We start from the raw sequence: 124,729 nt of genomic DNA, 5'->3' as shown, positions 1-124,729 counted from the left end.
GTCTGACTTTAAAGAAGAACTACTGATATATATACGTAGATATAATTTCAATTGAATTTATTTACTTCCTCAAAATATGACCTTGGTAAAACAAGAAATAGCTTACTGTAATAATATGATTAAAACAGGGCTTAATCTATAATAGAAAATTAATTTTTTAAAATATAAACGTTGCTGTGCTCCTGACCCCAGAAGTAAAACAGGCGAAAGGAAACATAACTTTATGGGGGGTGATCCCTCACAAAGCCGATGTCATTTTTAACAAATCCTGTATGATATTACGAAAAACAATTTGTAGAAAACCCTTTATCATTTTAAGTTTTCTTTTAAAAACTACTTAGAAACTTGCTTGAAACTGTTTAAATTTTTAAGACATTCAAATTAGACTTTTTTTCATTAGTTGCGAAATAAGATTCACTATCAAATTATAAAAAATAAATTCGCTCATGCGTAGTATAAAAGAACCGCTTTAAATACTCATTATGTCTTGAGAAATTTTTAACGAGTTAAGTTTCAAAATAATAGTTTTGTAATTTTTTTTTAATTGCTCAAAAAAAAAAAATTTAAATTTAAATTTTTATTGAATATTTTTAAAGTTATAGCAAAAAAGCGTACAAAAAAATATATATATTTATATAAACATGTCCATATATCCATAAATATTTAAGCTAGGTTTATGAACTTTTATACAGTTATTGTAAATAACAAAGTAAATCGCATGAACTTACTACATCTAAAGTAGCAAAACAGTTTTTTTAAATATTTCTTGAGAGAATCGAAAAACTGAAAGTGACTCTTGCATTATTGCAGGATTGTGTATATATGATCAAAAATTTTCTGAAAGAATATTTGAACCCTTCCCCCAAAATATACATATATTTTCACCCAACTAAGTACCTGCTAACATGTTTATCATCGAAGAAAATGGTTTTCCAATCTACCATAAATTTATTTTTCCAACTTCAGATTATTATACCGTTGAAAAGAGCGGATTTTATTTTTGGGATAAAACAAATTGAAATCTCCAACGAAACATAATAAGGCTTAATGCGCAGAGAGATACAGCATTCTAAAATGCATCGATTTTTTTGTTAAATAAATAAACTTATATTATTAACTAACTTTTAAAAGAACTACTCGGGAAAGAAAAAAAATTTAACTATTGTAACTTTTTTTCTTTAACTTGGTGAAACTCCTAATTAGGGTAAACCAACCAGTGAAGGAACATTTCATAGATATTGATTAAAAATAAGAATTTGAAAGTTTTTCTTTAGATTGATAGGTAACAATTGCTTACTGCCAAACAATAGGAAGTCGTCTAGTAATGTTTTGGATTACCTGGAAAAATTTTTGAATTTCTTATTATCTCTGCAACACCTTGTTTCTTTGAAAAAATTATAAGGTGAGTGTTTGTATTTATATGTTTGAAGTGGAATTAATTGCTTGTAATAGTTTTATTTTTCTCACTTTGAAAAAAAGAATTCAAAATATAGTTATTGAAGTTACGTTTTATTCTTTTTAAAGCATCATATTATAATAAAGTACTGAGATAAGGGAGCGTTTATTTACTGGATCACCAAACGATGAAAAACCAGTGAAGGAACAAGTGTTCCTTTACTGTTTTTTTTTCTAAGTTAATGAAAATAAAAGATAAACTTTAATTTTCTCGTACCTTTAGCGATGTTCCGCATCAAAAGTATGTTAAAAATACGAAAAACAACGACTAACCAGTGAGGGAACAGGCATGTTCCTTTACTGGGCATAGATTTCCCAGTGAATGAACAATATGTGTTAATATGTTGACACTTTACTTTTCAATTCATGATTACAAAAAAAAGTTAACATTTTCCAGGTATTTGTATGTTATAATTTCAAGAATAGGCTTGTTTTTAGATATTTGTATGGCATATAAATTCATAAAGAGCATTAAAAAATAACCGAAATTAAGTGTTCCTTCACTGGTAATAGCTGTTCCTTCACTTGGTCTTCTTACTACTTGTTATTTAAACCTCCAAAACTTTAAAACAATATTATGTAAGTTCTCTACAATTTTTTTATACATAATTTGCAATTAGTAACAAATATGTTGACACTGTCGTTTAACTAAAAATACGAATTTTGAAGTTAATATGATTTTTTAAAAGGCAAGCGAAGCTTTAGTGTTCCTTCACTGGTTAGTTTACCCTACTTTAGTAATATGAATAATCTACAGAGCTGAAACTACAATGGTCCATTAATTATTTATGACACGTTTATCAAAGAAAATGTACTTCCAACCTAACTTAAGCACATTTTCCCAACTTGAACAGTTTATTGATTTTTCCTTTGAAATATATATATTTATATTATTAACTAGCTTTTAAGAGAACTACTAATAAGAATTTTTTGTAGAATTTGTTTACTTTCTCAAAATATAACTTTGGTAAAACTCCAAATCGCTGTTTCAATTCTCAGCTGCGAGACTTTAGAACATGCGAAGTTAATTCTATGAAATATAACGTGCCAGAAAATTTTTTTTATTCATTTTACAATTATTTTTTCTTTTTTTAACTAAATTAACCCTCTCCTAATATTCTGTTTACGAAAGAATGAAGCAATAGTTGTTGCTTTTCACCCACGTATTATCGGAATATCTATGATGCGGTATATTCCATGAAATTGGCAGGCATGATTACGTTTTAACTTAATTTTCTTTTCGCACTCTATTTTTAACTGTGCCGTTTGCGTAATTGTGTTTGCTGGAAACTCGACAACTGTTTCTATCATTATCAAAAAACACGAAAATATATGTCAGAGCAAAGCTAAGGGCATAGGTAGAAACTGAGGTTCCTCAACCTTGCACTAGACAAAATAACACTTTTGCGTCAACTCTGCGCTTCTCAAATTGGCTACAAAAAAAAAGGCAAAATATTATTGGAAAACATGTGCCTGATTTCTATTTGTTGTGAACAAAACATGGAGCACAGTAGTTTTAAGAGGCTTCTCCACTCACCATCTTGGATTTTAGGTTTCATCTTTGATTTTTCTTTTTGTTGATATGTTTGGTGCTTAAGAAACGGCATCATTTGCGGAGGCTGGGCGGAATATGGGTCATTGGCCATTATGTTCTCCTCAATAATTAGAACTCTCTTAAAGTGCCCCCTCAGTGTTTCAGACAAGTAAAGAAAATTCCCATGAATCATCATCGCTTTAAATTTATGAAATTTTAAAACTAGAAAGAGATTTTTAAGAAAAGTAATTAGGTAATCTTTTTGCTGAATTAGAAAAAAAAATTCCTATGTGTCTTCTATTGTGGCTGCGAATTTTAGTTTTAGTTTATTTGGTGGTTAATTAACTGGACATCGTTTGCTAGGGGGGGGGGGGTCGTATGTTCCCCTCAATAATAAGAAGTCTTTTAAAGTCCTCCTCAGTGTTTCAGACAAATAAAGAAAATTAGCATGAATCGCCATCGATTTAAATTCATGAAATTTTAAAACTAGAAAGAGACTTTTAAAAAAAGTAATTAGGTAATATTTTTGCTGAATTAGAAAGAAAAAAAAAATTCCTATGTGTCTTCTATTGTGGCTGCGAATTTTAGTTTTAGGTTATTTGGTGATTAATTAACTGGACTTCGTTTTCTGGAGGGGGGTGTATGTTCCCCTCAATCATTGATATCTTTTAAAATCCTCCTCACTGTTTCAGACAAATAAAGAAAATTAACATGAATCACCATCGATTTAAATTTATGAAATTTTAGATCTAGAAAAAGATTTTCAAAAAAAAGTAATTACTTAATCTTTTCGCAGAATTACAAAAAAAAAAAAAAATCCTATGTGTCTATTTTAGAGAACTATTGTGGCTGCGAATTTTAGTTTTAGTTTATTTGGTGGTTAATTAACTGGGCATTGTTTGCGGGAGGGGGGGGCCGGTGTGTGCATGTTCCCCTCAATAATTAGAAATCTTTTAAAGTCCTCTTCAGTGTTACAGACCAATGAGGAAAATTAGCATGAATCACCATCAATTTAAATTCATGAATTTAAAAATAAAGACGCAGATAAAAAAAAAATTATTCGGTGATCTTTTTTCAAAATTAAGAAAATTTTTTCCCTATGTATCAAATTTAGAGAAATGTTGTGATTGCGAGTTTTAGTTTATTTTGTGCTTAATTAACTGGGCTTCGTTTGCGGGGGAAGTGGTGTTCTCCTCAATAAGTAGAAATATTTCAAAGTCCTCTTCAGTGTTTCAGACAAATAAAGAAAATTAGCATGAATCACCATCGATTTAAATTCATGAATTTAAAAATAAGAAAGAGATTTTAAAAAATAATATTCGATGATCTTTTTGCAAAATTAGAAACATTTTTTCCCTATGTATCAAATTTAGAGAAATGTTGTGATTGCGAGTTTTAGTTTATTTTGTGCTTTATTAACTGGGCTTCGTTTGCGGGGGAAGTGGTGTTCTCCTCAATATGTAGAAATATTTCAAAGTCCTCTTCAGTGTTTCAGACAAATAAAGAAAATTAGCATGAATCACCATCGATTTAAATTCATGAATTTAAAAATAAGAAAGAGATTTTAAAATATAATATTCGGTGATCTTTTTGCAAAATTTGAAATTTTTTTTCCCTATGTATCAAATTTAGAGAAATATTGTGATTGCGAATTTTAATTTCGTCCCCCTTAAAAAGTGGACACCTGCAACACCCACATTTTTGATGATCATTATTTGCAGCCCAATAACTTTTATAAGAGGCGGAAAATAAAAGGACCGTTTTATTAGGTAGAGAGATATATCTCTTGATAATTTTTAGAATTCCAATGGGATTTTCTTTTAAATAAAGCAATAAAAAATTTGCGACTTGTGGTTTTGAGTAAGTTATTTAAAACTACACATTTTTCAGTTTTTAAAATTTAATTTTATTACAGTTTAAACTGATGAAAACCGATTTGGATGTCGATTATGAGATCTTATAACATAAATGGCACAAAAACAAAGATATTTTTCAAAAATCTAAATACAGACAAATCTATACTATGTATTTCAAGACCTTTAAAAAATTACTGCGTGCAAATTCGTATTGTTAAAATTTTCTTAGAAAAAAATTAAAAGAATCTAAAGTGCCGCAAAGCTTAAATCTTTAATTCTGGTTAGGTGACAGCCTTGTATTTTACAGGCATCGAAAGATGTTGTCGGCATGGGCGTAGCGTCAAGGAAAATGGCATGCGCCAGGCGTATGCCCTAATATTTTGTGAATATCAATACTGTGTCAATAACATATGAGAGATATCTCAAAAAACCATTTGATGACATTTTGAAAACCAATGATTTTTTTTTCTTTTCGAATTTATTACAATTTGAACTTGATGAAACAAAATACTATTTTTATTTTTTTAGACTATACTTGTTGCTGGTAGTTATTTAATTTAGTTTATGCACAGTAATTTTTTTAATTATAATGAGTGTTTATCAACGCTTTACCTTGCTGAAGTTTTTCAATATCATTTTAATTTACTAAGAGGCCCAGTCCCCTACTTGCTCCACTCACCAGCTCCTATAATTGCCTGGCACTTATTCATCTAAAACAGAGGTTTCCAACTGGAGGCCCGGGGGCCACATTTGGCCCACCAAGCCTTTTTTTGTGGCCCGCGAACTAAAATATATTAGTTGTAATTTTTTTGCGGACAATTTTCATAAAAAATCTATATGGGTTTAAAATACTTTTCTCGTTAATAAAAACCTAATTTCTTCATTTCTGTGAAATTTAACATACCAACGGTGCAAAAAAATATTTTTCTCAGGTTTTGCATCCAAGAAAATATTTATTCAAATACAAAAATAATTGTGCATTTTGCTAATTTTTATTACATTTTTTTGTATTTTGTGAATATAATTTAGCATGTGCATATCAGAAATTCTCTCGAAGAAATTCTCCGATTTAACTTTTTGAAACCACTCATTTTGGACGAAAATATTTACACACACACTTGTAAATTTTAAATTTATTCTCTAGTGGTTGTAGCAGACAAACTTCAATTATCTCATTAAACATTTTGTGTGCTAGTCTATGTAAGTTTTAATACCAACCTTTTCAAGTTTTATGCCTTAACAATTAGATATCTGTTGCACATTAATTGTTTAATACATAGGTGCACATTAAATTTTTACTATTTAATATTTTTTTAAATATTATTAATAACAATTAAATATTTTTAAAAATCTACTCATTTTAATTTGTAATTCAATACTTTTGTTTTGTACGGCTTGGTAAAAATCTGACAGTAATATGTTTCTTCAATCATAAAAGAGTCCTACATAAAATTTTGATAAAGTTGCGGTCCGCCATTTGATTTGTGTTTTTAATTGTGGCCCCCGGCCTCATTTAAGTTGGAAACCCCTGATCTAAAATATATAAATATATTTCGGATTTGTTATCGAACAATAACCTTGAGCAGCCATCTACTTCCGTCTTGAACGGCGTCGGAGTGTCTTGAAGGGAAAAATTCCGGAATAACATTTTATTTTATTTTTAACACATAACAACATATTTTATTCTTTAAAAACTTTTTCCTGCGTGAGGGCAGTCATGTGCTATTGATGTTGCTGTTATACTTTCTTTTCTTTCTCCCTTTCCCCAAAAATCATTATATATATATATTATATACATAGAATAATAAATAAATCCAAAAAAAAAACACGTAGAAGATTAAGAAAAACAATAAGTTTTATTTATTGCGCATAAACTGCAAATAAATAGAACTCATAAAATAAGTTCAAAATTTGGAGAAAACAAGGGAAAAATTACAGAACAATGAAAAAAAGAAAAATAATAATAATAAAAATAACAAAAAACCGGAAAAAAATTCCGAAACAAAGGACAAAAAATTTTTAAAAAAAATCCGGAAAATAAAAGATATAATTTTTTCATCAGCTCACACGATTATATCTGCAAAAAGAAGTGCTTTCTAATATTGTATCAAAAAAGCCAAAACATAATACATCAATACAATTGACAATTGGGTGGGAAGAACTCAAAAAAATTTTTACAAAAAAATTACAACAAATAAAATAGAACACAATACTTATTGTGTTCTATTTTATTTGTTGTAATTTTTCTCATAAAAAAGTAAAATCTTAGAAGTGCGAGATACAAATAAATATACGGATTGTCTATCTTAGCATATATTTTAGTGTAAATCCCACTGATAGAAAATTTTTTCTCAATGAAATTTTTTATTTTAATAGCCTTTGAATGACTAAAAACTTGCGTCTACAAATTTGTTTTCCTCCAGAAGTACATATTTTTTTGTTAAAACAAAACACTTATTTCATTGTAAGATGAGCAAAAAATATTTTTTTTAAAAGTTAATTTGGCTTTGATAAGGATTCATTCTTAACAATTAAAGATTAGAGAGAGAAAAACTACATTAATATTGTATGTAAATAAATTACATACGCAATAACTTATAATTTTTTTTTTTAAATTTCTATTAACATAAAAATAATATTAAAACTAATCTTTTTTTTATGTTTTAAAAAAAAGCAGCAGTACTTATACAAGTTTTGAGATTTAACGTATAAATAAATGTGAGAGATCGTAGAAAATTTTTTTATGTTTAATTTTCGATGATTAATTGTATGGCTTTAAGCCAAACTAAAAATACTCAAGAAGCTTGTTGAAAAAGGAAGGTCTGGCCTTGTTTTTTTTTTTTTTTTTTTTCCTTTTTGCTAAATTGATTTCTTTTATTTTAATCACAGACATTTCATACCAAAATATAATTTTTATTTAATTATAATTACTCTTTGGGTATTGAAATATTTTTTAGTTTAATCGTGGAAATATGAAAACGATTAAAAGAATTTCATTACGAAAAAGAACTAGTAAATTTTATTTGTAAAATAACGTAGTAAATTAAAATTAAGAAATGTGCAGGATGAGTAAAACATACAAAAAATAGAATAATTATATAAATATAGAATAATAATTAAAACTTAATGTTAGAATTCCAAATGAATATTAAAACCATCTAAATATCTGAATATCTTAAATCTCACACCAATTATGTTATTCAAATTATATTACAAACGCTATTCAACATTATAACTTTTTTTTCTAGCACTACAGCATATTAATAAGGAGTAGGATTCTAAAAAAGTTGAAATTAATTTCTAACGTTTTGAAAAATAGTTCTAATTTTAGCATACTTCTAGAATAAATTATCTAATATTAACCTTGCCCTCTTAGTAATCTGGCATTTTAAAGTGATTTACCTTTCTTTTGGCAGGTTGAAAGACCTTTGAATTCACATTCAACTTAAAATAGCAGTTTTTTATGAAAAACTCCCAACAGCTACACTAAGCCTCGTTCATGCTAAACGATTCTAAAATGCAAAGCTTAATTTATAAAAAGAAGCTATTTATTATACTGTTAATCTTACCTTGCAGTTCAAATATTATACTGTTAATCTTACCTTGCAGTTCAAAAAACTATCTTTCTAATTTTAAATATGTGCATACATAATTTTTTTTTCTAATCGACGTACCATAACAAATAGACTTTGTTAATCCGAATTTCCAAGCTGATCGCATGGAGTAAAAAACAGAACTTATCAGGCAGAGAAAAATGAAGGCGGTAGTAAAACTACATGTCACACTAAACTTCTTAATTTTAAGTAATCGAATTTAATAAATTCTTTTACGGACAGTGAGATAAGAACTGCCCCCATTTATTTTTGACAAAAATTTAATATTTTCTTTCTTATTTTCAGTTCTTTAAGGTTAGTGCTTTTGCTTTAAACTCCGGACTTAAATTTTTCCACATCCTTGCTGCTAACCGTGAATTTAACCATTCCAGTTATTAATTAGCCTCTTTAAAGATCCTATTTGTTTTGATAATCGCTGGGGCATTTAGTTTGTCTAAAGTAAGAACTCCCCATGTCATTCGTTTGAACGATTTCAAGTAGGGGTGTGGGCGAGAGAAAGGGAGTTTTTTTTCTTCTTCCTTCTACTGTGTTAGACTTATAGTGAAGAAAAGCTACCCTCCCTGAAATGCGCGATTGTTTCCATAGCAGCAGGCGGCCACTCAGACTTTGAGCTGGGGGAGTTTTTACTTTAGACAAACTATACATTCCCTGCCAGCGCGATCTTGGCTGCATCGAAATAACTAGACGCGGATTAAAATTTAGATTTAAGGAACAAGATAGATTTCTCCGTTATCAAGAAATTCAACAATTGCAATCTTGGGCTAAAACTAATATCGACCATACCATAATTATTTACGACCCAGTCACATCAGCTCATCTCGATGCCCTGGAATCTTGTTTTATTCTTATGAATGCAGATTCCCTTGTCAAAGACGTAAGTTCCTCACCACTTCTCCTAAGTGCATTTTATTCAGATTTGCCCTTCTCGACAAATGTTTTTTCTTGTTGTGGTTTTTCTAGTTCTGTTTTTTCATTGGCAACTTCACGTTCTAAATTTCAAATCACTTATATTTCTTCTTATTCAAGTCAAACAAGTCTTGAAAATGGGCATCTGCTTTAGAGCACTTAAAACATGTTGACTATTATCTCCAATTTGTATATTTTTGAAGCGAATGAAGTTTTTAATAAAATAGTGTTTGATAAGCGTATACTCCAGGGAAAGGAGTTAGTACTAAAAAAAAAAAAAAAAAAAAAAAGAATACGATGATTAATAACTTTTTTCACAGGATAATTAATTTTGTAATTTTATTTACATTATAGAAAGATTTAATTTTATAATGTAATACAGTCAGACCTCGATATAAGGTCACTTTTCCAAAGTCCCGGCTCACTGAATAGGAATTCTTTGTTACAGATTATAGGATATATGGTCAAGTTTTAAAAATCGTTCCGCTTATAAGGTCATTTTTATCTGAGGCGAGGGAAGCTCTTTTTTAACAAAATCCTATTTAGCTTCCTTACAAGGCAATTACCCCTCTCAAGTTCTAGGAAAATGTTGCAGCCAACAAACAAACAACAATTTCTGAAATTGTTTCAAAAGTTGTTGACAGTGATCCTGAGACCGTAACCCAAGTGGAAGCCTTCAATGCAATAAATGTCAAACGAAATTTTTTTACAAACCATGAGGGAGCTGAGGAACATTTTGAGAAGTTACAAAATCTAGAAAACATTGTTCGAAAAATGAAACCAAAAACGAGATAGACCTGCATAAATGATTATTTTAAATAAGGTAAGATGTAAAAAAAAAAAAAAGAAAAAGAATACGATGATTAATAACACACTTTGAGGAAATTTGTAAACAGTGTTATTTTAAATAAAAAAAAATCTAACTTTCTCTAATTCTGTTAAAATCATATTTAATTTATGGCCGTCTATATTGAACTAGATAAGATATTTTAATTTTTAAAAAGTTATAATGTGTACTATTTACGTGCTTAGTTACGAACTGCTAATGACTCTGTTAAAGGTCACTTTTGCAAAGTCCCTTAGGGTGACCTTATATCGAGGTCTGACCTATGGTCTGACTGTATAGATAATAGACAACTTTTTCACGAAAATGTAGGTTTTTTTACAGTAATTTCAAAAAGTAGGTTTAACATCAAAATTATAGAATGTAATTGAGTTATCACTTGTAATTTAATATGTACTTTTATAACTTATTATTTTCTATACCAAAAGATGGAGTTTTTGACTATTGTCTAAACAGGATTTGAATTGAGAATTAAAACTATCAATTTGAAGGTTCCTCCAGTTCAGTATAAGCACATGTGGAACAGCAAGCATTTCATTAAACATGTAAAATAATTGTCACTTTCATACACTACAGCATGTAGGAATGTATTGCGGTTGAATGAATTGTGAAAACATTGAATAGAACACAATGTAAAAACCATACTTTTTGTCTTTTTAGGTAGGAAAAAAAAAATTAAAAAAGCATCTTTAAGTACTTTAACACAACACTCTCAGCAGATAAAAGGTTTAACCTGAGAATAGTCGCGGAGCTTAGTGAATTCTCAGATGTTCCTAATAACGAATCTCAAAAACTTTTGAGAAGGCAGATAAAAGGTTTATCACCAAATAGGCAATAATGGCCATTGTCATTGCGATAACATTTTCTTTGTTAGGATTTGAGAAAATTATGCAGGGATGAGAGTAGTCAGAAAGTAAAAAAGAGGAAATCCAAAAAACAATAAAGAAAAAAAAAATATATATATATAAACAAAAATTTGACAAAAAAAGTGCGATTTTTAAACTTGTAAACCATGTGAATATAAATCCCGATATGAAACTCTACATCGAATTTAAAAAATGCGAAAATACAAATCATGATTTTTTAATTTTTTGATCACGATGCATAATTTTTAACTCGCGCGATATCACAATCACAAAAACGAATCACGATATTGGATTTTAAGCTCGGGTGAACACGAATTGCTACATAGGGCTTCAAAAGCTCGTAAATACAAATCGCGATATTGATTTTTTAAATCTCGTAAGTAAGAATCGCACTGTACAATATTTAAATCGCCTGAATAAGAATCGCAATGTTCAACTTTTAAATCAGGTAAATACGAAAATCGAGATTTTAAAAATGCATAAATACAAATAACGATATTGGATTTTTAAATGTCGTAAATAAGAATCATAATATACGAAATTTAAATAGCGTAAATAAGAATCGCTATGTGCAACTTTTAAATCAGGTAAATACGAAAATCGATGATTGATATTAAAATCGCGTGAATAAAAATCGAGATCTGAATTACGAAAATACGAGCTATACAGTCGACGGATAAAAAATACGGAAAATCTTATTTTCTGTGCGTGCAATCGGAGAAAATAGCTAAAATAAGTAAAAATGCGGAAGGGTTAGCAGCTAGGGCGTAGATTGAATTTTCTGTTTATCTTTGAAAATCGTAAATAAATATAATTATTTTACTTCAATGACTGAATTTAAAAAAAAACCGGATATTTATTTAAAAAAACGAAACTTTTAGAGAATCGGAGTTTTTGATAAAAAGGCTGAAATTCGAGAGAAAAAAAAATCTCATCCCTGTATAAAGGTCAACCAGTTTTATCCCAAGGAAATGATTTTTAGAGAAACTTCAGAGGGAGGAAAAGGGACTTCAACTATTTCCCTCCGCGGAAAATTAAATTCCTCATAAAACATTTTAACTTGGGCAAAAAAAAATTTCAGCGGAAATTAGCGGGAAAAATCTGAAAAAAAAAAAAAAAAAAAAAGCGGAAATCCGCGAAAGAATCTCATCCCTGATGATGTGATAAGATTTTTCTTCAGCAAAAAATACATAAAGAGATGATTGCACAAAGCAATTTTTAAAAACAATAGTCATAATAAAAGTTAGCAATAAAAATGAGTATTCAGTCTTGTAATAATCCATTACTCAAAATTTATAACAAGACTGCTTAGCAGTTAAGCAGGGGTGATTGTGAGCCCAAGTCAAAATTCCGGAAAATTTCTCCAGTAAAAAAAAGTTCTTTCCTTTCCCTCATTATTTCTTAGTTTACTTAAAATATATTTAAAATTTTACATACCTATGATGACCTGGAGAAGTAATTGAAATTTACCAATATGTATTTCTTTTTTGAGTTTATGATTATAATAACTATTTACTGATAGAAAATGAATATTTATCTTGAATATAAGCTTATAAAGTATCTTTCCGGCTCTCCCTTACAAACAAATAAAATCAACTATGTTTTTAAGTTCCACCTTTGAAAATTTGACTTCGATCTCCAGAAACTTCCGGATCAGGGTTAGCGAAAAATCCGGAATTTTTCCGGAGCACAATCAGCTCTGTGTAGGGAACTAATCCCATTTAACAAAAAAAAAGTTTAAAAATTTTTTTTTCTCTCTTTTTGAGCGAGACAATTTTTTAAGTGTAAAATGCAATAAAATAGAAAGAAACAAACAGACCATGATTTTAATTCAAACTATTTAATGAATTCATACAGATTCCTGTAGAAAATATAAAATTTTTAAAATTAGAATAAATATGTTAATGATTGTAGCATTTTATTATTATTTTAGGCACAAAACATAAGTGAAATGTGTTTTTCATTTCTTAATGAAAAGAATATTACACAATGAGCAATAACTGACGAAATACTATATACATACATCTATTTACACATTTTTACATTTAAACATATATACAACCTCCAGTTAAGGTAACAAATTTTTTAGACGGAATGTCAAAGATAACTAGCAAAAGGCAAATTAGTCAACATAATCAAGACAGACAACAAGGTAAAAAAAAAAAGAGAGACTTATTTTCATTAAGGTTTTTTTGGTCGATAACCATTCAATATTTTGAAAATATTAGTTTGATTTTATAATATATAATCTAGAATAAATAAACTATTATTCTGTTGGCTATGTGCTTTCTTTTTAAAATGATTATAAAATTATCCAGAATACATAGATAAAACTGAGATAATCAAAATCTTAGTTGCCGAGAGCTGCAACAATCTAAAAATACTGTATAAGTCAAATAATGTGTATTTCAGTATTTGGCATAATTTTAATTTATTCACTCTCCCTATTTATTCATCAGCTAGTCACCTGCTGAGACTGTGAGATCTTTCTTGATTTTCCGAACTCTTTTCAAGCTTGTGCAATTTCTGTTCAGGCTCAAGTTTATCATAAAAGGGATGAGCTAACGCTTCTTCGAGAGTGATTCGCTGGGAAGGCTCATATTCTAACATTCTAGAAACTAACTCATAAAGTAGTCTATGCTCTTCATCATCAACGTGTATATATCTCTGAAAAATAAAATGTCAATTTACTGTCAAGAATTTTTTTTATTACAAGACAAAAGAAGCAAATAAGAATAAACAGAACTAGATATTCCCCAGAAATGGCTTGAAGCTTGTCCCGTTTCAAGTGGACAGGTAGCAGCCTGTCTGAAATAAGAGAAGTCTGTAAGCAATGCTGGCCACATTGCTACAAGCATTGTTAAAAATTGAAATTGTGTAGCCTTAACTTTCACGAGCCCCCGGTCCCCAACAGCCTGTAGTAGGAATGCTTTACTCTTTTTAGAACTAGAGATGTAAGACCATTGGACCGAATATCCAGCCAAATGTTTTCCGATATTTAACGAAAACATGAAGTAATATATTGTATTCTAAATAAGTTCCCTTAGTTTATAAAAATTTTATTAATGTCATGCCTAAACCACATTAGATTTTAATAATTAACAAGATTATATTAAATAAATTTTTGAATTCAGTAAAAAAAAAAAAAAAAGAGAGACAGAGAGAGAGAGACAGAGGTTTATGTTAAGAACAGTATTTTGATATGAACAAAAATGAAAGTCGTTCAGCATTTTAAAATAATAAAATTTTGAAACAATGTTAGTAAAAATCCAATATTTTTTCTCTCGTTTATCAATCAATATTCTAATGAAATGTATAAATACATTAAGGATTAATATGCATTAATTACTATACAAAACTGAACCCCCCCCCCCCCCCCCCGATGCAAACCATGCTTATGAGAAAAAAAGGGGTGATTTTTTTTCTTTTCTTTTGCAGCATTAATACCCATTTTTATTCTGAATTTATTTATCAACTTACATCAAACTTTTTTTTAATTAAAAGTAAGGTTTTGAAAAGATAAAGTAACTAGCATCTATTATCAATTAACTCAGATTTTCCAGGTAAAGCATAAGTATCAATAGAAAAAAAATAACTGTATTCCCATGTCATAAATTTCAGATAAACCAAAAGGCATTAACAACTACCCATATTTTTCACAATGTCCAACATCCTCACAAGAGAAGATAATTTCCAAGAAGGGGCACAAACTATAGCATATTATTTATAATTCAGAGTCAAAATTAACAGGCTTATGCTAGAGCAATAAAATTGTTTTTTAGAAATTACTTAAAAGCTCTTGGTTAACTTCCAAGAGCTTATGAATTTTTCTACTCCCTAAACAATTCTAAAAACAAATCCTTCCACCTCACAAGCTATTTTGAAATTTAATTTCCCCCTACAAAGAAAAAACTCAAATCTTAAATGCTGTGAGCAAAACTTTTAAGTGATTCAAAGGCAGGATGATAAAAAAAAAACAATTAGGGTTATTTCTAATTTACTTAGAACATTGATTCCAATTCATCAAGTTATAATGAAGTATAAAGCTTCAGTGCTGCATATTTTTCAAAAAAAATTTTTTTTTTTAAAGTTTATTTATTAGCAAATTCATGCATTATTTTATTAATATTATACTCCTATAAGAATTTATTATATACATCTTAAAATTGTGCTAATTTTAATTCATTAAATGTTAGCTGAATATATTTCTGTGTTCTTCTAATTACTGATGGCTAGTTTGGAAAGTTGGCACCTATGAACAAGTAAGAATGAAACGAGAGAGATTTTCTTATATTCTTTTAAACTTAAACCTTAATTCAGAAAGATTTAACAAACACCAAAATAGAAAATTAACTTCTTTACAAAACTCTTACATGCTTTTTTTAAGCGACAGGGAAGATTCAATAACAAATCTATTGACAAGATAAAAAGAAAAAAAATTAATATCTTAAGTTATTTTACAAAACATAAAATACGAACCTTCAAAGATTTGCAGTTTTCTCTAACATAACGACCTGCGGAGCTCTTATGATCCCAATCTAATCTGCCATGATAGAAATACTTAGTTCTGAAATATAAAAAATATTACTTTTAACACTATGTGAAATATAAGGGTTTCGACAGTGCATAATGAACGCAATAAAATTAAACAGATCTATAAACTACACAAAAAGTAAATAGAAATGAATAAACTCTAAGCACAGATAAATTATAATTAATATATCTGTGCTTATAATTTACAGTCATTTGGTCAAATTTTTCTTATTTAAATTCACTGAGTGACAAAATATGAAGTTGAAGCTTTAGACATCTCTCTTTTACAAAAAATTTTTCTCCTGTGATACAAATAGCTTAGTGATGGGTTAATTAATTTTACTATTTTTATTTGTTAAGAATTAAATACTTTAGTGATAAATTAAGAATAATATTTAAACGAAAAATATTAACGGACATAGCATAACTCAGTTCATTGAGCAAGAAATAAGCCAGATGATATTAAATTGAAGACTAAATCGAAAGAGTAAAATTAATTGGGGAAAAAAAAAATATTACAGGGTGCGTAGCCAAATCTTTGAATCGAAAATAAGCACTTTTTAAAAACTTTTCAAGCACTTCACAAAAATTTTCAAGCACTCAAAAAATTCATATTCAATCAATGATATTATTGAAAAACAAAAACTTTTTATAAACAGTTTTAGCGTTAAAAGAAAAAAACCAAAAAGAAACGGGCGTAAATCGAAACAATCAGTACTTTCCCACATCACTGAGTGAATTCAACTTGACCCTGAACTCAGAACAAAAGTACCCTTACCCCCTACGTCAAAAAAAGTATTAGAAGTAAAATAAACAAGAACAAAACTAAAATAAATTAAAAAGAAAAAATTTCATAAGGATCTGATATTCTCTATCCGAATTGGAGCACTCGGGTTTCGGTTTCAAGTGTGCGCGCATGCGCAAGTCATAACGTGGGTACGAAATGAAGTTCGCGTGAATGATTACGTAGCAAACTCCCCATTTTTCGTGAAATGCATGGGATCCACCAGATATCACTGAAGGGAAAAAAATTATTCAAAAAAAAAGCACTTTTTAGAAACGCCAGCTGAAAAAAGCACCTTTAAAAGCTTTTAAAAACGAAATCCCCAAAAAAGCACCTTTAAGCACTTTTTACAAACGCTACGCACCCTGTATTACTCAAGTCCTTAAAGTTACGAAAAAATTTGATGATTCCACTGCATACAATGAAAAATTTTATGCTGGTATGCAAACTAATTAATGCAATAAGGATAAATGAGGAAAAAAAACTTACTTAGTTTTGCGACACATTCTATATGGTAGAGGACCCAAAATTCTCTCCATCATTGCAAGATGTTCCCGATTATCATGAGTCTACATAAAAAAGATAGTGTAAATAATTTTTTTTTTTTACTGATCATGACTAAAAACACTATGAAAAGAATTAAGAATTTCATACCTGGAAAAGTGTTATTCCCATTAGTAATTCGAACAGAATACAACCAATACTCCAGACATCACAAGGTTGAGACCAACCCAATTCTACCAATAAAAAGTTTCAAATTAAGATTAAGAAGAAAGAAATTAGAATATTGCAACGTGCATTTACAAGGTATGAACAATACAGGCATATTAACATCTTAAAATAATCAGCACTCATTACAAAAATTCATTTTCCATTTAATATCAACGATCAATAAATAAAGTAAGTTTGACACATATCTTTGCTAAAGATAAGTGTCAAACTTATTTGAAAATGTCTAATAAGCACCCTTAAAAACATTTAAGATCAAAAAAAATAAATAAAAAGAAAATACTTTATTGATTTGTTTAAAAAGAATAAAATTAACTTAAGAAACACTATGTAAAATAAGGAAATAAAACACTTAAGAGATTAAATTAAGCAGAAAATTAAAATACCAGTATCTCTAATTTTTAAATTTTCTTGGGAACAGAGAAAAATCAAGATTCTTTTAAGTCACAACAAATATTACATTTCTGTGAACATAAAACTAGCAACTGCATATCAGTATAATAACAAAAACATTATTTATGAAAAGTTTTTCAAGTTTCTTGATAATTGTAGATGACTAAAACATAGATTTCAACTACTACAGATTCTCCTCTATTTCAGAAAATAGTTTCTCTAGTGGTAACCCCTCAGGGGGAATGTATTTACATATTAATAAATTTAAATTAAATTTATCACTTAACACAAATAATTTAAACAGAAATAGTTATACAGACAGACATGTGACTCAATTCAAATGAAAATGCTGAGATGGGAAAAAGATGTCCATTTGTCACCATATTTTTAGAAATTAATGCAGAATTACACAAAAATACACTGGAAAGCACCTACACTGCATACATTATAAATACAAACATATTGCATGTCAGTATATTTCAGTGTTTCCCAAACTTATGATTTGTGTACCCTTTCTAAATTTTTCGTAACGCTGAGGAGTACCACTAAAAAAAATGAATGAATTTTTTACAATAAAAAAATTGCACAAAAGTTAAAAATCACAACCGGCTGTTGACTAATTATTAACTGTTAACTCTGCAAAAAATAGCCAATAGAAAAATACGTAATTGTAAATTTTCACGACCAGCTTTGTTTTTAAGTAAAATTTTTTTGAAACTTTTATTTGTTGCAAGATATTTTGCATAAGAATGCGTAATATCCTGTTCGTGTAACTATGCGTGTAAACTGTTCCTGTACCCCTGGGGGTACGCATACCATACTTTGGGAAACACTGGCATAGATAAATGTTTAAGTTCTCAAGTTCTAATAGATTTTTTTTGTGGCGGTATCAAAATTTTTTGTTTCAGTTCATCATCAATGAAAAAAATAATTTGCAACTTCAAATCATTAAGTCTCTGGTTTTAACCAAACACACTCTGAGCTATTATTGAATCAAATTAACTAAACATAGATTAAAATTAAAGTAGACGGTAGAATGGAAAGATATATTACCTAATATAACTTCAGGAGCTCGGTAGTGACGAGTGGACACAATAGTACTATGATGTTCATGATCAAAGGTGGCAGATCCAAAATCAATGAGACGAATATTAGTATCCAATACTTTTCTGACACTTCTCTTCTAAAAGCAAGGGGGGGGGGATTTGTTATTTTAAGATTTACTGATATATTTTTGTTATTCTTAAAATATACATTTGTTTTGGACAAAATTAGGTTTGATAGAATTAAACTAATAAAAATGAATTTGTCTTACCTTTTTTGGGTTCATGACCAATTCAAATTCAGAGTTTTCAAATAAGATGTTTTCAGGCTTTAAATCAGTATGAGTTAATTTGTGATCATGCAAAACTACATAAGACAAAAAAAAAATTATTTATTAATTTTGTGACCAACACAAAGAGTACAAGATAAATGATAATATTTATAAAAAAAATTATTTAAAGAAAAAGCACTAATATGAACGCAAGACAAATACAACTGAGCTTCCAGCCATCATTTCGGACCCTACTGTTTTCTCGTTTTGTATCGTATTGTTTTAACAGTCTCGTCACAAATGCAATTCTTATAATACTAATAATACCTGTTTAGATTGTTTTAGATCTTACAGACATGTGATTGCTGAAAGAAGAAATTAACTGAAACATTTTTTTTTAGTACTCTTGCTTTCGGTATATAGAGAATAAATGGTAAACTACAGAAGAGTGGAACTCAGAGAGAATTGTCAGAATATAAATTACTGATTTGCAGCATTTCGTGAATTAGAAAAATATTTATATGCCTGTGCTAAGGAAGAAAATGTAAATAAGCTACAATTTGGGAAAAATGCCTTAATCACGTTTGATGTTAATTCATCAGTCGATAAAAATAGTAATACTGGTGGTGCTGTCAGTTCAAGCTTTCTGTAACGAATGTTGAATCCAAAATTTCCAATAATTTTAAACTAGTAACTGTGTTCTATTCAAATTTGCCTTGAATAGTAAAATTTTCTGCATTAAATACATAATTTTTAAATTAGAATTCTTTAAACTGATTATTAATTTATTTTCAAATCCAGTAGTTCCTTATTACTTTTCATTCATAATCAAGTTATTATTTGATATTTTAAATTGACCGGCATTCATTGCTTTTCTGCATATTTTTCAAAATGGATCTTTCGAATGGTGAAACATTCGATCCAGATGCATATAGTAGTTATAGAACATTAATTGAGCTCACTTAATCTTATCCTTTTTAGTTACATATTTATGCCAGATATATGCTGGCAGTATCATCAAAATGAATTTTTATATGCAGCATGCATTAAATAATTTTACTAACTATTATTTATTTATATATATATATATATATATATATATATATATATATATATATATATATATATATATATATATATATATATATATATATATATATATATATAAAAGTTTTTATAAACAAAGTAAATGATTAAAAAGTTTAAAGGGCAGAGAATAAGTTCCAAAAATTTTAATCCAACTAATTTCGCCAAAACAATTCTAAATAAAACTAACTACAGTTAAAATAGCAGTCTAAACAGTATTTTTTCTTATTATGATTATTTTAAACAAAAAATGCTCTTTCTAACACTTAAATGAATCAATCACAAAATCGTCTCACAGAGAAAAACATTTCGCAATATTATGCAGAAAATAAAAATTTAATAATCGATTCAATGATTATCAGGACACAAACCGTTAGATACAGACTATAATTATATTTTAAATTTTTTCACAAAATGGTATCTATGAATCCATGGACAAATGACCATAGGGATACCTTGAATACATAAATAGAAAAATAGAAAATAAATACACAAGTGGGCGACCTTTGTGCTAAAATACAAACTAAGGTAGACAACGTTAAAGAGCACAAAAATATTATTAAAAGCAGACAACTGTTTCGGATGCTCAAAGGGCAACCTTCATCAGTGCAACTGTTGCACTGATGAAGGTTGCCCTTTGAGCATCCGAAACAGTTGTCTGCTTTTAATAATATTTTTGTGCTCTTTAACGTTGTCTACCTTAGAAAAATATATTCAACTTACATTTTACAGAATAGCAGAGCTGGTAACTCATGTGTCTCACTTGTTCTAATGGGTATGGAGCATAATTGTTGTGTTTCTGCAAAAACAACTGCATGTAAATATATATTTAACTGAAAACTTTTGGAAATATTATTTAAAAATTTACTCACCAGAAAGTCAAAGACACTCTTCCCTAGCAATTCAAATACAATACAAACGTGACCATGATAATCAAACCAGTCCAACATCTTCACACATAAACTAAAAGAAAGTGAAAAAAATAATTAAACACAACCTAAATTTAACTCATTTAACAAAGAAAAAATCATTTAATATGTTGATCAGCAAGACACGTTTAATTTATTTTGCACATTTGGGCTATCAAAAGAGTTTAATATTTTTGTTTAATTGTGATATTTAAAAACCTGGACACAAAATATATGGAAGTGTGTAAATATAACTAATTTTTAATATATTTATTTTTGAGATTTTAAATACACTGTAAGTAAGCTTTTTAACACTACCAAAATAATACAATGAAAGTACTACCATAGCCTCTTTTTTTTTTTACAACTGAATTTGAAAGTGAAAGTAATAAGTATAATACAAAATTAACTCTTCTTGCACAATTTCTTTACTTACATCAAAAATTACATTCTTTTCTATTTAATCTATATCTATTTAATAAAGTTAATTAAATTATCATATATATTAACAGTTAATCAAGCAACTTACTGTTTGCACTCTGGGTCAATATCAGCTAACTTAACCAAAACATTTATTTCCAGTTTAGCAGCCTCCCTATATTTTTCAACATTTTTTATAATTTTAACAGCAGCTTTTTTATCACCATCTTCACTGAAAAATATAAGGCATTTAATTAGACCTCACAAAATATGCTAAGAAACACACATACACTACTATTGCAAACACTACAATAAAGATACAAAAGCCACAATACTTAAATATTTTATTTAAAAAAAATTATATCATTGTCTTAGCAAAAAAGTTATCCAACATGAAGAACATTTTTTAAAAAGAATTAGAAAAATAATAGATAAATAATCTAATAAAAGAATATTAGAAAATTAGGCACATAGAAATATGAGTCACAGTACTGTGTCCCGAGTGCCATACAATTGGATGAGAGCACCATATAACAAAATTGTTTTTGATGAAAAGCTACAAGTGTACTTTAAGATCTTATTGATTTAGCATCAGTCTCAACTTATTTTTTTTTAGTAATTGCTATTACATAAAACAGATAAAATTGCAAACAAGATAAAGAAATTAAAATGACTGCATCGAGCTTTAATCTGTAACTGGAATCTATATGCTGCAAGCTGTTGAATCTGTTTTTATTTATCCACAATTATCAGTAAAGAGACAGAGGAAATTTTAAATAAGAATTATATTAACTAAAAATTATATCCACTCATTGCCATTCATTTCTTTTTGAAAGATCTTATAAACATTCATTAAGCATAATTATATAAATTACAACCACAATAACGAGTTACATATAGATATAGAGTAGAGGTAATGCAATACGGCCTGTAGAAATAAACTTGTGCTCTTGGTAAATTGTAATTTCTCACAGATAATTTTAAATGCACATCTGTTTAACATTTCAATTAACTTGATGTATTTATAAATATATTTTTAACTTTGTTTATACTCTGCAATATGTATTTCATACGCATATGTGCATTTTAAGATAGGGATCTCAAAAGATTTCACTTTTTTTCTTCTTCTTTCTTTTGATACATCATTAAAGAAAGAAAAATTTCCAGCAAGAAAAGAAATATTACCTGTTCAGATCAACAACTTTAACAACTTTCCCAAATGTTCCTTCTCCAAGTGTTGCAATAATTTTATCTGAAATGTTAAAACAGCCATATAAGACATGGATCATAAAGGTATTTATTTCATAAACACTGAAAGAAGAAGAAAGGTTATTAATTGGAAAAGAATGAAAAAAATTTAGAATTTTATAGACAAAAAGAAACATAAGTTTTGACTTTTTCTATGTGATGCTAGGGGTCTTTAAATATTAAAATAGAACATTTTAAAATGAAATAAGAAACATACCCTTCCTTCATAAACAGAAAGTATAAGTAAACACAAGATTTAATTTTTGATTGTGCTATAATTATAAACTATGACTTTCACTTAAAAATACAAGTTTCAAATTGAGAATGAGCCCAAAAGAAATTTAAAAAAAAAAAAAAAAAAAAAAAAAAAAAAAAAATTATAAATTAAACATTAAAGACTATAAACACATCAAATAAAATATATATAAATATTTGGAGGGTTAAAAAATATTTTTTTAACTATAGTTCATAAGCAAGAGTAAATTAATAGATCTTGAAAAAGAGCAGATAAAACAACAATGATATTTTTTTTTTTTTTTAAATAAGTCCTACTAAGAACCAAAACAATTTTTAAACAGACCCCTGAGCACAGTTTGAATTTCAATAGTTTAAATTAAGTAACAAAATATTAACATAAATGCAAAAAAAAGTTATGTTTATAAAGAAATGTTTTCTAAAAGTATATTGAATGAAAATAAAATAGAAAGATTAAAAGTCTAATGCTACAGATAAAAAAATTTTGTAAATTCAATCATTAGTATTAATTTGAAATTCTAAGGTTAATTTTTATTTTAATAAAGAAAATTACTTGTATAAAAGTAATAGTTAAAAATAATTTTTGTATTTTGAAGCTCACTGTAAAATTAAATAAAAATCAATCCGAAATAATTTAACCTAAGCATTCTAAAAGAGAAAGTCTACACAAATCGAAGAGCTTATGAATACAGCACTGGAAACTAAAAAAAAAATATTTTACGATAGTTCAGTACATCGTTCCTGAAGTATGTCCCCGGTCCTATATACTAGATGTCCATCCTCATCATCTTCCACACTTGGTTGACGTGAGCCTGACTCGTCAGCTTGTGCTGGGGACTGTCAATTCACAAGTCGCCAAAACAGATCGCCAACAAGCATTTTGATCCACAAAGAAGATCCGACAGGGGCAATAATAAGACAACCGGTCAGGTGCAGAGTAGTAGCAAAGCAGTTTTCAGAAAAAGACCAACCGTCAGGAATTCAAGGCAGCAGCATACAGCCAATACAGAGACGACGGCCAAGTCCATAGCAAATAACACAAATAGGAGGCAGGGTGTGTGAACAATCAGTTCAATAGTGAACATATACAAAATTTTGAAATATGTAAATAATAGTCATCTATATACATACATTTGCATCAAAGCAGACTTTGTTTTTGGATAATTTTAAAAGATAAATACAGTTTTTAATAAAGAATTAAATAAAGTCTGCATTAATGAGCAAATATATACATTTTATATGAAAATGCAAACAAATAATTACAAAAAAGCTGTACATTTATACTTTAAGTATTAATTTAAAAGAGTTCATTTAATGCAATTGTAATCAAAGTTAAATAACTTAAATCTAGGTTAATAAATGTACAGCATAATAAATCAATAAAAAAATTAATTAAATATAAGATTAAAAAATTGTCTCAAACAAAATAGTAATGGTTAAAAAAGGTCAAAATGTAACTCAAACTTTTAGATTAATTTAATATTAAAACTTGAAATTAAATTTAAAATTGTTAATTGAATCAAATAAAAGTGAAATCATTTACAAGTTTGTCTGAAGATGGTCTATCACATGAATTCTCATCACCCATTTGGTTAACTGAAGCATTCAAATAGCTTGTATCACTATCTTCAACTCTGAGTCTAGATGAAAATCCACGGAGGAAACTTGTGCAGGAATGCATACTGCATTTGTCAGACAAACTTTCTAGTAAAGTAGGTTTCTTTGTCCCCATTGTATTATATCACCGTAAAAACACATAGTTTCAAACTTTTCATTCGAACTACAGAAATAATTTAGCCAGAAAAATAACTTAAAAGCTTATCAGACATTAATTTTCATTAAATAAAGAACCAATCAAGGACATTTTAAGAATTTCCAATAAAGCAATTTAGAATAAGATAACTAGAATTTTAGATGAAACATTGTGTAAATTTAGATCCTCAGAAAGAATTGCGAACATCCAGAGGTATAGGAGTCAACCTCCACTGAACTGAGTATTTTTGCTTAGCTTGGCAACTTGCCTCAACAGTGGCTTGAGCCAGCCAAACTCCATTGCTGAAAGCTATATTAGAAGTGGGTAGATTCTAGCACCCAAAATAAACTTGCCATCTTTGACGCAAGTATATCTTCAGCATCACGCAGGCGATCTAATTCTTGTCCGCCATCAAGAAAAGCGGGGAGAGAGAGGAGAAAAAAAAAAGTTTAGAGGACGAGGAGGAAAATGGGGAGGAGTTAAATCCTATCAGTCGAAATATTTATTTTTAAGTAATAATAAATAAATTTCTATGTTGCGTCGTAAACAAAACAAACGTTCTTTATTGGCCGATATTATGAAATAGAATCCATAATAATTAAAATTTGAAATACTCTTTATGACACTTTTAATCTAAATACCACATCTATAAAAAGAAACCGATAGCAGTATTACAAAAATAAGGTTTAACTATTTGTTAGCACTCCGTGTACTTTAATGTGCTGTTTGAATACTAAATCATTTAAACTAAGTTGTACAATATTCTTATGTAGCTAGTTTTAAAAATTTACAAACTAATGTGGTCACTAATTCATTAAGAATTTTTTAGCGAGGTGATTTTAATGTTACTGATGTCACCGGAGTGCATAAGATTAATGATATCTTTTTTTTTAAAGTCCTTTTATTTTTGGCCCAAGCGATAAAGTTGCCATTATAAGTTCACTGGATACAATAAATTTAATTTTTTTAAAAACCATTTTAAGCTCACGTTTTTTTTTAAATAAAATTTTTAAAGGCGTTTCTTAATGAATCCTACTGACATCGTCGCTCTACATCTTTTACTTTAATAAATAAATCTATAAAAAGAAATGTAAATATTCAATTATTAATTATCTTAACTGAAAACTAATAAATACGATTAAAGCGATCTCAAATGTTGCGACTAAAATGAAAACAAAACAGTATTACCAATAGGTTAAAGTGAGGTTTAATTGATATAGCAAACTGAAATTTTTAAGTTTTTAAAAAATAACTAATACCTTTTCATTCGGAAATTTAAATACTTTGTTAAAATGAAAGCGTTTCCAAACCAGTCCCACGGTCATGACGGGAAGAGACTAGAATTGTATCGAATCTTTTCAAAGCAAAACGTCATTGTCACTCAACGACCACCATTTCAAAAAGCAGAAAGACCATCTTATTACACTGTGCACTGATGCGCTAAAAGACGAACTCTTTATACGCAAACGCAGCTGAAATTACCAGTTTCCCACTTCTACTCTCACACCCCGCTTCGGTCAAGCGAAACGTTCAACCACTACACTACATGAGAGTGGCATATATCATAAATAACTTACATAAATTACAGATAGACACAGAAATAAACAATCTATAAAGACCAGCCATAGCAAACTAAATGGATTATTGAAACATTAATCCGCACAACAAGCAAAAGAAAAAAAAAGCACTGCTAAAGGACATAGATAAAAAAAAAAAAATTTCAAGAGAAGCAGCACCAGACGATTGATTTATTACCCAACATCAAGGCGCTTGAAGATATCAGAATGCGGTGAAAAACAAACAATTATAAGAGCCACTTATGAAACGACAGACATAACAAAATATGAACTGAAAAATCAAGAGGAACTTGTCTAAACTTTCAAATTAAGCTAGTTAGAAAAAGAAATCCAAATTTAAAAATATTAATGAATGACAGTTAACAGAACTGAGAAAATTGCTACGTTTATTTTCAAAAGAGTGCTCTCAAAAAAATTAAGTCACGTTTCGATTGCTCCGTAGTGTATATAATAAAAGGAATATATTAAATTTATAAATACTTTAAATAATTTAGCTGAAATCGATAATACTTTGTATGAAATCGATAATACTTAGTATCTTATTTCATTTCATATGTGGTTCAGAAAGAAAAATTCGTAATCAGGGGTCTGTTTAGAAGAAATTTGGGTCCGTTAACGGACCCTTCACAAAATATCTTTTCATAAAAACGGACCCTTCACAAAATATTTTAACTTAAAAACGGACCCTTCACAAAATATTTTAACTTAAATCCTTCCACCTTACCTAACCACCTTCACAAATTTGTTTATCTTCATTATTATTTTGTTAATCGAATAAACCCTTTCCAGGGCAGAAAACAAGAAAGATGGATGTAAACGAATTAAGTTTTGTCTTCTGCGGACAATTCTTCCATTATTAGTCCGAAATTAATATCCTGCGTTCAGCAGTATAGACTAAATACCAAATATTTGTATGCTGCATCTCTAATTTAGAAGGAGTAATTGTTGTTTTTTTTTTAAAATTTAATTTTTTTAATTATAAATTTACAGTGTTGAGCATAATCTTGTATGTCTTTACAATTTAAAAACTCCTTGAAAAAGTTTTTTTTCGCAATAACGGACCCTATTTGCACAAATTCATAAAAGCGGACCCTGATTGAAAGAATGTGAGTAATTTTTCACAATTTCACGAAAAACGGACCTTTCACAAAATGTCTGGACAGACCCCTGGTAATTACATATTAAAATCCTCCACAATCGAAACATACATGGACAGAAAATTTTACCTCAAAATAAGTATACGCCATAGCAAGAACAAATATTTTCGACTAACAAATCGAATAAACTTCATACATTTTTAAAATTATAAAATAAATAAAAAAAATTGCAGCCCTAGCGTCTAGTCAAAATTTTGAGTGGTTAAAAATTATTTTTTTCAGTAAAGCAAGATTCTCCTGTATGGAATACTACCGAAATAGAATGAATAAAAATTTAAAAATGGTCGTTAGTAAAAATAGGGAGAGACAATAAAGCAAATGCAAAAGAGGATTTTTTGAAAGACTATCATTAATTTTGACAAAAATAGCTTAAAAGCAAATCACTTGGAGAAATAAACTTTTAAAAAATAATAAAAATATATAAATAAATTAACAATGCGAAATTAACATTAAAAACTAACCCCAACACATTCATTGTGACTAGAACGAGCTTTTTACTTATATAATTTATATTAAAGTAAAAGAAACGCTTACTCCGAAACTTGTTTATTTACGTCAAATGCGCATTCAGATTGTTATTGCTGATATATAATCCTTAGATAAAGTTAGGGCTAAAAATAAAAAGTTCGTAACTGCTTACTATGTCAAAAGAATGGAAAAGAGTTAACACCATCACACTTACTGGCAAAAAATTTTTCCCCCAACTATTCTAAGTTAATACATAACATAAAAATGTCAATTTTTTTAAAACACTAACCATACTGCCACTGAACAGAACAAAAATAAACTTTATTTTACAACTATTTTTGGGACTTACAGAGCAAAACAGGGTTTCCGCTACGGTAGCTTTTTTCGCAAAATGCGAAAAGACCCCTCAAAAATGCTAAAATTCAACAAAGCATTTTCGCATTTTTGCAAAAGGATTTTACTAAATTCCATTAAAAAAAAAGCTTCCGCGAAAAACCATGACGCTAACATCCATGAAAAAAACTTGATCAAACAAGGAGAAAAAATCTAAATATCTTTCGCAAGAAGAACCATGACGCTAGCGTTCACGAAAAAACCATGTAAACAATTTGTTAATGATTAATATTGAGGGCCCTGAAAGTGCATTTAACTTTCAAGAAGCATTTGTAAAATGGGCAAACATGAAGGAAAGGAAGATTGTTAATTATAAACCAAAATGTTTTGATAAATAATAAATGTGTGTTTTTTTTTGTTATAGGTATTCTTTTTGATATTCTTGTACATTAAGCTATTCTTTGTCAGATAACTTACAGTACTTGTTTGATATAAAGTAATTTTATAAGCGTAATGGCATTTTAGCATTTTGCTAAAACTTTTTTTCAGATTTTAGCTTTTTTGCTAATGAATTTTTAGACTCAGCTTAAACCCTGGAGCAAAATGTAAAATAAATAAAGACCTAGGATGTAAAAGATAAACGGGGGGGGGGGGAACAGGACTTGGGATGTAAAAAAAAATGCATGATCTGAGATAAAAAAGAACTTAACTTTTGTCAGAAATGCTCTTTAGAACTATTTTTCTACCCTTGAGTATTTTCAAATGTTTCTTCGTCTTATGGAATTTTTGTCCTTAATTCAACTTATTAATAACATTCATTTATTTTTTTATAACCATAAGAACTGGTTTAATAAAGTCAATTAACGTAAATATTTTTTTAAGAAAAAGTAAAATGAAATTACATATCTATTTTTCCCTGATTATTTTTATCCGGTTGGTTTCGAGTAGCTGACAAAATTTGATTAAATTTTCCAGTCGGGTATTATAATATTAATGCAAAACAACAATGTTATTTTCTATAGAACAAGATAACTGCTCGTATGTAGTAAAATGGGTAAGTTAAAATTTAGCTATAAAATGGTGATATCCGCTATTAGTGGACTTCATAGTTCATTTTTATTTGATTTACTGAAACTTTCAATTAAATTTATTTATGTAGCTCTAACAAAATGACTAGTACAAAACTATAATAAAAAGATGATATATTAAATAAAATTGTTTTAACTACGTAAGTTTAATTTTTAATCACCCAAAACTAGATCGCGTGAATGGAAGTCGCAATGCGTATCTTTTAAAACAAAATATCGCATAAATCAAAAAATCGATGCTTGATATTAAAAACATGCGTATACAAATTGTGACACAGACATTGGAATTTAAACTTATGTGGTAAATAAAAACCACGATATTGGATTTCTCAATCGCGTGAATCTGAATCGCGATGTACGCTTTTTGAATCAAGTATCAATTTAAAAATTAATCTAACTTTTGGCCAAAATAAAACCTTTGTAGATTAAGACATTGTCAGTGGTCTGGTTTTAAATTTGATAACATTTTTATCTTTATTTCTAATAATTGATATTAATTTTTGTTCTTCTGATTTTTCATATCTTTATAAATAAGAAATTATTTGCTTATACTTTTAATTCATTTGAACAAATGATTATTTTAATCTCACATAAAGTGAAGTAGGTAATTTTTTTAATCCTAATCTAATTTTAAATGACAAAAGATCAGTAAGATAAATCCCTAGTGTAAATTTTTAAAAAATAAAATTATATTGAATTTCAATATTCCTAAGCTCTGTTTATTTGAGCTTTCTGCTTATTCAGTGATTATCTGTATACAAATGCATTGGTAATAAAGTTATGGTTTAAAATAATGTAATTTGTTAATATGATTTTAATATTTGTAATTAATGGTTATCAGCTCATATTGAAAATCTAATACATTTACCAGTTTTCTAAGTCTTTAATAGTGAGAAGATTAGCCTCAACTGTTTGTGCACAAAATTAGTTTTATAATTACAACTTTGGAGAAAGCTTACATCATATCACTTGTGTTATAGTTTGTTATTTGCTCATATACATATTATATGCAAAATATATATTATCTAATAATTTTTATTATTACCTAGCTTAAATATGTAAATAATATATATTCCTAACACTTATAAATAAAAAACCTTTTATATCAGTAAATAAATATAGAATAGTATTTTCCTGGTTTATCTCATGGATTTCACTGGTAAAAACTCAGCCCTAAATTTAAACAGTGCTATTTATTTTCCAATTTGATTTTGGTGAAAAATCACAGAACATTAGGAGTACACTGGCACTTTTTTGCAGCATCCCAGGGGAAAGGTGTTAATAGGATCCATAGCTGCCAACCTCTAGTTTTAAAAATGCAGAAGATTCGTAACTGCATACTAATTACTAATATTCTTGATTAAAGGGAAATATATAATATTTTAAGACTTATATTAACATTAGTTTAATTACACTATAATAGTACGCACTATAGATAAACTCAATAGAAATTACGGAAAAAGAATTACATCAACAAAAAAAATTTCTGCAAAGATGCTTTAGCACCTTTTACTAAAAACTCTTTCGTAAAGTCTCTTTCAAAACAAAGTATTTCATCTTTAGACTTAATTATTAAAAGTTTTTTGAGAGTCTCATCAGAGATCGATGAGCGGAATTGAGTCCTATTTTTTTTTTTTTACTACAGAAAACACCTTTTTGCATTCAGCATTGCTGTGGGGTATAGTCAATATTGTCCGACTTGAAAGAAAATACTAGCTATCAGACGGACGGGTAAAATGCAGAAGATCTTGTCTTCTGAGCGGGAAAAATAGCTAAAATAAGTAAAAATGCGGAAGGGTTGGCAGCCCCATGAAAAGAACCGTTTGGCTCCATGTTAGATCAAGTAAAATATTAGTAATTACACCGAAGCAGTATTGCTGCCTTAGTACCTATGTTAGTTCTATTTCAATGTAATTTCAAGTTACAACACTTAAAAAATATAAAAAAATCTTTATCTTTTAAAATTTTAGACAATTTGCTTAACCATTATTATTATTATTGTAAATTAGTAACCAACAAAATCTTAGTATAGTTTTCGAAATATTGTCAGAAATGACTATTTTGTTTACCTTATAACCACCACCATATAATTGTTTGAGACAATTACTTGAATTAGCTCTAACTAACGTCACATAAATTTTTCCAGCCAATTTACTGTAAATGAGAACAAAAACTAACCCGTGTGCCATGGAACTTAGATCGATGAGGTCTCTTGCTACGATATTTCCTCTTAGAAGTATCCTCCCTCCAAGTTGGTCTATGAACGCTTCCAGAATTGATACTGTTAGAAGATCCATCTGAACCATTGTCATCAGATAAACGCTTCTTGTGCCTATGCCTATCTTCTCTGGAACTTAAGTCTCGATGATGATGGCTCCTTTCCTCATATTTATCTTTGCTATATAAAAAAATTTAAAAAACACATGTTAAAGTATATAGAATTAAACACAAATTACTTATAATGAATCAATTTAAAACTCAAATTTCACCCTGTGAAAAAATTTCTTTATTCATTCAGTTTTGTAATCCTTCAAAATTTTAGCTAACTTATTTTATGGATTATATTTACAAAATAATTGCAAAATTATGTAAGCATTAATTATTGCTGACTTTTCAGCATGTTATATCTTCAGATCAATAATTTTTAAAAATTCGTAATTTTCAAAATGATGCACGCTTGACCTTCACAGGAAAAGAATATCCTTAAACAAATTGTTTCTGTTCTATATTGCAACGATAATAGTAAAACAAATAACCAGTGTTCATTCTAGACCTTAAAAAGGGCAGGATTTTAATCACCTGTATTTTAAAATTGTTGTCAAAATGAGTGAAATAACAATAAGTAATCGTAATAATTGCTAAAAAAAAGCGAGTGAAAATTAACGAGGACTTACACTGAAATAGTCTCGAATCAAACGTGTGAAAAGGTGATCACTAAAATATGAAATTCGTTAGCCATGACATGGTATAAATTACATCGGAATCGATAGAACCAAGAGGGAATAGTCAAGAAAAGACCAACAGTTGTCGAAAAATGATCCATAAACACTGTGGATTTATGGTAGAATCGATCTAAATTGAGAATGCCAAAAAGTTACTCCGTAAATCGAAAAACTTGCAACATTGCAAGTAATGTGAGCTGATAACCAATGCGTAATAACATTGCATAAAGATTATCAGAATAAAAAAAATAAATAAATTTAAAAAAAAAAAAAAAAGTAGGAATTGCATCGTCGTAAAACGCACGTCTTAAAAAGTGATAACCCAAATTCGAGAGTTTAAACACTGTATTAAAGCTTACAAAATATCAGAGAAAAATTAACCATATGCAAAAGGTCGATAAAATTATAACTAACTGCCAAAACTATTAGGTTTTCCAGTGTTCATGCTGATATATTATCCGCAGGGATGAGATTAGCCAAAAGGCAAAAAAGCTGAATTTCCACGATATTAAATTTTACGCAAGCGCAACCCTTTAATAATAAATTCCAGACAGTTTAAGGTAATAAATAATGTGCTGACATGCGATTGTGTACTAATCTATTATTAAATAAATGATTACATTGCTACTTAACATTTAGTGGAAAATAAAAATTACCAATTGAAAAAATAAAGCTGGAAATTATATTTTTCCTCAGTTTATATAAGAGACAATTATTACTTGAAAAACTACCTGGTTTAGCAAATTAAAACTACTGAGAATATACATTAATATTTCATTTCTTTTAATAAATACTGTTATGTGATTCATAGCAAATATATCAATAATATTACTTTTTAAATTATATTGAGAAAAAAAAATTTAACAATGGACCGAATCATTATGTTCATATTATAGTCTAATCTAACTAGAGCCCTTTGAAACATATCAATAACAGTGAAGTAGAAATATATAGTAACTCCTTAACATGCAAAAATTGCTACTTTAGTTTGAAAAATTACATGACAATCCGCAACTGTTTAGATAATTGTTTTTATTTGATAAGAATTTTGCCTTTAATAGCATAAATAACAGCAATTATAAATAAATTTTTTATGATGAGTATTAATTCTCTTTCCAAAAAAAAAAAATTATTAAATCCCTTTTTAAGTGATTGCTTTTGTTTGCTATATCTTTTATGTTTGCTATATTTAGTCGTTAGTCAATCTTCAAACATCTTGTGACAAATCCTATTTTTCTTCTTTGCAAGCACAGAATGTAAGTTTTGAATATATTCCCTTCGAGTTTCTCTGATGTTGTAAGACTTACATATACTAATAATCGTCGTTAGAAAAACAGTCACCTTTATAGTAACTAATTTTTAAAAAAAATTTACTTCTTACAAGAATCGCGATGTTGATCTTAAAATTGCGGGAATATGAATAACAATTATGGATTTTTAAAATGAGGAAATACAAACTAGGATATCGAACTTTTAAAACGCGTAAATACAAATCACGATTCATAATTTTTAGATAGCGTAAATACGAATCATGATGCGTAATTTTTAGAATGCGTGAATGCGAATCCCAATGCCTTATTTTAAAATCATGTATAAATATGAAAATCAATGTTTGATATTATAAACCTCATGAGGAAATCAAAACATTAATTTTAAACTTGCGTGAATACGAATCGCTACATAGGTTTTCATTAAGGCGTAAATACGAATCACAATATTGGATTTTTAAATCTCGTAAATAAGAATCGCAACACACAAATATGAAAAGCTATCAGGGTTGCCACTCAAATCTGGAAAAAAAATTCCCTGTATTTTCCCTGTACATGTTATATGCAATATATTAAGAGGAAACAACAATTACTGTTCTCTTGTGTGAGCTTCAATGGGCTAACTATATTTATTAATTTCAATTGCAAGAAAAACAGCTGAACATACTTAAATACTGCTATGGTAAATAAAATAGTTTAGTATAGCTCAAATATCATGGTTAAATATCCCATAGATTACGCTTTGAGTGGTCACCACTTTGTAAAAGACCAAAATAAAGAAACAAAATTCCCTGTATTTTTCCAGTTTGTAAAGAAAAAATCAAAATTCCCTGCATTTTTCCTGTTATAGGTGATTTTTAAATTCCCTGTATTTTCCAGGTTTTCCCTGTGGAGTGGCAACCCTGGCTATGTTTGATATTAAAATCGTGTGAATAAGAATCGTGATATTAGCAGATTCCAGGCTTGTCAGAAGCAGCGTCGTTTGAACTACAAAAATCAGATCTATCTGGAGGGTGGGTAAAAAATTCAGAAAATCTTATCTGCTGCGAGTAAAAGGGGATAAAATAGCTATATAAGAAAAAATGAGAAAGGATTGGTAGCTATGTAGTTTGAATTTTCTGAAAAAGCGGAATACTTATTTAAAAAAAAGTGAAATTTTTAGAAAAATTTGAATTTTTGATTTAAAAAAAAACTGAAATTCAAGAGATAAAAGCGGAAATCCCCTAAAAAGCGGAAAAATCTCATCCCTGTATTACAGAGTCGACATGAACTTTCCGAACGACCCAATATAATCCGATGACAGGAAATTATAGTAGAATTGCCAGAAATCAAATGTCATAATAGCATTGTATTAAAAATATTGGAATTTGAAAAATCATATGATAAATAACTGCCCAAAGACCTATCAAAAAATAGAATGCATTGCTGCCAACATGGATTAGAAAAAATCCAGTAGATTTGATGAAATAATATAAAGTTCATGATAATTGTTGCATAATATACTAAATATGTTACATGCAAAGTTATGATTGACATTATATCAAATATTATGTCGCATGTTTACTAATTTCCAATATTAATAGGTATTTAATTCATAAAAAATAGTTAAATTATTTTTTAATTAATTTAATCTGCATAAAAGTAAACTGAACATTTTAGAACAAAAAAAGCTTTGAAATGATATTTATAAATGAAGTTTGCTTATTTATATAATTATATTATGCATTAGTAATACTTTTTTCTAAAATGTACAAAACAAAAACCAGGAGAATTTTAATTAAACCAGGAAATCTACTGGAAAATCCAGTAGAGTTGGCAGCTATGAGAGTGAAATTGTGATAGAATCGTGACAAAACAATCGCATCAAACACTGATAACTCAAATTCGAAAAACTATGTCAAAGATCCGAAAAAAATATCAGTAACACCATGAAATTGCGATAGAATCATCACGATAACACAAATTCGAAATTTGCAAGTCGTAAAAACACTTTTTGAAAATATCGAATTTAAAAATCCATGCAGTGTTTTCATTACAGAAAAAAATTGGGTGAGAATTTCTCACCCTTTCTCAAAAACTGGGTGAGATTTCAAAAAGTTAGGTGAGATTTCTAAAAATGAAAAAAAACACGAATAGACTTGGAAAAGAAATATTTCATTTTTAACATCTTCTAATTTTTAAAGCATTGAATATTCTTGCTGCATTATCACATGGAAAATGTTCTATATCTACTTTTTCATCAGCTATTCTCATTAGGTTGCTCAAATGCTTATCAGTCAATCTGTTAGTATATTTTGTCTTAATTCGGTTTTGGATGCAACAGATGCTGAACTATTCGGAACCACTAAGCAAATTTGTAGCATTGTGCACACACTTTCCTATCCTCTTCACCTGCCAGCATAGGCTTTTCAATTATTTCTGCTATAGAATAGCGAAGTTATTTTCATGTTCTTACTTCTTGCTAGTATTTGATCCGTATCCATTGAATATCCGTACTTGTTTTGTTTTGACCGTTCCTACCGACATTTGTTTCCTTTTCATTTGTGCGTTATGGATTAGAAAATGTTGCCTTAACAAGGTATTTGTCCATCTTACATTCAAGCTCAAAAAATTTAAACGTCTTACATGAACAAACCTTACCTACGGTTAACATGTGGTTGAAGAGAAATGTGTTCTGAAAGGGTTTCGGAGGTGGGGGGCATTGTGTTCTGCTGTTCGCACTGGTTCTGAACAATACTGGTAAATAGGAAAGCTTGATAACAATGACCGATGTTGAAAATAAGGAAAGATCAAGGGGTTAAGGATTGAGAAACGTATTTCATTTAAAATAGTGGAAGACGAAATTTTTTCCAAAATTCGCGAGATTCGCTCATTTTGAAATTCATTAATAGAGTGCGAGAACTTCTCGCGTTAATCATTTTTTAATGCGAGAAAAGAAAAAAATATGCGAGATTCTCGCGTTCTCGCTTTGTAGTGAAAACACTGCCATGTGAAAAAAATACAGTTTATGAAAGATTATCAACAAACGATGTGTATAAGTAAAATGAAATACTCACGAATTGAGCAAATAATGATAACTCAAATTAAAAAAAAACACGAAGAGGGTTGATAAAATTATATATAACTGACGAAAAACCTACCATAAAACGAAGAGAAATTGTGATAGATTCATCATGAATCAAATAGTGATAACTCACATTCGAATGCCATAACATCATATTAATCATATCGGAATTAAAAAACCAGGTACAAGGGGCCAAAAAATTGCAAATAACTTACGGAAAAAAAAATCATGAAGCACAGTGAAATTATGGTAGAATTGAAAGATCGTATTAAGAATATAGAATTAAAAAAAAAAAAAAAAAAGGTGAAAAATGATAAATAGTTTCAGAAAAATTACAATCAAACGACATGTAATTACATCGGAATCGTCACGAATCAAATGTTTCAAGTCGATAAAATCGTCAATATCTCAAGTTCAAAATGTGCAAGTCATAATAATGTTTAAATATATCGGAATTTGAAAAAAACCACAGGGAAACAAGCAAAAAAATGATTCATTACAGCCGAAACAGGATTTATTCCTGCCGAATATGAAAACCATGTGTATTTACCAAAAAAATCAACGCTAATAAGCCATTCCACATACCCTTTTAATATGTCAGGGCACGCAGAGTGGAATTTTTTTATAAAAAAGGGCAAATTGGACACTCTACCCTGCCTTGCAAAACCAGTCAAGAATGAACTCTTGACACAACTTGTTACTATTGACTATAAATCAATCTTAATGCTTTTCTTCTAATTGTTAAGCTTTTAATCAGACAAAAAAATGTTTTCTCCATATTTATAAACATAAAAGATTTTAAGGAAGATAAATTACCTTCTGGATCTTCGTCTTTTGGAATGCTGTTGTTGCTGACGATTATAATCATCTGAGGCATGCTTCCTACCTCCATAATTGTCATTATATTCTTCATCTGACAAAGAATATCTACGTTTCCTTTGATGATGCATCTTTAAGTTTTCTGAAATTTTAAACAGAAATATTCAGAATTGTATAAACAATTTGACTCCATTCAATACAATTTACAAAATAACAAGGGAAATTTCATAATCTCTAGTGATCCTACTAAAATAAATAATTTCCTTCAAACAATCTAAATGAGTACACCAGTGTTCTTCCTAAGCATTTTTAGAGGGGCGATCTGCAATACTTGCCCTTTAATCCTTATCACTAAGCCTTTTTTTTAAAAAAAAAACTAATAAGCTGTACATCCCATAAAAACACTTGCTTTTTTAATTCATAATACACTCTTTAAAAAAATTACACACTGAGAAAATTATCTGTGTTGATATGATTACTATTGGAAATATTCACTTTGTTAGGATTATTCTCAACTCCTTAAATTTTTATAGCTCTTTTTTTTCAAGGGAAGATATTAATACCTGAACTAATAAATTTTTTAAGTAGGTTTAATTAGTAAAATTATTTTTTAAATATATATACATATATAAATACTTTGTTTATTTTCTCAAAATTTTCAGTTCAAATTATGCTTAAATTATCTATTATCGTGTATTTTTATAAACAACAAATTTTTCTTTTATTCTGATAATGAGAGAATCATATTGAGAAATGTACACAGAAAAAAGTATAAGAGGGGTAATTTAAAAATCGTTGAAGATCAATTTCAGTGATTACGAAATATAAATACTACACATTTTGATAAATTTTTATGGCATTGAAGTGCCCCTTCAAAACTTGTAGTTCCCTTTTTTATTCCCAGGATGAACACTAAGTGCATATACAGGGGTGATTGTGAGTCCAACTCAAAAATCAGGAAAATTTCTTGAGTAAAATCTTATCTCTAATCACATTTATTATTCTACCAGAAAAAATATTAACAAATGAAAGATACCAAGTATAAATTCTTGTTCTTCTACTTGGGCACTACAGCCTATGACAGGTCAAGGCCGTCCCAAAAAGTTTTTGCCACCTTGATCTATTCTGTGCCATGACCTAGTTCTAATATTTTTAAATAAAGTATACAAGAATTTTTATACATAAATGTGATCAATGATTTTTTGAAACTTCGGGACCTAAGATTTCCGGAATCTTCCGGAGTGCAATTTCGGAAAAATCCGGAAATTCGGATTTTTTCCGGAGCACAATCACCCCTGCATATAAGTTGATCACCTCTATTGAGAGCATAAATATTTACCAAAAATGAAATAAATATTTACCAGTATTAATATACAGAAAGAATGCTAATCTATTTACTTAAAAAATTAGTATGCAATGTATTAATTATAATGAGAGAAATTTTAGTGCACTCTAAACCAATTTCAAAGTGCTAATATAGGGGTGCACAACCTTTTTCAGTGAAGGGCCACATGCACAGCAGATTGACCAATGAAGGGCCGCATGCCAAAGTATTTAGACCGACATATTGAAAGCAATTGTTGGTGGTGATTGTTATATAAACATCATTGTTTATATAACACTAAATTCTTTTTGTCGGTTAACCTTTGCAGAAAATACAATACTTTAAAACGTTTAAAATTAGAAAATGCAAAACTGATTACGTAAGAAGGAAAACAGAATTCGAAAATCAGAATCAATTTATCAGAAAAAATTAAGATATCAGAAAAAATTTAGATATAATTAAAAAATGATGGAAAAATTGAAATTTTTTTTATCACATTACAAAATACAAAAGTCCATTTAAACATAAATTTTAATGTTAATTTTTTTCTTCATAGAATTAAATTTCAAATAAATAAATATTCTGGTTATTAATATAAATTCAAGTTAAATACTTTGATTTAAAGAAAGTTTATAGGGTTAAAAATGATTAAAACTAAAACAAAACCCCTTAAGTGGAAAATAAGATTTAACATTTATTAGGGATTTGTACTTAAACTTTCAGACATTTTTTTTTAAAATTAATAATAAGAGGGTGAGAGAGGGAAGAAAAAGAAAGAAAGAAAACACATAAAATTTTAAGGAACTATATTCCTTAATAATAAAAACTATTAAGATACTTGTTTACAACTTTTTATGACGAATATCTTTCTAACACGACACTTACTATTTACAATTAATACACAATCAATAAAATTTTCATAACTTTACGAAACTCATCTTGATTAAATTTTTTATACAGTTAAAATTTAATGATGTACAAATCATTTCCCAGCATATAATCACAAATGATATAAAATGCTCCAAGAAGGTAGAAAATGGTTTAAAAAATTTCTTAATGGTTATGCTGTAATTTGCAAAATTTTTGAATATTCTGATAATTTTATCTACTTAATCATGTGATATTTTTTGAGCCATTAAATGAAAATGTAATGATTTTGCTTAAAGACTGCTCTGTAATTTTGAACAGGCCAAATTCATTCTGGAAAACAGTCTTCCGACAGAAGCTGTTGTTGTGGGTAGTATTAAACTTAGAGCAAATAACATAATCAGTTTTGGAATTTGTCCTAGATGGTGTTCTTCCTTTCTGGGTTTTTAAATCGCGGAAATACAAATAGCGATGTGTTATTTTTTAATTGCTTAAATACGAATTGCTATGTGTTATTTTTTAATTGCTTGAATACGAATTGCCATGTGTGATTTTTAAATTTCGTAAATAAAAAACTCGATGCTTGTTTTTCAAATCGCGTGAATACGAATCGTGTGGCTTTTAAATTGCGAAAAGACTACTCACAACACTTGATTTTTAAAATGCATGAATATGAATCGCGATATATGGTTTTTAAAACGCGTGCATATGAATTGCGAGAAAAGTAGCAACGGATGATATTTTAAACGCCAGAACACGAATCGCGATATGTGATTTTAAATCCCGTAAATACGAAAAGGGATGGATTATTTTTTAATCTCGTTAATGTTAATACGAAATGCGATGCGCAATTTTCAGATAGCGTAAATACAAATTACGATGTATGTGTATGACTTTTAAATTACATGTGACAACAAAAAGAATAGGTTCGATGTGTGTTGTTAAACTTGCACGTGTTCATGGGACTAACGAATTATGCCGTGTTTTGAATTTTTTTTTTGCAAAACGGACCGCGTTTAATATAAATGTACACATCTCGTTTTTTTTCCTGGGAAGGTGCTGATTTGGCTAAGATACGTAATTACTTTTTAAGTTACGAAAAAAAAAAATTAAAACTGAATCGAATTTCACGAGTTGTAATATTGTGTGAAAATATCAGGTATATTCTAAATCACAAATAAAAATGCAGCTATAACGGGAAAGAAGAAAAAGCATGATCGAAAAACCTCTTAAAAAATGCTTGTTAAAATCGGTACAACGCAAATGATAAAATCGGCACAAACAGAGCACGTAAAAATTTAAAGTGCGATTCAAAACTCGCTTGCTCCTCTTAAAAAATGCGTGTTAAAATCGGTGCAACGCAAATGTTAAAAAAGGCACAAACAGAGCACGTAAAAAATAATTATTTTAATGCGCAATTCAAAACTCGCTTGCTCCTCTTAAAGAATGCGTGTTAAAATCGGTACGGTACAACGCAAATGATAAAATCGGCACAAACAGAGCACGTAAAAAATAATTATTTTAATGCACGATTCAAAACTCGCTTGCTGTCAAACCATAGTATTAAAAATATCAGAATTTTTTTAAATCACGGCGAAAACGTAATAACTACTAAAACATTAAGCCAAATACTTTTATATTTCAGATGAAATTGGAGTAAATAAAGTAAGTCAAAATGTTATGTAATTTAAATGCGGGATTTGAAATTAAAATGTCGCAATAGCGTACAAAAAATATCGGTACTTTTAAAACCTTGTAGAAATGTGTAGCAATGATTTCTAAAATAACGATTGAAAAATAATTTGATTTGCGATAAAATCGTTGCAAATAAGCCATGTCAAAAAATGGCTATCTAAATGAGCGATTCTTTACTCGCGATTCATAATAATATCGTGCTAAAATATCGAAGTTTTAAAAACCGGGCGGAAATGTGCAGCAATAACTGTTGAAGAAAGGATCTAAAGTCATTTAGATTTTCCATGAAGTTTGCACAAATAAAGCGCTTCATAACTTTCAAAAATTGCTATTTCAGGATCTACTTGAAAATGGGTAGCAATAACTACCGATAAGTCATTGGATTTACGATGAAATCGGCGCATAGGAAAGGCGTCAAAAGTGGTAATTTAAATTCGTAAATCGTAATAATGATGTATTAAAAATATTGGGATTTTTAAAACTATGCTAAATCCGTAGCGTTAACCATCGAAAAACTACATTGATTGAGATTGGGTGCGTCAAAAACTTAAAAGTGTAAATTTAAATTACCGTAATTTATAATTGTAAATTTATATTATTAGTGTAAATTTTTATTATTTTTCAAAAGTAAATATTAAAATTTTTTTTCTTCATTTTGTTCAGATTGCGGCCGCGGGCCGCCCATCGAGGGTTGGTGGGCCGTATTTGGCCCGCGGGCCGCAGGTTGAGCACCCCTATGCTAATATCTTGTATATTGGAAGAAGTTTTTAATCCTACTAATTTTTATTGATCTTTCAATCTTTTCAACTTTTATTCCTATAATCTTGTTTTCTTCATTATTATTCATTTCTTCGGAATTATCGACATTTTGAACAATAAACCTCCAAACGAGATATTTCTTTCAGCATATACAAGATGGAGCTTTTATTTTATGCATGAATGTAAGATAGAGAAAATATCTCCCATTTTAAAACAGACAATTAAAAACGAAACATATACAAACATAATTCAACAAAGTGAAGAAATAAAAACAGATAGTATAGAAATGTGGGAAAATGTAGAATACATTGATTTACACACTCTGAAAACTGCAATAAGAACCCTTTTGAAAATGGTAAATAATCCCAAGTTATAGGTGGAACCGAAACATCAATAATGGCAGATCAAATACCAGGTGGAATCAGACCTGGTAAATCTATTTACTATAGTTTAAAAATAATTATTTTAATATAAATTATGCACATAAATAAAACATGTAACGATACGTAGAATTTTGAACATATCTACAATTTGTATTAAATTAAGATTATTTTTAGAAATAAATGAGTTTAATACCAAGTTATTAATTTCTTTTTCTCATTCATTTCTGCATAAAATGAACTTAAATATGACAAATGATTATAAAAATTTGGGTAAATTACTCATTACTACAATCAAAATTATTAAAAGACATTCATTTAGGACAAGAAACCCCCTTTAATCTGGAGAAAGAAAAATATTATGTCTATAAAATATAGAACACAAACCTTGCTGAGAACACAAACTGTTGAAGCAAAAAGGGGTTCAGGTAAATCATTCTTTCCAATTGCTACTTAATTACAGGCAGTTTAAAGTCAATGGTTTGTAAACAAATCATTCATTTATATATATATTTTAGTGATTTTTAAACAATTCACTCTTTAATATCATAGTTTAGAACTTTTTAATTTAATAAGCAAATTTGGAAGTATTTTGCCCTAAATTATTAAAAGAGAATTAAGTTTGTTTTTCCCTTCACTTTTTGTGCTGAAGAATTTGATTAAGAAAAATTGTTTAATTTTAACTGAATTGTTTCGAACTGCAATTTTTTGTACTTCTGATATCTGGGAACGGGTGAGAAATTTTTTCGGTGATAAAAACTTTGGTATGCAAGCATTGACAAAATTAAAAAATGGCTAACTAATGTACATAAAAAAAACAAGCATTACTCTAACAGCTAGAATAGGAACAAATCTAACATTTTTTATTTTGTCAACAAACATATTCATTATTCAAATAGATTTATATGTAGACAATCTTTCAATTAAAATAATAATTCAAAACTTTAGACTTATTCGGAAGCATATTTATGAGATGTACACAATATTAGAATATCCTTGATGATTTTGAAATACATTAATTTGTTCGATATGATTGAATAATGAGTTGTATCTTGTAAAACAAACACTATTTAGAATAAAAAATATTACATATCATTTACATAAATATAACAAGATTAAAATTAGAAACAATAACATCTTTAAATACATGGAAGTTTCATGAAAATAAGATCTTGTGCTGTAACATAATTGGGCAAGGTAAATACTTAAATATTGATGACTGTTACTTATTGTATTTATAAACTTTGTCACTTGTTAAATTGAATTTGATAATAACACTAAAAGATTAGATTACAAAATAATTTTCCTTTTAGCACACGTATTTGTAAAGTGAAGCATTTTTAGTTATGGAATCAACAAAATGGCTACTTAAATACCGATTAGGGTAAAGAATTTTACTCACCAGATCAATCACTGAAAAATCCAATACGATTTCGTAATTGAACAGTAAAACCAATTCTTGTGATAAAAATATCAATACTCGAGAATAAACATAGAACAAATTTATATATTTATTAAATATGGTATTTTAACACGTACTTCGATTATAACGACGCCAGAAGATGTAAGCGTAAAATTATAGTTAAAGTAGAAGTAGCTGTTTTTAGGGATAGGAGGAGAGCCTGAACGAGCATGTGACATAATTCCGAGAATTTTGGGTGGGCCTTTTGAATGATTTCCGAGCAAAGTAATCATATGGTGAATACATTGTACAGTAGCTAGACAAACTCACTTCTTTGCGGCTCCCCATTGCCCAGCTATTTTTAGCTACAGCTGCAATGTTCTGAATCTATTGCCGTTCTATGTTAAGTGTAAATAGGAAAGTAATCTACTGACTTTCTATGGAAGTGCAATTTAGTTTTGCAGAGACAAAAATTATGTAAGGACTTGCCGCTTTGTGGTCCCTAAGCTAATTTATTCACAAAGTGTTTATATGAAGGTTAAAATGTTATACATAGAGCAATACTTTTCAACTCTCTCTTGACCTCTGCCTCCACAAACTCGTTGTTTTATACACTACTGGCCATAAAAATTGCTACACCAGGTGACACTACACAAACGCGAAATTTGCAGGACGGATAAAGCATGTTATGGTATGCAAGCGATTAGCTTATCAGAGCATTCATGCAAAGCAAGTGGCGGTAGTGACACATACAATGTGTATAAATGAAGAGATTGACAGTAAGTTCCTCATCCATCACAAGGTAACGGGCCACTCCGGCCTCAGGTACCACCAGGCACCCCGATCAACCGACAGGACTAGGAAGTGCTGCCATACAGAAATTGAATTTGAGTGCTGTTCTTGGGTAAAAAAGATTTTGTTATGCCTCGTGTAAGAAGGAGAAATGCCTTCCAGCATGTGTCTGAGTTTGATCGAGGTCAAACTTTAAACTGTGGCCTACTGGGATTGCCGTTTATCATACCGAAGTATTGCGGCTCGCGTTGGTCGAGATCCCATGACTGTTAGCAGAATATCGAATCGATGGGTTCATGACGGTCATATGGAGTGCCGTGAAGGATCTCAGCGGCCTCCCATCACTAACAGCCGAGAAAATAGACATGTTATCCACATGGCATTAAGGGATGGTACAGCTACTTCATGAACAGTTCGACGACATTTGTAGCAGCATGGACATCATGGGTTCGGTCACCCTTGACGCTGCATCACAGACAGGAGCGCCTCCAATGGTTGTGATAAACGACGAGCCTGGACGCAGGAATGGCATGATGTCGTTTTTTCAGACGAATCCAGGCTCTGTATACAGTGTCATGATGGCTGCATCCATGTTCGGCGACATCCTGGAGAACGCCCATTTGCAGCTTGTATTCGACATCGTCATACTGGCTCATCATCTGGAGTAATGGCATGGGGTACCATTGGTAACACGCCTCCATCACCTCTTGTTCACATTGTTGTCACTTTGAACAGCAGCCGCTACATTTCTGATGTGTTAGGGCCAGTTGCTCTGCCTTATCTTCGAGGCCTTCATAGCGCGACGTTTCAGCAGGATAATGCAAGACCGCATGTTGCCCGCACTGTCCTGACCTAACTTGACACAGAACATGTTCGCCTATTGCCTTGGCCGGTACATTCTCCTGATCTCTCACCAATTGAAATTGTCTGGACAATGGTTGCCGAATGATTGACACGCCACCACTCGTCAGTCACTACGGTCAATGCCAGTGGCCCCCTTTCCCCCAAGCTGTTGGGCGCATTCATCCCCCCCAAAAGAAAATATGCTAACTTCCCCCTTCTATGTTAGCTTGTTCGAAATAGTGCTACTTTGCCTGCGTTCTACTCATATGACAAATGCAGACCTTGATCCTGATTGTGAATGCTGAAAATATGTTTAAAGCAAAAATGAATAAATTAAAATGGTCTGATTAAAACTATTACAATAAATGATAAGTTACTGATGGCACCTGTAGATTAATGAGCTCAGAAGTTTTAAACTAATAATTAAAAAAATAAGTTTATTGAAGTTACCAAACAATGCAGCAAATGGCAAACAGCAATCATCACAAGAGTTGGGAATTTCAGTACAATTAACCCTTTTCTGGCAAATGTCCATTATAATGGACATGATTTCGAGATTTTTTTTAGTCCTGTCGATCGCCGTTTTTCAGCAAAAAAATTATGCAAATGGTTCTTTATATCGTTAAGAATGTAAACATATTTTTTAAAACAAATTTCCATGACCCATTTTTAAAAAAAATAATTTTTTAACAATAAAAAAATTCAAGATTTATTGATTCACTGCAAACGACATTTTTAATAAACAAAAAAGTTGATATTTATTGTTTCTTTTCAAACTGTAAAAAAATTTTAGGCATATATAAGTCTCATTCATAAACAATGTACAAAAGTAACCAAAGCAAATAGTGCATTTGTTGCAAATATTTGTTAATTAATAAAAAACATGCACATTATATTTTACAAAATTGTTTCATTATATAGATAAGTATATGTTGTGATAATCAATTTAGGCAGACATAATAACTTAATAAAGCTTTAATTAGCAAAATTAGGCTAGCCGCTGAGGACTACGTACTTATAAACATAAATAGTAAAACAATTGAAAATCAAGCACAGTTACAGTTAAAACAAGATGTTAATAAATATCACCACATTCACCCCGAGCTATTTTAAGAGTTCAGGGAGTGACTTGAATCAGTCAGTAACAAAGTCTGAAAGATAAGCAGGTGGTCTTCGTATTCTGGATGTAGTAGGAGGCAAAGTCTCTTCCTGTTTTGGTCTCAAAAATGAGTCAGTGTTTTCCGAAGAACAGGTCTCATCAAGTGAGGATTCCAAAAGTTGATCATCAGTAGCCTCGTGGGAGCTGTCAGCAAGTGGGGTTTTTAGTAGAGGGGTTGCTAGCATATCTGCATCAAGGGCCTTTTCAGGAAGTAACCCTCTAGGAGCCAGGTGACGGACATTAACAGTAGTTTCCCTGCCGTCAGGTAACCTGACATGAGCATATCCCGGATTAGCCTCCAACAGCTCCACTTCTTGAACCATGGGCTGATACTTATTACTACGATTGTGGTTTTTCATTAGAATTGGGCCAGGAATGGTGAGCCATGTAGGTAGAGAGCAGCCAGTGTGGGAGCGTCTCGGATGTGCAAACATTCTTTCATGAGGGGTCTCATTAGTGGCAGTACATAGTAATGATCTAATCGAGTGGAGAGCAGGTTGTAGCATGGCTTGCCATTGATTTGTTGGAAGCCCTTCAGATTTAAGAGCCAGCTCAATAGTTTTCCAAATTATGCCATTATATCTCTCGACCTGGCCATTACCCGCTGGATTATAGGCTGTTGTTCGGCTGGTAGCAATTCCTTGAGCTGTCAGGTATGATTTTAGTTCGTGAGACATGAAAGAAGTGCCCCTGTCTGAGTGGATATATGCAGGCATTCCAAAAAGATAGAAGAGAGTCTGCAAACAGGAGATGACAGTTGAAGTTGAGATATCGGAGCACGGAAAAGCAAATGGGAATCTGGAGTATTCATCAACAACTGTCAAAAGAAATCGATGTTTAGAAGAGGATGGTAAGGGGCCTTTAAAATCTAAGTTGAGTCTTTCAAACGCTGAGGTTGCTTTGATGAGGACTCCAGAGTTTTTGATAAATTTTGGTTTCAGTTCTCTGCAGATGTGGCAATTGTTGACAGTAGCTCTCACATCAGTGATTGAGTAAGGTAAATTTTTAGAACGGATCCAGTGGAACATTCTGGTAACACCTGGGTGACAAAGAGAAAAGTGGAGGTCTTTAAGGTCAGAAACCTGAGGGACAATAGATGCGGACACTCTGGACAAAGCATCAGCAGTCGAATTCTTGCTTCCTGGGCGGTAGACAATATCAAATTTGAAGCAGGCAAGCTCAAGACGCCATCGCAGTATCTTCTCATTTTTTATTTTGCTATTGTGTTGTTGATTAAACATAAAAGAGACTGAGCGTTGGTCTGTAAACACCTCAAAGTGTCTCCCTATAAGGTAATGCCGCCAATACTTCAGAGATTCCACTATGGCATATGCTTCTTTTTCAATAGATGAATGTCTTTGCTCTGATTGATTTAGGGTACGTGAAAAAAAGGCTATAGGGCGACCAGCTTGGTTCAATGTTGCCCCAATGGCAAAGTCAGAAGCATCAGTTTCTACACGAAATGGAATGTCATTTTCTATTGCAGCAAGAGATGCATTGGCTACATCATCTTTTACTGACTGGAAGGCTGTGGTAGCTTCCTGAGATAAAGGGAAAGAGTTGCAAGCCAAGAGGGGACGAATTTTTTTTGAGAAAGAAGGGATCCACCTTCCATGATGGGCGAACATTCCCAGAGCACGTTGCAATGAAGCAGTATCTTTAGGGACAGGTAGACTTAAGAGTGGCTTCAGACGTTCTGGATCAGGTTTAATATTTTTATTCTCAATTATGTAACCAAGTAGGGATATAGATTGAGAAGAGTAGTTACATTTTTCTTCATTTAGTGTAAGATTAAACTTGATTGCAGCAGATTTGAACCTTGCAAGATTTTCATCATGTTCCTGTTGGTTTGTACCACAAACAGTCACATCATCTAAGTAAGGGTAGGTATCTGTAAGACCTTCTTCTTGTACAATTTTATCAATTGTTCTTTGAAAGCATGCCACACCATTGGTAACTCCAAAAGGGACACGTTTAAACTGAAAAAGCTTTCCGTCTGCCTCAAAAGCAGTCATGTGTTTTTCAGAATCCAAAATCGGGAGCTGATGATATGCATTTCTTAAGTCTATTTTACTAAACACTTGGTAGGTAGCAACCTTAGATATGAGTTCCTCAATTTTAGGTAGAGGATAAGCATCTAACATTGTAAATCTGTTGATTGTTTGAGAGTAATCGATGACCATCCTAGATTTTTTGTTTTCACCTTTCACCACAAAAGCTTGTGCTCTCCAAGGAGAGTTGCTGGGCTCGATGACCTCTTCTTCAATGAGTTTTTGTATCTCTGAGGTAATAAACACTTGATCTTCTAGAGGGAGACGTCTTGACTTAGTTTGCACTGGTTTGCAATCAGGCGTCAGGTTAGAAAACAATGATACAGGTTGAATTTTAGCAACAGCTAATGAGCAAATTTGGAGGGGCGACTTGCTGCCGTCAAAATTGATGACTAAGGAGGAATGGAGTTTAAGAATGTCATGACCAATCAGAAAGTCAGCACATAAATTCTTCATAACCAGTACTTCAATCTGTTCATACTTGTGATCTAGAAGGTCAAGAGTTACAGTTGCACGCCCAACCACACTTGAGGTAACAGCAGAGTTGGCCATAGTGATAGTACCAGAGTATGACTTCAGTTGAAGATTGCATTTCTCAACATGTTTATAGTTTAAGAAACTGAGTGAACTCCCAGTGTCTATTAGAGCAACCAATTTTACACTATTTACTGTAACAAATGTGAGGGATTTTTGGAGACAACCAGGGGCTGGCGACACAGAAGCAATTAGATGAGCAGAGGCAGTAGTATTTATTTTATGCCGAGTTTTCGCTCTACACACACGTTGATAGTGACCTTTTTTTCCACACGAAGGACAAACACTGTTTCTAGCCGGACAGTTACTTCGTATATGATTATCACTATTACCACAGAAAAAACATGATCCACGAGGAATTGCTGCAAGGGTTCCTTTTTCAAAAGCATCATCAGTACAGTCTAGTGCAGCAGAAGGCATAGGTTGTGAGTTAGTGAGATATGAAGCAGAATGAGCTTCAGCCAGTTCAAGAGCACGGACTTGGTTGACTGCATTGTCTAAAGTGATTGTTGTATTTTCGAGCAGACGCTCTCTAATGCGGGTATTCCGCAACCCTCTAATGAAAGCATCACGTATATACTCATTTTTATAAGTTTCAGCCGAGACTTGTGTGAAGTTACAGTTTTTACTTAGTTGCTTTAAAACTTGAAGAAATTCGTTAACAGTTTCATTAGATAGTTGGTTTCTTGAGGCCAAGCAATGACGAGCGAAAATTTCATTCCTCTTTACTACGTAGAGTGCATCCAAAGCAGAGATAGCGGCCGAGTAGCTGGTGGCTTCACTTATTGATTGGAAAACATTTGCTGATACATAATTAATTAGGAGTGGGAGTTTATTATCTTCAGCAAGATTAGGCACCTTTGACAAAAAGTTTTCGAAAGTTTTCTTCCAATGTAGCCACTTATTTTCAGCGTTAGCACACGTGGGGTCGAAGTCGAAACGTTCCGGTTTCAGAAAATTTTCCATGACGATGAATACCAGTACTCACATTTATCAGAATATAATTTTGCTAATTAAATTGTTGTGATAATCAATTTAGGCAGACATAATAACTTAATAAAGCTTTAATTAGCAAAATTAGGCTAGCCGCTGAGGACTACGTACTTATAAACATAAATAGTAAAACAATTGAAAATCAAGCACAGTTACAGTTAAAACAAGATGTTAATAAATATCACCACAGTATAATTTTCTTTTTATTTACATTTCTCCCTTAATTTGGTAAAAAGTAGCACAGAACACACAAAAATATTTGTCTTTGATCGCTGAATAAAGATAGTGACTGTATGGGTTAAAACGTACACGATACATCTAAAAAAGTCTCAACAAATCATATTATTGATTTGATGCTTTAGTCAAGAGAACTGGCTGGTAATAATAATTTTGTTAAAACTTCCGAGCTCATGGCAAAAGTATCAATAATATGATCTGTCGACACTTTCTGCAATATATATCCCTTTCAGCAGCAATTATCAGTAAGCTGTTGGCGGACCGCAATCTATTTTTGGTGATTTTAAGCCTGATGAACGCTCTTTCGGCGGAACAACTTGTGACTGTAGAATGGCCAAGATCTTATAAATGCATGTTATTGTAGGAAATGTGGAAATTTCGAAAGCTACTTTCAGTGGGGGGAAAAATCCACACTTCCTTCAATCCTTATAAAGAACCGCCATATCTGATTCGTCAATTTCAGACTCTGAGCTTTCTTACTCTGTGTCCAGTGATGCTGCATTTTGATATCCCTTATGAATTTCACTGTCATCTTCTCCCAATTCAAGATAAAGAACGTTCTCCAGTTCATTAACGGCTTCGTCAGCATCGAGACCGTACTTATTGCATAGAAAGCCTATGTCATCTTTTGTAGCCTTGAATGTCGAAGATCTTAAACTTCTTTTCGCTAAAAAGACTCATTTTACGGTACAAAGTAAAAAATTTTTCCGGAAAAAGATCTTCAAGTTGAATGCTCAAACCATCCAAAGCCACAATATGTAAACTAGTTTTCAGTAATTCTTCTCCATGAAGTCTTTCATCCCGGCAATTTTCACCAGGCATGTGGGCAAAATTATTCATAACGCTTTTGTAAAACTAAGAATAACTTTCAAAATATTCATTGTGCACTTTTATTTTTCTCACAGTTAGTTCTTACCCCGGCCATTCTAACCAACCTAATTTTTCTGTCAGCACATGTGAAGCTTTAGCTTTCTCTTTGAAGTGAGATATTGATGATATTTTCTAAGAACATCTTGAAAATCAAGAGGAGCGCTAAAAATGCCTTTCTTTAAAATTGATTGTTTCTTAAAGCCTGTCATCGTATTGTTGTTGCTTACGTGCGCCTCAGTCTCATAAATTATGTTCTTTATGAAATAAACCGCTATTTCCAAAGATTGTGAAAGAACCACGACTGATCTTGGCCGAAACATTTGAGCGACGACAATCATGACACCCCTTTTTCCAAGAAAGTAGAAATTCTTGTTAAGAATGTGAGAATAGAATGTCAGCTTGCAGTCAGGGGGAAACAGCAATTACTAGTGGCACCCCTATTCTCTGTGGACAGGAAATAGGGAGAGGTAGATTTCCAGAATTTCCTTATGTATTTTGCTTTGCACCTGTAGTCAAGTTATGTATGCCTGAAAATGGCCAGTTGCTTCTTTTATTTATGTATTTTAAAAAAAATTCTCACGTCTAAATCCCCCCCCCCCAAACTATTCGTTTTATTTAATGTAAAAATCCCCCCCCAAGCTTTAAGTGGGCGCATCGTGCGCCCACCTTCCCCCCTGATGGGGGCCCCTGGTCGATGAATTGTGGCATAATATTGAAGTTGCATGGAATACTGTACCCGTTCATGCTATCCAATTTCTGTTTGACTCGATGCCTAGGGGAATAACTGCTGTTATTGCTGTTCTGAGTACTGATTCCTCAGGATCTATACATCCAAATATCCTGAAAATTTAATCACTTCTTCTTCCAACTACAATGTATGTGCCCAATAAATATCATTCAGTTATTTGCATTCCTTCCTGGTGTAGCAATTTTAATGGCCAGTAGTGTAGGTGCACATTGATTTGACATATCATCCTTTGCTCCTGCAGCCTTCAGTAGCATTTCTCTGAATTCATGACATGTTGGTGCTTTATATGCAAATCATTTATAGATTCATCGCTGTACTGGTCACTTAAAGATTTAAATAGAATAAATAAAAATGCAAAACATTCCCACAACAGCTCATTGTGGGCCAAGGAAGTGAAGGCTCCACAATTTCGTGATCACTAACACAATTTTTAGAATGTGGTCAGCATTGTTCATAGGTTGCCTTTACTTTCAGCACAAGTTGGTGTCCATCTATCTAAGTCCAGTGGGCTTCACGCCACCACTGAAAAAAAAAACAATATAAGGATTCAGTGTCTTGACCACTGAGTTATGAGCTATAATTAAAAGGTAATTAGTTTAGGTTGTGTATTTCATACCATTGTATGCTCGAATTAAAAAATTTGTTTTGCAACATCTCAAATGGTGCACTTTAAAATAATATTTTCTCCTACCTAATATTGGCGATCGCAACTCTCGAATACGCCATCTGGGGAGAGACCGATTTCATGTCCTTGGCCCTTCTCTCTCCTCTTTCCAGTTGTATAGGAATGTACTACGATGTTTTTCCCTTTTCTTAATATTTTTTCTTTTTATTTAATAAAAATATTTTTTAAAATTTCGGTGATGTTTTTTTCTAGAACTACGTTTAATGTAGTTTTCAGTTCCATATAGTTTTCCAACTTAAAGATTTTAATCTATGTGAAAATCAAGAGAGAAATTAACGTACTTCCTTCCTCTATGACTCTCCACACGCTAATGGGGAAAGCATGTAAAATGTTGCCATAGGTAGAGAGTTCTGCCCTACGCCACCTGCAGCCCATTTCGATCGCCAATATTGATAGTACCTTGACTAAACCCTTGAATTGATTAATTTAAAAAATTATTAACTCATTTAGACAAACATTTTTTTTTGTAAATTATAATTAGTTTACTTATCAGGGAACATAGTATATTCATGATTTATTGGAAATATTCGCATATAAGCAGGAGTGCAGAAAATTCTCAGTCCCTAATGTTTCCTCAGAACAAAGTTCTTTTTTTTTTATTATTATCAAAATTTCCCCCAAAATTTTTCTTTCAGTACAATAACTTTTAAAAAATATTTTTGGAAAGTAAAGTTTATATAAGAAAAGAAATACCAACTAATAATTCAATTATTTTGGCTTGATTTATAATTATACTAATATATAATGCAAGTATTGTGCATGATTTTATATCGAATAAAATGTCCCCAATGTTAATGAAGAAACTTGTCCCAGGTTTTCGACAGTTTATCTCAGATTTCAACCATTTATGACACTTTTCAACAGGTTTTTGATGTGTCAAGTCAAAAACCAGTTTTTGATTTCAAATTCCTCACCCTGTAATTAAGATATGCATACTAACAAAAAAGCTCCCTTCTTTATTGGAAGTCCTTCATAAATACAAATTAGTTCTTCATAAATACATTAACAAAATGCAAATAATTTCCAAAGACTTTACATGATCATATTAAAATGACTAGATTCTGACAAAGAACTTCTTTCTTGATTATATTATTGCCACCATAAAAACAATTTATACACAATTTTAAAGATATTCAATATTAAGTGGCTCAGTCTATTTTTATATTAATAATTACATCAGTTATGTAAAAAAAATTAATTAATTAAACTATTAATTAAAAAGGTTATAGAGTGTATTTTTAGATTTAAATAAAAGTTATTTATAAAGGCATATTCAACAGAACATTAACTAAATTAATCATTCCGAATTTATAAAGATATGTAAAGAATTAAGCAAACTAAAAAAAAACTAATAAATTCATAATACAAATAAAAATTAGTGAATGGCCGCTAGAAAAAATTTCATTATTATTTGTTACTTGTTTCAGTATTTTTTTTAATAAAATGATTAAAAAAAGTTCAAATAATTTTTAAATGTAAATACAATGAATATTGAAGATAAACATTTTTGTCAGAAGTTAATTATTACACGGTCCCTATATTCATAATATTTAACAAATTTGAATTTTCTATTTCAATTGTTTGTGAATAAAATCATTAAGAGATGAATAAAATTTTTTTGGAAAGACAAATCTGAATTTTTTTTACATAACTAAACATAAGATTTTTTGCTGCATTTAAAATATTAAAAGCCCCTCATTTCATAATTTTTTAAAATCTTGCCTCTAAATATTATTGAGTTATCTCATGAAACTACTTAAGAGTACTGAACATTTTAAAAGTAATAATTCCGTACCTTGTCTTCTGGATTGGTTTGTTGAATAATCAATAAAAAGTAATAAGCAAAAAAAAGTAATTAAGTATAATAAAAGTTTACAAAAATTTGGTCCCGCAGGTAAAAATATTAAGCTTAAAATTCTCAACTAATTATTAAAGTTAATGAATAAAAATGAGATGGAAATTTTGAGGTGATGAAGCTTTGGGAATCTGGACTGCTCTGTGGACCCATATGAAAATACAAAATAAGTGAATGATCCTCCAAGTCAAGTACAAGTATTACGATACTGATCTATAAATAGAATATCGCGAGGCTATTAGCTTGCCAGGGACAAAGACGATGGCGCGTCACCATCGACGAAATTAACAAGAGAAATAAAATTTTCTACCGCTATTGGGAAAAAAATTTGACAATGTTTAGCTGGTCCCTGTAAGATTTTTGGGTTTGAATTCAAAAGGCAGAAAATAAAGCCTGAAATTGAATATCTCTTGCAAAACGCAGCAGAGTTGCAAATGAGAGGGCAAGAATCCTTCCCACTGAATCCAGGTAAGTATGATCACCTGCAAGTATTTCAAACATGTAAAATAAATGGAGTTTTCATTTGCTACGAACTGACGGTACGCCTAAATCGATTGGATAGAATTAATTGTGGAAACGTTGAATAGAAAAATTTCTTTTTTGCATAATTTGTGGCGAAAACCAACATGGTAAAGAAAAAATATCTCATTTTGGAAAAAATTAAGCACTTTTTAAAAACGAAAATAAATACCTTCAAGCACTTTTTAAAAAATTTATGCACCCTGTTAATACATTAGAATCCTGATTATCCAAACCTTTTTAATTCGAATATCTCTTAACCAAAGTCTATGTGTCTCTCCTTTAGAAAAATGCTTCCATAAATGGAAGCATTTTTCTTAATTAATTATAATTTTCTTAATTATAATTAAGATCATGAATAGAAAAATTTGGATAGATTGCTTTGATTTTGCTAAAGAAATCCGAGTACATCAGAGAACTACTATCTGCAGTAACAGTGCCAGCGAGTATAACCATTCAAGAGTGGCGCTAGACTTAGCCCGACAGGGGGTCAGCAATGCCCCGACAGGGGGGCTAAGATAATTTTGAAAATAAGCAATAATTTTTAATATACGAAAAATAATTAATATGACATAGACATATTTGTTCTGATAAAAAATTTATCATGATTCAAATATTAACAAAGAAAAAATATGAAAGTGATATCTGAATAAATAAACAATATATGCACATCCATCATAAGATTCTACAGTGTTCTCAATTAAATATTCTACTCAAACAATAAAAAATTTATGCACAACTAGAAAAAATTCCAAAAATTCGAGCTTACTACTACTAATGTTTAATTCCGTAGCCTTGTAATTTTGAACCTAATCCATCAGACAAGAGAACTCCAGGATCAAGTAGTGGAAGAAATTTTTGCATTCGTGGAGGACGTTTTGATAGCCCGCATTTGAGTTACATGGAGAGGAAAACCACGAAATCCTCCTACGGTTAGTCTGATACCAAGGGAACTCTAAGAAATGATCCGCTTACCACTGAGGATATTTCACGTCAGCACTGTGGTCGGTAAAAGCCGGGTGTGGAATTCATATCACTCAGCCATCACTGGGATTCGAACTCGGTGCACCTCATTCGGAGGAAAATGCTCTATCCCTTGAGTCCAGCTTTATTGAGTAATAACTCTGCGGCAGGTACCAATTTTCCAATTTTATTGATTGGTACCAATTTTATTGATTTACTTAAATTTAATCACCTTCAAAATGTAAATGGTAATTCAATCGTAATTTTTGTAGAAAAAAAGGGAAATAAACCGTTTTTCCTCTAAACCTGCAATGAATGCAGAAGCAACCACGAGGGTTAGTGAGCAAAATGAACAGGTAGCGGAGCCTTCCAGTTCTTTAAATAATTGTTAAATTACTAGTTATTAACATGCATACTTAAAAAAATACGAAAAAAAATTTTCAGTATTAAGAAATAATAATTAAAAACTGCCATCAGCTGGAATAGAGCCCCCGATCTCACAGTTTTGTGTTAGATTTCATAATCATCAGCCCCAAATATACAAACCTGCCTTGCGGATATTTTTTAAAATTTTTTTTTAAATTCAATAAATTAAGTAATTTGGATACTTAACATTCTTGAAAAATGCTTTCCAAATTGATCAGTTCATTTAGAAGTAAACCATAATTCGGCTTATCTTATTCATTTTCAGCTTATGTATATATATGCACCAAAAATTATTCAAAACTAGATTAGATATAACTCAAGGACTGCAAACTTAACTGTCGGATATAAAACCTTATTTAAGATTGAAAATGGTAAAACGAGGAAAAATCTACATTCCTCGAATTAAATATTTTAAAAATAGTCTGTTTTTTAGGTTATAATATTCGTAATTACCTTAATAAACTTTAATCGTAATGTCGGGGTTCCGCCGATGGAAGACATTTAATATATACACACTAACGCTTTATATCAATTAGTTTTAGAATTACAATTATAGAATAATTATTATAAGATTATTACAGAATTAATAATTATTGTAGAGCGAAAGGCTTTAAAAGACAAATATTTGTTAATGTTTAATATTTAATCTATGAAAAAACATAACACATATTGAAATCTAACGAATAGCCCCTGATAAATTTCGTGACAAAAAAAAGAAAAAAAATTGAAGCTTGATTGATTTCCGGATTTTAGAAACACCTTCTAGTTTTACTATTCAATCAAATTGGTTTCGATGTCGTTCGTCCCACCTGTCTCACTAGTGATTCAGCATATATTGATATCATTTTTGTTTCGTTCTTACTTAATATTAATTTGCTTGCGACAATTATTTTTTTACGTATTAATTGTTTAAATATTAATTGATTTTTGAATTGACAATTTCAATCATCTCTTAGGTATTTAAAACTGCAGCATATCACATGAAAATATTAAGTATATATCATTTTTACAATAAAGTAAAATGAAAAAGAATTCTGATCCTTAGGAATAGATATTAAATAGTCTCATGATCGAATGATGGAGCATAATTACCTTTTAAACAAATCAAATTTTTTTTTTTACCTTTTAAACTAAAAATTTGCTTATTTTTATATAACTTATTAATACTCAAATTATTCAAAAGATGATATGACAACGAAGTTTTTTTTTTTATTCAGTCATTTATTTACATTTTTTCCACTTCTTTATTTATTTTTATTTCATTAAATTAAATGCACACGGTTAAAATAAAAACAATTTAAAAGCCTTATTAATGAAAAAATTGAGAAGCCTTATTAACTTTAAACACATAATAACAACAAAAAGGAGTTAAAAATAGAATGATCAATAAACAATAAAATCGTAAGCTAACTAAATTAATTAATTTCGTGTACGAACTATAATATTACAAATTAAACATATTTCATATTTAGGGGAAATATTGAAAATTTGATCATACAGGAGTTTTAGACAATTTTTTTCTCATGTTGTAACATTTTTTTAGCTGATGATCATTTGATTTCAATGCTTTATTAAACAAAATCATATGTTGTTTCTGTCTATTAGCAGTAAGTAAAATTAAAATTAAATTACATTTGTTATATTAATTTTATCCGGAACAGACCAAATCAAGAGTTTTGGCAAACAGGCCAGTCAAAGAGGGAATTGAATAGTGGCCCGCCATTTAAATAAATAAACAAAGCAAAAAAATCTCAATGTATATATAAAAAACATTGATTTACCAAAATTGATTTAATAGAAACATTTGCTTACCTCCATGTGAAAGATTTATGTCTTCTTAATATCCTACAAAAAGTTGATATAGAAATTCCTATTTCATTCTCTTACGATTGATTTGAAAAATAACAGAATTAAATCAACTACAATAATTAAATAAAGTAAACAATTATGCTAGTTGAAACATTTCGGATGATTAAAGGAAAGAAAAGCTTTTATAATAAATTAGAAAAAATATCTTCTAAATTTTATAAGAGAGAAAAATTCGAATTGAACGAGTCCAATTTAAGGACAGTATGGAAATCTCAAGACAGATTCTAACAAGACCCTCCCCCTATCTACAGCCCTAGAAATGTTTTCTTCTTAGAAATTTATGACCAGAAATCAAACAAAAGGGTGTTTCTGTGGATATCTGATATTTCCGAAGTTAGGAGAAAAGAGCCCCTAGGCAATATCAAGAAGCTAAAAACATATTCTCACAGTGCAAAGTGAGGAGGCTATTTAACAACTCTGTGGGTGGTAGCTACGAAAGTGGGGATATTTGCATCAGTAGAAAAAGCGTTTTATTGCTCTTTTGGTTAGAAAAGTGAAGAATAACAATTATTTTATGTTTGTAAGCACTTCGATTAGATTTTGAAAAGCATCCAACTATGTAAAAAAGAAAAAATAATCTAAATAAATCTCTGAATAAAACTTTAAAAAAAGAAGAAAAAAGTGGGATCTGGTGGCCCTCTTGAGTTATAAATAATAAATGAGTTAGAATTTAAAAAAAAAAAAAAAAATTAATGCAATGAGATTTTAGACTTTTCGGGGGCCCTGGGCCAGGGCCCAATGAGCCCATCCTTAAAAATGGTTCTGGTTCAAAATTACAAGGCTACGGAGTGAAACTTTAGTAGTCGTAAACCCGAAAATTAGGTCAGCTGTTCAACGACGGATAGAGTAAAATAAAATAGCAAGATATACAAATTTTTATATTATTTTGTGGAAGGTAATTTTAAATTGTAAAATACAAAATTTGAATAAAATTGATTGAATAATTAAAGATAAATGAAATTTAAACAAACCGACGTTTTTAAAATTTGAACTCAGAAACTAATCGATCGATTGCTCTGAAAGTTTGTGTTTTGAAATTAAAAGGATGTAAAAATATGTAGAACATGCAATTCAATATATTTTATTATTATTTAATAAACTAGTAAAAAATAACAAATAATTATTGAAAATTATTTTTGCTTAAAAATTTGTGCATAATTTTTTTTCTTCTTTTTTTTTGTAATTTAATGTATACATTTTTCAATGCACTCAAGAAGTTCTCGAGATAATGCGCAATAATCGAAGTATGAAGTTAAAATTAAAGGACCCAAACTTTCCATCTCTCTTTTTGCCATAACTTTGGACACTATCATCTTCCAGATTGCGGCTGTTTCCGCATTTTGAAAATTAAAAACCTAAAACTAAACTTTTGACAAACTTGCATGTTTATCCTGAACAAAATGCGCTTTAGTGCTCTTTTTCGTAAAAATATGGTATTGACTCTTTATACGTGAATATACGATTAAATCAAAAGTTAATCAAGGTGTTCCCTTTTTCCATTTCATACACTGTACATAAAATAAGTCAATAAGAATCTATTATGTTGATTAATATATATTTTAAGATATTGAATACGGACAGTTTAATTGTTTCTCTGAATCAATCAACAATCTTTTTACTACTAAGAAAATGATAAAAAAAATAATAATAAATTAAATCTGCCAAAAAAATTAAAATAAATTACAAATATTTTGTTAATGTTTGTTTTTCTTTTTTTTTTTTTCCGACTGCTTATTTAATGCGTTGATTAAAATATAAACCTTGAATCCGAATAAGTAAATGATTTTCCTCATTTAAAAGTATTAAAAAAATGAAAAAATTAAAACTGAAATTTTTTTATTTTATTCTTTTACTTTCATTTTGCTTGAAAATTTCACAAAGCAATTATGTGATCCCATAAACCATTAATAAACATGTTACATAAAAAAGAATTTGTAAAGAGGACCTGCCTCTCTCTCTCTCTGTCCCTCAGGCTTTTGTCAGTTATTCTCCCAGTAAAGAGGGGTGATTATCTATCCCCTCCTCAGTTCTCGAGAAAAAAGAATAGCAGTTTGAAAGATAAGTTTCCAAGAAAATCAAGATGTGTTTGAGGGGAAAGGATTTCTATGGGTCTTCCCTGGGGTCTTCGAAAAGTCTTCAATTTCAACCATGTCTAATCGCATCCGGACTCTGGTTTAACAATGTATGAGCAAAGTTAGGAGTAGTGCAGTGAAACTACAATTACATAGAATTTACAATATATTTTACTAAATTTTGTTACTAATTCTTAAAAATAAATAAATAAAAAGTCAACTACAAAAATTTTTATTAGGCATTTGTAAATGAATTTTTGACATTTTTTAGAAAAAAAAATGTGACCAGACTATTTTCCCGACGAGACTAAATTTTTCCCGATGGGGGGGCTGGCCATGCCCGACGGGGGTGCTCCAGCCCCCCTACTGGCGCCGCCCCTGTAACCATTTGGAGAAGAAAAAAAGAAATTTATTAAACGGTCATATTAAATATTACGTCACTATTGATTTTGTGGTCATATGGCTGCTTTTAAACATGAATTTACATAGAGTATCACCAAAACGATACTGGAAAGAGTATATAAAAAAAAATTGGTTTCAGAGTTTAATGATGAATATAGATCAAAAATGATGTTGCCTCTGTGATTTAAATATCCTAATTATTCAAAATAGGTTTGGCCCTAATTTATCTGGATGGTCAAATACTATACCCTATTCAATTTATTCAATTAAACAATGAAATAAAATAAAAACAAAAAAATAATAAAATAAACATTTCAGCACATTTAAAATACTTGAATTTAGAGCAGTTGCATAGATGCACCTTCAACATAAATGACCAAACCATATGACAGGGATGGCGAACCAATGGCACGAGACACAATATTTTGGGCACGCCACCGATCACAATTGTTATTACACTATGAAGCATATGCAACAATTAAATTGAAATTCACAAAAACAAACAAAATATTAAACAATTATTAATAAAAAAATTAACAACAATTAATGTTAAAAAAACAATTAGTAACCATAAAAAACAAGCTAACAATAAATAGCTATAAAAAAAATAACAGTCCCGCTTAAACCTAACCTCTTACAACCCAATATAAGTTATTTGTCATCTAATCTGCAACAACAGAAGTCACACTGATGTTACTTTAAATTGTTTTAAGACATGGTAAAATATTTTTTTTCAATGTAAATAAAGAGTTGATAGTATTTATTATTATTATTTTCCCAATAAGCACGAAGTCAAAATTATTTGACGGTACGTCTCTGACCTCACTAAACAATTTTTAAGAAAAATTGGCACGTTGGTGTATAAAGGTTCGCCACCCCTGCCCTATGATATATAATGATTCCGTAATTTCAATATTTAAAAATCAAACAAATCCTTCACATTTTAAGACAAATAAAAATTAAAAAAAAAAACTTTTATAGAAATTGATGTACTTTGACTGTTTTCTATACATAATAATAAACGCGGCTGTGTGTGTGTCTGTTTGTAATCACAATATATCGCCCCAGAAGCATCGCCAAGGCACGAAACTCGGCACATAATTGTGTTTTGACATAATGAAGAAGTATTTTTTTTCTTTTTCAAAAATTTGGATTAGTTTTTTAGTTATCAGTCATTTTGTAAGAAAATCTATGCTTTTTCGTCTTCAAAGAGCCATATTCAAAAAACTATTAAAAAATGGATATACTTTTCTCCACTCTTATAAATGTATGCTAATGCGAACCTTACAATTGAAATATAAATTTTTGACAACTTAAACCAATAATATTCGAAGGAATTAATAATTTAATTGTAAGGTTCGCATTAGTTTGCATTTATCAATGTGGAGAAAAGTTTAACTTTTGTATTAAAAATGTGGCAACATATTCGATACGTAAATAGAACGCTTCGCTTTGATATATTTGTCGCTGTTCATAATATTAAATATGGTTATTATAGGTTAGGTTACCATAGGCCTTAGGTTACCATAGCAAAGTTACATCTTCAAACATCCTCAAGAGCTATTAAACATCTGCAGCAGAACTGGATATGAAGACAAAATTGCAGGACAGGAACACTTTAATTGTCCACTAATCTTCAGATTTCCTGCTATGTTTTAAAAAACTTTATTTGTGAAAACCTTTAGCGTGGCGGACAGCTGGCCGCATGAGGCGGCTAGTATTTAAATAAAAATATGAAAGTAAATATTGCAAACAATCTAAGAAGTACTATATGAAAATGCACTTAAAATAAAACAGATAATCAATGTAAAATACTGTTTATTTAGTAATAGAAATTTTTGAATACAAATTTATTTAACTCTTTCATATGAGTTAGTAATTTTCACATTCTTTGATATGGAACAAATGGGCAAAAATTTAGAATATTAATCTGTTATTTATAAGTGTAACATATAAGGTAAAATATAATTTAATTACTATATGCTTCCAATTGAGAGACATAAAAAAATCAATACAATAGAAACTGTACATGAATTATAAAACTACATGACAATTTAAATGAAGGACTTAAATGAAAATTATTTGAGATGCTAGTTAAAATATTTTGTTTTACAGAATGAAATAATGTAATACACTTCAGATAAGAAAAAATTACACATACACACAAATGTTTTAAATTAGACACACACTACAATTAACCTAGATAGCTAGATTGGCAACAAAAAATTTGCAAGATCTTAGCATAAAAGGCTCTCCTGTCAGAGAGTGAAAAATTAAGATGTACTTAAAATAACCAAAAAATTAAATACTGAGATGCCAAGAGCTATCTAGAATCCTGGTAAACAGCCAATAACAGTGAATCCAAATACTGTGCTTAACAATAAGAGTGAAAGTAGAAATAGTCTATAAGTATTTCTGCATGATAAAAATTCTAGATTAGACTCGAAAGTAAATTTTGCAAAATTGGTATTTTGTTTGCAGATGTCATACACAATTTAAAAAAAAATAAATAAAAAAATTGATAAATAAATATTTTTGTACTTCTATTGCATTTATGTTGCAATTTATTGCTTAATCATGAATCTAAAATGCCTTTTAAAAACTAAAAATGATTAACTTGACATTTAATTTATTAATAAAAAAACTGGAAATCAAATATGTAAAGATAATTTATTCCTCTATCACGAATTTTTATCATACATATATTTGGTAACTGAATTTTGAACACTATCTGTCAGCTTCTATTATGCACAAATACCGCTAATTAAAACTTTTATAACTATAGCAAAGAGAAAGATTAACGCTGTAAGGAAATTATCAAAATAAATGATCAAATATAGGTCACAGTTACTAGATTTTACACAAAAATTGTTTTTTAATAATAACATTATTAAATGAACTCTTAGTTATTTCTTCTCCGTGCAACTCTTTAAATGCGTAAAATCAACACAGTTATGAAATTATAAAAATAAGTGATTAAAATCTGCACCACAGTTAGCAGACTTGACACAAAAACAGTTTTCAAATAATAACATTATTAAATAAACTATTCTTCTTCTTTGAAACTTATCAAATACAGCAAAAACATAATGATATTATCAAAAAAAGTGATCAAAATATGCACTATGGTTATTAGATTTAACACAAAAATAGTTTTCTAACAATGACATAATTAAATGAACTCTTCGGCATTCCTCTTTCTTGCAAGTCTTTAAATATATTTTACAATCATCAAAATAATCCTCAAGAAATTCTTCAAGTTCATCTGAGAGTGGTTTATTGATACAAGCAAGAAAAGAAAAAATCCATCTGTTAATATCAACATCCATACCACAACTTCTATACCATTTAGTAGTATATCCTAACATTTTGTGAATTTTCCCCTGCTCCAAATGAACCAAGTAGCTTAGCAATGGTAAATGGCCTTTAACAGATGAACGTGGATTGCATCCATACACTTTTGCGGATTTTGCTGATCCAAGGCAAAAAGCACAACATTCTATTTCATCATCCACAGGCATTACAACCCTTTGAGGATGTTTTTTCTTCAGAAATTCCCTAACACTTTTCAGCTGATTAGCAAAATGTGCAAAGTCCGCAGCAACTTTTCTCTTCCAAACTTTATCTACTTCTCTTCTCTCTTTACCCACGGTAAATTTTGAATCTTCATTATGATTTAAAGCACAAAAGTTAAGAAGTGAATCTTCTAACCTGGATTTGTGAATAAACTCATTTCCATCAGCAGGAACAGTGTTCAAATCAATAGCTCTGGGGGCAGGTTGGACATACAAAGCCTTCTGGCATAAGTGAGAGACTTCACCTTCACTGAATGAGTCTTCAGAGTCACTCATCTTGCCAATTCTTAATTTGAAAAAAAAAAAAAGATGTTAAAATAATTAACATAATAATTGGAACTTTTCCATTTTGTAAATACAGGCTATATGAAAAAGTTGCCAATGCAATGGCACCAAGTGCAAGAATTTTTTCAAAAAAACTTTTCTTCCTTATTTTTTTTTAGGTGACAGCTATTTTTTTTTAAAAAAAATTAAATAAACTAATACCATAAATAATAATAAATAACCAGCACCAGCAAAATGGAAAAGTATCTAATTGAAATAGTCTAATTTGATAAAAAAACTTTTTTTTAATTACAAATATCTATGAGTTATTGCATTTTCCAGTGCACACGTCAACCTCCTATTTTGAAATTTGAAATGGGATTTTTGTGGGCTATTGTCCTAGTAACAATTTTCCCATATCCCCAGTTGGGTTCAAAATTGGCTCAATGTGGGACCTATAACAACGTGCACCGAGGGATCAATATAGGAAGGTCTAGATTTTTTAATATTGGTCCTAGAATGGCATATACAGGGCCTACATTGGCCAAATAATGGATATAAAATATAGGGTGAATCTGAGGATTCTACATAGAACCGATATTGGTTGTAAAGTGGCTGTTAAATATTGGGTGAAGCGGAAACTTCTATATACAGGGATGAGAGTAGTCAGAAAGTAAAAAAGAGGAAATCCAAAAAAAAAAATAAAATTATATATATATATATATATATATATATATATATATATATATATATATATATATATATATATATATAAACAAAAATGTGACAAAAAAAGTGCGATTTTTAAACTTGTAAACCATGTGAATATAAAAACCGATATAAGATTTTTAAATCATGTAAATATGAAACTCTACATCGAATTAAAAAAATGCGAAAATACAAATCATGATTTTTTAATTTTTTGATCACGATGCATAATTTTTAAATAGCGCGATATTACAATCACAAAAACCAATCACGATATTGGATTTTAAGCTCGCGTGAATACGAATTGCTACATAGGGCTTCAAAAGCTCGTAAATACAAATCGCGATATTGATTTTTTAAATCTCGTAAGTAAGAATCGCAATGTACAATATTTAAATCGCCTGAATAAGAATCGCAATGTGCAACTTTTAAATCAGGTAAATACGAAAATGGATGATTGATATTAAAATCGCGTGAATAAAAATCGAGATATTTGAAGAGTCTGGACTTGTGATCTCTAAAAGGCTTGTTTGTATTGCTTAGGCATAATAGATAAAAATTTACAAGATTAATTGAATGAGCAAATAAATATTTTCACCGCAAATCCACCTCTATTTTTTTTTGTTTGTTTTCACGCCAGAATATAATAAGCAGCGACGTCTGAATTACGAAAATACGAGCTATCCAGCCGACGGATAAAAAATACGGAAAATCGTATTTTCTGTGCGTGAAATCGGAGAAAATAGCTAAAATAAGTAAAAATGCGGAAGAATTAGCAGTTAGGGCGTAGATTGAATTTTTTTGTTTATCTTTGAAAATCGTAAATAAATATAATTATTTTACTTCAATGACTGAATTAAAAAAAAAAAAAAAAAAAAAACGGGATATTTATTAAAAAAAACGAAACTTTTAGAGAATCGGAGTTTTTGATAAAAAGGCTGAAATTCGAGAGACAAAAAAAAATCTCATCCCTGTATAAAGGTCAACCAGTTTTATCCCAAGGAAATGACTTTTAGAGAAACTTCAGAGGGAGGAAAAGGGACTTCAATAATTTCCCTCCGCGGAAAATTAAATTCCTCATAAAACATTTTAACTTGCGCAAAAAAAAAAAATTTCAGCGGAAGGAAAAATGGAAAAATCTGAAAAAAAAAGCGGAAATCCGTGGAAGAATCTCATCCCTGTATATAGGGCCAATACTGGAAAAATAATGGCCCTTTAGATTCAGGAATATCGGCCCAAGTTATATTGCTGCTAGGGTAGTCTAAAAACCGACATTAGACGCAAACAAATTTCTAGTCAAATACAAAACTTTGTTATCGAAAAATAAGCTAAAAATAATTTAAATTAATAAGAATTCTTTAGAATGTACATTAATATTTGATCAGTTCGAAGAATTTAACTAAATTTTCAAAAAGTTGACATCATGTGTCAATCATTTTGGATGCAAGAAAAAAAATTGCAAATTTAATAATTAAGTATTTATAGAAATATTATATTTTTATTTCAAATTTGTTTGATGGTACTGAACATGATATTTTGAGGAGCAAAGGAGAAGTTTTAATCAAATAGAATCTTTAATTCTTATCATCATTTGATTGTGCTTAACAGCATTACTTGTATTATGTAGTATTTAACTTGTAGACATACATTAACATCGTATAGAGCCAGACAAATGTATAAGTTGACCCCAACCATATATAAGTTCGAAAAGTTGATTTAGACTCTGGAAAATATGACAAAAACATAGCATATAATAAAAACATAAGAAATAGTAAATGATCATTATACTAGTCTTGCAGAATATGTCAGATTGCACAAATGGAAATGCAGGCAGCGCCCTGCAAAAATGTTTGGTCTAATTAAAAAAATTGCGAAATTTTTGCAATTTTAATAATTATAAATTATTACTATTTCAATAGATCTTGATTTCTATAATATTTAACACACATGCTAGTTTATTCAAAACTTGTGAATTCAGAAAGAATTTTTCTTTGTTAAAGAAAAAATTATAAAAAATTCTTAATATACAAACTCAAATTTCGAAAACCTTTTTGAAATAACAGTTGTTACTATAAAACAACAATCACACTTCACAAAGTATGAATACATGATCATATGTAATACAAATTTTTTTTGTTGAATGGTATATTTTTTTAAATAAATTATAAACTATTTATTATATAATGACACATAATATTTTTAGAAGGCTTTCATAATTATTAAAAGAAATATGATGTACTTAAATAAATAAGTTTACATAAAAATCACATTTCAGATATAAATATTACTAAACTACAGACAAGTTTTTAAAAAAATATATATTCATATTTTAAAACCAATTCATTTTCATTAATTTCATTTTTTCTTAGAATGCCTCGCACAACTTTACCACAAATCTCATATTCACACGTTAATTATTTAATTGCTTGTTAATTTCTTGATTTTTCAATCATTTACAGTATTTGGATGCATAGTCAGATGGACTTCTGCGTTTCAACTTGTTAACACTCGAAACAGAATGTGAATTATATGAAAAAGTTTTAATCAGAACAACATTGACACTGCGATGATTAAATCATACCTTATCCAATCTTGCCAGCATTCCAAAATGGGATCAAAACCGGTTGGCTGTACTCAAGGTTAGCAGAACCATTACAATATAATAGAAAGGATGGATTAAGAAGAATGACACACACCCTTTTTTTTGGGTCACCTACGGATTATACGCAATCCAATTCCGATTATTTAAAACTCTACCGTACATTTAGCATAATATATATTACTTTTCTCAAAAATTTTGTGACTACTTTGTCTATAAAATGCAGTAATAAAGCGCAACAGAAGTTTAGGACAAACAAATTTTCCACACTTCTTAAAATGTACACAATAACTATGAAACCATTTAGGAGTTCTAATCACAAATGAAAGAATTGCTTCATTTTTTAAAATATTTATTTTTAAATATTGTTTCTAGGGTGAGCTAGTTCTTTCTGTTTCAAGTTCTTTTAAAGAAATCTTTACAAATTCTCGATGTTCAACATTTGGAATAATTTCAAAGGCCTCTTGCAGTTTTTTATTATCATTTTTATAATAAAATTTAACTTCTGTAACATAATTAAACCAAACACAATTTGCACAACCATCTTCACAACAATCTGCTGGATTGGGTGGTTCTGGTGGCAAATTGTTTTGCTTATCTTTCATATTCTCTTCAGACAAATTTCGGAAATTTGATGAAATTGGAATGTTTTGATTAACATTGCAAAATTGTTGGAAGAACTGATTTTGTACTTCAGAAAATTTGCCTTTAGAAAAGCATCTTAAACTCTGAGAAAATTCTGAAAATCTAATAAATTTCGCCATCATAGTGCCAGAGATTCATACCCTTATTCCAACCCTATAATAGAGACAAATGAATCAGAATAATTATTTTTTTTCTAATAAATATAATGAGGATAAATTTTAAAACTAAAATAATATAAAAAGAGTTAAAATATTGCTTCATAAACAGACATGATCATTTCAGTACTGTAATAAAAAATTTTCAGTTTTCAAAAAAAAAAAAAAAAAAAATTGCAAAAGAAAGAAGAAACAAGTTACAACAAAGGAAAAAAAAAAATTAGTCACTGAAATAGAGAAACAAGATCTTGTTTGTTTACTCAACCAATTACTTCTTTGCTGTAACCAACTAGTAATTTTAATTGCCTTTATTTATTTGCTTTTTTTAATATTCTATCAGGGATCTGCAGTTGAAAAAATTTTTTTGTTCCAATTTCTGCCCCAAGATAACAAGTTAAAGCTCTGGCTCCAGCTTTAGCGTTTTTACTTTATAACTGTGCACAATTTTGATTTTCTGATTTTAATAAGAAATTTTTTACAAAGAACAATTATTATTAAAAGAACATAAGTAACCTAATAATATAATAAATAAATTTTAGATAATATTACGATTGGTACCTATGTCAATTATTAGATACTAAAATGAAAATGATTATTGCATTACCAAATTTAAAACAAGATTAAATAAAATATATCATCCACGCACAAATTATCTGTATTAAAATAAAAATCTATATTACGATTTTTTTTTTTTTTTTATGATTTTAAATCTGAAAATTTAAAAAAGACGCAAAATAGATTAGAAGAAAAAACTAACATAGCCCTGGTGTATGGGAATATTTAGAGTTTCAGTTACAGGGAAAACAAAGCTCCTAGTCCCTGAATTCGACCTTTTAATATTGAAGAAGCTTCATTATCATTAAAGTACTGAAATATTCATAAATCTGTTTAGGTAACAATATTTGTGTTCTTTTATTCTGCTTAAGTAAAGTTCGGCAATTTTTAAACACAAAATTAATTTAAATTCACATTATTAAAAAAACCTACAAACAGGGAAGAGATGATGGAACGAAATGACATTGAATATTAATAGTTTTAATCACTCACAAGAATTCTGTATCAGTTGTGTGGCAGGCAATGGATTGGAATGGATGGCTCATTAGAAAGTCCTAAAAATATTGTACCATCATACTGTTTTTATTGTTTTACTATTATTAAATTTCTTTATCAAACAGGGTTTTCATTATTCAATTCACCCATTCGCCACTGAATCATTCTGCAACAAATCCCACTCAATTTATAAAATAAATTCAAGGACTTTTTAATGAATTTCAAGAGCCCAAAATCAAATGTTTCATGAACCTACTAGCATAAATAGCATGTACAAATAGATTTTACAGTGAAGCATATATTAAATTTATCAATTTTACATTATTCAGTAATTGTGGCTATTTTTTAATATGTGTAGCCCACAGCAACCAAAGAAAATGGTTTCATAGTTACATTGTGATTTAAATAAGTTTGAAGATTAACAAAAAATTTATAATTGACTTACCAACTTTTAAAGACTGGCACCAGTAAAACTTTGTGAACAATTCAATGAAGCATATTAGAATTAATTGAAAAATAATATTTAGCATATCTGTTTCAATATTAGAAAAACACAATATCTTTTTATTACCTCAGATAATCAGTTATGTATTTTAGAAATAATAAAATCTTTAGTATAATGTTTTGACAGATAAATTAAGATTTATAGAACTTTATTTTTTTTTTCAAAATAAGATAATAAATCATAAAACATGATGTTGAAAATTGAGTAAATACGATTCATTATACTTAATTTTTAAGTCATGTGTATATAAATCGCAATAAATAAACATAAATCAAATAGACGAATTTTGGTCTTTAGAGAGATAAACTAATCAAATGTAAAAAAATAAATATATAATATTTATATAGTAGAATATCGATTAACCAGGATGGTCCGGAAATGCTACATCCTGGATAAGCAAATTTTGATGAAAAAATCTTAGAAAAATTAATTTTTTCTTAGAATGTCTCACAGTTTTATCACTGATCTCATATTCACACATTAATTATTCAATTGTTTGATAATTTTCAGATTTTTCAATTATTTTCAGTATTTGGATGCATACTAAGAAGGACTTTTGTGTTTTAACTTGTTAACACTCCAAAGAGAATGTAAAGCACATGAAAAAGTTTTAATCAGAGCAACATTGATACTGCAATGATGATTAAATCATACCTCACCTTATATAGTCTTGCCAGTATTCCAAAATGGGAACAAAACCGGTTGGCTATACTCAAGGTCAGCAGGACCATTACAATGCAATATAAAGGATTGATTAAGAAGAATGGCAACTTCACACCCTTTTCTGGGGGTGGTGGAAGGGGGGTCACTTATGGGTAGTCCGCAATCCAGATTATTTAAGAGTCTACTGAATATTTACCATAATAAATATATGAGATATCTCAAAAATTATGTATCTATTTAGTCTATAAAATGCATTACGTCACAGAAGTTTAAGACAATCAACTAATTTTCCACACTTCTTAAAATGTACACTATAACTATGAAACCATTTAGAAGTTCTAATCTCAAACGAAAGAATTGTTTAATTTTTTTTTTAGAATATTATTACTAGGCAGAGTTAGTTCTTTCTGTTTCAAGTTCTTTTAAAGAAAATTTTACAAATTCTTGATGTTCAACATTTGGAATTATTTCAAAGGCTTCTTGTAGTTTTTTATTATCATTTTTATAATAAAATTTTACTTCTGTAACATAATTTAACCAAACACAATTTGCACAACCATCTTCACAACAATCTGCGGGATGAGGTGGTTCTGGTGGCAAATTGTTTTGCTTATTTTTCATGTTCTCTTGAGACAAATTTGTGCTATTATTTGATGAAATTGGAAAATTTTGATTAACGTTGCAAAATTGTTCGAAGATTGGTGATCTTAAAATTGGAGAAAATACTGAAAATCTGATAAATTTAGCCATCATAGTGCCAGAGATTCATACCCTTATTCCAATCCTATAAGAGAGACAAATGAATCAGAATAATAATTTTTTTCCAATAAATATAATGAGGATATATTTGAGAACTAAAATAATATAAAAAGAGTACAAATATTACCACATAAACAGACATATGATCATTTCAGTACTGCAATGAATAATCTCCAGGTTTGAAACAAAAAATGTAAGTAAGTTACAACAAAGGAAAAAAAGGATTAGTCAATGAAATAGACAAACAAGATCTTGTTTGTTTATCCAACCAGTAATCAAATTCTTCTTTGCTGTAACCAACTTGTAATCTTCCTTGCATTCATTTTTTATTTTTAACATTTTATCAGGGATCTGATGGTGAACAAATTTTGTTGCTCCAATTCTGCCTCCAGGAACAAGCTAAAGTTCCGGCTTTGGCATTTTTACTTTATAACCAAGCACAACTTTGATTTTAATGTGAAATTTTTTATTAAGAACAATAATTATTAAAAGGAACATTATTGTAATAATAAAAATGAAATTTAGATAATATTATAATTAGTACCTTTGTCAATTATTAGATATTAAAATTAAAATAATTATTGCATTACCAAATTTAAAACAAAATTAAATGAAATATATCACCCAGGCACAAATTATCTGTATTAAAATAAAAATCTATATTAAGAACACAAAATTTTTTTTATGATTTTAAACCTGAAAATTTAGAAAAACAAAAAGATTAATATATATATATATATATATATATATATATATATATATATATATATATATATATATATATATATATATATATATATATATATATATATATATATATATATATATATATAAAAACTAACATAGCCCTGGTGTATGGGAATATTTAGAGTTTCAGTTACAGGGAAAACAAAGCTCCTAGTCCATGCCTTCTATCTTTCAATAGTGATGAAGATGTTTCATTATCATTATAGTACTGAAACATTCATAAATCTGTTTAGGTAACAATATTTGTGCCGCTTAAGCTAAGTTCAGAAATTTTTAAACGTAAAATTGATATAAATTCAGATTATTGCAAAAATCTACTAACAAGGAAGGGGCGATGGAACGAAATTATATTGAATATTAGTGTTCTCATTTACCAGTCCGTGGACAATATTTTCCAAAGAAAAATTACTTTATTCTTTATAATGAGTCTTGGTGTAGGAAATATAAATGATTCCTCAAAGGTTTTCTTATAAGCTCAATCATTAGTCTCGAGCATTTAAAAAGCTTCAATTGTTCATCAATTAAAATTTCATGTTTTAATTAAATCCAAATTTTTTCTAGCAATGCTTTGGAAAACATAGAAAATTCTGTCAAAATATCAATCATGAGGGCCAGATTTTTTATTTCTTAGGCATTTTTAATATAGGAAAGGCTCCATGCATTGAAATAGGGTTCCTGTCACGAATTTCCTCCTAATCACTCACAAGAATTCTGTATCACTTATGTGGCAGGCAATTAGTGTTTTTATTACAGAAAAAAAAATGGGAGAGAATTTTTCACCCTTTCTCAAAAACAGGGTGAGATTTCTAAAAATTAAAAAAACACAAATAGACTCGGAAAAAAATTATTTCTTTATTTATAATATTTAACATCTTCTATTTTTTAAATTAGAATATTTTGCTGCATCATCATATGGAAAATGTTGTATGTCTACTTTTTCATCAGCTATTCTCATTAGGTTGCTCAAATGCTTATCAGTCAATCTATTACGATATTTTGTCTTAATTCGGTTTTGGGTGCTAAAAGACCTTTCAACAGATGCTGAACTATTCGGAATTACTAAGTAAATTTGCAGCATTGTGCACACAGTTTCTCATCCTCTACATCTGCCAGTATACGCTTTTCAATTAATTCTGCAATAGAATAGTGAAGTTCGTTAACGATATTTCCATGTTCATACTTTATGCTAGGTCTTCAAGCATAGATTTCACAGTCTTCAACTTTTACTAATTGCTGTAAATTACCAAAGAGGTAGTTTGGTAATTCATTCATAGCTAAAAATAAAGCTGACTTGAAACAACTTATTATAAAGGTTTCATTTTCATTTGTCACAAAAAATTTAAACCTCTTACATGAAGAAACCTTACCTGCAGTGAACACGTGGTTGTAGAGAAATGCAGGGGTAGCCGCAAAGTTTTTTAAAATTTTAGGAACTTTTTTCAAAAGAATTTTAGGTAAATTTTAGGGGTAATATATGATTTTGCTAGGATAAAAACAGATCACACGGTAGTTTATTACGTAACAGAAGATTATTACAATTCATCCACACATATAAATAATTGCAAGCCATAAAATAAAGCTATGAAATTTATTAAGTCAAGAATGAAATCTCTAAAGTGTAAAAATGAAATTTCAACTTTACATATTACCTATCAGAAATTAAGTGCATAATTCAGGAACAGGCAAAAGTGAGAATAAATCAAGAGAAAAAATAAATTAACACCAACTTGGATTTTTATTTAATTTTTACCTTCTTAATCAAAACTTTATTATTACCCTTTACCTTACTTTATTAAGAAAAACTATTGTGTGATATTATTAGATTTCAAATCAGCAATTTATATTAGAAGTTAGAGAAAAACAAATTAATCATGATCATTTTTCTAATATATTCTTGATATGATTTGTGAGATTCTTTTACTGCCCTCAATAGTGTTGTGGTGATCTTCAACACTCCTCCATAATTTCGAATGGTATCTTTAATTAGTCTAAGAGACATAATAGTATTCTCATGGTGACTCACATTAAGCATTGCTTTATTTATCGAAAAACCTCTCTCAGGATCAGAATTCCCATGTGGCAAAATTAAAGCAGTTTTAATTAATGTAGTTAAATTCTTATATTTTAGATTATTGCTTTTTTATTTATATTCAGCCTATAACTCTAATTTTTTAGGAACACCAACAAAATTTTATCAGATTTTTAGGAATTTTAGGGTTTGCACATAGTTTTAGGAATTTTAGGGGGAATGCAACCCCTGGAAATGTGTTCTGAAAGGGGTTCCGTCGTTCGCGGGTTAGGTGTTCTGCTGTTCGCACTGGTTCTGAACAACACTGGTAAATAAGGAAGCAGCTAGATAACAGGGACTGATGTTGAAAATAATGAAAGATCAAGGTAGAAAAGTGAAATGGATTTTATTAAAAATGGCACAAGACGAAACTTTTTCCAAAAAGTTTCGCCTTGCGCAGTCGAACATTTTGAAATTGATTAATAGAATGCGCGAATATCGCGCTGTAATAATTTTTTAATTTGAGAAAAGGAAAAAATATGCGAGATTCTCGCGTTGTAGTGAAAACATTGGGCAATGGATTGGAATGGATGGCTCATTAGAAATTCCTAAAAATACTGTACCATCATATTGTTTGCTTTCATTGTTTTACTATTATTAAATTTCTTTATCAAATATGGTTTCTTTATTCAATTTACCACTGAATCATTCTGCAACAATTCCCTCTCAATTTTCAAAAATAAATTCAAGGACTTTTCAATGACTTTAAAGGACCTAAAATCAAATGTTTCATGGACCTATTCAGTAATAAGTAGCATGCTTAAATACATGCCAAACAGATTTTATTACGGTGAAGCACATATTAAAGTTTATAAATTTTACATTGTTTAGCAGTTGTGACAATTTTTTAACATGAGTAGCCCTCATCTATCAATGGAAATGGTTTCATAGTTACATTGTGATTAAAATGAGTTTGAAGATTAGCAAAAAATTTCCCATTCACTTTAGCATACTTGTAAGCTTTTAAAGACTGGTGCCAGCAAAAATTTTCATGAAAAATTTAATAAAGCATATTAGAATTAGTTAAAAAATAATATTTGGCGTATCTGTTTCACTACTAAAAACACAATATCTTTTTATTACCACAGAATATCAGTTACATATTTTGGACATAATAAAATCTTTTGTAGTATAATATTTTGATGGTTAATGAAGATTTATCAAACTTTATTTTCGTTAAAATAAGATCATAAATTGCAAAACATGATGTTTTAAACTGAGTAGGTATATACAATTCACTATACCTAATTTTTAAGTCATGTCTATACAATCGCAATAAATTAAACGTAAATCAAATTCAATGAAACTTGAAGCAAGCCTTGAAGTTTGCATAAATTACATAGCACAAAGTATGACTTGTTAATTGTAATGCAATATAGATTTCGTAAATCAAAACAATAGGAATAGCAGTTTGAAAAATGCTCAAAGTAACAAGTCATAAATTGTGATATATAAACCAGTTTAATGCTTATCACATTAAGTGATTCTTTGATTACTTTAATGCAAAACCAAATGAGTGTTTTGCTAATCAATATTATAAAAAAATCTGTGCAATCTGGTAATCATTTTAATGTGATTCGTGACTCAATAAGCATAACTTAAATTAAAATCACTTGTGATTCATAATCCACTTTGAAACAGTAATCCTCCAATAACCTTCTAACACGAATCCCAATGTGATTCATAAAACAAGCGATTAAGAATTGTAATGCATGATTTAGAAAACACTTAAATGTGTACCACTTTGAAAGATTCAGAAAGCAGAATTTTCTAAATTTAGATCAGATTTCCACTTAGCAGACTTGGAACTATCTTTGAGTAAAGAAAACAGGAAATGATAGGGGAGTGATCAAAAGTTCTATTATTTAGTTTGAAGTTTCTTTCCCTCCCCTACTTTTTTGTAGGAAAGATTACTATTGATATTTTGAAAAGCCGACCAGGCGGCCGAGTGGTTAGCGTTCCTGACTGCGGAGCTGATGGTTGCAGGTTCGAATCCCCCCCAGGGCATGGATGCTTCTTTCTCTCTCTCTGTGTTCTATGTCCTTTCTTCTGTGTGATTGTAACCCCCCACATATATACGGGTTTGTGGTTGTATGACGTGAGCGACGCTACTCCACCGGGTAGTGATACTCTCACTGGGTAATGATAAGAGAGTAGCAATTCCGACATTTCTGAGGCCAAAGGGAAATAGACCCAAATGCCCACCATTAATAAAAAAAAAAAAAAAAAAAAAAAAAAAAATTTGGAAATCATTCTGCCAAAAACTTTTTGGGGTCTTGTTTTTTTTTCAACAAAATTCAAGGACTTTCTAAGTTTTCCAAGTACCCTGGAAACTTTGTGAGATGCATTAAATTTAATAGGGAAAAAGGTTAGGGAGAATGCGGAGAGGGGCTTTCTTGCTCTTTTCTAATTAGACCCATATGTTGCCCTTGAACAGGAAAAAAAGAAAATGATGGCAGCTAAAAACATTCAATCTCCAAAGGTAAAAAAGCACTAGGAGAGAGAGGGGCACCTTTCAACAGTTTTTGCTAAAGAATTATTTTCGAAGTTTTATTGCTTTCAAAATCTAAGTTCTAATTTTTATTTACTAAATTGATATTTGAGGTAAGCTCTCAATTTTTTCCAAAGGTCTAAGCTAAAGGCAAAATACCTAATTTTACATATTTAGTGAACCATGTATTTTGTTGAAATCTACCCCTCCTGGGAGGCAGTTTTCAACGGGTGGTGGGGCACATTTCAACAATCGAAGAGAACATAACAAGATCATACGTTTTGGAAAATTAACTTTATTCTTAAAATAATAATAACGAATGAACATATTGGATTGATTTAGGTTTTTTCTACATTATTTTGTATTTAATAAAATCAAAGTTTACGGAGAATGCCATGAAAAATATAACTCGAGCTGTTCCGCCACTTACACTTGGTTGAGGCAGTTTCATTTTAATGTTATTTCTACCTATACTACTAATATCCTCTTTTTCTGGAAAATAAGGCATTGATTATCATGCTTCGTCGCTCTTCAGAAACTACCTGCCCTACCTAACGAGCTACTAGCTTGGCAGCAACATTCGGAGCTGGAACAACTGTTAAAACTCCAGTTTCATCCAAGTTATATATTTGATCAACTGTAAAATGACCAGAAGTAAGAGCTCTCTTATAATTGTAGAAAAATTCTTCAACTTCTTCTTTATTAAAAGCTGTAGCTCTTGTGAAGCTGGTATTTTCTGGTTTTCTTAAAGTAAGCTGTGGGTGATGCTTCATAAAACCTTTAACCCAGTCAATTCCAGACATATCCTTTTTGTCTCAGCTACTTGGAATTTTGGAGTTGAAACGATCATAGGCAAGTTGTCGAACTTGTCTGTAAGTTAGACCATAATTGAAAATTGAACATGTAATTATGTATTCACAAAGCAGGGTAATTATGTATTTACACAGATGGACGTCAAAAATTTGTTGGCTTGTGTATTTAGAACTGTAGCACTTTGTGTTAGTTGTACATTGTTTGATTTCTTCAACCAAACAATTATTTGACTTTAATTTTTCTAATCTATAAAATAAAGCTGAAAAGTCCATTCCAAATAAGTCTGCTGCTGCTCTTAAAGATGCACTATTTCTGACAGCTTCCATTGCTTTTTCAATGTTTTGTTCACTAACTTCTTGTTTAGTGTGCTTTTTTTTATATGTTCACAACATTTTTATAAACTGTAAGAAGGTAAAATAACAGGATTGAGCATTTTATTAAATATAGTGTTACACAGTAAACTTTTCAATTTTCTTAAAATTAAATGATTTTCATTGTTCAAGGAAATTTTCTTGAATATTTTATTAAAATAATTATTTTATTGACGCTTTTAATGAATTCCTTGATAATAAATTCTATTTTCAACAACAATGCAACAAACTGAATCTTGATTTTAAGCTTTTAAAGAAATTTCATACAATTGAACAATTTTTTACAAACATGCTTCCTTGAACACATTTACATGTTTTTCAAAAAGTTTAGAATAATGTCTTACAGAGAAAGTTGATTATTTCAAATGTAACAATCGTAATTAATGGGCTTTTTGCAGACTTCTGCAAGATAACTTAACAAAAAATAATAAGCCCGGGGCACCTTTCAGCATTGTTGAAATGTGCCCCCTAAGCTCTGTTGAAATCTACTCCTGGTGCAGACATTTTGGTTTAAGTATTATCAACCACTTTAGAAAAATACTTTTTACTAATAAATAATACAGTTAGAAGCAGAATTAAATATACTAGCAGATGAGTAAATATCACTTACCTTATTAAAAGATTACTGGTAGATAAACAGTTTTCAAATCAGAACTGTGTTTTTACTTTTGGAATGCTAAAACATATTCCACTGAGTAACAAAACAATGGTTAAAAGAAAGTGCTTTAAACTAAATGTCAACAGTTATGCATAATTAAAGCTCATTGTCTGGCATATTGGCCAATCATCAAGTAATATTAGAAGGCAGAAATTCTAGTTGTTGAAAGGTGCCCCATGTTGAAATGTACCCCCCCTCCCCTACCGCTTAAGTCGCCAGATGGTAGATGTGAACTTCTGCCGCATTAATGATTTAAATCATTAGCGCCCAAAAAAAATCTTAAGAACCGGTACTTCAGAAATTTTAAGAATCAGCATACTGTACCCATCAAATATACTATACCCCATCACTAACTTTAAATTTATAAAAGGGAAAGGAAAACAATAAAATTATTTCGAAGATGTACCCGGCTTTCGGGAGATTGAGTTATATAAAAAGCTTTAAATACTTACCAGAATTCGTTATTGTTGATTTTTAAAACCTTCACAACTAATAAAAAAGCGTAATTTCAAATGCTATAATATTATTATTTAAGATTTTTAGGGCGAATATTTTTTCAATTTGAACAATAGGCTGCTTCAAGATGCCTATTTCAGCTCGACTGCTTTACCATATTTTTGTTACTGATACTGTTTTAATATTAATTATTTCTTTTATTTTCCCTTTTCTTGGTTCCAACGTCTTAAATTCATTAATATCAATTCAGGCAAAATATAGTTGAGTAATTTAAATAATGTATCTATTAATTTTTCATTTGTGCCCGATTTTAGAGCTGAAGGGGAAATCGATAAAATTTTGATTGTGCGCATCATCTGTGCGCAAATCAATAAGTAAACTTTCTAAAAGAGCAACAAAAGTACTGAGGTGAAGTGAATTAAATTTTGTAATTTGTTTTTATTTATTTTCTAACAAAAAAATTATATATGTATGTTTAATTTTTTGTGCTTTTTTCCCTAATTAATTATTTCGAATAATTGTATTGTTATGGCTATCAGATTAAGAGACTCGGCATTTAAATGTCTGTTTACTGAAGTAAAAAAATTTCACCTTCGCCCTGTAAAAAAATTAAGTTTTCAATTCGATCCTTTTCACGAAAATGCTAAGTCTGTAAGGTAAGCTTCGTATACTATAGTTAATTCAAGAGTAAAGTAAAAGAATCAACAAAATATAGGTATGTCGCCATACCTTATATGGCTAGTGCCATTTAAGACATTGTTAAATTCAAATGGTTATGGCCTCTACTGCTTAACATTAATGTGCAGACTAAAATCATTCTTGCTTGAGCCCCGACTCTACTGTAGTCAATATTTATTTTCGTTGTTTGTAGTGTAGTGAGCTTTTTTTTTTTTTTTTGAAAAAAAACCTTAACAAATTCAACTTCACAATTCACAAAATACTTTTATCTTAAAATTTTATTTTTGTATCCCGTAAGAAACGATGAATCCATATTATTGTGTTGATTTTTTAATATAATTTTTAATTTTCACAAATTATGTCTACATTTTCACAAAATAGGGGATATTCCCGTATCGTGATCTGTGGCAGAATAATCACCAAGTCGTGGCAACTTCCGGGCGGCAGCCCATCAGAAACTAAAAAAAGCATCACAAAAAGGGACCAAGTCGAAATGACTCGTAGCCACCCCCGGTCAAATATCTACAGATTTTTTTTAAAAAAATTTGCAAGTTTAAAATCTATTTGGCAATTGTAGTTGGCCCAACAGATCACGATATGGAAATATCCCCGGTACCTCTCAGAAAAGCCTAGACAGACCCCTGGCGATGCAAAAGAAAAAAATAGTAATTTGTAGAGGTCTCTGGCAACTACTTTTAATGTAAGTAAAAGGGAAGATTTCCATATGGTGATTTATGGCAGAATAATCGCTAAGTTTTGGCAACTTCTGGGGCTTCAACTTCCTGCACGAAACTTTTAAAAAAAACATCACAGAAAGGGGCCAACTCGATGGATATTACTAATAGCCACCTGTATGCAAAGTTCTACATGTTTCTTTTTTTTTTTTAAAGAAAAAAAATTCCAATTTTATAATAGATTTGGCGACTTTGTGGTTGTAGTTGACGCAACAGATCACAATATGTAAATATCTCCTAGTAAAGGAACAAGATTTAAACGCTGCTAGTTTTTTGATTCTAATTTTTTAGAAAACTTTGAGATCATCAATGGATGTAATGAGAACGCCCTCATGGCTTAGCGTTACTAAGAATGGTGTATTTCGAACTATGCAGTACTAATATTTAATTAACCATTATGAATAATAGTTGATTTATCACTTTGGTTACACCTTCAAACGCGAATGTACATTCTTGAAATATTGATGTTATTTTAGTAAAGGAGTTCACTTACTTAATTTTTTATAGGAAATAAAAGAGGGTTAAACACTCAACAGATTTAAATTATCTGATTATTGCATAGTATTTTTTCAATTAAATGTTCACTGTGGAGAAAGTCATAAAAAGTTGGAAGCTAAAAGAACAAATTTGTAAAAATTGTTTATTATACTGGCTCATGTGAACATGAGTAAATATTTTGTAATAATTTCTCATGTTTAAATTATCTATTTTTTTATTCAAAACAATTTTGGATCTGTGTGTTATTTAAGTTTTCCAGCACAGTCCGTCATCTATAAATAGTGAAATAGTCACATGCTAAAGTAGTTTGTTGTCACGACATTAAAAAGCTTTTCCAGTCACTGTTCTTGTGTAAAATAGTAGATAAAAAAAATTAAATGTCAAGTGCAATAGAAATTCTTTATAAATTTAACAAAATCAAATTATTATAACTTTTAAAAGTTAGAAAAAAAGCCATCTTTATTGTAAATTTCTTAGCACTGAATTATTAGTGATAAATGATGAAAATATACAGGGTGATTCTAAAAAGATGGGCAAAATTTTAGGAAGTGATAGTATACATCCAAGCAAACAATTTTTATCAAAGAATGCATGGTCGAAAACAAAACGCAAAACCGCTAGCAGGCATCAAAGTTTATGTTCTTATATGAGGCAAAAACACACAGATAATGATGAGGTTAAGTTATAAAAGCAAATTTAATGGCATGTGATTACAATAAGTGTTCAAAACAGTGGCCTGCAGCGGCTATGCACGCAGTACAACGGCGAAGAAAAGATAGACGAACATTCTGAAACACACCAGGCATATCACGAACTTTCCCTGCAGCAGCCGAAAGCTTGGCGACAAGTAACGCAGCGCAGTAACTCGCAATAGGAATGGAGCTTTCACGTTTGCATCAAATAACTTTCCAAATACTCCAGCACCTTTGTGTTTTGTTTTCAACCATGCATTCTTTGATAAAAGTTATTTGCTTGGGTCTGTACTATCACTTCCTAAAATTTTGCCCATCTTTTTAGAATCACCCTGTATAAACTTTTTAGATGTTTGTATTTAGTTGCTAATTTTTTAAATTACTAGACTTACAGCACATTTTAAATTTAAATACTCTTTTCAATTTCAACTAATTATCAATTAGTATAACATTTGATCTGCTACATAGCAGAAATGCCAACTGTTCCAGATTAAACCAAATATTTTAAAAAATAGTAAGAAAGGCTCAACACAAAGTAACACAACTGTAACAAAGTAGTGTATCATATAAGTCTTTAAATTATTTAAATGTAGTGGTGAGTAAAAACCCTTTATATAAAAATTACTAAACTAAGAATCATACGTTAAAAGACTTTACAACTATATAATATTTTTCCGCAGTCCAAGGCAAGTTAGCATCTCTGGCATGACAAAGTTTTCTCGAAAGAAAATTGTTAAAGTACATACAGGTTTATTGCAGATTAAGGTTTTTACTTTTGTAGTATGTACTGACCATTTTATTACAATATATTTTTACAAGATTTAATCCAATGTAAAGGGCAAGACTGGGAAATTTATCTGGTGGCCCCTGCAGACAAGTTTATTTGTGGCCATTTTTTGCTTTCCACTGTCCACTTTTTAGCATTAAAAGTACCTTAAGAATAACTTTGATTTTAAATTAGGGACATAACAAATAGTGAATTTGGCCGAATACTTCCTATACAAAAACCGCCATTTACTCATCTAATACCACTAGAACTCCTTTAGAGAAAAAGCCTATTGTTATAGAAACAAGAACAAACCTATGTTTAATAGAGTAGCATTGAGTAAATTATGCGAATAAATTTTTCATTTATTCAATTTATGCATAATGAGGCATCAGGCATTGTTCAATTTGTAAGTAACCACCATTCTTGAGTCTCTCTTGTCTGTAGAAGTTCTCGTGATAGCAGGAAAATACAACTTTCACGAAGTAACTTTATAATCTAATCAAAATTTTCCTCAAATTTAAAGATTGTATTATGTAGCTCTCTCTTACTATGAGTCTGATCTAATTATATTTGATTTATTTATTTATTTTTTTTGTATAGAGATTTCTTATTTCACATATCTACGCGTCGTATCAGGAAAACAAGTGACATTTGTATCATTAAAACTGATGTTGTGAATGATAGATCTGAACCTACTATTAATGTGGAGTTAAGTAAGTACTTTTAAATAGTCTATTATTTATTAACTAAAATTAATAGTTGGTAAAAACTAATGACAACTTATAAAAATAAGATTAATATGGAAATAGAAAAAAAAAGTGTTTTTTATTTTGTTAATGTCTTATTTAAATTGGTTGAAAAGTTAACTACTAGTTTTTTTTTCTAAAAAAAAATATTTGATAGATTTTTTTACAGCCTTTGAATATTTGGAAGTTAGTTTATTTATTACCTACTCATTTGTTCACCTATTCTCTTAAAGTAAATTTGAACTCAATTTTTATTGTTTTGTTTTCCTTGTTTTGTCGTTGGTCACGAGTTCATTGCATGCAGTAAAACCTGAGCCAAAATCATCCCACCCAATGACCAGAACAATTTTGGCCCGCAGATGTTTTTTTATTGAAAGCTGTAACTAAAGTCAACTTCTTAAAAATATTCCGTTAGTTTGGAATAAGTTAAATGGAATACACTTGAGAACTGTTGAAAAAAAATATCAATTAATATTTTTAAATGTATCTATGCTAAGAGCTTGTTAAGTTGTTAGATTATCATTATGAAATTTTAGTAAATAACTATTATCGGGTATAGTGAAGAGAAAAGAAACTTATATGTTAGTACATAAATAATGCAACTCCGGCTACTTAAAATCCTGAAAATTTTTCTACGAAAAGTAATTCGCCTAACAGTTTTTTGAAAATAAGACTCCGAGAAATGTTGGATTCATCATCGTTTTCAAAAAAAGTTAACAACTTCTCTTAATCTTTGATTCTAAGATAAAACACTAATGTTTAAAACTTTTGTCAGACTATGTATCAGAGATGTTTTTTTGACAAGTTTCTCAACCTCAATGTCTCTTGCTTGCATGTTTTGATCAATGCTTTAATGCTTTGTTCCATTTAAATCTCTCTTTTTTTTCTTCATCAGAAACGGTTAAGTCATAAGTAGAAATCTCACCTTCCTCACTGTTCCACAGCCTGTATCAAGTGCCACTGGTTGTGTATATAACCTTGAAATTTTTCTATAGGTTATTGGATGATAGTTCTGAACTAAGAAATTTTATGAAAATTATGATATTAAAATTCTATAATCATATTCTTCCACTGGTTTCATATGCTTACCATAATTTACCAGCGTCATGGATCAGAGTTTCTAAGGTACTCAAATTGCATGCTCGACGATCAGATTGCAAATTAATTCTTTTCACAATGATAAGCTATTAATTTTTTTTCTTCAAAGAATGACCAAGGTAATCTTGGTCAACAATATTTCAAAAATCTGATTACAACTGTCACATTAATTTGATACTGCATTAGTAAATAGGCAAAAAAATTTTTTTTTTTCATAATTATGCCAACTAAAAGTTACCTAATTATTAATTTTCTAATTTTCTCTTTTATTAACTTTAACGCAAGGCTGTAACAAATTACAGCCTTGCGTTACTTATGTTAGCTCCCAACGTGGTGTTTTTAAGTTAGTGCTGCTCACTAAAAAAAAAGTTTGTGTTTCCCTGAGTTTTGCTCATCATTCTCTTTTGTAATCATTAAGAAACTGTTTTTTTTTTCCCTTCTTTCATTCATTACATTAATTTTTACTTTTCCTGATTTTCATTATTTAATAGTTATATTTTAAAATATTTTCAGCCAACGGTCTGCACATTTTGTTCAAGTGTGCAAACTTATCAACTTTAGATGTTGCTAGAGAATACAACAAATTAATGGACAAATATGATGTGCAAGAGGAGGAATCTACTCTGAAATTAAAAGGTGCACTTCAAAAAGACTATTCAAAAAAGAAAAAGTGATTCATTAGTGTCTTATATTGAAAAGTAATCAGTAGTAACTCCATATTCTCAATATCAAAAATGAAAGATTCTTACAAAGCAAATGTTAACATATTTAACAAAGTGTATGATCAATTACCTGCCTTTGTTGATGTTTTTGATGAAGAATCATTCTATGTATTTGTAATATTTTTCACTCTGGGAACCATTCTTCTTGCTTTTATTTTGTCAAGATTCATCACCATTAAAGCCATTGATTGATATGTTGCTTTTTGGGTAAATGTAGTTTTTTTTTAAATTAATTTTTATTACAACAAAATTAAAATATTTTGTGTTACTGTTTTAATTATGTAAACCATGTTTAGAAATTAAAAGTGTGAAAACTTGTTTTGATAAATTCGTTTTTGTGCATTAGTAATTTCGAAATTTTTTTAATTCTATATTAATAAATGCTTTTTTATTTCTTATTATTTATCATAGTTGGCTACTAAACATCTAAGTTCTAACCACAAAATTTGTTATTAAGAACAAATTGTTAATCTTAGTAAAATATGCTAGAATTTTCATTTTATAAGTGTGGTTATCAACCATATTCAGGGCTGCGAACTTTTCATGCTTTGGGAAAATTTTTCGTAGTGTTAGCTAAGTTTATGTTTTAATGTTAGATCTTTTGCTTTTCAAATGTGTTCAAGCTCTCTCAAGGTCAGGCTCTTAAAATGTTGGCAAAATTACCCGAATTACGAAAAAAAAAATTTGCAAAAAGCGTAATACTTGGCAGTTCTGCATATTACACAATTTCATTTTATTATTATTTTTTACATCATTTATTTTAAATTGATATTGCACTTTTCATATAATACTGTTATGTAAAAGCTTCTATAACTTGGGTGTTATTGCAGTTTTCACGATCGTTTATTATATCTAGCTGCTTTATAAGTAATTAATATATCTGTGGTTACATTCATGTGCAGTCATTTTTTTTAAAAGGTTATATAAATTGTATTTATTAACACAAACAGCTGAAGCTGTAAAGTGGACAAAAAGCTATATCTAGATATAAATATGAAATGAATCTTTCCTTTTCTGTTCAGTAGTTAAAAAACCTAGTTACTTTTAAAATTTTGATTAATATTGTTTTTGCGTTAAGCCACAGAAATGGCATTGAACAAAAATTATGTAATAAATCATTGAAAATGTTTTAAATGAACCAAATTCTTTCAATGCAAAATGATTAGTTGTAGTTTTATCTCATGTATTATTTAAATAGTTTTGAAATTCTAAAAATAATCAAATTATATTGTTTGCTTATGAATATGAAATTCATAAGAAACTTCACCTTTTTTATATTATAAAGTTTAATTCTAGAATCCAAACTTTTTGCATTATTTTATTTTTCTAATAACTTTTTCAGAATTACAAAATTACAGTTGTAATTTCTTTTGAAATTTTACTGGACAAAATATTATGATGTCATTGCATGTAAACAATATATTATCCATTTAGTCTGCATTCTGTGAACATAGCTTCGTCACATTTAATTAACGTAACATTAATAACGTAACATTAATTCAAAATGTTTCTTGCTTGTAATATGCTTCCTTTATCCTTTTCCTCCATGATTGAAAATAAATTGTGAATATCTGAAAAAAGAATTTTTTTATTAACTGGTTTTGTACTATTCAGTTCAATGTAGCATTAATAAAAACCACATTAACTTAACAATTTCTAAAGCAAACCAAAATCGATACTTTATTTTTAATTCGCTTTATGATTTCCATTTTTTTTCTTCAAATAATAAATACTTAAGTTATTTTTATGTTTTAAGTATTTGTCATAAAAAATTTTTTTTCTTATTAATTGATATTATTAATTTTAATGCTTATTATGAATTTAATAAACGAAAATATTGATTTGTTCTAGATACACATGTTTAAGGAAGTTTAATGATTTCTGAAATTTTCTATATAACACACAATTCTATATAACACGTAAATTTATGTAATGCAAAGTCTCATGTGTCAAAGTATGCATTATAAAAATCTTTTGTAAGATGATTAAAAAGAATATATATTGAACCAGGGATAAATAAATTTAAACAAAAATTATTTAACAATTATGAAATAATAATAAATATTGAACAATTTTAAAGCATATTAAAAAATATCCTTTAGACCTTTCCAGTCCACTGCTTTTATTAGAGTGTAGATAAAAAATAAAACTGTAAATTAAATTAATAAAACGAGATTGTGAATTATATTTTAACTCAATAAATTGCTCTCTAAAAACATTGGAAATTAAATCCTTATGAATTTGTCAATGGAGTCTGTTCAGTGGAATTTGACGATGAACCTGTTCAATCAGAATGAGATGTCCAATACAACTGGAAAATCAGTTGCAAAGGGTAAATTTTTATAGCTCATAGATTCTATAGATATATATATATATATTTTTGGTTCAATTATATCTCGTTTTAAATTTTCATTTGTATAATTTTTTTTTTTTCATTTAGAGTGCTGATGAAAAAAGATACATAATTCTCTAACAAAAAAGGCTCAAGTTAAGCTTTTTTTACTGTCTTAAAATAATAATAATATTTAACAAAAATTAGGATTAAATTAAATTTTGAATTTTAAAAAGGTATATTTTATTATATATAACATTACTAAATTATAACTGTGGGAATACTTTTGTCATAGGAAATTAAATAAGAAATGAATTTTGTAGTTACCTTTTACAATTCAGATGAAATTGCCAGAACATTTTAATTTAAAAACTTAACTTTTATGTATGTAGAAATTATTTTTAGCATTAATTAAAAAAAAAAAAACATATAAGAGGAACATTGAATATACTGTTTAATAAAATTAAATCATAATACCTACAAACAAACAATGAATCAGACAAACACCTTTAGACCAGAGCAACCTGTTGCAAAAACCTAATGGTCTTTGTTTTCCTTTTAAAGGAAAAAAAAAAAGTCTTTTTTTCTTAAAATAACTTTCTCATTCATTTGTCATAATTTAATGCATTTTAATGAAAAATGCTTAATTTCTTAAAGAATCCAAGTATTTAGTTATTAAAATATTTAAGAATTCTTTTTTAATAACTGTTCAAAGTTGGAAATTGTAGAACACTGCTCACTTACACTCTTTTTCGCTCTTTGTTAGAAGCAGGGCAATTGTGCCTATTCTAGGAGTTTTGATGAGGTTATTCAGATACTTGACACTCAGAGAGTATTCATCTAAAATAAAATTGAAGTTTTAGAGAGAGATTTCATAAGTAATAGATAGAGATATGAGATACCTAATCGATGAAAATATTAAAAAAAAGTATGTGATAAGAAAGCATGTATTAGAACATCTTGCCATATTTTAAAAAAATAGCCCCCTTTCCATTAATGCAAGAATGTGAAGCTATTTGAATGATGTTTTGTTAAGGTTCATTTAAAGAATATTTGTTTTAGTTATACTTATTTGATTAAATAGGATAAATGTTGAGTAACTGATACATCTACTTATTGCATGCATTCTCAGTTCTTGTGTGGATCAGGTCTTAAGAAGACACCATACCGCGGAAGGGAATTTTCGTGGCAAATTCTCTTTCCCCTTCATTACTAATTTAAAAGAAGGAAGAAGTAAGTTCAGGCAAACCTAGATTTTGTCATGAAATTTCAATTGCTGAAAAAAATACTTCAAAATATTAAAATGCAAGCAAATTATTAGAAGAGAATTTCTCCGTTGCATAATCCTAAGTTATCATCTCATCATTTATTTTCATTTGTATATTTTAAAATTTTCTTTTCAGTATTTGAAACTTCATGGCTTACTCTAGGTTTGTCTGAACTTACTTTTTCTGCACTTTAAATTAATAATGAAGGAGAAAGAGAATTTGCAACAAAAATTTCTTCCGCTGTAATTTAATTTCTTCTAATAAGAAATTAATTCAATTAAAAATTTTATTTTCAAATGTCGGCTTTTTGTATTTTTTAATTTGTGTAGCCTTCTTTAAAATTTAAATTGCATATTCTTTATATTAATAGTACTAGCTGCTTGTGGTATACAGTTGTTCCTTGTTATAAACTCACTGCTTTGTGACTCCAGATTGACTTATTCGACTGCCATTGACCTCCAAGTCATTCAAATTGTTATTTCATATCATGAATAAACATCACTTTACAGTTGCTTTCTCATTCTCATAGAGAGAATTTAAAAAATTAAAGGCATTACACATTTTAAGTACAATTCTTCTTCATACTTTGAGGCTGTGATATGGTGTCAAGGGACGTCTTTAATTCTCTCATCATTTCGTTTTCCATTCCATTCATTCGTATTCCATTTATATATATTTATATTCGGTATTCCATATATTTCCATTCATTTCGTATTCTGGGCAATTTATAATCCTTTCCCTATGTGTATAGATGAAAAATCGTTGCCGAGAGGTGGGATATTATAGGTCTTATGCCAAATCATTTGAAAATTATATTTATATTACATCATTTCATATTTGAGGGAGAACAGCCAAATCATACAAAATTGAATTGTTTCATTATTAAAGTTAGGGAAAAATCTTTCAAATTTATCCTGATGATCTTTAAAGTCATATGCAAAAAGGGAATCATTATTATTTCTTATAACTCGTTTAAAAAAAAGTTGAGGGATCTCTTGAGTTCTTACGCTTAGTTAAGGAAAAAACTTAAAATGTTAACTCTGGCATTCTTTAATCTAAATTTAGAACTAAAATGCCCATGTGAATTCTAATTGTGGGAAAGCATTATGTTTTGAATAAAAAATTAAAGAGAATTTAGATAAAGAAATTACATTAAAAAAATTAGTTAAATATTTCGTTAAACACACACACATATATATATGTATTAAAACCCTGTGTAAATGAAGTAAAAAAAAATATATTTAAGCGAGAAAAAAGAAAATATTTAATCTAGACCTGTCGAATCATGAACAAGAAAAATGAGGATAAAAACATTAAAACCTGTTTTATTGCTGTAAGAAACTAAGAAGTGGTGAAAGGGAATTAATAAAAACACCTTTAAGTTTCATCTGATAATCAAACTGGTTCTGCTGGCGTTATAATTAGGTTAATGAATATGGAATATCCTTTATATTACTCATAGAAAATGTTCTATACATTTTACAGGTATCGATTTAGAAAATAATTTTCATAAAGAAATATTGGATTTAATTTGATTTTTTAAACACATTAATCAAGAGATATATCAAATTATTAGAAGGGAAAGAAAACAAGAGTGCTAGTCTTACTTTTTTTCTGTAGAAAAGTAGATACATTAACCATTTGCCAGGGTAACTGGTATATATTTTTTTATACTTTGATACATTATTATTATTACATGCAATAATAATAATGTATCAATGTATAATAGGAAAACATCCTCTCAAATATATCTCTAATCTGTACAAAAAAAAAAAAAAATTGCATTTATGATTTGGAAATTTCATTTACCTTTAATATCTAATTTTCCTATTGCTTTGAGTAAACTGATTAATAGTTGGCTGTCTAATTTGTATGTTAGGAACTTGGGAAGTTCTTCGGGCTTAATTCTAAGTAAGATATCAGCTCCAGCTTCATTGTCTTTATAGGCATTTTCTTGAGACCACATATTGATGAATTCAAATGGAGTCACCTATTTAATTACAAAAATAATTTGAAGCAGTGTTAAACAACTTTTCCAGATCACTCACAAATGAATTTGGAGGTAAATACTACATGAAGTAAATACTATAAGGTTATATATGAAATAGCATACTAGCTAAAAGACTACGATTTTGTAGATATTTATAGGTTGTCTATTGAAAGAATTCCCTTCGTCACTAAGCTTAAGGTCGCCTGCTTCTATGGAAACAAGAAGTAGCACAATGGACAACTATTCGAATTTTCATTTTGTGACGTAGCTAAGTTAATTGTTAACCGATCATAAATACAAAGCGTCCTCATAAAGTCCTCTTTTTTTGTTTTGTTCTGAATACAGACAGAAACCGGTTCTGAAGTGGCATTCCTGTTCTCAAATATGTACAAAGCAGAACTTTTAAGGGAAATATAAACACTCAAACGCTTCACATAATGGCGCGGGTAGTTCTTTACATAGACAGACTGTACGGATTCTTTTCAAATCATATGATTCGGGTGACTAATTCTGATAATCTAGTCTGGAGAGCCGTGATGGCTCAGGTGATAGAGCGTTGCTTTCCAATGAGGTGAACCGGGTTCGAATCTCAGCGCTGGCTGGTCGATACGAATTCCGCACGCAGCTACCAAAGACATTAGTGCTGACGTAAAGCGTGCTCAGTTGTAGACGTATCACAGATTAGAGTCCCCTTGCTGTCAGGCTAACCGTTGGAGATTTTCGTGGCTTTCCTCTCCATGAAACGCAAATGTGGGTTAGTTCCATCAAAAAGTCCTCCACGAAGGCAATTTCCCCCCAATACTTGATCCAAGAGTTCCCTTGTCTTCTAGATTGGGTTCAAAATTACAACGCTACTGCGTTAAACATTGGTAACCGTAAACGCAAAATTGGGTCTGCTGTTCAACGACGGTTATAAAATTAAATAAAATCTAGTCTGGAAAATGCACAATCCGGGGATGACTCGACAATACTTAACAATAAAAAAATATTGTTCTTTTGTCAATTTTCAATAACCCTGAACTGTCAGTTACAGCTTTATTATAAGCAACAATTTATAGCATAAGGAGTGCACATTTAAATCTTGCACTATTAAACTTGGGACACTCTAAAGATAAACAAAAGTTACGTACTTTGGTTTCCACGTTTTGTGTTTTACTTTTCTCTGTCGGACCAGGAACGTTTCTCTTATCAAAGTTACCAACTTCATCACTTATTTCAGTTGATTTAACTGTTTTATTCTCATTCGTATGCAGCAGTATATTGTCTTTAAAACTTCTAACGGCGTTACTACTGTTCGAATTTTCAGTAGCTTCCTCGCAACTTCCCTTTTTAAAATCCTGAACACTGTCATCAAGAACTTTTAGATCAAAAGATTTAATTTTATCAGTTGTTTCTTCAATTGAATTTAGAACATTAGTTTTAGTTTTGTCTCCTGTAAATTCTTCAGCATTGCAGGATTTAATTACTTGCAAATTACTGCAGTATTTCGTTCGTTTGTCAGGGGTTTGCGGTAATTCTTTTGGAGTCGATTCCTTATTTTGAGTTATCAAAAACATGTTCTTTACTTTCTGAGGAAGTGGCCGATCCTCGTTTTGTTCTTCGTTGAAATGGCAAAGATCATCTAGCATGATATGTTTTCTATTTTCACTCGATTCAATTTCTTCGATAGTTATTTTGGTGGCTGTTTCGTCTTCATTAAATGATTTCTTTTCATCAAGTGCTGTGCCTATTTCATTATCACTCGAGTCCAATTCTTCAATTAGGATCTTTGCTTCTGTATTTTTATTGCCCTTTTCGTTCTCCATTTGTTGCAACTGATTCTGTTTAGTGAAAAAAAAAAACATTTAAAAATAAGAAAATTATTTTTTGAGTTCGCCAAAAAATATTTAATAAAAGATATTTCTTGAACTACAATTAATTATGACTTAAATTTTAAAAATTTTTTAAAAAAAATGTGGATGCCTTGTATATGGAAGTTTTGATCAAGATTTTATTTATATGGGATATCTTTCTTTGAAATTTTATTTATCTTTTTTTTATTCCTCAAAAAAGGAAATAAAAGAACCTCCAGATTTATTTTGATTGGATTGCTTACTCTTTTTTCTTTATTTTAAATTTTTTTTTTTAATAGAAAGCTATTACAAAATCTATATGTAGATAAAGAGGACTATTACAGATTTTCTATAACTACGGAGTTTTGTTCTAATTAAGGAAATATTTTGGCAATTATTTAATTTTTCTTAAATTATTTTTTGCTAACCTCTCTGTGGTTTGTCAATCCCTTTGTTTGTTAATCCTAAACTTTTTCGCGCAATAGACAAGTCATTTCCCCCCTCGTAAATTGTATTCAGAGCAATATTTTCAATACTTAGATAAATTCTGGCTATGTAATCTTTACACAATTAAAAACATTGCAACTTATTTTAATGTTTGATCTAATTTGAATCAAAATCAATTATGTATAGCTCTTTTTTTCGGAAAATAACAAGAAAAATAATCGCTGTTTCTGTTGAAAGAAGAAGAAAAAAAAAGTTGGTTTCCTTGTCTAGGACATATGATGGTCCTATATGCTGAAGAATAGTATCAACTTTTTGAAACTCTTGAAATTTATTCACTATATCATAAGAACTCGCAATGGGAATGTGCGCATCAATTAAAAAAGTCAAATAAATTTATCGCTTTTATAATTTACAAATCAACAATTTTTACATACTTGTGCAGCTTGACAATCTGGGTCTATTCCCAGTACCAAATAGAAATCAATAGCCGCTAAATCATATAGACCAGCCTCTTTGTGAGCTAAACCTCTCCTATAAATAGCTGCAAATGAACGAGTAAAATATTTTTTACGGATTTCACTTGAATGAGTATTGAAAAAGAAATGTTGTGCGAGAAATTAAATAGATGCAAACCTTTTATATTATCCGGTTCCAGGTTCAATACTTCAATGCAATCTTTTACAGCTGCTTTATAATTTTTCAACTTGATATCTAAATAAAAATCTTTAAATTTTAATGTTTTTAAGTAATCTAAGTTTTTATTTAGATTAAATAAATTTTAGAGTTCTAAGCGTAATTTGAAATATACATAATACATTTAGTATCTCATATTAATATCTTTAAATTGATTAAAATAATTTTTGTAATCAGTGTTAATATCCTTAAATAATTTAGAATAGATTTGATATCTATGAACTAAATACTTTAAGCAAGTTTAAAAAACTAACTGCTAGGTTTTAGTTGAAACAGAAAATAATCATTCAGCTTTTATTATCTATGCAAATGCTATTCAAATCTATGAAAAATTTTGTATGCGTGTGCATTTTTTGATAGAAATTATAACTTAGGATTCGTAATTGCGCAAAAGTTATCAATATTATCTTTTATCATGAAAATATATAAAAATTTCAAAAAGTTCTATCGTATAAAATTACTAGAAATGAAATTATGAGATAATTATGAAATAAAATTATGAGTAAATGTACAACGAAAGTTTCAAAAGGTGAAACATTTAAGCTGTGGATAAAAATATGGAAGATTTTTTTTCCATTTATTTATTTGATAAAAGGAATATTTTAAGGCGATTATAGAACAGAGGTCGCTAAGAAATTCGACTTTCTTTCGAAAACTTTTGAGATTCATAGAAAAAAAAAACTAATATTCTTTACTAATTATTATTTAAATTTTTCCCCGCTGTTATTTTAAAAAAATATTTCTTAAATAATTTATTCAAACAATTTATACTTTCAAAATTTTTTTGGCTGACCAGGTTTTGATTCTCGGCTGTCCGCCAGCTCCCGTCCATTGTGCTACGATTCCCAAATGGTGTTCCGCGGTACCCTAGAGTTCGGTGGTCGCATTAAAGCGGTTCCGCCAGTTAGTAATTTTTATAACTAGTGATGAGTTTTGAAACTTCTGATTATATTTAGATACAACCTATAATTCGAAATTTATTTAATCTTACGATTGCCTTTATATGAAGTGAAATGCTAATAAAATAGAAATGACATTTTTCAAAACAAACCATAGCATTTCTAACAACAATATATCGAACAAATTATGAAAAAATAAGCATTTATAAAATGCTGCATTAGTATTTCCTATCTCGCTTTTCAAATCAAAATAAAATAACAATTCTAAAGAGGTATGTTTCTTTAATAAGCATTTTCAACGTTCATAGCAGTTCTTTTTAGTTTTCTTCTTGAAGTTAACTATAATTCGGCTCATTTTAATCATTTTCAGCTTATGTATATACATCATGAACAATATCATAACTAGACTAAATATAGCACAAGGACTGCAAATTCAAGTATGAAAAATCTTCATTCCTCTAATTAAATACTATAAAAATAGTATTTTTATAAGTTATATCGTTCACAATTACTTCAACAAACTTTATTTATAAAGTCGGATTTCCACCGAAAGAAGGTTGATTATTTAGGGTTGAGTAGCCGAAAAGAATTGGGACCCACTGAGCACAGAACATAGAATTCATGTGAAGGTTTCAAATCATAAGAAAAGTTAAAGTTAGCTTCAAATTATTAACGGAAAATGATAACTTAAATCTATTTATTAACCCTGAGAAAGAGATTCGCATCTCAAATTAAAATATAAAGGCGTTTTTCAATAATTTATTCATCAATAACTTAAAATACTGTTTAATTATCGATATAAAATTCACTGTACACGTAAATCGTGTTCGAAACTTTAGCAGTCTTCAAATAAATAACTAAAATTTATAATTTAATTCTGAAAGTTATAATTTAAATTGTAACATAATATATAAATACATCATAAAAGGTCCCACAGTGGACTGATCGTTAAGACACGGTTCCCAGAAGATCACCGAAGTCAAGCATCACTGACTGCGGTCAGTGTGCGGGTGGGAGACCACTTGGATCAGTTTGCGTAGGGACCGAGGGTGTGCGGTATGGGTCCTCGTTAAACTTTTCTACCGTAAAGTGCTCGACTTCGCATGCAGGTCGTTGGGTTATTGAAGCGGGGGTGCCATCCCCTTTGCAGAGGATCAAAATTGTGATGGCTTGTCTTCGGATCATCCTTAGGGATGTTTCCTAGACCGTCGCCAATAGCCCATTGTGCAGCTCTAGTGCGACGCAAATTAACTACAACAACAACATCATAAAAGAATATTTATGAATATATTTATGCATTACATAAATTCTTAACGGAAAATAATAACTTAAATCTACTTATTCACCCTGAGAAAAAAGATTCATATCTTAAATAAAAACGTTAAGTCTTTTCTTCAATAACCTATTCATCAATACCTCAGAATGCTGTTTAGTTATCGATATAAAATTCATTATACTTGCAGGTTAATCGTGTTGGAAATTTTAACGATCTTAAAACAAACAACTATAATTTATGATTTAATTCTAAGAATTAGTTATAAACATATGATTCATTTATTAATTTAAATCATAAAAGAATATATTGAGGCATCATAAAAGAATATTTTCATGCATTACACAAATCCTTACATGCTTGTGCTCTGTTATTCAATGTCTTTGTTGTTTTATGAACAGATAAGCTACGAGAATAATATGTGACAGCTTCTTCATATTCTTTAGCCTTAAAAGCCTTTAAAAAAAGTATTAATACATTAACTCTATGATATTGAACTCTAAAACTGCATATGTAACTCAAAGATACAACATACGATACCATACATCAATTACCGTATTGCGAAAATCCTGATATGTGTCTTAATTATTGTTTAATTATATGCTGGAAAGTGTACGTAATATTGTTGATTATTATCCAGATGACGTAGACGAGCATTTAGAGAATGAGTGCATTCAGTTAAAATCTTATTTACTTCAGTCTAAGCCAGAGTCTTATATCTCTTGCAGGGAAATTTTTATGCTAATTTATGAAAAGAAACATATTGATGTTTTCCCAAATTGCTATACTATCTTAAAGATTTTTTTAACGTTGCCAATCACTAGCTGCGAAGCTGAGGGCTCTTTCTCCAGGATGTCATATATAGAAAACAAATATAGGACAACAATGTCGAAACATCGATTAAACCATTTATCAGTTCTTTCCATTAATTGTGATTTAACGAAGGATTTACAATGTGATGAGCAAATAAAGAAATTTGCGGCGCAAAAATGCAGAAAGGTTGCTTTATAATTTATATAATAAAACTACACATAACCTATCAATTTCTTTTGCAATAATGTTGTACAGTTGCTGTTTGTATATACAAATAAAAATAAATAAATAAAAGAAAATTTTATTGTCCTATTTTTTTCAATATACTTATCTACATCACTATAGAAAACAGTTTTTTGACAAAATGGCTATTAGGACCCCTAAGTAGTTTCAGCCTAGGGCCCCACAAATTCACTATCCGCCCATGTCTTCATCTGTAGCCTAACCGCCTGATTCAGTTCATGGCTGTCTCCGAAAGTTTCTTCCATCGGGAATTATTCGCTGTTACAGATCTCTAACGGTTGATCGCAATATCATGGAACGCTTTCTCAACTGTATCAAGAAATCGTGTGTTTGTCTACCGCTTTTCCTTCACATTTTCAAAATTTCACTTTTTTCGTTAGGTTTAAATTATTGTATCTGTCCAAGCTGTCTAGTCAATAATAGTTTTCACTATTGCTGTTTTTCTGAATTTGTCGTGACGTTCGTTGTTTTAACGGATTCTCCAAACATTATCTTGATTAGAGATCACCCAGGGACCGATCAAGACAAATTCAGGCCCAAGGCCTACAAAATTTTCCGGGCCCCTAACAAAATATTTTGAAATTATATTTCTGAAGAGTAATCCTGACAATAAAAAGAATCTATTGAACTGCATAATTTAAGAAAACCGCATCTAAATATTAAAACAAAATATAAAATGTTGTGTGAAAATAAAATAGTTGGGTGACCATCACACACAATTGAAATCAATGATTTTTGCTAAAAGTCACTGATTAGCTGAATTATTTTAAAGATTGTTGCCTCCCATCCTTTGTTAAGAATAAGCTTTCAATTCTTGTTGACACTAATCATTTATAAGAGACTTCGCGAATGTGCATTCTCGTTACCTTTGCCTAAGCCGTTGGAGTAAAAATTGCACCCATTAAAATTCAGCTGTACTTTCGAATTTGATTAGTGCAATGTTTACGCGAGTTTGGTTTATCACAATATAAAGAGAATTTGAAATAAAAAATGCCTTTTTTGTGAAAAACTGTTTTTTTTTCAGTATTTTTTTTTCTTTTTAAGTAATATTGTGTACTTCTTACTAATTTTTGAGGCCCCCCAGAAAGTTTGGGCCCCAGGCCCATGAGTATTGGGCCTTGGCGATAATCTAGCTCTGAGATCACCAAATATTTTTCTTGATATTTTTCGTTCAAATATTATTAACTTATTTTCCTCAGCTTTGTTCAAGCCCAGCATTCGATTTCATACATAATTATTGGTTTTACAAATATTTATCTTAGTTTTTAAGCTTAAAGTATTTTGATTTAAAGTGATTTCTTAATCCATAGTTACATTTGTTTTACATTTAATCTGTTACTCTTTTCAATTTTAATATCATTATTTCTGTTACAATTCAACCATGATATTTGATCTGCCCAACATTTTTAAAACTTTCATCTCTTATGATCATTGGTTGTATATCAGGTCTTTTGTGTATTATTGCCTTAAACTTTATTATTTTTTTTTCGCTGTTTATTGTACTTGAATTTAGTCTAATATTTTCTTTTAGCAACAAATATTTTGGAAGATTGGTAAAAACTGTTAGCAAAATTTGAAAGATCGTGCTTGAAATTTTTATAAATGGTGTAATATTTACTTATTCTAAGTTCGAGTCGACCAAAATGAGAAGAGGAAGTTAATAACTTTTTTCTATCTTTAATACTGGCAATTTGGAAATTATTGCGGAAATTGCAATTTGGAAATCTATCTATAGGATATTTATATTTATATAAGAATGCTTTTAGAATTATAGTGGTATTAAAAAAGAAAAGAAGTTATTAAATTCCTTTCCTTATTTTGGTCGATGCAAATTTCGCATTAAAAAGGACACCACTTCAAAAAGATTCAAGTATGATTATTCAAATTATGCATATAGTTTTGCCACGTAAAATCTTCCAAAATATTTGCTATTGAAAGAAAAATTGCTCTTATTCGCGATCGCAACGAACTATAGGGGGCGTTGTTGTATGAGACTAATACCTGCGATTTCTATATGAACAGTCATTCATTTACTCTAGAGTAGTATTTAATGTAGCGTGTAGATTGCAACGTTCCTTCTTTATTGTGGGTAATTAAATTTAAAAAAGAAAAATGCTTGATATTCTTTCTTATGCAAACGAAAACAAAATGGTATCTCTTTTTATTAGAGAAGGAAGATCCAAAACACATCGGAAAAATATTTGTACATTAACAGAAAAAAATATGTATATTCTTATAACAGTTAAAACCTAATGCCCGAGAAATAGTTGTACTAAATTTAATAATATAACATGAAAGGCCTATTTAAACTTTACATTCCATAGTTTTAAGAATCATATTATTTCAAAAATTAAAATGAACAAAAAGTATACATAAGCCTCATAATTTTATGAAATTTAATTTTGTAAACAAAGTTTTTTGACAACAATTTTTATCAAAAAATTTCAAGTTTCAATAAAAATCATTATTTAGAAACTAAGAAACGTAAAATAAAGAATGCTGACGAAACAAAAACAAAAAAACAATTCTTTTTTGTCGCCATTTTTAGTGCTACGAAAATTCGTCTTTGGGATTTGCCAAAAACAAAACAAGATGCAATTTTATTTTTTCAGGAGGGAAATATTTCACCGAAAAAACGAAAATGTACCAATTCCCACAACATGAAACTTTATCTTGATAAACGTACGTTTTGGAAATGTTATTTCATTTGGAATCTTATTTATCAGAGTTCATATGGCGATATGATTGTTTTGAATCTATGCTAAACTCTATATCGGCTCATTTTCCACCGAAATCCGATTGACTATTTTGATTTTAAATAAAGTGTTTTATTATTAGGAATTGTCGCAAAAATTTTAAGTGTAGATTGGCGGCACTTAAAAACCGCCAAATCTGTAGCGGCGGTGGCGTTAATACGTAAGTACCGAATTTGTATTCCATACTTTTCTGAATCATATTACTTCAAACATTGGAATATACAAGAAGTATACATAAACACATAATGTTATACCATTTAATTTTTCAAAAAAAGTATTTTGAGAGCAATTTTTATCAAAAAATTACAAACTAAAAAACGGAAAATAAAGAATTCTTAGGATAAAAAAACGATTTTAAGAATTCTTTACATTGAAATTAAAACTTTCATATTGTTTCTTTTTTTATTGTTCTTATAGTTCTTAATCAGACGTAAAAAACCATTCTGTAGAGAACCATCATCAAATGAAAAAAAAAATATTTACAAGCAAATTTTTTATTGTAAAAATCATTGCACTTACCTGATTTATAATTCCCGGAGAATTCCGAAATGATAAGTTCCTTGTTTGAAAACTTTATTCTCAAATAATAGATACATAGTTTATCCCTTCATTACTTTTAGATAACATACTACACAACAAAATTTTATAATTGATATAAATTTGAATATGTAGCTAAAAACAGAATAGCTGAATTCTAGTTGAACTTATTCTTTCAAAACTAAAAAATACTTACCAAGAAAACGATTAAAATTAATTAAGAATCAGCACAAATGGCACTATTTCAAGTAACTTGGATAATTTTTTATTGTTGTTTTCCGAATTATATGGATACAGAAATATATACTATTCCATAACGAAGAAGAATATGCTATAACTATTACAATTCTGTATGTTCTGAATTCATATTTATTCACTGGAATGGCGAAAGCAATGTTGACTTCACTTTAATTCGTAATGAATTGAAGACAGAAGAAATGCATTTTACCTTAATACACACATCTGTAACAGTATCCGAAATCGGAAGTCATCAGTTGCAAGTTTGTTGATAACAGAAATTAAAAATTATTGAGGAATTTTTCTTCAAATGTTTGGCGTGTTCTGTTCCTGAAAGATTTACTAATATTCTGGAGATTTTTTTCAAGTTCTTCGGCCTTTTCCTTAGGGAAATTTTGTTTCTTATTTGCTGCTAAAAAATGGCGTCTGATTCAGTCAATGATTTTGATGGAACTAAATGAAAACGTGATAAATTAATGTCTGATATTTACAGGCTCCCGCTAGACGGCGTACTCGAGCGTTGCGATCGCGAATAGAGTTAGTATAGAAGTCCTTACATTACTTTGTCACCCCTCTGTAAATGCTTTTCAGTTTTGTGAATGATTGTGCTGTGTTTTTTCTTTCTTTTTTTTCATAACAACATACGGGTATTCAGCTTGTAATAATAAAAATATAAATTTAAAATTCCAAATTAAATTGAGTAATAGAAATTTGCTTTTTGAAACTTTTCTTCTTAGAGTACTTACTTCATTTCCTTTCGTATTTTCTAAATTACTTATGTGTTCACATTCTGAGACAGACAAACCTAGTAAAAAGAATAAAACACTCATTTACTTAGTACACTGAACATCGCGGAAAAATAAAATATTCCATGTCCATGCTTTTAGTTTGAAGGCAGACATAAACAGAAAACGACATTTCACATCTATTAACAGCGTACTTTTAGTTTTGTCTTTGTAGCGCCAACATATGGCAAAGATATGTATCATATTCTAAAACAAACGTGAGCATGCGCAGTTGCTTCAACTCTTAGGAACAGGAGCGTACGGAAGCTAACATAAAAGTGCGAAATCTCCATATTTTTGATAAATAAAGCATATTTAAGCTAAAATTTAAAAACTTTTAATCGATGTAAAAACAAAATGACATAACGATTTAACGTTAAAATTAATGTGTATAACGACGATCAAACTTCTTTTGAAACCTAAAAATTAGCTGTGATTGACATTTTTTCAAAATTTTGGTGTGCTCGCTAATCTCCCCCTCAAGTGCATAACGGAAGTTTAATTATCTCTTACTACAGTTTGATGTTGCCACAAGTCTAAATCCGCTGAAAATTTGCAATGCGTTTCGTATTGGAAACAATAGACGCATATTGAGTTCAGTTTGTTAATGCATATCTATTATATACATATTTTTATTATTATATGTGGCAATGGTCCTTGCAGGACAAAGATTTCAGTTTAACTCAATAAAACCATTAATATTCAAGTTTCAGCTTTTGTTTATGTGCTTAGTTTGCTATTATAAAATTAACTGGAAAATTACTAAAGAGAAATATTGTAAATCACAAACATTTAGGAAGGCAATGCAGCGATTGTAATGAATAAAATATTAGATGTAATTAAGATGTGAATAAAATATTAGATGTAATAGATACATTGATGTTTGTGAAGTAATAAATAAATACTTGAAAAGAATAGACTCTGTTTTTTTTTTCTTCTTTTTTTTTCTCTTTTCCCCCTGTGATATAGTAAAAAAACTATTTTGAATCTGATTTACAAAAGAAAAGAGGAAAAGAAAAAAATTCATATTCAACCTAAATTTTTTTTTACGTTTTGCTTAAGATAAAGTTCAAAATAAATGGAATATTAATTATGTAAAATATGTGCCAAAAAATAATAATAAAAAATCATAAAACACGCTTTCTCATCCGTTAAGGTAGTTTTAGAATATCATTAATAAAAAACGATCGAGTATTTTAAGAAGGACAATTTTTAAATGAAATTGGCGTAGTTATAGAAATCAACAAAATATATTAATATGTACAATACAGAATAAAAAAAGGAACATCCTAAATAACTTTTGATCTAACGATCGGACTTTCACGTAATAAGGGACACTCTTAATGGTTTGAAGTTCTCACCTTAAATATGCTAAGTAATTAGTGCATATGATATTTTAATTCACAAAATCAGACACAAAAATGTACTTACTCTGAATAAATGTACCTTTTTTTCGACGGATTCGGATTTTGACCCATAAAATATGAGCCGAACTCTTGTTCCAATAATTAGGTCAGGAGTGCGGCCGAAAGTTTAGACCCCTTAAAGTAAATTTCATTTTTTGCATATTTCACCTTATATAGAGAACTTTTTAAGTGGAAAGAAAAATTTTGCCCGCAATTAATAAAATCGTTTATCCAAGGCAATTTTATTGAAAAAATGACTTCTGATAACTAATTATTACATTTTATTATTTTATTTAATCGTGGGCGAAAAAGTTTTAAATGGTAAATATAAAATTTTTTATAAATTTATACATCATTTCAAAGAATGTGTTTTTAAATGACAACTTACAAAAGATGAATAGAGTCGATCTCATAGTTCTTTAGAAATAAAATTTTAACTATACGACTTCCCTAAAATTTCTCAAAAACTATTCATCCGATTTCACTCAAAATTTGTTTTTATTTGGTTTCATTTAGCAATACATTCTTTAAAATGAGGTAAAAATTTATACACCTTAAAATGCAGAATTTTTCTTGTCTATTATTAAATAATGATCAATAATTATTAAAAACTATTTTTTGTATGAAATTATCTTCGGATAAACGAATTTCCCGAATGCATGATGAAACACGCAAAAAGTAAAATTAACAGGTTAATTCTACTATTAAAGGGTTCGACCTCTCTGTTGCCTAAACTATAGGAGGGACTATACTTTCCAGATTGCGAGTACTCCCTGTATTTTGAGGGTCAAGAATCAAAATCCGTCGAAAAAAAATATGTTAATTTAAAAAAAAAAAAAAAAAAAAAATTTAGAAAAAAAAAACGTTTTTGTTTTTAAATTTAAAACTTAAGTTATCGTTTGCTCCAATTGATTAACATATTAAAAGTAAGGTCCTCAAATCATTAACATTGAATCCCAGTTCGGGAAATTTCTATCATTAGATCAAAAGGTATTCACGGTGTTCCATTTTTTATTTTGTGCAGTGTACACAATTTCACTCCATTTGGAAAAGTCCGCAATAAACTTTTAACTATTATAACTATTACATTTTTTTGATAATTCCAATTCAAAACATGAAAATATCCAATACCAAGAACCGATCAAGACAAATTCAGGCCCAAGGCCCATAAAATTTTCAGGGCCCCTAACAAAATATTTTGAAATTAAATTGCTGAAGAGTAGTCCGAACAATAAAAAGAATCTATTGAACTGCATGATTCAAGAGAAACATTCTAAAAAATTTTGAAAGCAGACAATTGAATATTATTTTTCTAAGATAAAGTTTACGCATCTAGTAAATATTAAAGCAAAATATAAAATGTTGTGTGAAAATAAAAATAGTTTGGTGACCACAAAGAGTTGAAATCAGAGATTTTTACTAAATGCCACTGATTAGCTGAATTATTTTAAAGATTGTAGCCTTCCATCTAAAGCTTTACATATTTGTTAGTAATAAGCTTTCAGTGCTTGTTGACACTAATCATTTATAAGAGACATTGCGAATATGCATTCTCGTTGCATTTGCTTAAGCCATTGAAGTAAAAATTGCACCAATTAAAATTCAGCTGAACTTTTGAATTTGATTAGTGCGATGTTTACATGAGTTTGGTTTATCACAATATAAAGAAAATTTGAAATAAAAAAATGCCTTTTTTGAGAAAAACTGTTTCGTTCAGTATTTAAAAAAAAAGTAATATTGTGGACTTTTTACTAATTTTTGAGGATCCCAGAAAGTGTGGGTCCTAGGCCCATGCCTATTGGGCCTAGGCAATTATCAGGCCCTGTCGAAAACCGATAATAAGAATGTAAATGATCCTTTAAGAATTTTACTCACCATTTACGGATATTTTATCGCATAATTCAGTTATAGCGTTTAAGGACGTCCTTGTTTTCTCTGACTGCGTTTTTTCATTATCAATTTTTTGCAGTTCTTCATCAACGTTAAATCTAAATATAAGAAAAATTAGTATATATATATATATATATATAATATTGCAAAATGAAATTTTATATTTACCTATCCCAATCTTTATAATCCCGAGGCTTTGAGATTTTCCCCTTTTCTCCATTGCTTTTTTCACGATTCTCCTAAAATTAGAAGCATATATACATATTTTTCTTAATTTTTCTTTATTTAATAGAACTGACTTGAAAAATTTAAAATAAATTAAATCAAAAGCATTTTTCTAAAGGATTGTTGAAATGATAATTGAGATATAGTAAGGATAAAACTATTACAATATTTAATATGTTCTCATAGTTAACATTTTGGCATACTACCTTCTATAATACTTCAATTTATCTGCAATAATCTAATTTATTCAAAGGTCTAATATGTAAAATTTGTCAAAAAATTAAAAAAAAAAAATCCTGGTTTTATTACCGATACTCATTATAACTATCTTATCATTAAATTACAACTTTTGGTTAAATGATCGGAATTTTACGTACTGAACTGCAATTTTTCTCGTTCGAGGGGTAAGTAATTATAAATTAATAACAAAATGAGGCCGTAGTATTTTATTATTTTCTCAAAAAAACGGGGAATGATTTTATTTTAATTTGATATCTAAAATTAAAGTAACAAGAGCTTTCTAATCTTAGCAAACCTCTTTACGAGCCCGTCACTACGAAATTTAAGACACTTTTCTCTGATTTTGCCTTATAACATTTAAAGGGTGCATCATATGTAAAATTTCGAATGAATTTAAATTGAACAGCAAAAATTTCTATTACGAAAGCCTTCCTTAGACATTCACAAAACAGGTTGAACAGAATTAGATATCAAAGGTGAGTAAATTTTTCTGTTTTGTCTGAAAAGAACGTTATTTTCACTTTCAAACGAAAAATGTAAGATAAGAATTTTACGTTCAAAGGGAACCTTATTTAAAAATTTCGTTCCTTCAAATTTTTTATTAGGTAACAAAGTTGCTTGTCTGGCGAAACTTATAGATATTTCTAACCTGTTTAATTTTATAGAGGAAGAGTAAAAAATAAAAACCTTTTAAAAAAAAAATGTTCACGGTGGTCAAAGCGAGCCGGGTGTGGAATTCGTATTGAGCAGCGATTGCTGGGATTCGAACCCGGTTCACCTCATTAAAAAATGAAAGCTCTATCCCATGAGCTACCACTGCACATTTATTATCAATAATTAGGAAACAAAGGATAACAATGCCTATAATCGAAAAGGAAAATAGTATACATTAAATGTAGGATACATAGAATTTTTTTACCCGCCTTATATCTTAATTGCATCGTCATCGATTTTAGCAATACCTGTGCTAACTACATAGAGTAACATAAACAAAAAAAACTTAAAAAATATTTTCTACATGTTTTTAAGCATACGTATATGTTTTTAGAAATTTTGACATCCATCCTTTGACTTGATATTAATATCAAAGCTCCATTTTAAACCAAAAAAATTATACAAAATAAATTTTTTCGAAAAAAAAAAAAAAAACGATTTATAAATATTTTCAAGTATCACTATATACGTTTGCATGCGTTTTTAGAAATTAACATGCCTTATATCATATTTGTATCATCATTGATTTTAACGACACCGTTGCTAGTTATACAGCATGAGTTATACACAAAATAGTTTTTTTCTTAAAAATGATTTATAAATATTTTCAAGCATATGTTTACGTTTTTGGAAATGTTAACATCCATCCTTTGATTTGATATTAATATGAAAGTTCTATTTTGAAAAAAAAAATTTAAAAAATCATTGCATTGTCCACCAAAAGGCCCTTCAAATGCAGCAATTAGCAATAATTAGGAACCAAAGGAGCACAATGCATATAACCGACAGTAATAGTATACAGTAAATGTAGAGTACATGGAATCTTTTAACCTGCCTCTGCCTCATATCATGTTTGCATCATAATTGAATTTAGTTGCTAGTTTTACAGCATGAGAAGGACAAAATAGTTTTTATTTTTAAAAATTACTTACAAATATTTTCAAGCATATGTATATACGTTTTTAGAAATTTTGACACCTATTCTTTGACTCGATATTGATATCAAAGTTCTATTTTGAACCATTGAATAATAAAAAAATCATTAATTTGTCCTTCAGATAGCCCCTCAAACGCAGTTATTAACTATAATTAAAAAACAAAGGAGAGCAATACCTCTAACCAAAACAGTCAATACTGTATTAGAAATGTAGCCTGCACAGAACTTCTTAACCGAACTCGTATCATATTTGCATCATCATCGATATTAGCTACACTTGTGCTAACTATGTAGAATACAAATGCGAATTAAAGTTTTTTACATATGTACACTCCTCAAAAGTGAAATTGCAACACCAAGAAATAATGCAAGTAGCGTCATGCAAATTTCAGGAGCTATAGCAGTGAGATGGATATGCAAATGATTAAATTTGCTCACTCATCTGATCACGTGGTACGCATATTCGGGATATAAAGGCCAGCAACTTTCCCTTCTCATAAATGGCATCTGAGGTTTTGCGTAGCATTTGCGACTTTCGAAAAAGCGTAGAAAATGCCTCTGAGACGTCGGCGAGCTCAATACCATCAGTTAACGACCGGGGAATATGGCCGTATTATCGAACTCCATGAACTTGGTTTGTTGCTGCGCGCAATAGCAACTCGTGTTGGGCACAACGTGAGTACCATCCAACGTTGTGTCACACGATGGATTCAGGAAGGTCTACGTGCACGCCGAAGAGGAAGTGGTGCGCACAGGTGCACGTCAGAGCACACTGACCGGCGTATTCGCCAGTTGACTATTCGAGACCCTTTCTCCACGGCACGTGCCATCCGAAGCCGGTTGCCTTCAGGAGCAGGTGGATCTGTGTCCACCCAAACCATACGCAACAGATTGCATGAAGTACAGTTACGTGCACGGGTACCAGCAACAGGGGTACCGTTGACCGCTTTACACAGGGCTAGACGCCTGGCGTGGTGTCATCGTCATCGTACCTGGACCATCCAATGGCATCGGGTATTGTTCACGGATGAATCTTGTTTCTGTCTGTGGAGAAATGACGGCCGTCGACGGGTATGGCGGCGACCCGGAGAACACTATGAACCAGCCCATTACGCCGAGCGTCACAGCGGTCCTACACCGGGCATCATGGTTTGGGGTGGCATAATGTTTGATCGCAGAACGCCCCTGGTACACATTCACGGCAGTTTGACAGCGGACCGCTACGTCACACAAGTTGTGTATCCCCTTGTTCTGCCCTTGTTGCAGGGCACACCCAACACGGTATTCCAGCAAGACAATGCCAGACCGCATGTCGCACGGCGAACTCTTAACAGCCTGACTGAATTTGACATCCTTCCCTGGCCGGCAGCCTCTCCAGATCTGAATCCCAAAGAACACCTATGGGATCTCATTGGACGTGGCATGAACTGAGGACCAATGGCGCAAACTATCGATGATCTGCACACAGCAGTGGATGTGGCTTGGTAAAGGTTACCTCAGGCAACCATCAATGAAGTCATTGATAACATGCCTCGCCGGATTGAGGCCTGTATAGCTGCCCAAGGTGGCTACATTAGATATTGAATAAATTGCTTTATAATGATTTTATTAGTCTGTTTTTTTAATCATTTGCATATTCAGATATTAGTATCATAGCTCTATTTGCAACGTCTCGAAATAGTGAAATAAGTTAAGCTAGATCAACTGAATTTTATGATTTCAAGTTGGTTATGGAATGAAAAAAAGTTACGTAAATGCTTAAGTCTCATAACACTTATAACAATATATGCATTTCAATATTTTTTGCAGACTCGAAAGATTATTGGTTTCATTGTCTATTCTTTTTTACAAAAAAAAAAAAAAAAAAAAAAAATTGTTTTCAATATTAGCTCTTAAAAATTGAAATTCACCTCTCAGTGAAAAATACATGACAAACATTTTTATTTCAGAGAATTGATTGAGTAATAACAAAATGCGTTAAGAAATTTTTTGGGTTACACTAGTTTAAACGAAGTTGGTAACTGTTTCGAATGTCTAGGGATGAGAAAAAAGTAAAAAATATTTTTGAGAACCGAACAAACTAGTTTTCTGAGATATATTTCATTGATAATAATTAAAGTCTAACAAAACTACTTTTCTAAAAAAATTTTACAATAAATTCTAATATAAACTGTGTCGACTAAAAGGTAGGTACTTTAAAATTTAATGTAAAATATTTAGCTCAATAAAAAATGTTTACAATTACTTATAAATTTTAAATTCAATGTGCCACACCCTGGGCTACTAACTCCCAGTCCGTCCCAATTTTTAATAATCAACTATTTCGCTGGCAATCAAACAGAATGTGATGTTTTCCTTCCTGTTTTCCTAAGAAGAGCCCTCAGATCTCGATCAATATAAATTTGTGACTCCTTATGTGTATACTTTTTTTGCATCACTTTTGACAAAGCATTTTAATATATATTTTAAGAGCTGTCATTACAAAACACCCTGTATAGTTATGCACTTACATTTGACTCTTTTGTAAGTTTCCATTGCTCTCTAATAGGTGGTAAATCATTTTCAACTTGGATTAACTCTCTCTCGCACTTTTCCTCTACATAGCTTGCTGGACTTGACCATTCCTATTAAAAGTCAAGTAATGATGCATTTTTAAAAATTGTGAATTAATACAAAAATGAAGTATTAATAAAAACCTAAAGACAGAACGGATTTTGTAAAAATGTAATATAAAAGAGTAAAAATATAAATCAAAAAACAAACGAACGGAATAATAGCATTTAAGATAACCCGGCAGCATGTAACTATTACAACTACAGATAAGATTTCTTTTGCAACGCCTTCTGTGACATATGGCTATTTTATTCTGCTATACTTGTTATTTTAAGCATAGAGTGATTTTGTACTAAAGCTGTTTTTTTAAACTTGAAATGTCAGTTTTTTCACCTTCTCCTCGAAATGAAATATAAATGAACTCGTCCTCCCTTAGAAGCAATGTCCGAAATTTAGACGATTTTAACAGGTAGGTAAAAGAATTGGGGGAACTGACGAATACAAAATGGAATTCCAGAACTTCGAAACTTCGTAGAGAAAGAATTTGTTTGTTGTTAAATAACTAATTTGGTTATTTAAAACAAATTTTTGTTTTTAATTCTGAAGGGAAATGCTTTATTTGTCAAATTTATAATTATCACACGCACGAATTCTTATGAATTATTTGAATGTTTCCTTGTGTTTGTTAAATGTTTTTTAATCCAAATAACTATTATTTGACGTCAAGGAAATAAATCAAATAAGCCAACTATGCTCCTAGTTAAAACTAAACCAACACTAGTTGGTTTAGTTTTAACTAGGCTATTGACAGGCCTAGATGACGCTAGGCTACAACTGATGACGCTATTTTATATTCCGTAGAAAACTTTAACATTTGACTTAAAATTAATATGAGAAATATACTAGAACTGATTTATTATTGATTTAGATTTTGTGAACAAATTACGGAGAAACGATATTGGGAAAGAGCTATAAAAAGACGCAACAGAAGACGTTGCCGAGAAATCCAATCCGCGAGCTCAAAATCTCTCTTTATAATCTGTAGTTGCAAAAGTTGGTCACATGCGTCCAGCATGGAATCCCAGTAAGGACTGGTCGATACGAATTCCTTATCCTGCTCGTGCTGACCACAGTCCTAACGTAAAATATCCACACACTGTAAAAAAAACAAACCCGAAGCGTTTCTGAATATGTGAGACAGTTACGTTGCATGTAGTTTTAAAAAACGTTTCTGACTATTTCGAAGGCCTCCTTTTGTAATATCCAGGAATATTTTATATATAGCGCAATGACTAAACACAAAAAGAACAAAAAATAAAAAAAGAGAAAAACGAAGAAAATTAAGAAAATCACTAAGTTTTATTTACTGCGCATAAACTGCAAGTAAGAGCTCATACATAAAATAAGTTTAAAATGTAAAGAAAACATGGAAAAATTACAGAATAATGAAAAAAGAGAAGAAAAAAAATATTAAAAATCTTTTTTAATTAAAATTGATACAATATTAGAGTGGTTAGTGCGAGCCGAGAACAGAATTTGTACCAACCAGCCACCACTAGGATTCGAACCTGGATCACCTAATTTGGAGCCAAATGTTCTGTCCCTTTAGTCACTACAGCTCATAGAGACAGACATATTTTTTAATTTTATAACCGTCGTTGAACAGCCGACCTACTTTTGAGTTTACGACTACCTTATGTTCAACTCCGTAGCCTTGTAATTTCAAATCCAATTCAGAAGGTAAGCGAGCTCCTGGAAAGAAGAAATGAGAGTATTGAAAGAAATTTGCCTTTTTGGAGGACTTTTTGATGGGACTAACCGGCATTTGCGTTACATTGAGAGGCGAAAGCCGCTAAAACCTTCCACGGTTAGCTTGACGGCAAGGGGATCCATGATCTGTATACCAATGAGGATATTTTACATCAGCACTGTTGTCGATGCGAGCCGCATGCAGAATTTGCATCGAAAAGTCATTGCTGGGTTTCGAACCTTCACCTCATTGGGAGTCTAGCGCTCTATCCCCTGAGCCACCACGGCTCATAGACGCGTTTTTTATCTAATTTAATTTAATTTAATTTAATTTAATTTAATTTAATTTAATTTAATTTAATTTAATTTAATTTAATTTAATTTAATTTAATTTAATTTAATTTAATTTAATTTAATTTAATTTAATTTAATTTAATTTTTGTTTCGTTTTGTTTGCTTTGCTTTGTTTTGTTTTATAACCATCGTTGAACAGCCGTCCAAAGTTTGGATTTACAACCACTTATCAATTTGATCTAAATATAATTAGGTTTCAATCATTACTATGAGGTAAAAAATGTCCTAGCTCTTGGAACCCTTTTTACCTTTCCACGGAACCATAGGGCTCCGCGGAGCTACATTTGAGAATCACTGACTTAAACACTTCAAAATTTTAAAATATTTCTATAAGTATTTCTTGAGAAATATGAAAAAATGAGTTTGTATGACCAACCCTTGTAACCAAGCCATGTCTGATAAAAGGTCACAACTCATGGAAAATAAACAAAAATGAAGGACACATTCTCTAATATTCCATTTTTCAAACTTTAACAGTTTATGATTTATAATTTCTAAAAATTTTGAAAAATTTAGTTTTTTTTTATTTCACCACTGTTAACATTTTTATATAGTTGAATTTTGGTTGTTATTTCATAACCATTGTTTAACACCCGATCAAATTTTTTGAGGTTTCGGCCACCAATGTTCAACTCCGTAGCTTTGCAATTTTGAACCCTATCCAGAAGACAAGGGAACTCCTGAATCAAGTATAGGAAGAAATTTGCCTTCGCGGAGGACTTTTTGATGGAACTAACCCACAATTGTGTTATATGGAGAGGAAAATCGCGAAAGCCGCCTATATTTAGCCTGACAGCAAGGGGACTCTAACCCATGATCCGTCGACCACAGAGGATATTTTTCGTCAGTATTAGTTCAAACGCTAATTTGAAAAAGGAAAGCTTTTACATATGTACTATATCAACTTCTGAATTTTTGTAAATTAAAAAGATAATATTTTTTAATTTGTTTTCTGAAATTTGCAATTGATATCGAATTTGAAAAAAAATTATAAAAAGAAACAATAAAGTATTGTAATAACTTATTAAAGTATATGTTCGCATTACCTTTATCTCTTGTTGGATTTGCATTCTTTCTGTTACAGGAAGATCGGCATATCGCTTTATCATATTTTCTTTTTTCAATAATGCATTTTCTGGATCTTTTTCACTGAGTTTCTGTTCGCAAAAGGATATTAAATGAGGAAATAGCCCTTCTTCTCCACTTCTAAAATAAATGAATGAAAAATTTGAGAAATAAGAAATTTTTGAATGCCTTAACCTTTATATCAACAAAAAACACATATTACAAGTGATGATAGCTGACCAGTGGCGATCATAGACTTAGATGCAACCCCAGTAAAAATTATAAGTGCTCCCTATCTTAGAAAAAATCTAAAACAAAAACACTATGGTGAAGAGATATTTATAATCATAATTTTTCATTGTAATCAGTGTTTAATTAAGAGTTATAATTATTTATAAAGTGAATTAAAGTATTTTATAAATTTAAAAAAAAATAGTTTTATTGTAAGCTCATCGTATTATTCTTTCAACAGCGTTGTAAAATGCTACTTTATTGTTTAAAGATTTAGCAATTAGGAGTTTTTATTCAAATCTATTGTTTTTGAAAAATAATGTGTAGTGGTGAAAAATAAAGTATTATAATATCGATGGCTTCTCATTTATGACAGCAATTTTTAAAATTTTAAAGGCCCGTGATAGCCTAAATCTAATTTCAGCATCCTACGATATTATGGAAACCTGACGAATCATTAGTAAAAAAGCAAGATAAAAAAAAACAAAAAAACATTAAAATCTGTGTGATTGCCTCGAGGATATAGAGAGAAGTTGAAAGATTCTAAATAGATTCGAGAAATTATGATTACATATTTTTAGAAGCACGATTAATTTTAACAGGCAAGCAAACTGGACTTGATATTTTTATTGCGATTTTCCTTGATAGTGATTGGCAATTTTTTTGCTTTCCTACTCCCAAATATTAGTTTGAGACCCTTATTTGTGTATTTTTTATTTATTTTGTGCAAAGATTTAAAATGTATGTATTAAAGAAGATGATAATGGAACACTCATAATTTAACAGCTGGTATAAATTAAATTATGAGTGTTCTATTACAATAACGCAACAGAGATAAAATATTAAGAGAAACACTACAGAGATAATAAATTTAAGGGGTTATAATTAGAAACGCCTTTAATTTTATCAGGCAAATAAACTGGATTTGATATTTTTTCATCCGATTTTCCTCGATAGTGATTGACGAGGTCTTTATTTTTCTATTCCCAGGTATTAATTTTAAACCCTTATGAGTATATTTTTATTTTGTTTTGTGCAAAGATTTTAAAAATATGTGTTAAAGGCAGTGATAATGGAATGTTCAGACAGACATAAATTAAATTATGAGTGTTCTATTATAATACCACAAAAGAGATAAATTGTATTAGAATTTTATTTCACCACATATTACTAAAAAATAATATCGATAATCAATATATTTATGCACATATGTAATTTAATGATTTCAAAAAACAAATAAATAGAAAATACGAGTAAATCATTTAAATTTTTTAAAAATTACTATCTGGAATATTTTATTCGATAAAAATTCACCATAAGTGAGAGGATGTTACTTATTAATTAAAAAATTCAAATCTTTAAGAAAATATCTAAGATAGTATATGATAATATTATTGAATGAATAAAAATTTAACAGTAATACAAACGAGTAATAAAATTTATGGTTTCCGAATGTTGTACTACAAATGAGAGGTTTAAAATGTTTTTTACTTATTTATAAACTGATTTTCTCCTTTATTAATTTACAGTTTGCAAAATGAATCTTACAAAATGAAAAAAATAAATAAATAAATTTACAAAATGAAAAATTAAATAATGGCTAAAAATTAAATATTGGTTGAAAAATATTTTAAACTGAAAATTTAAATCGAGAAAAAGTTTAAATTAAAGTAATATTGTAGTATTAAAATTTTTTATAGACATTTTATGATTCCTAATTTATCTCGCTTAGATATTTAGGCAATTACGTTCGAAATTTTTCTTTCAAAGTTTTTAATTAAGTCTTTGATTTTGAAATTTTCCTCTATTGCGAAAGATAAAGAACAATCGATTTTTATGGGTCAACTGACGAAAGGAAATTTTCAGAATGATTCATTCTTCCTTTTTCGATCGCTCATTGGGAAAATTTAAATTATTGTGTTATGTTTAAAGTATAATGTTACATTGTTTTATGCTGAGTTTCTATGAATATGTTTTTATCATAATGATCTTATCGTATATTATGTAAAAATATAGCATAATACCTTCAGCATTTTTATTGAAAAAGGATAACCATAGAAGTTCTATTATAAACCCACTCTAGAAGCTGGTGAAGGAGGTCAGTGATAAGTTTTTGTAAAATATTATTGTGGTTTTATGTATGCATTCTGTGTTTTATGTGAGTATGTTATGTGTTTTATGTGAGTGTGTTATGATTTTATACACGTTATGTATTTGTTCATATTAAAAAATAATTTTTACTACTTCGAAAAGAAATACTATATTTTTACCACTTTCTCCTTATAAAAGTTATTTTTGCTAATATTTTTTGCCTATATAATTTTATCCATAAATTCCATTATTTAATAATACAATTACAATAATTACAGTATGAATAATCACAATATTTTTAGTACATTATTTTTATTGTAACATTTTTATTTAATTATGTTCAATAATAATTTTACAAAATGTGTTATTAAATATAATATTTATAATTTTTGCATTTTGGTTTTGTATAAGATGAATCTCATGTATTTGTTTATTACAACGCTTTTTCTGTTAGATCAACGCTTACCAAATGGTGTTCCGCGTAACCATAGGGTTCCGTGAAAAAGGCACAGGGGTTCCGAAAATTAATATTTTTTTTAAACTGTTACGATTTTCGAAACCTGCAATTAAAATTATATCCAGTGAATAATTTAATATTTCCAATGTTCTTTCATATTTCCATTGTTTTTATGAAAGTAACTGAAATGCTTGTGAAGAAGGAAATTTCAAAAACAATATGTTTTTCTAATAATATTATGAATGAATTATGAAAAGGATATGCATTTATGAAAAAGTTTGTTTCTATTTCGCGCATGGAATAAAAATTACCACATTCAACAATGAAGAAGTATGTTTCTTTGATAACAATTCTAAAAGTTTCTTTTTTTTTTCTTTCCCGTTTTTTATTGCAATGGAAACAATATTTGAGCTCATTCATTTTCAGTTTATTCCTTTTCTGTTTCATTAAAATCATATTAAAAACTAAACTAGATACCGCTCCAAACCTGTGAATTTTTTCGTACGTAAGACCCAATTTTAAGACTAACAATGATAAAACAATAGGATGAAATTTTTTAAAAATTCTTTTTCAATCATTATACATTTTCAAAATAATTTATAAAATTTAGATCTTTATATATTTTCAAAATAATTTAAAGTCTTTCGTTAATTTATGTGTACAGAATTGATAAAGAAATTTAGTCATTAAATCTCTGGGTTCCACCAAAAGAAGGTCGATCATTTAGGGTTCCACAACCGAAAAAACTGGGAACCATAAAAGAAAAGTTATGATTGTACATATAATCTTCTTCACTGTATATTTATCACAGTTTTGTCACCGATTTTACATAAAATTTATTACGTACTACGTACTTTAACAAGATTTAATGAGTTAGCGGCGTATGAAGTAAATTATTATTCTAATTATAACTAAATTCAGTGGTGTAAATAACACACCCGCAATCCCCGAAGCGAAGGTTTGCATGAGCTTCAGGTCGAACGCTTCAGAAAAAATAGCACTCTGAGTTATAATGAAAATATTTTTTTAATAAAGATATTCTATTAATTAATATTATAAATAAAAATTTGAAGTAGATACTAAATAGAAATGTCCAATACACTCTGAATATTATTTCCATTCATCAATTGCATTAACTATTATAACAGTTTAAAATTAAATAGTAGAAAAATTATCTGAGTTCCAAAATGGAGTTAGTTGAAATTTGCGTTTAATTCGAAAGAATTGAAATTAATTTGAGTGCTATAATTTTTTCTTCGCATTTACGCAATTTTTACTTGTGAAATGAAAATAAATACATGAATAAATAAATAAATAAATAAATAAATTTGAACTTACCTGAGTACTTTTAAAATTTTCTCCAACTGTTTCACATCAGCGCAGTTTTCAATATATTTATAATCCAGTTGATCTATGTTTAAATTGAATCTGTCCATTAGTCTTCTTTGGCTTGAAAAGCTCATTTTTATGCTTGTACTTCGACTGATATTGGTTAATTTTGTGTATTTTCCAAAGATTTCAGGCACCCAATTAAAGACTCTCAAACAAAACTCTGTTATTTAAAAAAGTAATTTCAAGGTAACAAAATAATGAAATACTTTAAGTAATGAAATATAATAAAATATTTTTGATTGAGTTACAAAAAAACTATGAATTCCATTTTCTTAGAAGAGTAGAAGTAAATAATAAGTGCATTTCAAATTCTAAACTTATTAAAAACAAATAATACCAAAAAGAATATCGGGGAATCATTAGAAATAAGCAGCATTATATGAATTCTAAATTCTAAGAGAGTGTTTTCATGGGTGATCCGTTGCTATGGTAACATTCATTCATTTTTTTCGAGTGATAAATTTTGCTTTAAATCGTTTTCTTTCATTCATCGTTCAAAACTTCTACTTTGATTAAAATAGAATAATCAAATACATCAAAACTATTTTGAATGATACATAATTTTATAAAAATAGTATCTTATAAATCTGTTTCATATTTAATCCGAATTTGTTTTATTTTTGAGCGACACGGACACTTTTTTTTAATATTCATTTTATTTTATCACCATAAATTACAAATACGTATCCGTAAATGAAGTCGAAATATCTAAGCACTAATTTTTAACGTTTTTGTAAAACGAAGATTAAATTAAGTATAATAAGATCAAAAAAGTGTATTATTAAGAAACGTGTGCAATAAGATAAAAAAGAAAAAATGTACATTTCACAATCGTTACAAAATTCATGAAAAAATCCTTTTTAAGATAAACTTTTTCTGTATTGTTCCCCCTTAACTTTTTATTTTATTTTTTAATTTTACAATTTCGTTACAAATTTTTAAATTCTAATTTTTCGAAAACTATTCTATCGATATTTACTGAAATATTTATGCCTATGAAAAGCATTTATTTATTTAGAGAAAGTATGCTATTTATTTTTGTTTCTTAGTATAATATAATATGCGATGGACATGCTTTACCATTTACAGGGGTTGGACAAAATAACTTAAACATTTCTATTCTAACACATTTTTTCATATTTCTCAAGAAATACAGAGAGAATTATTTTTAAACTTTAGAAAGGCTTAAGTCATGCGATTTTTCATACATATCAATAATGTTTGAAGTTTTTAGAGGTTTTAGGGACCGACAATAAATTACAAACGAAAAGGAAAGTTTTTGAACACCTTATGCCAAAAAACACAGTATAAGCCTGTAACTCACGTTAATTTTGTTGATTATCCTATGAAATAACAGCACAAAATTTCGTAAACCTAGCTTAAATGTTCATGAAGATATGTACATTTCTATAAAAAACTTATTTCTTTGACTTAAGTTTCTTACTCTAACTGCAGAAATATTCAATAAAATTAAGCAAAACTTGTAGAGTAATTTTTATTTAATAATAGAAATATTATTTTAAAATTATGAAAAAAAATTCAGAATTGCGTAAGATATGAGCATTTAAAGTAATCCTATCATAATGCGCTAGCTCGTAAAACATTTAAAAATTTACGTTCATAATTTCGTTTAAAATCACATTTGGTAAAAAAAAAAAAAAAAAAGTCCAATTTGAATATCTGGAAAGTATGAAAATTTTCAAGTAAATTTCTAAGTAGCTTTTGCACTTTTTTTTAAAATTGAAATCTCTAAATGATAAGGGGTTTTCTACAAATTTCATTTTATATCATGAAGCAAAATTTCCTAACAAATAATATAATACCTTAAAATGATAGTCCGAAAATCAAAATGTAATGGTCTTAGGAAATAAATTCCTAAATAATTCAATAGGGTCATTTTTAACAAATCTTGTTTAATAGTACAAAATTTAAATTTGTGGAAACCCCTGGTTGCTTTCTGTCTAAATTAACAAATACTGCTTAAAAAATTTCTAGATATTTTTTAAATTTTCAAGATATTCAAATCGAATTTTTATCATATTATCTTTTAAGTTATCAAATACGATTCAAAACAAAATTATAAAAGATTTTTTTTAAAGCGTTTTCCGCGTATGGGTAGTATGAAAATATTACTTTAAGAACCCATATTTAATATAAGAGCTATTTTTAAAGAATTTTAAAATGATATTTATATTATTAATTAAAAATTATGCTAAAAATTTAATTTAATTTCATTGAATATTTCTGAAGTTATAGTACGAAAACGTAAGTCAAAAAAATATTTTTTCCCCATAAAAATGCCCTTATCTTCATGAATATTTAATCTAGGTTTACGAAATTTTGTGCAGTTATTGACACAAGTTACGAGCTTATCGCTGCATTTTTGGCATAGGGTGTTCAAAAATGTTCTCATTCATTCTCGATTTATTGATTGCTGGTCCATAAAACTTCTAAAAGCTTTAATCTTCATTAATATGTATGAGAAATCTCATGACTTAAGCCAATAGACCTCAATTTTTTCAGCTATTAAACTCTAAATAGAGCCCCAGATAGAACTTTTTATCTTTAAAACCCTAGAACTATCGAACTTTTTCGACGGAATCCCTACTTCATTCATAATAAAGTATATATTAACAATTGTTAAAGTATTAACCAATAAAATACCACTTTATTCTGCAAAAAATTAAAAGAGTAAGATGAAATTTTTTCCTAATTAATTTCAAATTTGGTTTTATATAGAATAGTTGAATTTATCATTCCTGGTGTGGTATCTACTAATTAAGTTTGAAATAAATATATGTAAGCGAAAATGAAACAAATGAGTTTTGTTGAAACGAAGTTAATTAGTTTAAATTGTTAAAATAGTTAAATTTCAGAAACATTCAAAAATTTCAAAATTTCAACAAAAACTCTTATGGTTTTTTGTTGAAACGAAGGCTAAAAGAACTGTTATAAATGTTGAAAATGGTTATCAGAGTAATATATTTCGTTATTAAAGAGTTTAATTTTTTAATTTTGATTTGAAAAGCACAATGGGAAATATCAATGAAATTTTTTATAAATAAAGGTTCTCTTAATAATATTATTATTAGAATCAATTGCATTCTTTCAAATAAAAAAATAAAATAAGTATATACGCATTTAAATAATAATTTAATTATTAAATAATTAAAAGAATATTAGAAAATTTATGCATTTCTAAACAGAAAATTTTGCTGTTTCTTTTTCAGTGACATTTTACTTTAAATAATTTCAAAAAGGCAACTGAAATAATAAATAACTAATCGATTATTAATAAGATCCAAATATAAATAAGGTCCCAAAAATCATTACCATGAAGTAAAAAAGTCCTATCTCTCGGAAAGGGTTCCGAGAGATAAGACTTTAGCCGTCCACGGAACTCTAGGGCTTCACGGAACACCATTTTAGAACAGCAGACGCTTCTAAACTTTTAAAATAATTATATAAGTATTTCTTGAGAAAAAGGCGAAAATGAGTTAGTATGAGTTCCAACCCTTGTACCAAGCCGTTTCTTATAAAAGCTGACAACTCATGGAAAATAAACAAAAATGAAGGAGACCATCTCTATTGCTCCATTTTTCAAATTTATGACCTTTAATTTTCCAAAAATTTGGAAAATTATTATTCTATAAAAATTGTTGATCAGTGAATCCAATTTTTTTGAGTTTGCGGCTTCCTATGTTCAACTCCGTAGCTTTGCAATTTTGAACCCAATCCAGAAGACAAGGGAACTCATGAATCAAGTTCAAATATTGGCCTTCCTGGAGGACTTTTTGATGGAACTAGACCACATTTGCGTTATATGGAGCTAACAATCACGAAAACCTCCTACGGCTAGCCTGATGGCAAGGGTTCTCTAACCAATGATTCGTCTACCAAGGAGGATATTTTTCGTCAGAACTGTGGTCGGTGCTGCCGGGGACGAAATTTGTATCAACCAGTGATTGTTCTGAAATTTGAAATAAAGGATCACTTTCCTATTGTATGCTTTTCACGCACTTCCGATAGCTATCGAAAGAGAATGAGAATCTGATTGGCCAAAAATATTTTCCAGCAAAAAGCGCATTCAGTGATTGTGACCATTGAGAAGAACGGCTCGCGCATGCCATTTATTTTTAGTGAGAATGATCCCCTAATCCTGCTCATAATTTGTTTCACAACATGCTTTTTAATTTTTTATTTTATGAAATCAAAAAGGAAGGTTTTTAATATTTATTTAAATTTTATTTACGTTGAGCCTATTTTATTGGACTTGCAACCAACGCACTGTCTTGGCTGACCGCCCTCTTATAACCCTAAACTTTGGCGATCTGGTGAAATGGGTGATTGCCAAACGAAATCTATCGCCAACTGCTTGGATGCCCGCTTTTTGAACGTGATTGAAAATGGCGAAAATGTTTGAGCTGGAAAGATGTAACGAATACGCTAGGAAATACATATTTTTTACTACAATATTTTTATTCATGCAAAGTGATTTCTAGATACTGGACATTAGTATTGCAGCGCTTGCTGAATTAATATAAAATAGCTCTTGGTGTCGACATTTTTACTGGCTAGCATTGCATATTGCAGGTATCATTTTCATCACTTTTCTTAGCATTATTGTCGGATCTGTGTTTTTATTTAAAGCAAGAATTTTTGTTGTTAATTATAAAGATTATTTTTGTGTGTGTGTGTGTATTGAATATTATTTGAAAGGAAATATGAATGACAAATAAGTTATAACTGTAATAAAACAAGGTTGGATGGAAACCACTTTTTTGTTTCTTATGAGTAAAAGGTTAAATTAATAATATTTTGCACCGTGATTTTAAGGTACGCATTAAAATTATCAACTTTTCTTGTATGAATATGCTTTAGTGGTATTAAAATAAAAATATTGATTCACATTTTTTTCATTGTTGGTTTTAAAAATTAGTTTACATGTGTTAAAGTTCTCTGTTTACATATTTTATTATTTGTTTGATGCTTCTATGATTACATTACTACTATAAATGATTTTTTAAAATTTAGAATAATATTGAAAAGCACAAGTTGTATTGTAACACAAATTGTGCTTCGTGATTTGTATATTCAGTTGCAATGCTTCTAGTTTAGTTCTAGGTTGTTATCATCATCAGTTACATATGGAAATAAGGCTCCTGCATTTACTGAATTTCTCACAGTACTGACCTGAGTATTGTCACGACTACCAGGTCAGTCTTGTTGAAAATCCAGTTTTGATCCTTCAGTACCTACAGAAATAGAAATCTAGGTGAACCAAATGAATGTTATGAAGAAAACTGATTGGATTAGTATACATTTTAATTTGTTTTAATGATGTAGTTAATAGTACTAGGGTAAATTAGAGTTAATATATTATATATAGTTTACATTTCTTATTATTTGTGAGATTCTGCTTATTAAACATTACTATAAGTGACATTTTGAAAATTGATATTATAGTTTGGAATAATACGAAAGGAGTAGAATAAAATTTTGATGGTTGATAGGAAGCACAAATATGTAACAATTGTAATGTAATGATGTGTTGTTTTGTTATAGGTTGACTTTCTTATCAACTCATAAAACGCATTATTTTAAAGCTCCTTCAACAACCTCAGTGTGCCTGTATGTCTGAAGTGGGAGTTATGTGTAATTTGTTAAATTACTTCTGTGTATTGAATTTTCTTGAATGTTATTTGAAAGGAAAAAGGAGTGACAAATGAGTTATAACTTTAATAATACAAGGTTGGAAGGAAACCACTTTTAAATTTCGTATGAGGAAAAGGTTAAATTAATAATATTTTGCACCGTGATTTTAAAATACCCAATAAAATTATCAACTTTTTTTGGATGAATATGCTTAAATGGTATTCAAATAAAAATATTGATTCCCATTTTATTATATTGTTGGTTTTAAAACTTAGTTTACATGTGTTAAAGTTCTCTGTTTACATATTTTATTATTTGTTTGATGCTGCTATGATAACATTACTACTATAAGTGATATTTTTAAAATTTAGAATAATATTGAAAAGCACAAGTTGTATTGTAACACAAATTGTGCTTCGTGTTATGTATATTCAGTTGCAATGCTTTTAGTTTTGTTCTAGGTTGTCATCATCATCAGTTACATGTGGAAATAAGGCTCCTGCATTGACTGAATTTTTCACAGTTCTGACCTGAGTATTGTTACGACTGCCAGGTCAGTCTTGTTGAAAATCCAGTTTTGGTCCCTCAGTACAGAAATAGATATTTCTAGGTGACCCAAATGAATGTTATGAAGAAAGCTGATTGGACTAGTATATATTTTGACTACTTGAAAGTAATGTTGATTAAAATAATGTTTTGAACATTTTAATTTGTTTTAATGATATAGTTAATAGTACTTGGGTAAATTTGAGTTAATAAAGTATATAGTAGCATTTTTTTATATCATCCTTTTTTTTATATTGTGATTGATTAACTCAACACCTTAGTACATTATCTCTCTCTTCTAATAATAAATGTTTTTAAAAAAGTTAATTAAAAAATTTTAAAGCGCAGAATATAGAAGTGATGGAAATATAAATATTATTCTATTATAAACTTAATAACTAGAGTTGATTTGTTATAAAAAGCAATGAAAAAAAAACAATTTTTTTTTCGGGTTTACCCTGATCTCAGTGTAAAATCATTGAGATCTAGTCATATGGCTCTGTTTTCCTCTACCCCTATAATGGCTCTGGTATTGCAATATAAATACAGTGAGTGATCGGTTAACGAACAGACCGGTTAACGAACAAATCGGTTAACGAACACTTTCACGAAAGATTTTTGTGTTCGGATAACGAACACATATTCGGATAACGAACACTTTCAAGAAAGATTTTTTGTGTTCGAACAACGAACACATATTCGGATAATGAACAAAACGAATTCTAGCGAACACTTCTCGGCCTGAAAAAAAATTATTATTAAACATTTGTTATTTTTTTGCATACAAAATAAGATCACTGAAAGGAGAAATGTTTAAAGCATTCTTAGTATTGATAATAACTAAATGAAACTTGAATTATGGAGAATGAAGGAGTACAATGAAGGTGTAATGAAAATCACATCTGCGAAGCAAAGAAGTGCCATCCATGATAAAATGGAAAGGTTGCTTTTAGTTTGGATAAATGAACGGGAAATGAAACGAGATGTAACTAGTATGCCTATCATTCAAAAGAAGGCTAGAAAAATGTTTGAGAAATTGGAAAGAACAAACTCCAGGTTCGTCATCCGAGGAGTTAGAATTCAAGGCTACCACTGGCTGGTTTACAAAGTTTAAAGAAAGTCTGGAATTAAACATGTATTAATGCATGGTGAGTCTGCTAGTGCAGATAAAGAAGCAGATGAGAAGTACTGTCTAAAATTTCATGAATTCATTGAAACAGAAGGGTACCGTCCACTACAAATATTTAATTGTGATGAAACTGGTTTGTTTTGGAAGCGCATGCCGAACCGTACCTACAACACGAAACATGAAAAAAGTGTTCCTGGGCATAAACCTATGAAAGACCGATTGACGTTATTTTTGGGAGCTAACGCTAGTGGTGATATGAAACTTAAACCACTTCTCGTTTACCACTCTGAGAATTCCAGAGCGTTCAAAAAAAATTCCATAATTAAGAGCAAGCTGCCAGTAATGTGGAGATCGAATCAGAAGGCATGGGTCACGCAGTATCTTTTCAAAGAATGGCTAGTTTGTGCCCCGAGCATCAAGGACTACCTTGATTCCAATGGCTTGCCGTTGAAAGCACTGCTGTTATTGGGCAATGCACCAGGACACTCAAAGGATCTTGAAGATACTTCGGGTGTCCAGTGTTGACAGACTTTTCCTGGCTGACAGTTCAGTTTTTACCTCCAAGTACGACTTCGCTGATTCAGCCGATGGATCAGGAAGTTATTGCGGCTTTCAAGAAATTGTACACTCTTACGCTGTTTCGTTGGTGTTTTGAAGCAAGCCAATTCTCCTCAACAATGACTTTAAAAAAGTTTCGGAAAGAAAAATTTGACATTCTTGAAGCTACTCGTAACATTCAAAAAGCGTGGTCAGAAGTCATACAGCGACAGTTGGTTTCTGCTTGGCGGAAGCTGGGTCCATCCTTCGTTCAAAGAGACGGAGGTGATCAGGGAGACACCTCTGAAATTTTGACAACTGCTAGAGAT

At 29.6% G+C, this 124,729-nt stretch overlaps 5 protein-coding genes and 1 long non-coding RNA gene across 28 annotated transcripts; 3 read left to right on the top strand and 3 right to left on the bottom strand.

Moving 5' to 3' along the window:
• Positions 1–12,899: 12,899 nt before the first annotated feature.
• On the bottom strand, positions 12,900–43,885 carry Doa (CDC like kinase darkener of apricot). Of its 13 annotated transcripts, none has more exons than XM_087163616.1 (14): positions 43,780–43,885; positions 37,213–37,357; positions 31,301–31,520; positions 23,481–23,583; positions 22,429–22,495; positions 21,353–21,475; positions 20,788–20,878; positions 20,639–20,726; positions 18,830–18,924; positions 18,568–18,697; positions 17,047–17,129; positions 16,882–16,961; positions 15,555–15,642; positions 12,900–13,742 (listed from the first exon to the last, which is right to left on the bottom strand). In XM_087163616.1, the coding sequence occupies exons 2-14, from the start codon at positions 37,344–37,346 to the stop codon at positions 13,539–13,541; spliced, it is 1,506 nt and encodes a 501-aa protein (XP_087019742.1). In that variant the 5' UTR covers positions 37,347–37,357; positions 43,780–43,885; the 3' UTR covers positions 12,900–13,538. The 13 variants fall into 13 exon arrangements, with proteins under 13 accessions (XP_087019742.1, XP_042908738.1, XP_071041351.1 ...); XM_043052804.3 differs by having other exon boundaries at positions 20,639–20,714; positions 43,643–43,881; XM_071185250.2 differs by having other exon boundaries at positions 20,639–20,714; positions 43,780–43,880.
• An 18,576-nt stretch (positions 43,886–62,461) lies between these two features.
• Positions 62,462–79,546, bottom strand: LOC107440943 (gem-associated protein 2). Of its 11 annotated transcripts, none has more exons than XM_071185259.2 (4): positions 79,184–79,457; positions 74,597–74,696; positions 73,698–73,727; positions 62,462–64,521 (listed from the first exon to the last, which is right to left on the bottom strand). In XM_071185259.2, exon 4 carries the CDS (start codon positions 64,509–64,511, stop codon positions 63,759–63,761), a length of 753 nt encoding a protein of 250 aa, XP_071041360.2. In that variant the 5' UTR covers positions 64,512–64,521; positions 73,698–73,727; positions 74,597–74,696; positions 79,184–79,457; the 3' UTR covers positions 62,462–63,758. The 11 variants fall into 11 exon arrangements, with proteins under 11 accessions (XP_071041360.2, XP_042908732.2, XP_071041358.2 ...); XM_043052798.3 differs by having other exon boundaries at positions 74,597–74,682; XM_071185257.2 differs by lacking the exons at positions 73,698–73,727; positions 74,597–74,696 and adding exons at positions 66,855–66,930; positions 70,821–71,608.
• Positions 79,547–79,556: 10 nt separating this feature from the next.
• mRpL53 (mitochondrial ribosomal protein L53) lies at positions 79,557–86,704 on the top strand. The gene is made up of 3 exons (XM_016054039.5): positions 79,557–79,843; positions 83,159–83,271; positions 84,916–86,704. The coding sequence occupies exons 1-3, from the start codon at positions 79,716–79,718 to the stop codon at positions 85,074–85,076; spliced, it is 402 nt and encodes a 133-aa protein (XP_015909525.1). The 5' UTR covers positions 79,557–79,715; the 3' UTR covers positions 85,077–86,704.
• On the top strand, positions 85,137–86,704 carry LOC147808913 (uncharacterized). The gene has a single exon (XM_087163615.1). It carries the CDS (start codon positions 85,137–85,139, stop codon positions 85,314–85,316), a length of 180 nt encoding a protein of 59 aa, XP_087019741.1. The 3' UTR covers positions 85,317–86,704.
• On the bottom strand, positions 86,423–116,915 carry LOC107440942 (Spag1 axonemal dynein assembly factor). Its single transcript, XM_087163614.1, has 13 exons — positions 116,480–116,915; positions 112,344–112,503; positions 109,152–109,265; positions 104,694–104,764; positions 104,511–104,623; positions 101,191–101,249; positions 96,215–96,314; positions 93,627–93,704; positions 93,428–93,534; positions 91,845–92,534; positions 90,534–90,714; positions 88,201–88,296; positions 86,423–86,695 (listed from the first exon to the last, which is right to left on the bottom strand). Exons 1-13 carry the CDS (start codon positions 116,602–116,604, stop codon positions 86,619–86,621), a joined length of 1,971 nt encoding a protein of 656 aa, XP_087019740.1. The 5' UTR covers positions 116,605–116,915; the 3' UTR covers positions 86,423–86,618.
• A 3,903-nt stretch (positions 116,916–120,818) lies between these two features.
• Positions 120,819–122,701, top strand: LOC147808912 (uncharacterized). The gene is made up of 2 exons (XR_015433669.1): positions 120,819–121,126; positions 122,099–122,701. It is a non-coding gene; the product is annotated as an uncharacterized LOC147808912 (long non-coding RNA).
• Positions 122,702–124,729: the final 2,028 nt, after the last annotated feature.

Source organism: Parasteatoda tepidariorum, chromosome 5 (assembly GCF_982258835.1).
Source record: "Parasteatoda tepidariorum strain Cologne lab strain chromosome 5, Ptep-v5.0, whole genome shotgun sequence".
Taxonomy (NCBI): Eukaryota; Metazoa; Arthropoda; class Arachnida; order Araneae; family Theridiidae; genus Parasteatoda; species Parasteatoda tepidariorum.
The sequence above is the reverse complement of the archived record's forward strand: the minus strand, read 5'-3'. Positions and strand labels throughout refer to the sequence as shown.

Excerpts from the sequence above, each read along its gene's own strand:
- Doa (XM_087163616.1), bottom strand. The coding sequence starts at position 37,346 with ATGCATCATCAAAGGAAACGTAGATATTCTTTGTCAGATGAAGAATAT. Across the intron at positions 21,476-22,428 it reads AAAGTTGTTGATCTGAACAG|TGAAGATGGTGATAAAAAAG; the intron begins GTAATATTTCTT and ends TATATTTTTCAG. Across the intron at positions 17,130-18,567 it reads AGCTCCTGAAGTTATATTAG|AATTGGGTTGGTCTCAACCT; the intron begins GTAATATATCTT and ends TTTTATTGGTAG.
- LOC107440943 (XM_071185256.2), bottom strand. The coding sequence starts at position 70,892 with ATGGTCCTGCTGACCTTGAGTATAGCCAACCGGTTTTGTTCCCATTTT. Across the intron at positions 64,522-70,815 it reads GCAAGACTATATAAGGTGAG|AATTGGCAAGATGAGTGACT; the intron begins GTATGATTTAAT and ends TTTCAAATTAAG.
- mRpL53 (XM_016054039.5), top strand. The coding sequence starts at position 79,716 with ATGGCTATCAGATTAAGAGACTCGGCATTTAAATGTCTGTTTACTGAA. Across the intron at positions 79,844-83,158 it reads GAAAATGCTAAGTCTGTAAG|AGATTTCTTATTTCACATAT; the intron begins GTAAGCTTCGTA and ends TTTTTTGTATAG. Across the intron at positions 83,272-84,915 it reads TACTATTAATGTGGAGTTAA|CCAACGGTCTGCACATTTTG; the intron begins GTAAGTACTTTT and ends AAATATTTTCAG.
- LOC147808913 (XM_087163615.1), top strand. The coding sequence starts at position 85,137 with ATGAAAGATTCTTACAAAGCAAATGTTAACATATTTAACAAAGTGTAT.
- LOC107440942 (XM_087163614.1), bottom strand. The coding sequence starts at position 116,604 with ATGAGCTTTTCAAGCCAAAGAAGACTAATGGACAGATTCAATTTAAAC. Across the intron at positions 101,250-104,510 it reads CGATAAAATATCCGTAAATG|GTTTGTCTGTCTCAGAATGT; the intron begins GTGAGTAAAATT and ends TCTTTTTACTAG. Across the intron at positions 93,535-93,626 it reads GGAACCGGATAATATAAAAG|CTATTTATAGGAGAGGTTTA; the intron begins GTTTGCATCTAT and ends GTTCATTTGCAG.